This window comes from Peromyscus californicus, unplaced genomic scaffold, assembly GCF_007827085.1.
Source record: "Peromyscus californicus insignis strain IS unplaced genomic scaffold, ASM782708v3 Scaffold_5__1_contigs__length_169319896, whole genome shotgun sequence".
Taxonomy (NCBI): Eukaryota; Metazoa; Chordata; class Mammalia; order Rodentia; family Cricetidae; genus Peromyscus; species Peromyscus californicus.
In genome coordinates, this window is record NW_026294573.1 from 78,344,258 (window position 1) to 78,488,436 (window position 144,179).

The 144,179-nt window shown below is 41.5% G+C and overlaps 1 protein-coding gene across 9 annotated transcripts; it reads left to right on the forward strand.

Moving 5' to 3' along the window:
- The first annotated feature begins 12,026 nt into the window (after positions 1–12,026).
- Positions 12,027–114,366, forward strand: LOC128097967 (transducin-like enhancer protein 1). 9 transcript variants are annotated; one of them, XM_052718881.1, is made up of 20 exons: positions 12,027–12,920; positions 13,524–13,624; positions 14,982–15,045; positions 15,145–15,189; positions 47,816–47,878; positions 49,327–49,431; positions 64,130–64,334; positions 65,058–65,074; positions 77,119–77,229; positions 80,641–80,694; positions 81,244–81,396; positions 83,379–83,523; positions 84,495–84,688; positions 85,916–85,992; positions 102,790–103,039; positions 104,615–104,862; positions 107,102–107,249; positions 109,687–109,837; positions 111,348–111,424; positions 111,523–114,366. In XM_052718881.1, the coding sequence occupies exons 1-20, from the start codon at positions 12,897–12,899 to the stop codon at positions 111,628–111,630; spliced, it is 2,340 nt and encodes a 779-aa protein (XP_052574841.1). In that variant the 5' UTR covers positions 12,027–12,896; the 3' UTR covers positions 111,631–114,366. The 9 variants fall into 9 exon arrangements, with proteins under 9 accessions (XP_052574841.1, XP_052574842.1, XP_052574848.1 ...); XM_052718882.1 differs by having other exon boundaries at positions 12,028–12,920; positions 64,133–64,334; positions 84,492–84,688; XM_052718888.1 differs by having other exon boundaries at positions 12,028–12,920; positions 49,327–49,401; positions 64,133–64,334.
- The last annotated feature ends 29,813 nt before the right edge of the window (positions 114,367–144,179 follow it).

Genomic DNA, 144,179 nt, shown 5'->3' on the forward strand with positions numbered 1-144,179 from the left:
GCCATGGTTTATTGAAAGCAACATACACATTCATGCCTGCACACACACACACACACACACACACACACACACACACACACACAGAGAGAGAGAGAGGGGGGGGAGACAGAGACAGAGAGAGACAGAGACAGAGAGACAGAGAGAGAACACTAAGCACATAAAACTGACAGACTCCTCAGGTGCAAGGAAACCCATAGCCCTGTTCCAGACTTCCCTGGTAGTAGGGTGTAGACGAATTTCTAAACAGTCTTATTAAATAAGAAACACAGAGCCAAATACAGGGGTGAAAGTCATAGAGATCAGAGAAATAGGAATAGCCACCAGCTAACCTTAGCTCACCATGCCGCCATAGCTTCCCAAGAGAGCTACTTCCTGTCTAGCCTGCGCCTTTATTGCCTTGCTGTTCTGTCCTCTCATTGGCTCTTAGCCCAGCTACCCCACTTCTATGGTGATATTTTATTTGTGCTAAAATGTGATTTTATTTGTATGTTAATAAATAAAGTTGCCTGGAGATCAGAGGTCATAGTCATTAAGAAAAGTCTGGCAGTGGTAGCACATGCCCTTAATCCAATCACATGGCTAGCAGAGTCTCTGTGTGGTCAAGGACACAGCCAAGCATGGTGACACACGCCTTTAATCCCAGTACCAATCATAGAGACCTGTAGGTCTGTATAGACCGGCAGTGACAAGGACGTCATGTGGTTGGGTTTAGAACCAATGAGAAGCCAGAACATAAAGGCAATTAAAAAGACAGGACACAGGAAGAAGGTCTCTCTCTCAGGGGAAGGACAGCAACGAGTGGTAAGCTAAAGGCTAGTGCTCTGATCTCTTGGGCTTTTAACTCTGTATTTGGCTTTGTGTTTCTTATTTAATATGACCGTCTAGAATTTCATCTACACACTTCCTTGTCATTGCCTGTCTGTACAGACCTCCAGGTCTCTATGGTTGGTACTGGGATTAAAGGCATGTGTCACCACACTTGGCTGTTCCCTAGTATGTCCTTAAACACACAGAGACCCTGCCTGTCACGTGATCAGATTAAGGGCATGTGCTACCACTGCCTGACTTCTATGTTTACTGAAAAATGGCTAGCTATGTCCTCTGATCTCTAGGAAAACTTTATTTATTAACATACAAATAAAATATCACCACATCTGGAGTTGAGATGAGTTCCCTTTCACCCTCAGCGTTGGCCAGTGTGTACTGCTTCAGGGGACTGCACATTCCATACAAATAGAGGGAAGTTGATTTGTTCCCACCACAAAGACTTGAAAGTCCCATGGAAGGGTTGTGTGGGGGAGGACTCTGTCTTAGAGAGGGACATGACTACCTAGATCCTCTTTTCATTGTCTGTTCTGTCTGACTCTTATTTTTTTTTTATTTAACCACTAGTATATTTATTTGAATGTAATTAGTTTGAACTCTGAAAAGGATAAATAAAAAAGTAGAACTCAGTGGTTATATTATAGTAGGGTTGTATGTCTGTCTGAATCTTTATTCCTCAAAGAAGCAATTTATTTGCTATTTAACATAAAGTTTGTTTTTTATCTTATAAATTTTTCTAGTGATTATTAGTGTCAAAGTTCACAAAATGATATACTTTAGAGGATTATGAAGCCAATGTCCTAATATATGAAAAATATCCACTTTATACTAATTGATAACTGGTAGATGTTTCAGAAAAACAAACAAAAGTAAACGGAATAACAAAATTTAAACACCCGATGATCCAGAGCAAAACCACTGTGTAGCATGAATCTTAAAAGTTCTTATTAATAAAATCAAACCTGAGGCCAGGTATTGGGGTGAATGCTGGAAGATCAGAGAAGCAGAACAAGCCACAGCTACCTCACCTTGCCAGTTCCTCAGCTGATCCTGTTTCCTCAGACTGGAAACCTCTGAGTCCTTATCCAAATGAATCTTAGCTGAACTGCTTCTCGAAAGCCTGAATGCTTAACCAGTCTAGTTCCTGGTTTTCAAGCCTTATATACCTTTCTGCTTTCTGCCCTCACTTCCTGGGATTGAAGGCTCACTTTCTGGGATTAAAGGCATGTGTCACCATGCCTGGCTGTTTCCAATGTGGCTTTGAACTCACAGAGATGCAGAAGGATTTCTGCCTCTGGAATGCTAGGATTAAAGGTGTGAGTGCCACCATTTTCTAGCCTCTGTATCTAGTGGCTGTTCTGTTCTCTGATCCCAGATAAGTTTATTAGGGTGCACAATATTTTGGGGAACACAATACCACCACACCACTGGGCAATACTTTATTACTTAAGGCAGTTTTTCCATGATCAAAAAAAAAACCAAAAAAACAAAAAACCTTAAAACTTTTTTTTTTCTAGAGATAGTAAATCAATTTGTAAACTGAAGCAAATTGCATTCACATTAGAAAAATAGGTGTGGAGGCTGAAGGGTCAGCCCAGCTATTAAGCATTCCACCTGTTTTTCCTGAGGACCTGTGTTCCATTTCCAGCACCTACAGGTGGCTCACAGCCATGTGTAACTCCATGGGATCTAAAACCCTCTTCTGGCCTCTTTTGGCACTATACACACTTGTTCCACATAAATACATGCAGGGTAAACACTTATATACATAAAATAAAATAGTTTTAAAACCAAAAATACTTGTGGGCAATGAATTTATTCTCTCTCTCTCTCTCTCTCTCTCTCTCTCTCTCTCTCTCTCTCTCTCTCTTTTGGTTTTTCGAGACAGGGTTTCTCTGTGTAGCTTTGTGCCTTTCCCAGATCTCGCTCTGTAGACCAGGCTGGACTTGAACTCACAAAGGTCTGCCTGCCTCTGCCTCCCGAGTGCTGGGATTAAAGGCATGCGCTACCACTGCCCGGCGAATTTATTTTCTTAGACTTTAAAAAAGTATTTAAATTGGTGTGTGTGTGTGTGTGTGTGTGTGTGTGTGTGTGTGTGTGTGTGTGTGTGTGTGTGTGTGACTTGTGCATGGCATAGTGGTCCTTTAAAGTTCAGAAAACATGATACAGGGAGGAAGGTCTCTCCTCAGTTGGATTTCTGAGATTGAACTCAGGTGGTAGGCTTGACTCTAAGTGCCTTTACTTGCTGGCCCATCTAGAAAGCCTCTTTCTAAACTTTCCATCATGAAAAATTTTAGACACAAAAAAGATAAATGGATAATGAAATGAATAGCTGGAGATTCATCCCATAAATTCAGTAACAGCAAGCCTGTTGCTAAATTTGATTTCTTTTCTTTCTGACATATTTATTGTAGAATATTATTTCAAGGTGTGTTACTTTTATGCTGCATTTGTTTAACTCTGTGAAGCTGTGTTACTGTGCCTGTCTGAAACACCTGATCATCTAATAAAGCGCTGATTGGCCAATAGCAAGGCAGGAGAAAGGATAGGCAGGGCTGGCAGGCAGAGAAAGTATATAGAAGGAGAAATCTGGGAGGAGAAAGGAAGAAGGGAGAGAAGGAGGAGGACATTAGGGGCCAGCCACCCAGCTACACAACCAGCAACAGAGTAAGAAAGAAAGGTATACAGGAATAGAGATAAAAGCCCAGAGGCAAAAGATAGATGGGATAATTTAAATTGAGGAAAGCTGGGAACAAACAAGCCAAGCTAAGGCTGGGCATTTATAATTAAGAATATGCCTGCATGTGTTATTTATTTGGGAGCTAGGTAGTTGCCCTCTCAAAAGAGCAAAAACAAATAACAACACACATTATGTATTTGTAGCTACAGACATTGCCTTTGTATGCTTTATCATTTAACTGCACATAATAACAACCTACTGATATAATCACAACACTTTCATTAACAAAAGAAACTGTTCTATATTACCTAATATCCAACACACATTAAAACTACCTATAACCTGTTCCAGGCTTTCAATCCAGGAGCTAATAGAATTTACACATAGCATTTTCTTCCGCCCACCCAGCCAGACCCAGAAATCTTGCAACATTCTCACACTTATCATTCTCTTGCTTCAGCCTTCTGAGTACTGGCATCACAGGCCTGTGAGGCTACAGTGGGCAAAATCATATAGAATATCAGATACTTAGCAGACATCAATTTTGTTTTGTTTTGTTTTGCTTTTAGGTGGATCATATCCGGGGCCTTGAACATGCTGGACAAGACTCTACAAGTCTGCATTTTTTTTTCTTTTTTCTTTTACTCTTGACTTTAAAAGTAAATTTGTTTGGGAACTGGAGTCATAGCTCAGAGGTAAAACCATTTACTATTCCTTTAGAGAAGCTGGAATCTGTTCCCATTACCCACATGGTGGCTTATAAGCATCTGTATCTTCATTTCCAGGGTATCCTACCACCTCTTCTGACTTCCACAGGCACCCAACATACATGTAGCACACATACATACATGAAGGCCTGTAGGTGAACTTTTCTTTCCCATCTGCCAGTTCCCAAATAACCTACATAGAGATTCAATATTAATTATAAATGCCCAGCCAATAGCTCAGGCTTGTTACTAGCTAGCTCTTACAATTTAAACTAATCAATTTGCATTAATGAACATTCTGCCATGTGGTGTTACCTCTCTTTCATCTTGCACCTCCTGTTTCTTCTCTGTGTCTTGCTGGTGACTCCTCTTACTCCACCCATCTTCTTCCCAGTGTCCTTAGTCTGGTTTTTCTGCCTAACCTTATCCTATCTAGCTATTGACCACTCAGCTTCTTTATTAAACCAATCACAACATAATTTACACAGTGTAAAGGAATAAAGGAATATTCCACAAAGGCCAAACACTTGCATGCATAAAATAAAAATAAATAAATCTTAAATAAATAAAATAACTTTATCTCTATATTATTGTGTGTATACATTTGAAATTTATGTGGGAAGTTGTGGAGGGCAGAGGACAATTTTCTGGAGTCAGTTTTCCCCTTCCATCATTACATAGGCTCTAGTCACTGAACTCAGGCTGCCAGGCTTGCTCAGCAAGTGCAATACCGCTAAGCAATCCTGCCTATCCATTTTGCTGAGATGTCTTTGCTTTTAGGAAATAGTCCTCTCACTTTTTTTCCATCTGTCTCTTGACATTGACTTTTTATTTTTTTATACTGAGAATTAAACTTAGGGAAAAACACTCATATCATAGCAGATTTTGACTTTTTTAAGACTCATATAACCCTGGTTGGCCTTGTTATTCAGTATGTAGGCTAGTCTGGCCTTGAATGCCTGATCATCTTATGGGCAAGAAACTGTTCTTGCCTGGACTGCTTGACAAAATGTTGTATAAACTGGACATGCAGGACCCATAGGAAGGTGACCACTGAACTTTTCAAGGCTAGATGGTCCTTCAGGTTTCTGCTTCTCAGAGGAGACTGCCAGATATTTTACAGGACACAGAGAGAAGTGACTGAGAGACTCTAGGCCTGTAGGCTGAAAAATGGATGCCCCAACATTACAGAAGAACTTTGGGTGACTGTTCAGGCATCCAGCTGTTTCTGTCATTCTAGATTTTTTGGAAGTTGCTTACAATGTACTTCCTGTTTACTTAGATAATATTATATCCTTCTGGGGTCTTTGATGTAGTTGAAGAGTAGCTAGTTATAATTATGGTTTTCCTTGGTTATGATAAGAGATAAGGGAGACATAAAACCTTAGACTCACAAATATAAATATATAGGATATCTTCTTTAATTTTGCCAAATACAAATAGACTAGATATTATAACTACAATTCTTGCTTGATAACTGTTTTGTTATACGCAATTTTACTATGTTGAAGTTAAAACCTTCCTTTTAAATAGAAAGAAAAGGGGAAGTGATGGGGGAATGCTATTCTGTATGCTGTGAATGTGTTTCTTTGGTTGGTAAATAAAACACTGATTGGCCAGTAGCCAGATAGGAAGAATAGGTGGGGCGAGCAGACTAAAGGAATGCTGGAAGAGGAAAAGCAGTCAGGAGTCACCAGCCAGACACAGAGAAAGCAAGATGTGAGGGCAAAACTGAGAAAAGGTACCAAGCCACGTGGCTAAACATAAATAAGAATTATGGGTTAATTTAAGTGTAAGAGCTAGTCAGTAATAAGCCTGAGCTAATGGCCATACAATTTATAAGTAATATAAGTCTCTGTGTGTTTACTTGGGTCTGAGAGGCTGCAGGGCCAGGACACAGGAAAACTTTCAGCTACACTCTTGTCTTTACTTCCCAATGTCTGGGATGAAAACATGTGTGGCCCAAGTGCCTAGTTGGTTTAGATTTTTGAAAAGAGCCCAAGGATTGTTGGTTTGTGGAATGTCCTAACATTCAGTTCATGGCACCTGACTTCTTCTAGACCTAGACTTTACATTTTGGAAACATGAAGGTACCTTGAACATACCCTGGTGTGACTGTGGGTTCTGGTCCCCAGACATTTAGAACACCCAAGATCTCTTATTAGTTCAGCTAAGCCTTAAACTCTTCAAAGACCTGGTTAGTTCCAGAAAGAAACTTTATTCAAATAATATTGTCAGAACAAAAGCTTTCAAGATCTGAAAAGTATCTGGTTCAACCTGTCTGTTGATTTTCTAGCAATTCCTTGCCTTATAGTCATTAAAGGGGTCACATGTCCCCTCTTATTAAGCAAATTTTTAGGAAGCAGCATCAAAGTGCTGCTCAAACCACTTCTGTCTTGTCTACCAAATATCCTTCAGCTACAGTCTAGCCCAAGGCAAAACTAACCTTTGACCAACTTCACAGTAGATTAAAATAACAGCAGAGATGTGTTCACTGAGATCCTTTACTAGACTGGAGCTCCAGGCAGCATTTGATCAGGTTCCCAAATACTAGCTCTGCTTTTCCAAGGAACCTGGCTAGGTGCACAGGGGAAATTGCTAACAGGAACCTCTTCTTCTTGAAGTACTTCCAAGAATCTGATGTTAAATGTTTTATTGGTGTGAAAATCCCTCACTTCTTTTTTTTAGACAGTCTCAGGTTAGACTGGACTTCATGAGAATGACCTTGAACTTCCTGATCATCTTGCTTCCAAAGTGCTAGAATTATAGGCATATGTCACCATGCCCAGTTGATATTGCACTGGACACTGAATCCCGAGCCTCTTGCAAGCTAAGCAAATGTCTTACCAACTGAGTTATGTGCTCCCCTTGTCCTAAAAAATGAATCAGACGACCCTAACTGGAAGGAATGTGCTACCCCAGTGCATGAGAAGTAAACAGGATTAGAAGGAAGCAATATGCAAAGGAACACACAGTACAATACCATTTCTATCTCAGCACAGTAATGTCTCCTTATAAACACATGCCCTTTGGGTTGATACTTCTCCTGAAATACAGACTTAGATAAACAAAAGTTTGTCCCTGGTTGACTGTAGTGTTCTAGGGCCAAAGACACAAGACTCTTTACCAGCCTGATGGACTGACTGGCTTCCAGCTTCAGAGTGTAGCACCTCTGGTTCTCAAAAGGCTTACTTGAATACTGAGTGAATAGCTAATCTCTTACAAGTTTGGGGGCTTTAAGGAGGTAAACAAGCGGCTGGACTGCCAAAGTAAACACTGCAGTTCCTCCCAGGCTCATCGCAGTCTCCAGAATTCTTTTCCTCTCCTTTCACTAGCCCGTTTTCTCAAGTTTGGTGTCTTATCCTGCGAAAGTATTGAAATTGCAAAAGAGACCTTTTTAATTATAAGTACTACAGTAATGAATTCAAGTACACTCATTTATCATAAAGGGCTTTCCCATCTGTCTCTAAAGCATACTTAGAAATGTTGTGTATTTGATAACATTAGCGCCAAGCATCTTCCACATGTTAATGTTTAGCGTTTTAGATGTTGTTGCTGTTCCTCTCCTCCTTACAACTTAGTGGTGGTTCCAGAAACAGCACATTCATCTGTGTATTTAGGAGTGCCTGTGTGGTCTCTTCCTAATTTATTTGTTCTCCTGTCCTAAGGGATCCATCACAATCCCCCTAGGCAGGGAGATTAGGGAATAGGGCTGTCTGCCTTTGCCCACCATGCCAGGCGAGGAAAAACAACTTCCCCAAGTCCCTCAAGTTCTTCTGGCCACTGTACAAATTGTTCTTGAGCATGGAGAGTTTCCAAAAGCCCTAATTAGCAACTCACAGCAAACATTTCTTTGCATTAGCTAATGATCCGGCCACACTTGTAAGCAAACAGAACCAACGTATCTAATCAATGCTGAAAACCAACCAAATGACTATTAAACATCTGGATGTAATTTTCTAGTTAGAACAAAATGAAAACATATGCAGGTCCCTTTGATCTTCATCTTAACAAAGAAATTGTTGATAAAAAGCATACTGGTCAGTCAACGTGTAATTTTCATAACGTCTGCTGGTTTCTCTTCAAATGCTCCCAGTTTAATTTGGTTGGTTTCCTGCAATCTCTAATTTTACCATATTGTGTGAAACCACAAGAGATTCTTTGGATGTGATTTTATTTGCGGTTTTACTGCTGCCTGGATCTGCTACTGATTTCTTTTCCTTCTCTGCCTTCTTTCTTCCACCTCCACTCTTTAGGAATGGGGTCGGAATGAAATGTTACAAGTACTGCTGAGAAAATTCCTTCTGGACTCTATTCCTAGGTTTAAGAAAACATTCACTTCAAACCAAACCAATCCAACCCAGCCTAAGCATGTTGACTGATGCCTATAATCCCATTATTTTGGAGGCAGAGGCAGGAGGACTGTTAGAAATTTAAAGGCCAGTTGCATTTACATAGCCAGTTCCAGGCTAGGCAAGTTTACAAGCAAGACCTCCATCTAAAATAAATAAATAAATAAATAAATAAATAAATAAATAAATAGATAGATAGATAGATAGCTCAAAACAAAACAAAGGCTGGGGATGTAGCTAAGCTGGAAGAATACTTGCCTTGCCTGCAACAAACCCTGTGTGGTGGCATTCTCATAATCCTAGAAGCAAGAGAATCAGAAGTTCAAGGTCATCCTTTGCCACATGGCAAGTTTGAGGCCAGCTTAGACTACATGAAACCCTGTCTCAAAAACAAAAGAAGACAAAATGGCCACAATCATTTATTTCAAACCATTATTTATGTTGAGTTGAGAAACTAATTAGCAAGAAATGAATGAATACACATCTATATATGCACCAAGAAAAAGTGAACCCACTAACAAGCTTCTCCCTCACAGAGGATAAAATGGGTATTATTCCCCCCCCCCCCCCAACACAATTTCCTCCAGAGCTGGTATAGTTAACATTGTTAACAGATTTCAAATGAAAGCCAGACATGGCAGTACATGTCTGAAGCCAATCCCAGCACTTGGGAGGCAGTGGGAAGAGGAGAGCTACACATTCAAGCTTGGTCTACACAGTGAGTTCTAAGTTTGCTGGGCTACAGAATGAGACCTTGTCTCAAAAAACAAGCATACACAAAAACGTGAAATATCAAAAGTATAGATTTAATGAGCAAGACCATGTTCTTTTAAATAAGCTACAGGTAATTGCACATATATTATTCATTTCAAACATACGATTAAAGCAACTTGATTGTCTTAAACATCATCATCTGTAATGCAGTTTGATGAGAGTTTTGTAGTATAATTATTACAGCATGCCAATCACAGAGTAAATATGACCTTGAAAATGAAAAAGGACACAGCCTTCTTCTAATCTCAAGAAAGATGACCTGAATGGAAAGACACATTCAAAACCCTGTCTTTTTTGTGCAATCAAAGGGCTCCCAATTTTAAAAATCATTATGCACCCCCAATCCCATACTTCATTTAAAAGAAATCAGAAGGTTTCAAAGGCTAGTATGAAGAAAGCATTAGTTAAGAGAGAAATTCTAGTTTTTACTCACAACAAACTGGAAACTCTAGTGAGTGGCCACACTTTCTTGAACAGTTAAGAGTGGAGAGTGTAAGCAATGAGTTAGAATTGATTTGGAAAGTGGGCACAACAACTTTTGCTTCTGATCTTAAAATTAAGTATTTTAAAACTTAATTATGAGTGTGTTCCAGTAAGGGAAGGGACACCTGATAGGTAAAGCTTGGGGATGGGACCTCAGGGAGAAAATTTCATAGTAGGGCACAAGCATAGACTTGTGGCATCCCAAGCACTTCCTACCCAGCTTGGGAGCTGATCACACAGTCAAGCCACTGACTGGGGATTGTGATCAAGTCACTGAAGGATGATTTCAAGGAACATGTTAGTTATCCAGGATCAGAGGAGTTCAAAAAATCCCGTTTGGTCAACTCATACATCACCAAATCTAACCAAGGAAAGAGAGGCCTGTCTTTCTTCCTTTTCATTCTGCATGCTATGAAAATGCATAAAATAAACCTGTTTCCAATTCTACGAGAAAAGAACGACCTCAAACGACACTGAATCAGTTTAAGCGTTTACTGTGGTCTGAGATTGGCTGATACTGTTCTTTTGCTTTTCATTTATAACTGATATTAGAATTAATGCACTTACAGACATATCAGTAGCACACGTGTTTAAAATGAACATTACACATACTGTAATGTATTACCTGTTTTTTCTGTATTTCCGAGAAAAAAATCTGTTAAAAGCAAATTCACATCTATTTAAGTAAGCTCCTTCCGGTATGTCTCTATAAAGTAAAATAATGGGGATGGAGGTATTACTGTCCCAAATTTGTTAACTAGGCTTCAACAAAAGATAAATGTTTGCCCAAGCGGTACCTTGGTGCCTTTCTTACCAGAGAAATTACCACCAGGAGGCTAAAACAGCATCATTCACTCGTGGCTCACATAAAGAAAAAAAAAAAAAAGAGCTCCACGAACTGCTCTTTAAGGAAAGCACACGTGTGGCCATACTGCAGGTTTTCTGCTGGAGAACCAGACAAAAACCGGAGACTCTCAGCATTAGTTCCATAGCATGTCTCCTTTATTTAAAACTTGGAAATTCCTCTTATGTCAATCCTCATTAAACAAGACCCTTCATTTACCAACTCTCAGTGGTTCACACGCCTCTGCCAGGAGTACAACCAAAGCAATCGGGGAGGGGGAAGGGCAGGTTTCAGGTCTCAACGCTCGTTTATTCCATTGTCTTTCATTTCCCAGAAATTTGAAACTGACTAGTGCTCTCTGGGCAGTCTCCTAAAACTCTCGGCCACTTCCCTTCTATCCAAACAGTGAAATCATTTCAAGATCAGAACCCGGATTTCTCGCGGGGCGCAAAAGCATCTCTTCTGCGCGTGGGACACGGGTGTCTAATACTGCTGGCCCCTTTAGGGATCTTCCCCGCCAAACCGAGCCAGGTAGACCTTTCACGAAGTAGTGCGAAATCTTTCCAAGCCTGTGCAGCGAGTGGTCCAGTCTTCCCGCGATGGTGTGAGCATGCCAGCAGCTGCGATGCTCACGCACTTCCCATCAAAGGCACAGTTCACTTCTCGTGCGTCCGTGGAAAGGCACCTCGTGGAAAAATAATCTTCCGACAAAGTTGTGAATGGAACCTCACCTTCAGAGTAACACCGAACCAAGGGAACCAATACAGGAAAATGCATTCTGTTCTTGTTACCAAGATGCATACCCTCCCCCAACAAGAAACCCCGCGGTGAGTCTCAGGTACTTTCACTGAGATTTCCTTCAAGGAAAAGAGGAGCGAGCAGCAGGCTTCTGCAAACTTCAGCCCCCCGCTCTTCTCGCCCCCGGCGCGCAGGCCGCTCGAGCTTGCGCGCACTCGCGCGCTCCCCAACTTGCCCCACGTTACTTTGATTGACAGCCCGGCTCGCCGCTCTCCTTCCCACCGACCTTCGGAGGCGGCTTGCCAATCTCAGCGTCTGACCGCTCCCCATTGGCTGGTCTACGCGTCCCGCAGCTCCTCGGGCACCGCGGCTCTCGGAGCGCACAGGACGCGCTGGCGGAGGAGGGGCGCAGGCTGGTGGGCGGAGAGCCGGGCCAGCAAAGGCCGCGCGAGGTGGGCGGAGCGAAGGCCAACACTGGCTGTGGCCGGCCCGCGTCAGCGCCCCACGTTGGCGCGGCGCACGCGGTTGGCTGAGCGGCCGCGGCTCCGCCCACGTCCGCGGCGGCTCTGGCGCTTGCAGCCCCCGCCGCTCGGCTCGGGCGGGGCTCTGGTTTGCTAGCGAGTGTGAAACCGCGTGTTAATGTAAGCGGCGCGAGAGGCGCGGGCGGCGGCAGGAGCATCGGCGGGGACCCCGCGTCCCGGGGCAGGAGCCGGGACTCGCCTTCGACGTGGCCGGCAGCAGAGGGAGGCCGAGCGGCAGCGCGCTCTTCGTCGCGTGGACGTTTGCCTCCCGGGTTGTGAGAGAACTTTGCGGCGGCTGGAGCTGGTCTGCCCTTCGCCAAGAGTCGGGGAGGGGAAGGCAGGCGCAGGGAGCGCTGGAGCCGCGGAGCGCGCCCGGCGGCCTGATGCCCGGGCTGGAGGAGCGGCGGGCCGCCGAGGGGCTGCACCGCGAGCACTAGCCGCGGACCGGAGGGAGGGCGCGTCCTGGCGCGACCCTGCGCAGCCCCCGCTTCGTCCCCGCAGCTCCGCGCCGACCCGGAGACTCCGCAACGCCGCTTGCCGAGCCTCCGGTGACCCGGAGCTCACCGTCGTGGGAGCGGGTGACCTCCCGACCTGAGACGCGGCGTTTGCCGCTGGCTGTCTACGTGGGTTCTAGCCAAGGCGCCACCTGCGCGGCCGCCGCCGCAGGGAGGAGGAGACTCACAGCCCGCCTGCATTCGTGAGCCGCCAAAGGGAGCGCGGCCGGGGGGCACCGGGTGGAGGACCGCCGTAGGACCCGGCGCCCCCGCTGCGCAGACTCGCAGGAGCGGGGCCGAGGCGCCCGCGATGTGGTCCTGAGGGCGGGGGCCGCACCCGTCGCGCCCTGGCCTTGTATCCTGAGCGCCCCGCGCGCCGGCCTGCTGCGCTGCTCCGCGGTTCCCTGCGGGATTCAAGTTGGAAGTGGCGCGGAGGATAGAGCTGTCCCGGAACAGAGCCTCGGCTGCCGCCAGAGCGATGTTCCCGCAGAGCCGGCACCCAGTGAGTCGCCGGCGCGGGTGGGACCCTGTCCCGCTCCGGAGCCCACGAAGCCCCGCTTCCCCCTGCCCCGCCCCCTCCTACTGGATGTCTAGACGCGCAGACCGGGGTCTCGCAGTCGCCTCCCGCCTATCCCGAGAGGCCGGAGTGATCCCGCCTTTGCCCCTCGTTTCGCCTGTTTACATGTAGTCAGTGCGGCCCGGTCACTCCAGGACTGGGGGCTGAAAGGGAGTTGGCATTTCTTCTCCGGTCCCCGGGGTCTTTATCGCACGGTTTGGGGAGGGGTGGCCCTGAACGGTGAAGCTCTGGCCTGGGCCTTCTCAGCCTCTCCGGGCCGGGTGACCCCAGGGCGTCGGGCACGCACGGTCCACGCTTGGAGGTAGACTTGGCTTCTGAGCCTCTTGAGAAATTAGGGCCCCGGGAAGGTCTGTTTTCTCCCTCTCTAAAGTGAACCGAGGGCTCGAGTTGGGGGCTCCGTTTTCCACCACTTCTAACTTTATTTTTTTGTTTATGTCCCATCCGCTTCTCCCTCCTCTTGACTTTTCTCTGTTTTACGCCCTTACCCTCATATCTCCTTCCTTGGTCCCCCTTGCTGGTCACCTGCAGACGCCGCACCAGGCTGCAGGCCAGCCCTTTAAGTTCACTATCCCGGAGTCCCTGGACCGGATTAAAGAGGAATTCCAGTTCCTGCAGGCGCAGTATCACAGGTGCGTGTCGACCTGCTGGGGGTGGTGGTCACCTGGTGGGGAGGGGGGGGTCCTTTCTCACCCGACCAGGCTGCTAGGGCTGTGTACTTAGTGCTTGTGTCCAGGCGGTGGCGTGTGGAGTCACAGTTAAGCCCTGTCATTCATGTTACCCCCCTTTCTTGGCTCTTCCTGGGCCGCCCCTTCTGTTGTCTCCTCCTCCTCCCATTGTTTCCCCTTTGCGCATTTGCGGCTGTTCCAGGGAGTCCCTTTTCGTGTATTTTGGAGTTGCATGAGAACCGTCAATATTTGCACTTCATTTATTTGTTTTGCAACAGGCTGAACTAAAACATGGGTTCAATCAATGGCTCAGCCCTGGAGTGTGCGTTCAGGAAAGCAAAGCCATGTTGAAATCACTGTTTGCCATACTAGAAAATTGGGTTGTCTGAGACAAAGTCCATTAGGGAAGACTAGATGCGTTTAGCTGTGCCCATCATGGGTGATTAGGCGGTAGAATGTAGATAATGTGGTGGCCCACACTGGGGTGTTTGGATAGGCCGAGGGAATAGAATCACATTCACATTGACCTCGGTTATGGGTTCTTTATGTAATAATATCTTCTTCAACGGATTTGTTAGTGAAAATTCTTGCTAAAGCCCCCATCTATAGTGAATATTCCAGAAAGGTTACTTACTTTGCTCCTGTTGGGTTTTGACTCATTGGCGCTAAGCCATAACTTAGAAGGAGATTTTTGCTTTTGTCATGCTTGAGAAAAAGGACAAACCTGAGGCTTGGTGGCTTGGGTGTGAATTTTCCTATTTTGTCAGTGGCTTTTTGATTTTTGACCTTTTATCTACTTTCAGATGAAATCTCTAGAACTTGAGGCATACTTGCACACACTGTTTACTGAACAGGGGCAGAACTTCAGCCCACTTCGTTGCTGTAGCTGCTTGTCATATTTTGGCAGGGATTCAAAAACCAAAAGATTTTGAAAGGCACTAGTCATTATAGGAGTAACTTTCCCAGTGAAGTTTTTCAAACCTGAAGACTGCCTGTGCTGGAGAGTAGAGGTTGTGCGAAGGACAGACTTTGGTGCAGTCAAGAGAAGTCGGATGGGGACAGCTGAGGAGTCTGTTTTGATAGCTTTTTCGTTCTTGCCCTCTCAACATGATCTATGCCCCAGGAACAAAAAGAACAGTAGCGGGTGGATATTCCCCTTGTTCACCTTCTTTTCCAGCATTGAATACAAAGACAGCTTTTAGGATGTTTTCCTAGCTTACGACTTTTCCAAATTGTTTTTGCTTAAAGTGCAAATATGTGAGGCAGATGTTAAAACAAGTGACATAATGTTTACCTTAAGCTGCCTGTTTTGTTTTCGTAGTCTTAAGTTGGAGTGTGAGAAATTGGCAAGTGAAAAGACAGAAATGCAGAGGCACTACGTGATGGTAGGTATCAAAGATAGGACGGCTTTCTTTTCACGTAATGGTGTGTGTTCTTACTACAAAAATGTGAGCTAACGACATGCTTGGTTCTTCTCTTTACAGTATTATGAAATGTCATATGGATTAAACATTGAAATGCATAAACAGGTAAGTTTCATAAATGTTAAGCTGAGAAAGCAGTTTATAGGATTTTACCTTGCTGGTTTTGTCCTCAGCCACTGCATGTTAGGGGTGGGTGTTTGTGGGCTATTTTTCTGCCCTTCTTCAAGTTTGTGTCAACACTCTGCAGCAAGGATTGCTTCTTCATGGTTACAAGACTAGCTGAGGTGCTTTGGAGATGTTTACAGGCAGACAGGAACTGAGCTCAATTTACTTTTCCACATGGGTAGATTTATCCTTTAAAGATCTCAGATATATTGTGGTTACTGGAGTTTAGGATAGTTAGTATTTTTATATGTTTGAGTATAAAATGTGGAAAGTGAGGGGTACTTGGGAGTTTCTCTCATCAGATTTAATAAAGCATATGACTTTTGGAGTGCTCTTACGCTTTGGTGTTCCGTAAAGTGACACTCAGGATTAGTGGCTTATTAGCAAACATGTTTTTGAAAATTTTCTCCGTTGATGCAGATTTGGAGGTGAAAAAACTGTCTTTTTACGACCAACAAACGTGTTGGAAGGTGCTTCAGTTCTAGTGGTTTTAAAAGCATGGAAAGATTAGTGACTGGAAAGCTTTAGCAGTGACTTGAGTTTGCAAGTTCCCATAAAATTCACACTTATGGCTACTATAATGGGGTATAAAAAGAGTATTGAGCTGGAACAAGACACTAAGGACCTCATAAGAGAAGAAAAGCTAAATGATTGCTCAGCCCAAAGGACCCTCAATTGAGTAGTCATTGTCTGCCAAAGAAAGCATTAATGGCAGGGTGCAAGTGTTCTGGAGATATGCTGACATTCACTTTATCAAAATGCTGGTACAATAAGTCTTTTAGAAATCGATTGCCTCTTAAAAAATTATCATCAGATGAAGTTGCACAGTTGGACATGTTTCAAAGTGCAACAATACAATTCTTACTTGATGTATATGTGCTATTTCATCTCAGACCCTTGTTTCATTAAATTAAAGAGCATGGCTGACCGGCTGGGGCATGGTGGAGAAATTGATTAGTTCAGCCTTCAGATCTTCCTTATATTCAAAGATTTTCATTAAGCAAATCCATTTCAGAGTTGAATTCTGCTTTTGTAGCTCTGCATTCTTTGATTTTTAATTCATCATAGATTTCATAATTATGTACATTAGATCTGTTCTAGATACATGTTTTCATAACGCTAAGTCAGAGCCTTTCAGTAATGTAATGAGCCTTTCACAAAATGTTTGTTTGACTGATTTGCAGAGTTCTTTATGTGGTGCTGTTTTTCTGTGTTTCTGTGGCTAGTGTGCTTTGTTGAGGTTTTTTAGTCAATGATAGTGAGCTGGAATATCTTTGGTCTATGGCCATTTAAATTAAGTATGTAAATAAACTTGGTGTAAGAATTCTAATTTGCATCTTTTAGGTTACTCTGTGGGGCACTTTTTTTCTTTTCTGTTAAATACTCTGGGCACTGAGCTTTTTCTTAAACACATAAACTGGAAGGATTTAATGACCCACTTACTCTTGTACTAGGGAACAAGTACCTCTAAGTCCTGTGATGTGCTGGTGTTAGTGGGGAAGCAGAAAGAGGTGTGTTAATTCTGAGTTCTGGTGACCTTTTGTTTACTGTGTAGAGAGAAAGGAGTAAGGGGCCAGGAGGGTCAGACGCCCCTGGTGTGAACCAAGTTTTCTCTTGGGTTCTGTACTGTTCTGTCTTGGACATTTGTGGGTATATACTATCTCTTTGGATGACAGTCTGCATTAATAATACACTGTGTATAATTCGACCAGTAATTTGAAACAAGTGGGAAGCTAAGAGACACTGTGTTCTTCATAGTAGAGTATTAAGCCCCCTGAAATTTAGTTGATATTGTGAATGCTGACAGACCCTTCACTAGAGTGGTGTGCAAAGTCGTGCTGTAATTCAGTTTAAAGTGGTCTTACATTTGAAAAACATCCTTCTGAGTGTCACACGTTAATAGTAAGTTTTGAGGAGTCATTTGGTGCTGTTGGTGATCATAATTCTTATTAAAACTAGTGACGTCTGGCCCCCAGGGTGTAGCCAGGCTCAAATTGATGCTTTTTGCCGCCTGATCACCAGCATGGCCTAAGTGCTCATTATATTGTAGAGAGGGCCTTTGGAGCTCTCATTAGATTTGACAGGAATTCTCTCTAGGGGGAAACTGGGCATTAGCGAGACTCCTGACAGGCTGAAATTATTCCTGCTTTATGGCTTATAACCAAATGCTAGCAAGGCATCATCAGGGGACACAAAAAATTGTCATTTCTGACAACATCTTTGTTACTGAAAAGAGGGTAGCAATGAAAAAAGGGTGGCAGTGGGGGAATTTTGCATGGAGAGCACTTTAATGCCGTTAAGATTTGTCTCTAGTGTGGCTCCTGCTTTGCCTTCCTAGCTTTCAGCAGCTTTGTCAGGATCTCAGCACTGGCTTTTCTGTCTGGAAGTTTTAAAGTGGAAGTGCATCCAAATCAAGAGTGGTATAATTGTGGTTTCCTTCCTTGGTGTGCTGCCCACAGCTCATGTTTATGTTGTGTCAACACTTCCTGATAAAGTCTTCCATGACTTTCTCCCCTCTGTTCTGTGGCTGGTTACAGAAAAAGCAGCTTACCGAGACAATTTTTTTTTCTTTAGTGCTTTTTAATAGGCTGCTGATGTCTATCTTGGTCCATGTAGGTGGTAAATTCTATTTCTGATGAGCGGAGAGGTGGGACCTGTTTGTGAGAAAGCAAGGCAATTCTGAGAACACCAAAGTGTTGAAAATTACGTTGGAAATAACAAGTTGGTGTGAGTCTTCATTCAGGAGCTGATCCCCAGTGTATGAGCTATAATTTGTTGTTGTGTTCTGTGTCCCTTAATATTTTGGGAAACAAGATATGCCAGTAATTACCTTTTCTGCATGGTGATAGAGCGAAGGCTAGGAGCCTGGTGCTGTGACAAATACCTGTAATGTCAGCCTGGCAGTAAGATGGGGATTTTGAGTCTGAGGTCAACCTGGGTTGCATAATGAGAACACCTCTCAAAGAAACGGTGTGTGTGGCTATAAGTGGTGGTGTTCCTTACCTTAGATTGTACTGTTTTCAATGGCAGTCTGACTCCTGTGCCCTCCATGTTGAGAAGTAGCTGGGTAGCTGCCTTGCTGTACCTTGACACATGCTCAGTACCTGGAGATCAGGGCTCAGCATCATGGAAGCTTTAGCCAGGGTTGCTTGTTCCAGAGTTACCAGAGCTGCTTCTTGTGTCCTCCAGGTCGCTTTGGGAAACATGTAGTCAGTTGCAGAATCACTTTTGGACCTGTGTCCTGATGTACATCTCTTCTGCTGTGTGTCTTTCCAGTTCACTATTTCTGTGTGTGTTGATTAACGTTACAGCTTATAATTAAGAGCAGGTGGCTAGATGAATGTTCTACAAGTTAGGGAAGTCAGCAGCACTGGTTTTCTGTGATTTGAGATCTGTGGGGATCTAGCCATGGGAAGTAAGTTGTATCCCATTGAGCAATACTGTTCTCATCCTGAATTGTGTTCAAGAACAAAAGAAACGTGGCAGGATTCTTGTTGGAGACTGGCAGCCAAGCAGTCACGGTCTGTAACTGCTTTCTGTTAGAGTGGGCAGGATGAGCTCTGGGACTTCAGTCTGACATTGCAAGGAAAGGCAACCATTTTTTTCAGGTCTGATTTGGGGCGAAGTCACGTGGTATTTCAGCACAAGCACAGTGTCTCACATTGAATGAATTTTGGAGTGAAACTACCATTCACAATTCTGATGTGTGCTTTTAATTTTTCTTAGAAAACAAATTATTCTTTGTGTGCATGCCTGTGGATTATTTAGGTGGAACTGGTAGGGAGTCATTCCTTAGGTGGGAGGCATTTCGTATTTTCCTGTAAGATTTACCACTGCTTTCATTCTGTTGTAGAGGATGGCTTTGACTCTTGATCCTTCTGCTTCTGCTTCCCAAGTACTGGGATTGCAGATGTATGCCACCAGGCTCTGTTTTTTTGTTTTAAAGCTGCATGTGTTGTTTGTCTGCAGTTTGTTGCTTTGAGAGTTTTTAAACATCACATTTATTTTGTGGGCATGTGTGTAGGGGTGTGTGTGTGTGTGTGTGTGTGTGTGTGTGTGTGTGTATGTGTGTATGGGCATGTGTGGCAGGTACCTTTACCTGCTTAAAACTGTCTCACTGGCCCCAAGATTCTTTTTAGGAGGGAACCCAAGACTCCATACATGTCAGACATCTGATCTACTGAGCTGCTCACACCCTAAAGTCTTGAGAGATCCCCTGCCTTCCCCCTCCCCTGAGTCATACACCCAGGAATGACTAGCCAGAGGGCAGCACTTAGATTTAAGCTCTACCAGGTTTTAATCTCCTTGTAGTACAAAGAGAGTAGCTGTCATCAAGATTGGAGTGGCCCCTAACTTCATTTTCATGAGCCAGGCTTGTCCTTTACAAGTATAAGTTCAATGAGATAAAGCTGTATTTAAAGCCTGGAGTTTAAAGTGCAAGATTAGCTTACAGGGCTGATTTCTTACTAACTAACCATTTCTTGTCTAGCCCTTTGTCTAGTTTCTGTAAATGGCCTGTACTGTGGCAAGAAAAGTGCAGAATCTGTCTAGAAATTTAAGGAGGCATCAAGAAAAAAAGTTATCATAATTAATAGGCATAAAAGCAGATTTATATTCAGTTATGTTTCTGTTGAGGGTTTATGTTGTGGGAGCAGATGTGTACATAAGTAGCGCAGATGCAGAAGGAGGTCAGATGAATGAGGTGGATTCCCTGGCACTGTAGTTACAGGTGTTTGTGATCCTGCCTGTGTAGGTGCTCGGAACTGGGAATGAATGGTCTTCTGCAAGGGCAGTGTGTGGCACTGCTGTTTTTTTTAGGCAGGATCTCTGTATACCCAGGCTGGCCTCAGACATGAGTAGAATTGAACCTGGGTAGTTCCCAGTGCCAAAGTTGCCTCTCCCACTTGACTGTACTGCCTGGGAGAGTCCCTGAGATCTATGGGTTTGCTTTGGATAGTTAGAGGTCACATAATTAGGGACTGGGCATCCCATGAAAGAGTTCCCAGGCCTTCAGTTTATGTCTTTGTAAATTGAAGGTGAGCTTGAATTAAAGTCTGTTACTCAGTGCATGAGCCACACCAGCACATGCTTACAGATCCAGCACTCTGCGTACAGACTGAGGGGAGTCCTTCACCAGAGCACTTAAGATGTTCTACCAACTAGTGTTTAATAAGAACCACAAACAGAAAAACCTTTCTTCAGTAAATAAATCACCTTGAGTGGTATTTAAAGATAGATTTAGTTATTGGTTCATAGGCCATTTTACATTTCTGTACAGTTGAGTCTTTGTTCTTTTCCTCCTTGTGGTTTCTGGAAGGGGATTAAATAAGAGGAAACAGAGGAGGCATTTCAGGAGACTTACTCAGTCAATCTGTCCATCTCTACTGCTTACTGATTTTGTTGGAGAGGCTAGCCTTGAACCTAGGACCTTCTGCTCCAGTCTGCCAAGTGTTGGGATTTCAGGCCCTTCTTCCCAGCTGTAGTGCTTTTAAAATCCAGTTTTAAATACCCATTTTTGTCTTTTTGACAAAGTTGAATGTTTATACCATCAAAGTAGCCCTGATAATTAAAGAATTATCATTATTATTCTTATTATTATGCATTAAAGAATTCTGCAGGAGTGTATAATATAGTACTTTCTGTAGAAAGCAAAACATGCATAATCATGCTTTGAAGCTTTGTAGTATTTTATTATGATGGAACCCAGAACCCAGGGCTTCACACATGGTAGACAAATCTTTACATCCTCAGCCTAACTTGCTATTTTAAAGAGTACTGGGGTATGTGTGTTAGGACGTTGGAGGTAGGTGTTTGTATAAGTGGGAGAAAGAATTTTCTGTTTTTGTTTATTCTCTGGCGTGTGGTTTGATAGGATGGTCATTCACATATTGTTTACAAAACTTGACTGGGCTTTGTATGTGGTACCATACAGACCTATAAAGGATCATATTTTCAAAATTTCTCAGCTTATCCATTTACAATGTTTTTTAAATGTTAGTACAGTTATGAAGTAACCTGTGATTTAGCAGAATTATTTCAGTTTTTAACATTAAAAATTTGAATTACTGTTTCATTCTGTTGACCTACTTTGAAGCAACCACAGAATCATTACGCAAACATCGCATTGACTTTCTTCCCCTTAAAACATTCATACTGGCTATAATAATGCTTTTCATAAGTTTAAGGTCAGTGCTATATGGTCCTTTGCCATTTTTGGTAGATGGAAAAAAAAGGAGAAAGAGAAAAAAATTCTGAAGTTTTTATCAATGAAACTTTCTCCATCTGCCAAATAGAACAACTGTGGGAACAGCTCCACCAAGGAGCAGTATAACTAACAGATGCTGCTAGGTGCTCATCATGCTTTAGAGGAAATGAGATTACCTCATGCTAATGTGGGACACAGTCCTGCTGTTCTGTTAACCCTCTGGAGTGCTTGCAGTATTTGACTGGATTTGTTTTAGCAGCATAGTGGTCCAGCCCAGGTATTGACCTGTGATGCCTGTACATCCCGCTCACTAACTAAAAGTGCTACTGTAGCAGTATATATCATTGGCTTACCCAGTTTGTCCCTTGGTAAAATACACACTAGCTCTGTCAGAGAACTGCTTTTCAGTGTTACCAGACTTGGAACTTTCGGACTTTTCATATAGTGACTGCTTCAGGAGGTTGGCGGTTGGGGTCTCCTTTAATTTCTATTTCCCATTTGCTTGTCACTCATCACCTTCTATGTCCGCCTCTGATTATTTTCCCTGTTATTGTTCCATGCTGTACTGCTTTATTTTTTGTCTTGCAGTTCTTTTAGTCCAGCCAAATGGGTCTCTTTATGTTATAAGTCTTAGACTTTTTTGAACTTCACATGGCCTCCCTTAGCTTCCTTCAAGGTCTTTTTATGTCAAGGTCTTCCCGAGAGTTCACTCACAGTAGGTTGTCACACCACTTAATACAAAGTGGTGTTTTGTCTCATGCCTTGTTTATTCCTCTGGCTCATCTACAGTGTGCTGTAAGCATGTTTATATACATTCTCAGGAGTTATGTATCACAAACTTGATGTGGTAAGTATACTCCCATGTTCCATGGTGGTTGCAACCATTTTGGATCCCCGTCTTCTGAAATTTGGTGAGAAGTCCTTTGCTGAAAACAACAAAAGAAAACCACTTGTGCCCATTTTAATGTCCAGATAGAAAAAGTAGCCTGTAGCTAGAGTTTTCCTGCCTGGCCCACAGTCAGGACAAACTCTCTGACCGGCCAGTCCCACAGCCACTCAGACCCAACCAAGTAAACACAGAGACTTATATTGGTTACAAACTGTATGGCTGTGGCAGGCTTCTTGCTAACTGTTCTTACAGCTTAAATTAATCCATTTCTATTAATCTATACCTTGCCACATGGCTCGTAGCTTACCGGCATCTTTACATGCTGTTTCTCATCATGGCGGCTGGCAGTGTCTCTCTCTCAGCCTTCCATTTCCCAGCTCTATTCTCCTCCTTGTCCCGCCTACACTTCCTGCCTGGCCATGGGCCAATCAGTGATTTATTTATTGACCAATCAGCAACACACTTGACATACAGACCATCCCACAGCACTTCCCCTTTTCTTTTCTTAAAAAGGAAGGTTTTAACCTTTACACATCTCCAAAGTCAGTTTGGTATATTTGGGAATTTGGGCGTAGCTTCTCTTACTACTTCCTGCTGGAGGGGGACGCTGTATCTTCTGGGGAAACAAAGAAAATTTTAGGATCATGGAGTAGTCCGTGAGGCTGTATCATCTGAGCCAGTTGCCTTGAAACGGTTCTGGATGTTGGATCATCTGGGCCATGGTGTCATCGGAGACCTTTCAGGTGGTCTTGGCTGGTCAAACCTGATGTGTCTTAATCTGGAACAAATCCATAGCCTCTGGCTTTCTGTGGAAACAAAAGCAGAATCTCCTTTCCAAAGCAACATATCCTTATATCCAAAATTTGAAGTCAAGGTACCTTTAAAATATACATTTTGGCATAACTCAACAGCTTTTACAATCAAATGTTTTTCTGTAGTTAAAAATCCCAAAGACAACACAATCCAGATTCTCTGTGTAATATTCATCTTCACGTGGCTTATTTTTTTATATTAATTTTACTGTCTCTTTAAAGACTTTATTTTTTAAAACTATGTATTTGTTTTTATACTGTATATATCACCTTTTTTTGTCTCTTTTAAGCCTACGTATATTTTACACACATTTTAAACTATTACATCTGAATCTGTCTTATTGTGAATCTGTTGCTTTAAGCTGCAGCAGCTGTGGCTGCTGGCTCCGCCCACCTCAGCTTCCCAACATGGCGGTGGTACTGTAGTTTTCCGCCAGCTCTGGGAGCCATTGTGGGTCTATGATTTTATCCAAGCAGCATGTAGCCCAGAAACCTCTTTTTTTGTTTTGTACTAGCAAAGGCTAAATCCACAATGCAGCTTAATGTGCCACTTGCAGAGGCCTCATTCCCGCCATATGGCGGCAGGTCGAGCGCACACGCCAGGAACCCGCCAGTAGCTCAAACCGGCAGCTGCCGCTCATTTGAGAGAGACAATTAGGAACTGTTTTTAGCTCCGTTTTAGAATCTTTTTTCTCAGTTTTTAGGTGGAAACTCTTGCCCCACGTTGGACGCCATTTGTAGCTAGAGTTTTCCTGCCTGGCCCACAGTCAGGACAAACTCTCTGACCGGCCAGTCCCACAGCCACTCAGACCCAACCAAGTAAACACAGAGACTTATATTGGTTACAAACTGTATGGCCGTGGCAGGCTTCTTGCTAACTGTTCTTACAGCTTAAATTAATCCATTTCTATTAATCTATACCTTGCCACATGGCTCGTGGCTTACCGGCATCTTTACATGCTGTTTCTCATCATGGCGGCTGGCAGTGTCTCTCTCTCAGCCTTCCATTTCCCAGCTCTATTCTCCTCCTTGTCCCGCCTACACTTCCTGCCTGGCCACAGGCCAATCAGTGATTTATTTATTGACCAATCAGCAACACACTTGACATACAGACCATCCCACAGCAGTAGCCCTACCCAAAAATTCAGATCCATCAGTAAATCCATGGAATAGAGATTACAATCCTGAATCAAGAGTGGTATGGGAAAATGTAAAGAGACGACCAGCAAAACTAGTGGAAACGCATGAACTGTGGACCAGTAGCTGAGGAGCCCCCATGGTACTCGATTAGGCCCTGTGGATAGGCGAGACCTTGTTTAGCCTGAACTGTTTAGGGGGGCCCCAGGCAATGGGATTGGGACCGGTCCCTGGTGCATGAGCAAGCTTTTTGGAGCCTAGTGCCTAACAGGTGGGACAGTTTGGGCAGCCTTGGTGCAGGGAAGAGGGGCCTGGACCTGCCTCAACTAAATTTACCAGGCTCTGTTGACTCCCCTTGGGAGACCTTGCCTTGGAGGAGGTGGGAATAGGGGATGGATTGGGGGGTAAGGCTGGGGGGCGGGAGGAGGGAGGGAAACTGTGGTTGGTATGTAAAATGAATAGATAATCTCTTAATAAAAAAAAAGTAGTAATAATGGTTCGTATGCTAAAATTTAGAATGAAATCTGTTTAGTTGAGCACTGATCATCTTTTCTAACTACTTGCTCTGGGTTTTTGTTTTTATTTCTTTAAACTTGTTTGAGACAAGGTCTTATTTTGTAGCTCAATCTGGCCTGGAACTTGCTATTCAGACCAGGCTGACTTTAAACTCAGATCCTCCTGCCTCTGCCTTTTGAGTGCTGGGATTAAAAACGTGTTATATCTGACTTTTTCTTCTCTCAAGTAGTTTATACTTCAAATATCCCCGATGCTTTCAGGCTTCAGGAGCACACAGCTGCCTGAACTAGTTCATGGAGGCGGCTGCTTCTTCCTTTTAAAGATTAGTTTTATCTTCTAAAAAAATTATGTGTATGGTCGTAACCTTACGTGGTTGCTGGGTCTTTGCAGGAGCTTTTAACTGCTGAGTATCTCTCCATTCCCCGACCACGCCTTTTCTTTAAACAGTCTCATATATCCAAGACTGGTGGCAAACTCACAATGTAGTTGCCTTCACCTTGAGTGCTGGGATTATTTATAGGCTTAGGCTACCATGCCTGGTTTTCCACTGAGGCATCTTAATGAGGAGTTTAATTACACTAATATGTTTAGATTTGGACTTAAAAAAAGGACAAAATATCCCATTGTTGTTGAAGGCTGCATTTCAGAGTGAACTGAGTAAACCATTGCTTGTGAATTAAGGACAGCCAAGCTGCTAGTAGAATTGGTGATTAAGTTTCATTACAGTCCTTATAATGATTATAGCCATAGTTTTGCTTTCTTTTAAACTTTCACATTTTTGCATCCTCCACTCAAACATTTTATTACATTAAAAACTAAATATTTAGGAAAAGAGAGGGAGGACTGGAGAGGTGGCTCAGCAATTAGTTAAAGGCCAGGCTTACAACCAAAAAGAACGAAAAGGAGAGAAAACTGTACAGTGAAAACTCATTAATGCTCATTCATCTGTACTGTGTCTGAAGTCTGTAAATTAAAACATATTATACTTCTTGCCTGTTGGTTGTTAGTCTTGGGTGTGTGGGAGTGGGTGGGAGCATGGCTGACCTAACCAAGGCTGACCATAACTATTTGCCATGGATGGCTTTGAACTTCTAATCCTCTTGCTTCATCTCCTAAGAGCTTAGATTGCTTGTTTAAAGAAAAAAATGGGTCTGGATAGTGGGGGTGGGCTTGGTATAAGTCAGGGACTTCTCTTTTTCAACCAACGGTTACTCTGACTTGATGTGAGGGAGGGCGTCTTTATATGTATCTTAGGGGTTCTGTCTTAATGGATTCTTCCTTTCAGCTAAACTTACCCTAGTGCTTTTGCATATTTGAATTACTGATTTACATGGTGTTAGGGTAAAAGCATAGACTTAACATAAATGGGAAGGCTCAGTAAAGTACTTGCTGTGTAAGCACGAGAAACCTGACTTTGGATCCTCAGCACCACCCACAATTCTGTTCTGTGCCTCAGTAGTCCTAACGCTGGGGGGACTCAAGGGGAGGTAAGGGGTAGGGTGTAGGGTACAGAGACAGGTGGACTGAGTTTTATTAGCCCAGTCAGTGAGTTCTAGGTTCAGTGTAAGACATTATCTAAAAAATAGCATGAGGACTGACTGATGAAAATATCCAACATTGACCTGGTCTCTGTAGACTCCATGTGTGTATGGGTACATCCTTCACCTCCCACCCCCACTCCCCCACACAGGAAATGCCAGACTGCCTCACCAGGCCTCCAGCTACCTTGTTTTAGGCCCTTTAATGAAACTTTAAGGCACCTTGGAAATCTGCCCACCGTGTTTGCTAGGGAGAAATCATTGTATTATTAACAAGCAGGGACAGGAAATGCTTTTGCAAAAGGAGGCTAATTTTGAAATTTGTGTGTATATAGAAAGTACCCTAGTTGGGGATTTTAGTTGTAGGTGGTAAAAGAATGTCAAGTGTCAGGGAGCAAACTCTGAGACTCCCTCCCTGTATGGGAAACACAGTGGTCTCCCCAAGGCTTATGTCCCCAGGCTCCAGGTTGGCTCTTCAGGAGCCAAGCTTTTGTTCCTTCCCACCACCCTCTTGATGCTTTGAGCAAACAGTGAGTCAGAGCCACTTAGAAATGTGGTGACCAGTGGTGTATTGACAAGCTCAGACACAGAAGAAACTGCACCAGGGAGGTAAACCATTGGGATTGGCAGTAAATATATTACAGCACACAAGTGACTTGCCGATACTGCTTGTTTAGCAGTTTGCAAGGGCAGTGGCAGTATAGATTTTTGAATTAGAAGGGAAGGGCTGTTCTTTCTCTGTGCAGGAACATATACTGGATGTCTGGGGAGGAAATTGATTGGGGAACAAAATACAGCTGCCTCTATTTATGCCATTTCATAGACTTCTATCGATTCATGAGTGAAATAAAAAAAGTTGATTTGGGTTCAGAGAACAGTAGGTATCTTAACACTGATCTACATCTTAGTCCAAAATAGAGCTGGAGGAAAGGCATCCTGTCCGCATGCAGCCTACAGTTAAGGTGCTTGTTTCACCCAGCTTTGTTTGTTTTATTTTGTTTTTTGTTTTTTATGTTTAGCCCAGGGTCTCATGGAGCCCTGGTAGCCTCCATTTCACTGTGAAGGCTGGAATTTGACTCCTGATCGCTCTATTTCTACCTTAGAAGGATTGAGATTATAGGCATGTAGTATTATTCACAACCATTTTTTCCCTCTTTTTAAAATGATTTTTCTGAAATGAACTTTGCTATTGTAGCTGGGCTGACCTTGAACTTGAGATTGCCTTGTCCTTCCCAGACAGAGCTCACCAGCATAAGCCACCATGCCCAGTTAAGATAGTTGTCTTTCTTGGTGTTTTGGTTTGCAAAGGTTCTTTTGTTTGATTGTGAAGTGGGCTTCATTGGCATTGTGGTGACTCTCCAGTCTGCTCGCCATGGAGCTTCTTGGGAATGGCTCTGCAATAGTTTCCTGTCAGCTCCTCCAGTTTCCCCTTCTTCGTGGGTGGGTATGAATTGCATCACTTTTGGTGATGTATTCAATAAATGAGAATACAGACAATGAAAATGGGGGGATGACCAAAGCAGCTCCCCGCCAGGGAGTCCTGTGTGGAGAGGTGGAGTGCTGTTATCAGATCCGTTAGCTCCTTGAAGCTCCATCCAGGCTCTTGCCCTTGCAGGTCCCCTTCCATTTGTACTAATATCTTGTTTTTGTTTTTCAATCCCAACTTCTTTTTCTCTGTCTGTATTCACTTTTCATTTTTCTCCTTGTAATTGTAAAGTCTTTTTTATTCATTTCTTCTTTGGATCATAAGCATTTGTCTTTAGGTTCAAAAGGAAAATTTTAAAAAAGACAAAAACAAAAACAAAAATACAGCCCTTGTTGGCAATCTCCACTGGTTAAGAAATATAAAATAATTAAAATAATAAACACAGACCCACTAGTAATGTGGCTCAAGTAATTGATATAACTACCAGGGAAAATACAGTGGGCTGAGGGTTTTGTTTTGTTTTCATTTATGAGGATGGATGAACACTAAATAAGACTTGGTTCATTTTTACAGAAGCGAGTTTCAGCAGTATTAAGTATTAAGAGATGTGTAGGTGTGTTTTAGATTCTTTTCTTTTTAATGTAACAAAACTAACTCTGAAGTTGAAGAAATTGTCTTCCTGAGGGTAAAGGGGTTTGTTTGCAGGGTTACTAGGTCAAGCTGTGTGGTTGGAGAAAGTTTTGAGCCTTGAAGCAGGGATGTGTGTGTGTAGGTATGTGTGTGTGTAGGGGGTGTTGTCCACATGTGATTTTATTTTTGCTATAGAATCTCATAAAGTGCTGTGTAGAGAGCTTGTGTAATTATATTTCTGTGTCTCTTTGGTCTAGAGGTGTTTGTTGACTTGTCACATTGACAGCTATTGCCTAAATCTTAATATTTGGAGAAGTAAAAACAAAAACAGCAAAACCCTCAGGCCAGAGAAAAGTATGGCCTTCAAGAGTAGTCGTGGATATTTATTGTTTTTATTTTGAGATGGGTCTTGCTCTGCTGTTGCCCAGACTAGTCTTGAACTTCTAAGTCTCATGAGCCTCCTGACTCAGTTTACCAAGCAGCTGAACTACAGACATGGCCTACTGCTTCTAGCTGACGTGCTGGAAGCTGAAGCTTTTAGGATGCAGGAGACATTGCTTGTGTCTGTGGTAAGTACTTAGGATGAAGAAAGGCATGGCACAGTTAAGCTTGTTCTCAGGCGCTGAGAAGTAGCCCAGTTGTCCTGTCTGTCTGTATAGGAAGCACCGGCTGCTGACAGCTGCTTTGACCTGCCAGTTGGCTGGGGTTCCAGAGCCTTTCCATTTGTAAGCATGCTGACTCTCTTACATTTCTGGGCCATGAGCTCCCTTGGAGCCAGTGTCTGCGTAGCTGTAGAGAAGACTGGAATTGGCCTACTGAAGTGTATCCATTGTCCATGTTTTTTAGCTGACCAAATGCCAAAATCGTCCTGCTAAATTCAAGAGGGGAACTACTGACTTTTGAAACCTGTTTCTTACTAACCTTGGGTGTTGGGGTACTGTTGAAGTAAAGGAAGGACACTTTGACTGTTGATTTCTCTGAGGGCACCTAGTTTTCCAGCTGGTTGTTACATTTGTATATTTGTCTTAACTGATTTACAAGGAACTTGACTCAGTTCCCCTAAAAGACCCTGAGTTCACTGGCAGTGTCTTTTTAATAATTTAAGCTATTGTTTTGGCCATATATGGCACAGGTTCAATATCTAAAAGGTGATTTAAAGTAAGTCAGATTTTCTCATCAGCTTCTGGGATTATCCTTGCCAGTTTCCTTCACTGCTGAGATTGACATTGCTCATTAGTTTGTATGAAATGAGTGTCAGTTGTTGCTTCTCAAATTAAAGCAAGGACAGGGAAGAGCTTTTTGAATAGACTTTGCATTGTGAGAATATTGGTATTGACACTGTTTATAATCTGGAGTACAGTTGGAAGGCTAGATTCTGCTGTTTGTCCCATACTAGTTAATATGGCTGTACAGGGGAGATGAATGTGGCTCCTTTTCCAAGTCTATTACTCAGGAGGACTGTAAATTTGATTGGCTGTTACAATTCTAGCAGAATCATTCGATTTGAGAGCAATAGAAAGATAAGATATCCAATTACTCAAATGATTTGCAGGGTTAGCCAACGTTGTCATGGAGACATGAGTTGGAACAAATTAAATTTTAAGCAATAAAATAATCTTAAAGCCCGTCTGGGAACAAGAAAATTTGGCAGTAGCACTTACCTGAATTGAATCTTAGCTTGACACGATGTTGTTTGACATTGATATACTGTGGGGGCCTAAACATTATATATAGTACATTATCTTTAAGAAGTAGCCCTGCTAAACCAGTGAAGGAGAGTATTGATATAAAAATCAAGGGGCATATACATTTATTCTTTGGCTTAAATGATAATTGGCCCTAGGTTCCTAAGATGTTTAGTATTTAAGGATTTCAGTGCCTTAAAGGTGAAGCAGCTTTAATTGGACATTTAAAGAAAAGATTGATTTAGCAGCCACATGAGTTTTCAGAGCAGCAGAAATCCTGTAGCAGCCTTTCAGTGGGGGTGGAGGTGTGAGCATGCATATGTCTGCATGCACAACTGAGGAGATTTTTGGCATATACTTCTGCACTCAAGGTACTTCTTTGTATTTGCTGAATTTTCTACTTTGTGGTGTCACTCGCAGACTGGAAACCGTCCAAACTTCAGCTGATGACCTAAAATCTGAGTAAGCCCTGGTCTGAGGTTTAGAGGTTGTTCTCCTTACTATTACAGTGTTTAACTGGTTCCTGGCTTGTGCCTTGGATTTGGAAGCAGCCCAGTGCCCAGAAGCACGGCAGGTGGGCCTCTTACCCATGCCTGTTCGGTAGATGGGGATGAAAACTGGGCTGAGGTCGAGCAAGCCATTTGCCGCTTTCTCACAGCCTTCGATTTTCTTCTCCTCCTAACCACAGATCATCTCAAATGATTCAGTAATGACCAAAAGTGCAATATTGACCTTTATTCCCTGGTGGATTACTGTGTTTCACAGTCCAAATGGCAGGAAGTCTATTCTGTTCTGCAGAATGAGTGCAACATTATTGAGTCAGCCTACCCCTGTGGGAACCACACAAGTGCAGACCAGTGTAACAGACTATGTGGGTTAAATTTGGTTTCTGATGCTCTGGGAAACAAGAGCTGGCATGTCCTGGAACCCACACAGTTAGTGGGAGAATATTTGGGATGTTTTCTGAAAACACCCACATGCATTGATTTGTCTGCTTTTAAAGTAACCTGTGACTTGGGTCTAGCCATGATGTAAATTGCTCTCATTTCTGTCACCCTGGGTTGCCTTCTCATTCACATTGTACTTCTATGAACCTTAGGACGATAATCATAAAACCATGGTTCATAATTACAAATGGACATGACTATGCATTTTCTTTATTATACTTGTTCTTATGTATATTTTGGTTAATCTGTTTATCCAAGAATCCTGTCTCCTCTATGCATCATATGATTTTTCTTCAGAGAGCAGGTAGGGTGTTGCTATCTTAGAGGACTGATAGTTTTTCTTTGGATTGGATTTCTCTGTAGGTTATATTTCAGTGTTATACCCCCGTCCCCATAAAGCAGTAATTTGATGTGTGGTTAAAGTATAATTCCTCATTGCCTGCCTCAAGCAAAGCTACACCATTATTCATTATTCTGTATACCCCCAGTCATTCTAAATAGTGAAGCTTTTCTGGGTGTTAGGCCTTGCAGATTTGTTCTAAAATGCTTTTGAGAATTTTATTTTATATTATTTTTTATTATTTACCTTGTTAACATTCCGCTGCCCTTGTGCTGACTGAGTGTGTCTGGAACTACCTTCGACCCTGGTAGTAGTTCCCCTGTTCCTTCCCTACAGTTCCCTCTTCTGGATACTCTGGAGCTTTGTCTGTTTCCTGATGTTGATTGAAAGGAGAGTTAAGCCAGGTAGTGGTGGCACATGCCTTTATTCCCAGCATTTGTGAAGCAGGTGGATCCAAGTAGGACAGCCCACCTGGGTCACACAGAGAAAAACAAATAAACAAACAAAAATCTCCCCAGCAAAAAAAAAAAAAGAGAATTAAGCATGCCTACCTGGGAAACCAGGATCATTGCCTTCCTTCTTATTGGACTATCCCTGACTGATAGCTCAACCTGGGAAAAATGGTAAGGGACTGGGTCTTTTCAGCTAAAATTAAATAACACAGATACATGTCACCAACACAGCTACTCTTCTAGGCCATGGCTATCCTTGGTCTGGGTCTTGTGTTGGAGTAGCAGCTTTCCCTGAGATGTCTCTTGGGAAGAACAGCAACTGCTGCCATGTGTGTGCAAGTAATTTAGTTGTATATAGCATGTTTATGAAGTTAGGAAACCCATAGTTTCATCCAGCATCCACGTTGGCTGAAGATTTCAGTGTGTTAAGGAAACACACATGCAAAATTGCTTCTTCAATTATTGCAAAGTTGTAAACCTTGGGAGCAAGGAACCTTTGCTATGTCACAATGGACAGTACAAAATAGAGGTCACAGGTGACTGGAGGTCAGTACCAACCCAAAATAAGTGACATAGGCCTCAGTAATAGCGGTAGTAAAGGGAGTGTTGTTTATATCATTGCAGTGTCCTCCACCTTGTGAAACAGTCACTGCTATATTTCGGCCGGAGTTTGACTTTCTTGTTTCGTACCTCAGTTGTCTCACACAGGTCATGTTTTGGTTTAGCAGTTGTGGTTCTAATCTTCTGGGGAGGAGGATGATGTCCCTGGCATTTTCTCTTACTGATCTTTGTTCTATGAAATACCTAATTTTTAATGTGCTGCCAAGTGAGCTAGATCTGTGAGAAGAGTTGAAGATGTGGCTTGTTTGGGGTAGCTGTGGAGAGATTGGCTCTTTCCAGCCCAGAAGAGTAGAATTTGTCTTGGAAGCCTATGCAGTCACAGAAGGTATTTTGCTTTAAGGGCACCAGAAGCTGTCTGTTTTTCTATCTTGTAACAAGTCAATATGATTTCCTGTGAACAGGCCCATTGTGAACTCTGTAACAAGGGTTTCTGAATAATAGAAATGAGCCAGTTACAAGCCTAAACAGCTGTGATGCTTTTGTCAAAGATGCAGCTTTACCAATGTGACAAATTAAAGCCCAAATGTTCTGCTTGGCAACAGTTGGGTCAAAACATTTAAATCATTAATTAGAAGGAACTGAGGGGGGATGTGTACAACTTACACAAATACATCACAGACTCAGTCCTCATCTTAGAAAATGCAACTGAATTCTTTGGGGAAAAAATTAGGGCAGCCTCAAGTGGGGCCTGACAAGCTTGTCATTTGCAAATAAATCAAAAGACCATCATTGCAGGAAGGAGACCCAGTGAATAGAGTTGCTTTGTCATTCTTTGATGAGCCCTACACTCAAGCCTGCTATTAAAAATGAATGCATTCAAGAGGCTCTGCATTAAGAACATAAACAATTAAGGGCACTTGAGCTGGTCTGCTGAGAGCTGCTGAAGAGAAGAGATGCAGAGTTTCTGCATTCTGCCTCCAGAGCCAGAGAATGGGATCAATTAGTGTTGCTATCTCCACCCAGGCAGCCTTTGGCACTTTTTTCTTTCTTTTTCTTTTTTTCCTTTCTTCTTTTCTCATAACCCCTCCTTGCTTTCAGAGAGGCTGAGTATAAAGATGAGCAGTGAAAGAAAACATGCCTGAGCCTGATGGGAAGGTTTAGAGGCTGCCAGGTGATGGGGAGAGGGAGCATAAAAATTACTATCTGCAGTAACTGTGATAAGTTCTGCATGGTGGACCTACCAAAAGCTTTTTTTCATTTGGTGCTCTTTGTTTTATATTAGTTACAAGTTTCGAAAAGGGGTACATTTACATTGCCATGGGGTAGGGTAATCTAAATAGTACCTGAGATTTTATACAAGAGACAAGTGTGATCCTGGGCCCTGGGTTTGTGTTCTTATCTTGGTCTTGTCTTATAGAACTGCAAAAAAGGATGCTCAGATGTCATATCAAGGCTTTGGAGAGAGTCCTGGATGTGCTACCAGACTGTTTTGACCTTAGGCTGGTTATTATAACCTTTGAGTCCATTTCCAAGAGGATTTGGTTTGAAATTTAGAGAGATGCCACAGGGCCAGCCTGGAGCTAAGCACAAGGTGCTGTGTCATTGTGTGGTAGTAGATGCTGGTAGATCCTAAGGTGACCCTGAGTCCCTACAACTGCAGAAGCACCTGGGAACCATGAGAAAGAATTGCAAGTTTCCAGGTCCAGATCTCTGGCAAAAGCCCTGGAGCTGAGGGAGATGCTCTGGAGAACAGGCATTACTGATTACCTCAGTTTGAAGATAACCCCCAGGCCAGTGCTGTTGCTTAGGGCTTGGTATGTGCCTAACATGTGCCAGGCCCTGGATTCCATCTCTGGAAGCAAGACAACAACAAAGTCAATCTGACATTCTGTCAATTTAGGTTTTTTAGGTTTTTCCAACGTGTCATTAGTGATTTTTTTGACATTGTGTATTTTAAGCAGAAGTCTTATTAGGTGTATCAAGTCTATCTAGTGTATTAGGATTTTGGATAACCGTACCTTTTCATGAGCATGTTACTAATACCAACCAGGGGTTACAATGCAAAGCCATAGAATGGCAAATTCCCTAAAGGTTCCTCTTTTCTGCACAGGGGATGGGAACACTGGATGAGATTTGCAGTGTTAGGTACATAGATAGCATTGTTAGGAACAGTTTGTATACATGCACCCTGAACTAACGTTAGATATGTTGGAGTTACGTCCGGGAACTAGAAATGTTTTTATGAATTGTGCTCCACAGGTGGGTAAGTGTGACTGATATTAATATAATGTTCTTTGTAGTGAAGATACTGACTATACTTTGCTTGCATTTCATAGTTGGAGTTGCTTCTAAAATGCCTGTTCGGGTGTGCAGAGCCTTTCTGCCAGAGCAGCGAGAGAGTACAATGACCTTGCCTTTACAGGTCACAGGGTGTACTTGTGATACCATTATTAGCTGAGGGGTGACGAGGCCTGTGTGGATTTTACTTCTACCTGTCTTAGTTAGAGACACCATGACCACAGCAACTCTTATAAAGGAAAATTTAATTGGGGCTTACAGTTCAGAGGTTTAGTCCATTATTGTCATGGTGGGAAACAAGGCAGCATGCAGGCAGACATGGTGCTGGAGTTGAAAGTCCTTACATCTTGGTACAAAGGCAATAGGAAGTGAACTGAGACACTGGGTGTGTCTTGATCATATATGAGACCTCAAAATCTGCCTCCACAGAGACACACTTCCTCCAAAAAGGCCACACCCACTCCAACAAAGCCACACCTTCTAATAGTGCCACTCCCTTTGGGGCCATTTTCTTCAAACCACCTCACCACTCAATTGCATTACTTTGCAAATAAAACTTGGGTTTATCAGCTTTAGATATGGCTCTTAGAATCTTCTTTTACTGTGTTAGTAAATCATTTTCTGTAAGTGTTGATTGTTGATGTCTATATATGTGCTTTGAGGATGGACAGAGAGATGGGTTATACAAATGATATCAGGGATTGCCAGCATAGCTACTGTCTGGGTTGTGGGACTGACAGCTTTTACTTTCCTTAAATAATAAATTGAAACAATAAATTAAGAACAGTGTTCAGAAAGACTGAGGTTGAGGGAGTCACATACTCTTATCATATAGCATGATCAATTTTTGTTGTGGGTATCAGCTTACAGCACCTGGCTACACATATGACCTTTAATAAAGGACATGCACAGACATGCACACATGTGTACACACTGTCACAAGGTTTCTGTTCCCCCTCACTCCATCTGGTGAATGTATTGGCCATTTTAGAATCATCATAAGTACAGTTTTAATGGTTACTTCCATGCATACAGGTTGGCATGTATTTGACCATTCTTTTAGTATTAGACAGCTGATTTATCAGGAGGCAAATGTTAGGTTTCTCAAAAACTGGAATGGTTGTAATGTGTTAAACTACTATTGAATCTATATCTCCCTCCCGCCCCCCCTTAAAATAAGCTGTGCAGTGAATTTTTTTCATATATGGAATGCTTTGCAGTTTGAACTATTTCCTTATAAATTTTTAGCTATGGGAACCTTATTCTAGGATTTAGATAATTTTCTGGTTTTGAAGTACTCTCTTATTTCCAAGATGAACTGTACTGGGAATCAGGTGTGTAGCTCAGTGGTTGAACACTTGTCTACCATGTGAGACCCTAGTGTCAATTCCCAGTAATGCTAAAAATAAAACCAAAAATGACTACTGTGTTATGTAATTGTACTCAGTGACATGTATTTAGTCCAGTTTTCCTGAATACTCAAATTAGATTGTAATAAAAAGTTTATTTTTTCAAACAGAGGCTACTGTAGCCCAGGTTAGACTCAGCTTCATGCCACAACTGTGAATGATTTTGAACTCCTCATCCTCCTGCCTCCTTGCCCAAGTGTCAGGATTTATAGTCATGTGCCACAACACCCAGTTTTATGGGGTACTACAAATTGCATTCAGGGCTTTATACATGCTAGACAAGCAATTTGTCATCCTTAGCCCATATATAAATATATATACATATAGTGTGTGTGTGTGTGTGTGTGTGTGTGTGTGTGTGTGTTATTTTAAGTTATAATAACAAGTTCCAAATGACCCACCTTACTTACAACAGAAACTTACCAACACTTCATTTACTGTTTTTCTCTAGGCCTCAAGATTGGTTCAGGGAAACAAAAACAAAACAAAAAGAAAAAAAACATAATGGTTTTGGCAGCCTTCAATGTAAGCACTACTTTTTAGGATCCTTCACTTTGTAATTTAATCCTGGTGGAGTTTCACTTCCCTAAACTGACTTTGGGCAGAGTGCCATAGGACTGCCTAGAGACCTATGGGCAATTATTCTCTCACAGTCCTTACCTTGCTTTGAGCTTCAAACAGCACTCATTATGCATTAACTTTGGTTGTAGTGGGGAAGTGTATGAGCCCCAGGGAGTGGGCTCTTTAGTCCTTGTAATTGGACAAAGTGTGAGGAGTTTGAGAAGAGAATGCTGAGCTTTTAGGAATTAGAATCCTGTAATTGTCACATGCAGCTCCCCCAAGGACACACTTCAGTTTAAAAGCTCTGCAAAACATTCCAGTTTTCTTCCATTGCTGGGCTTTGAGGTATCTCGTGGTTTTCACTCCTTGGACGTATGCATGCACCTCTGCATCATTGTTGTTTGGGTGGTCTTAGGGATCAAACCCAGGGCCTTGTGCATTCTGCTTTTCTATGTCCCAAATTGCTATGTACTGATTTGTTCATGCACTGGGAGGCAGAGGCAGTTGGATTTCTCTTAGTTTGAGGCTGGTGCTCCCAAGTACTGGGATTACAGATATGTGGCACCACACTCAGCTAATATCTGGCTGTTATCTTATTCACAGTCTCTTTTTGGTAAACAGGGTGTTACTATACTGCTTTGTTGTGATGGTTTATCTGGTGGGTCTTAGCCATTGAGTTTAGGGATACAGGGAGAATGAACTTTGCACTTCAGTCAAGGTTGACTTTGATGGTGTGATGTGTTGCGGAATATTATTTTACGGTGTGTTACTTTTGTTTATATTGTACTTGTTTAACTCTGTGAAGCTGTGTTACTGTGCCTGTGTAAAATACCTGATGGTTTAATAAAGAACTGGCCATTAGCAAGGCAGGAGAAAGGATAGGCAGGACTGGCAGGCAGAGAGAATATATAGAAGAAGAAATTTGGGAGGAAAGGAAAAGGAGGCAGACTTCAGGGGCCAGCCACTCAGCTACACAGCAAGCTAGTAAGAAGATTTACAGAAAAACAAAACAAGCAAACAAACAAAAAACAGGAAAAGCCTGGAGAAAGAAGGTAGACAAGGATAATTTAAATTAAGAAAATCTGGCAAATAACAAACCAAGCTGAGACCAGGCATTTGTAACTAAAAATAAGCCTCTATATATGATTTATTTGGGAGCTGGGTAGCAGGCCCCCCAAAAGAGTAAAAACAAACAACAACAATGATGAGTGTGAACTGATGATGAGTTTGAGTAGATCTGGGAGAGTGAAGGCGTGTTCACCTATCTCCATCTTGTTATATTGAGATAATTTGTTAGAGGATATGATTGGCAAAGTGTATGACAGTTATATAATGGGGCTTTTTAGCATATGAGTTTAGTTTATCAAGTGACAGTGTGAGGATCTTGAAGAGCGCAGAGAAGAGTATGCTTATTGTATTATGAGCAAAGGCACCTTCTGAGTGGATTTGTGGGAGGCCTTGAAGAATTGGAAACCCCCTTAGGTTTGTATAGCACTTTGGAATAGAATACCTGTCACTTATCCGTTAATTCACTTGACTTTGATAGAACTTTGCGATAGAGTAGTCAAGGTCCTGTTACTCAGCTAGCACACTTATGATCTGGCAGTTGAATCTTAACTTGAGGACACCTGATACTGGTTTATGAGGTGTGAAGCTGAATTTTTGGGTTATGATACCTTTCATAAGGATAAATCAATATGGGGAGCCAACATGTATAAGGAGCATAAAAGACTGTGCTAGATAGATAAATTATACCCCTGCCTCCTCCTAGCTTGGTGGATACAGGTAGTCCAGAGAGTAAGGCTTATTCTGAGAACTTGACTTGGCATTCTGGGCAGAGAGCTAGAGCGATGGCTCAGTGACTAAGAGTACCTGCAACATAACCTTGAAAAACAGAGTTTGATCTCAGCACCCATGCAGTCTTGTGCACTTGTGAGGTCAGAGAAAGGATGATTGCTGGGGCGGTCCTGACCGCCTGCCTACCTAGCCAATGGAGCTTGCTTCAGATACGGAACGTGAAGGATAAGCACACCCACACCCTCCACAAGCCTCCAAGATTGGGCATAGATGCCCTCATCTTTTATGTTCATATACCACACATACTAATACAACATACCCAGTTCTGTGTGGAGTTGCTTGTTGAGTTGGCAATGACCTCAGATGCTGATTTGTCATTGCTGCCTTAAAGTGTCACTTGTGACCTAGCAGTACCAAATATATTTTCAGCTTTGAAAAGAAAGTTCTTTGTAAGTGGAAAATACAATGTGACACAGTGTTTTATTGGATTGTGTAGTTTTCAGGAGAGGTGGAAGGTGGTATCAAAGGGTTTAACACTTTTGAAGATGTATTTATTTTTATTTGATGAGGGTTTTGTGTGCCATGCCTGGTGCCAGAAGACCATAAGAGGGTTATGAGCCACCATGTGTGTTCTGGGGTCCAAACCTAGATCCTCTGCAAGAGCACTAAATGATCCTTAACTACCAGACCATCTCTTCAGCCCTAGGTTGTGAAACTCTTAATACTAACTGAGGTAGGGCCTGATATAACCTGCTTGCCAGCGTTGAGACCTAGAGTAGGTACAAAACATTGCTGATTGTTAATTCATACTAAATTAAGAATTTTCAAAATGCCCTTGATAGCGAAACAGGTCATTGTTGTTTTCCTTGATTTATTTATTTCCCCCCCACTGCTGCCGTCCACATTTTGAAGGGAAGGAAAAGAGACATTTTAGAAAGTGTGGATGTGAGGAATGGAGATGCTCTTCACAGTTAGGTGCATGTGGCATCCTCACTTCCAAAAGGAAGGTACTCTTGTTGATATCCTACAGGTGGACAGAGTTGTGCAGCTCAGCATCTTAGAAGTAGAAGAAGCAGACTTGGATTGAGTTCCTCTGGTTTTCTGGTCAGATGGTTTAAGGTTGGTTTAGAGACCTGGCAAAGAGAGGGGACTGCTGAGGTAAGTTTTCTCCTTCTGCTCTGTGTCCATTCCTTCTCCAGCATCTGTTTAGAATTTGCAGAGCATGTGACATGGCTTCTGATGGCTTCTCATCACTTTTGAAGCTTTGAGCTCTGTCGTCTTGTCTCATTCTCAATTAGTTTAACCTTGTATTGCTTTTATAGGAATCTTTAGTCTGTTTGCTTCTCAGTCACTTTAGTTATTAAAAGTTATACTATTAAGTTCAGTCTGTTCAGAATGGGTCCTTTTCTATTTTGTGAGACAAGGCTTCACTATATAATCCAGACTGATCTTGAGCTCAGTACTTCTGCTTTAGCCTTCTGTGTTGTGGAATTATAGTCTGGTGCCATCACACATAACTCAGAGCAGGTCTTAATGGTCTTCTGGCCATGTTCAAGTTTACCTTGATGCTATTTTATGTAATAACACTACTATTAAGGGTGAGGATTTTGATTATTGTAAACCAGACTTAATTTCAGCTAGATAAATTAATATAAAGAAAATAGCTGTGGCAACAGAGAAACAAACTACAAATTGTTTATATAATCTTAATGTGTTCTGATGCTTAACCTAAAAGCTAGAAACAATGGAAGAAAGCTCATCAGTTTGGCCATGTAACTGAACATTATAAGCAGCAGAAAAATCCATATTAGGCAAAGCTGGGAAATATGTGGCAGGCTTGGTGTATTTATTATTTATTTATTTATTTTTATCAACTATTTGACACAGGTAGAATTAATATGGGAAGAGGGAGCCTCTATTGAGAAAATGCCTCCATCAGATTGACCATAGGCAAGTCTTTGGGGGCGTTTGCTTGCTTGATTAATGATTGATGTGGGAGTGCCCAGCTCACTGTGAGTGCTTCTACCCTTGGGTCCTATATTGTATAAAAAGACTGAACAAGTCGTAGGGGACAAACCAGTAAGTAGTTTTCCTCCATGATTCCTTCTTCAGTTCTTGCCTCAACTTCCCTCAGTGATGTTGAAATAAACCCTTTCTTCCCCAAACTTCTTTTGGTCATGGTGTTTATCCCAGCCACATAAATAAAAGGATATCAGGCAAACCAATGAAGGATAGTATTTATATTTATTTTACATGAAGAATGTCTACACAGACAGGGTGTAAACATCAACAGAAAAAAGAGAAAAGAAAAACTGTAGATCAATACATATCCATGGAAACATGTTGGACTCCAGAAAGAATCCAAATAATACAAATAAAAATGATGGGAAAAACCTATTTGATGGATAAGAATTTAAAGATGTCCAAAAATCCGTTATTGACACGGGCAGGAGAACAGGCGCTTTCATTCATAGAGCATTTCTCCTGGGCAGTTTGGCAGCATGCTTCACAGTTGAACATGCATACACACTCTGACCCAGAAGTTCAGATTATGTGTGCATGGATTCCTTTTAGAGATCCATATTGAGCATTATTTGGCACAGACTTTGGAATTCTGGAAAATTTGGATAAAACTTAAGTGTCTTCTGGTATCATTGCTTAGATGTCTGACTGCTCACGTAGTGGAATAGGTTGATATACTGTCTGTTTATTGACTGGGCAGTTGTTTCTTTAGTGGCAAACAAATTATAGAAAGGGATTGTATGGAATGGGACCCGTTAGTAGTAAATGTGTTCTCTTACTTTGGGCTTCTGTAGGTAAAGTGAGAGACTGGAATGATGGTGGCCCAGGGACACCTAACATACCTGTTACTGTTTCTGGATGATGTGGTTAGCATTATTTTAGCTTTCTGGCATGCCTCTCTACCCATGTATCACTGTGTGCATGTGTTACATGTTCAAAGTGAGTTGTGACACTTTTTGCCCTCTACATTTTGCCCAGTTGGGGATCATATTCAGGTACTTGTGCGCATCAGGTAAATAAGTACCTTACCTCTGAGCTGCATTTCCAGCCAAACATACATCACTCAAAACAAAATAAAAAAAGGTTTATTTTAGGAATTTACGTGTTTGATTGTTTTGCTGACGTGTATGTATTTATACCACATTCATGTCGTTCCCAGAGACCAGAGGACATAGTGTCCCATGAAACTGGATTTGCAGGTAGTTGTAAGCCACCGTGTAGGTGCTAGGAACTCAACTCCAGATTTCTCTAAGAGCAACCAGTGCTTTTAGCCACTGAACCATCTCTTTAGTCCCACATATATCACTTCTACAGTTGGAAAACTTTAAGTGCATTTTGGAAGAGAAAGAACAGAATGATGCTAAACTGTGTGGAAGGTGGGTAATGAGAACCACACGGGGCATCTCTCCCTATATAGCGGTGTGTGTGTGTGTGTGTGTGTGTGTGTGTGAGAGAGAGAGAGAGAGAGAGAGAGAGAGAGAGAGAGAGAGAGAGAGAGAGAGAGAGAGATAACTACCAAAAGGAAAGGGAAGGTTGCCTGTGCTTTGTGGGAGAGTCCTGACTTTGAGTTACTTACCTTGAGTGGATGAGTGCTAATGATAAATGAATTGTACAGTCCTCACTGATTTCTGTTTTGCATCTGGCACAGCTGCTCTGGTTTTGCCCCTTTGGCTAAAGAAAGGTCTTGGGTTTGCTCCATACACAGATCATATTCCCTTCCTATACATTCCTTCTATGATGTGGTCTGTAGAGCCATTTCATTGGTGATCAGGAGAGTTGGGTTGGTCTAAATCCATTCCCATGAAACCAAAGAGCTTAGCTGCTCATGGAACTAGAATCAAGTTGGAAGACAAAATGCAACTCATATATACTTTATTGTAAAGTTCTTGGGGGTTCCTGCTTTGTTTTCCTTTGTTCTGTGTCATGGACATCATAATTTTCTTCTCCTAATCCTTTCCCCTACTTCTCTCTTCTTTCTTCTTCTTGGTCTTAAATACCTTGAATTGGCCTTGAAATTACTAGGTAATAGAAGACCTTGAACTCCTCCAACTTTCTCATCTTCCAGTAATCAAACCTAGGGCTTCATGTATCCTGTCCAACTGAGCTACATCTCCACCTTCTTGATCTTTTCTATTGCCTAATGTAGTAATAAAGGCAATATTTATTAAGCATAGATAGAAAATGTGGTGATATATTGTATCCCCAAATATATTGTGTACCCTAATAAAACTTACCTGGGGTCAGAGAACAGAGCAGCCATTAGATTAGACATAGAGGCCAGACATAGTGGCACACATTCTTAATCTTAGCATTTCAGAGGCAGAGATCTGTCTGGATTTCTGTGAGTTCAAGGCCACACTGGAAACAGCCAGGCATGATGGCACACACCTTCAGTCCCAGGACTTGAGATCTTATGTCTTGCTTGGGAAAGACATGCCTTTAATCTCAGGAAGTGATAGCAGGAAGCAGAAAGGTATATAAAACATGAGGACCAGGAACTCGAGTCTGGTTAAGCTTTTAGGCTTTTGAGCAGCAGTTCAGCTGAGATCAATTCAGATGAAGACTCAGAGGCTTCCAGTTTGCGGAAACAGGATCAGCTGAGAAGTTGGCGAGGTGAGGTTAACTGTGGCTTGTTTTTGCTTCTCTGATCTTTCAGAAATCACTCCAATACCTGGCTCCGGGTTCAGGTGTGGGACTTTGTCACTTCTGCTTCTTTGTTCTGGGGCTTTGTCTGGCTTGAAATTGTTTCAGGTCTGTGAATGCTGCCAAAATCTCTGAGGTCGTATGTACACCATTCCTGTCCTGTGTAGCAGGTACTGTTTCCTTGGAGTGGTCCATCAGCTTTGGTTCTTAGGCTCATTCTGCTCTCCTGCATAGATCCTTGAGCCTGGAGGAGAATGAAGACATCCAGAGTGCTCCAAGGTCTGTCACTTCTGCACATTGTCCAGTTGTGGGTCCCTGTGTTAATTCACATCTACTGCAAGAAGAAGCTTCTGATGCTCTTATCTTTGGGTATAGCAGGATATCATTAGGAATCATGTTATTGTTGTGTTCATTTAGTAGAATAATGAGGTACTTGGCCTCATTAACAGTGTCAGGCTTGGGTTGCATCTCCTGGAACCTGCCTTAAATACAATAAAAGAGTGGTTGGCTACTATCTTAGTTAGGGCTTCTATTGCTGTGATAAAACACCATGACCAAAAACCACCTGGGGAAGAAAGGTTCACTTTATTTCAGAGTGTAGTACTGAGGGAAGTCAAGGCAGAAATTCTAACTGGGTGGAAGAAGCTGATACAGAGGCCATGGAGAAGTGCTGCTTACTGGCTTGTTACTTGTGGCTTGTTCAGCCTGCTTCCTGCAGTACCCAGGAACCAAACTCCCAAGGGTAGCATCACACACAGTGAGCTGAGCCCTCCCATTCATCAACCAAGAAAGTACACCATATGCTTTTCTATAGGCCAGTCTGTCTGGTGCCATTTTTTTTCTTTTCTTTCTTTCTTTTTTTCTTTTTCTTTTCTTTTCTTTTTTTTTTTTTTTTTGGTTTTTCGAGACAGGGTTTCCCTGTGTAGCTTTGTGCCTTTCCTGGAACTCACTCTGTAGCCCTGTGTAGCTTTGTGCCTTTCCTGGAACTCACTCTGTAGCCCAGGTTGGCCTCGAACTCACAGAGATCCGCCTGGCTCTGCCTCCCGAGTGCTGGGATTAAAGGCATGCGCCACCACCGCCCGTCAGAGTTTTACTCTTGTTTTTTTTTTTTTTTCCAAGACAGGGTTTCTCTATGTAGCCCTGGCTGTCCTGGATCTTGCTCTGTAGACCAGGCTGGCCTCGAACTCACAGAGATCCGCCTGGCTCTGCCTCCCAAGTGCTGGGATTAAAGACATGTGCTACCACCGCCCGGCTGGTGCCATTTTCTTAGTTGAGATTCCCTCTTCCAAAATACATAAAGTTAACATAAAAATATCCAGCACAATTGCTCTTTTAGATTTGTGCCATCATTGTATCAGTGGGTCTTTTTACAGGCAGATCTCTTTTGTAGGTTGCTGGGTTTGTAGCTAAATGAGATTGATGATTACTTTTCACCTCCAGTAGTGTGTATAGTACCTTCAAACACTATGAATACTAGTCAATAGCAGTGAACCTTCTAGTTGGGCATAAGTTTCATTTCTCCTTTGATAATGTAAGTAAATTGTGTCTTTAACGATGAGGTGTTACCTTCAGGTTGTCGATGGTAACCAGTAGCCTTGGTAATAGTGTGTAATATTTGGGGAGATCTGTGGGACCCCTTTAGCCACCTTAAAAACATGTAACCCATTCTTGGTAATAGGGGTTTTATTTAGTAGCATATGATGTCTAGTTGGGTAATGTTCCCCCATTATATGATAGCTCCATTTAGATATGTGTGTATTTTAGGAAGCTTCTGTAGTAGTAGGTATCCATATGGCCTTTTAATAGGTCTTTAGTGTTAATTACCCCCCTGTATTCTGTCTTCTACTCTGCCTTACCTTCCCTCCCCATTTAATTCTATTCTAGTTTCCCCTTTATCCCTTTATGACACTGTGTTCTATTTCCCCTCTGAAGATCTCCTTCCCTGTTCCTCCCTTATCCCTTTCTAGTTAATCTCTGGATATTCTGAATGAAATACACATACCTAAAACTTAAAAGCTAATATTCACATATTAGATGATTGTTTCTATCTTTGTCCATTTACCTACAAATTTCATCTTTTTACAAGAGCTGAATAATATTTTATTGTGTAAAAGTACCAGATTTTCATTATCCATTCATCATTTGATGGGCATTGAGGCTGTTTCCAGTTTCTGGCTATTATGAATATAGCAGCAGTGAACATGGATAAGCAGGTGTCTCTGTAGTAAGATGTAGAGTCCTTTGGATATGTGCCTAAGAGTGGTGGTATAGGTGGATCTTATCTATTTTCAGCTTCCCGCGGAACCTCCACACTGATCTAAATAGTAGCTGTAGAAGGTTGCACTCCCAGGAATAAGTGTTCCCCTTTCTACAAATCTTCCACTATTTGCTGTCATTTTTTTTATTAATCTTGGCCATTCAGACTGGGGTATGATGAAATCTCAAAATAGTTTAAATTTGCATTTCCCTGATGACTAAGGAAGTTTAACATTTTATAGGTGTTTCTCAGCTTTTTGTCTTAGATCTTTTGAGAGAACTCTGTTTAATTCTATGCCCCATTTTTAAATTGGATTGTTTTCTAAACATTCAGTTTGTTGAGTTCTTTGAATATTCTAAGTATGAAACCTCTGCCATATAAAATTCATAAAGAATTTTATTCTTGAGGCTACCTACCTCTTCGTTTAGTTGATGATATCCTTTGCTATATGGAAACTTGAGATTCATTGAGGTCTTGTTTATTAATTGTTGGTTTCAATGCCTGCAGTGTTCAGGGTCTTGCTCAGAAAGTCTTTTCCTGTGTCAATAATTTCAAGCCTATGTCCTGCCATCTCTTCTATCAAATATAAGGTGTCTGGTCTTATGTCGAGTCCTTGATCCTTAAGTGTTGTGTTGATTTTCTTTCTTCGGTGTCTTAAAGTTTTATTATATAAGTCTTTCACTTAGAGTATTACAAGGTATTGGTTTTTTTTTTTTTTTTTGAGGTTATTGTGAAAAGTGATGTTTCTCTGATTTCTTTCTTAATATGCTTGTCATTTGTATGTAAGACAGTTACTGGTTTGTATGTGTTAATTCTTTAGGCCGTTACTTTGTTGAAAATTTTTTTAATTGTAGCAGTTTCCTGGTGGTGTCATTAGGGTCTTTTATGTATAAAATCCTATTGTCTACAAATAAGGACAACTTCTTTCCCTTGATTTCTTTCGGTTGTCTTACTGCTGTAGCTAAGACTTTATACACTGTATTGAACAGATATAGAGAGAATGGACTTCCTTTTCTGGTTCATGATTTTAGTAGTATGCTTTGAGTTTCTCTATGTTTAAAGTGATGTTGGCTGTGGACTTGCTGTAAATTGCCTTTGTTATGTTGAGATATGTCCAAGGTATCCCTTTTTCTCTAGGACCTTTTATCACGAAGGGATGTAGAATTTTATCAAAGGCCTTTTGTGAGTGGAAGATTTAAGTTAACATGCAAAGTAGTGGGCTGTAGTATGACATTTTCATGCATATGTGTTACTGTATTTTGTAGATTCATTTCCCTTGGCTACTCTCACTTATTACTCCTGTCCTGTACCCTCTTGCTGGTCTCTTTCCCCCTTCAAACAATCCCCTAGTTCTGCCTTAATGTCATATATTCTGTTAACCTCTCTACCCCTGCAAGATCTCTTCCTTCTTGATCATGATTCCCTTTGTACTTTCTTCTGTCTGTCTCTCAAACACACGCACATGCCACACACATGAACACACACACAATGCACTTTTCTGCAGATGTTGTGTTTTCATTTATCATTATGGCTGCACAAAATTCTATTGTGTATTTGAACCATATTTTCTTTCATCTGCTCATCTGTTGATGGACATCTAGGCTAGTTCCACTTCCTGACAGTTGTGAATAGTGAGATTATATGTGGTGTGTTGACTTATCCAAGAGTGATATAGCTGGCTCATACAGTAGTTGTATTTTCAGTTTTTTGAAGTATCTGTATTCTTTTGTAGTGACTGCAGCAGTTTGCATTTGTACCAGCAATATATAGTGAATGGAAACAATAGAGAGGGTGTTAATACCCCCTTTCTTCTGCTTTTGCCCTTTTCGACTTTGAAAGCCAGATTGCTTTGACAACATGATTTTTTTTTATACCATTCTGAGTAAACTTGCTATAACTGTAAAAATGCCCCACAATGTACCCTCAATGAGAAAGTGTTAGGGGCTTACCAACTCCAGGTTGAAATGACCGTATAACCTAAACCATGCAGATTTTTCTGACTCAAATACTCCTTATTTTTTCTTTATTTTTAATTTAAAAAATATGTATATGATGTTTTGCCAGCATGTATGTCTGTGCACATGTGTGTGCCTAGTAATCACAGAGGCTAGAAGAGGGCATGCGAGCTGGAATTACAGGTGGCTATGGACTATCATGTGGGTGCTGGGAGTAGAACCTGGGACCTCTGGGAGCAGCCAGTAATTTTAAACTGAGTCATCTCTCCAGCTCCATCATTATCTTTTAAGTGACCAGTAAAATATGCACTTATGCCTAGTCTATAAAGAGCACCACTATCTACTGTTTATCTCCAGGTAATTATTGGTACCATGTCTTAAGGAAACACTTTTCTGTCCCCTGGAGTGAGAGTTGAAGACTCGAGTTTCACCTTTCTAAACTGACTGGGAGGTGTTCTAAACATGTATGTGGCTTTGTCTTTGTAGACTGAAATCGCCAAGAGATTGAATACCATTTGTGCACAAGTCATCCCATTTCTGTCTCAGGAAGTAAGTAAAATGTTCAGCTGTTAAAGTGCAATTATGTTGCTTCTCTGTTTGCAAATTAGCCAGTTTTAAGATGTTAATTTTACCACAAGGAGTAAGTTTGAAGAACATCTGTTATATTTGAAGTGTGTCAACCCTGTCCTTCTGTCTAAAGCATCCAAGGGCAGGCTGCTCGAGGGGTGGCAGTTTCTCAACCCCAAATTATTATTATTATTATTTGGAAAATTGCACAGTGACTATCAAGCATAAAGAAAGCTTTGGTGTGTGTATGTGTCTGTCTGTCTGTGTGTCTGTGTGTATCTCAGTATGACCTGGAAATCATTAGGTAGGCCTCAAATTCACAGAGATCTGTTTGCCCCTCCCTCTTCAGTGCCTGGATTTAAGGCCTGTGCCATCACTCCTGGCTGTGCATGTGTTTAGGTAATATGTGCTTGATATGATTCACGTACCCTTATGTGTTTTCCTGAGCCTACTTGAAAGTGACTGCACTGGGGTTGATCTACATGAAAGTAGGCACTTCATTTATCACATGCATTCCATAGAGAGAGTAGATGATAATCATCATAAAGATAAAATAAGTATTCACATGGTTTTGACTCAGTCATAGGCATAGATAAACCAGGTAGTTTGAGTTGACTTTAACATTTGCGGAGGGGGTACTTCATAGGAGTCATTGGAGATTGACTCAGCATTATATTTCAATTTTGTTTGAAAGTTTTACCTTCTTTCTAGGTACAGGGGAATAATGTGCTTTCAGTATGTAAATATGAACGTATGGTGCTGTGGGGGAGGCCCAGCTGGTGGGAGGTTAAAAGAGTATTGGATTTGGCTGTAGAGTACCCTGAGTTCCCTGATTTGTTGCCAGTTTTCAGTGACCTTGGCTTCTACTAGCCTCCTCAAATTGACTGTGGCAATATTTTAGTTATGTTGTGTAGACTTGGGGAGTGGGCAAGGTGAGTTTTCATTCTACAAATTGAAAACAGAGCTTTCTTTGTCCTTGAAGGGTGAAACACCAAAAGGCTAAAATAAGTTACAGAGAGAATTCCCATAGTTTTTTAAAAAAAAAATGGCTGAGTTTTTTTTTTTTTAATCAGAGAAATCACAGACTGACTATGTTTTTAGTATCAAGATGGATGTTTGAATTGTTAATGAACTTCATGCACCCAAAGGCACCCACTGTGAAGTCCTGTGAGCCCTAGCTGTCCTGCTCTGTGTAGTGTCCAAAGACTCTAGTTACTACTCTTGATGTCCCTTCTGATATTACCACCCCACAGTAGTTCAGTGGTGACAGGAACCTTTCAGAAATAAATGGTAGCACCATTCCATGGCCCCTCCTTTGTGTTCTGTAAAGTGACACGTGCATGAGGACCTGCTTATCTGTCTTTGTTGTCAGAATGAACAGGGAAATTCTTAGCTGTTGCTAACACATTTTCTTCTCCTTGTTTTCAAAGCATCAACAACAGGTGGCCCAGGCTGTGGAACGTGCCAAACAGGTGACCATGGCAGAGTTGAATGCCATCATCGGGGTACGTGGCCTACCAGGTCTACCTCCTGCAGTGTGTATCACCAGCTTTCATTTCTTTATGGTTTGATGGCATAACACACACACACACACACACACACACACACACACACACACACACACACACACACCCCTGAGTTCACAACTAAGTTTGTGTTACTTAGAGATGACTTACTTGATTAATAAGGGAGGGTGAAAGGGGGTTTGGGTGTGTGGAGATGTGTAGAGGAGAGGACATAGTAGCACAAGGAGGATGAGATGAGAAGCACTAGAAGAGGAAGGAAAATAACTTCTATATCCTGTGATACTTAAAACTGCCCTCGCTGTCAGTGAGGTCGAGGCTGTTGATCAGTTTCTCAACACTCTTCCTTGCTTCTGTCTAGTACCCTTCCACCACAGTGCGGTCAGTATAGGACTCTGAGTTATTCCCGGAGTTGCCTTTGCCTTTTGCTTTCCAGGGCACTGGAACCTATGTGGTTTTTTGATTCTTCCTTCCTGTGCCCCTTTCATGAATTTTAAAGTGGCATACCAATGAAAAGCTCCCTCGCCAGGGAAGGAGTGTTAATTGTCTGCCCCTAGTGCTCTGTGACCTTTCAGGGTTCACATCTCCTCTGGAGTTTAGCCATCTCTTCTTGCTGGTGAAGCTGGTTTCTGTTGTCAATCACAAGTCATTTGTTCTGCATTAAGGGATCTAGTGAACCAGGCATTCTGTCTCTTTCTTTGCTCGAGTTTGGCCCCACCCACTGCAGGACCTAAGGTGGTTCTCATGTGCTCTGCCCCTTTTAGACTAAAGGAAAGAAGTGGCTGAAATTGGATGGGGAGGTCACTTTTTTTTATTCATATGTGAGTTCCTCCAATGGATTCAAAATCACTCATTTATCAATTTATGTTAATTGCTTGTGAGAAGATGCCCTGCTGGTCTTTATAGTTCCCTCAGACACTTTGTAATGATAATTAGACATGCTGCTGTAAGGATTAAGAGTGCCATAGTCCAGTGCTGTGACAGACAATGGAACCAGTTAATCTATCAAGGTTTAAAATTACATCCCCACTGGAGATGGGAAAAACACAAGAGCCAAGGAGGATTAAAGAATGAGCCTCAGCTTGAAAACCCTCCTTTCATCAGTTTCTCAATTGCAGATCTGCAGTTGGGGTGCCTGTGGTAAGCTATTGGCAGTCAATTAGGTGAAATAAACTGGGAGGGTGACCTTCATTTCCTTTTAATAGCTTTTTCCTCCGTGAACCAGGGAGCTTCAGTGGATTTTCAGCTTAGATTTTATTCAAGCCGCTTTATTGCACTTGACAGCTTAGCTCTGCATAAACAGTTCTCCCTCCTTCCCCCAGGTCTGGGCTCTGTCTTTCTTCCCCTTCTGTATCACATTTTTGACTGTTACTTAGTGGGCTCTCTAATCACATTCAACCAAAAACACAATTATGCCTGCGTTTGTCTGCTGCCTTCTCTGCCCTTTTCTTGTGTAATGAATTGCTTTATTTCAGAGATCAAATCAAATATTCACTGGCATTTTTGCACGTACTGTGTTTGATTAGAAGAGACTAATAGCGATTGTACTTGTAGCTGGAGCAAGGAATTTTTTAACCCAAATGAATGAGGATGGAAAAGCCTGTTTTGATTAAAAGAAAACATATGCAAAGCAGATCTCAAGGGCCCTGTTCAACTTTGTGGGACATGTTTGTTTTCTGATAGGCTCTAAATTTTTACATGTAATTTTTCTGGTTTGTTTCTGGCAGTACTGGGGATTGAACATGGGGCCTCACACATAATAGGAAAGCACTCTGCAAGTGAACTACATGGCTAGCTATGTGTAATTTTTCAATAATAAAATGCTGGTTTAGAGTTCTCACAGGCACTGCCCAGACCCTGAGGGTCTTCTTTGAATCTACATTTCAGAAGGGGAAAATGTATTAGCCAGATATTTATAGTTAATATTCATTTTGAATGGAATCAGAAAATAAGAGTAGGTTATCTTAGAAGGGTGGATGAATTGCAAATTTTATGAATGGCTTTAGTAAACATGTTGAGATTATCAAGACAGATTTGCTTTGATAGCTTAGCAATAATAACCCAAGGTGGTGAATTGGGTCCAATGTAAGAGTTAATGCATTGGTGTGTTCAGTATTTTAGCATATGCAGTTTTTAATTTTTGAAATGGTGGGATAGGTATATTAATTTATGACAGGCTCTTTGAAAGTTTGCAGTGATCAGAAATAGCTCCTGCCTTTAGCTTCATGCTTTGGCATATGCTTGATTTTTTTGCTTGAAAAGAATTGCATGCATCCTGAAAAATCGAAGTAGCATAAAATTGGGCTGACAATTCAGTAGACCTTTGCACCCCTTCATTGCACATGCAGTGTGCCAGCTTGTCTGGCCAGAGGGGAGGAAGCACTGGGAGACTGTTCATACAGCAGCTGTGCAGAGAAAATGCAGCCTGTTTGATAGCAGCTGTCAGTATTGTTCTGGGATGGGTTAGGGGGAAGAACAATGGGAGAGGCCAAGCTCTTCATCTTCATTGACTTTCAGGCTAAGAAAAGAAAAGGTTTAGACGTCTATTTCAAGTGTGAAAGATCGTAAAAGAGAACGCTTTAAAATGCAAATGGACTGAAACCCTCACCTTCCCTTTAAGGTACAATCAAGGCCCTTATGGTTTGTCCCAACAGGGATAAAGATATTTTGTTTTAGCAAAGTAGCTTAGGCTTGTCAAGGACACCAAACTCTTGGTGAGCTCAGCTTGTATTCTTGGCCTCTGAGTGCTCTTTCACTAGAAGAGGAGGAAGGTTCTACTTTCTTCTGTCCTTGTTGAGTGAGTGATGGCAACTTCTTACCAGCATGTAAATGCTTCTCCAATCTAGGAGAAATACTGAATTTTAGTTCTTTTCTACTTGCCTTCAACCTTTATCTAGAATGCTAATATTTAAGGAATAGTTTTCACATAGTTAATTTTTGGATTTACTACTGAAATATTTTTGTTAACTTTTTTTTTTTTAAGGCACAATTTTACCATGTACCCTGGCTGACTCTGTGTAGACCATGCTGGGAGTGAACTCACAGAGATCCACATGTCTCTGCCTCCTGAGTACTAGGATTAAAGATCACCACACCTGGCCTTTTGTTGACCTATTAACAGCAGCTTTGATAGCAAATTTGGTGACTGGCATAATATTAACTGCAACACTGCTTTTTGAATCATACTTCTCAAAATCTCTTGCTGCTAATGTGTTCTGTTGTAATAATTTCAAGGATTTTTATTAATTTTTGAACTTGGTTTTATTTGTGTGGTGCGTGTGTGTGTGTGTGTGTGTGTGTGTGTGTGTGTGTGTGTGTGTGTGTTCATGTGCGCGCATATTCTCTCCTTCCACTGTTACATGTATTTGAGGAGTCAAACTCTGATCACTAGGCTTACAGGTAAGCATTTTACTGCTGAGCTACTTCCCTGGCCAGTAGGGATTTTTTTTAGTTCAGTTTTTCTCTCCATATATTAGTACTAAATTTACATCATTCCATCTTACTTTTCTTCCCCCAAATTCTTCTCTGTCCTCACTAACTTTCAAATTTATTGCCTCTTTAATTAATTAATCCCCCCTTCCTCCCTCACATGGCTCATGCAAGGCACACACACACACACACACACACACACACACACACACACACACACACGAAGTCCACATTTTTGTGTTGTTCCTATGTGTTTAGGGCTGACCACTTTGGATTAGATAACCTATTATGGGGCTTGTGGATTGTCACTTTTAGCAACCTTTAATTGATTTTCTCCCTTTATGTAGGCTTGGGGCCTGGTGAGATTTCCCCATTCAAATTGGGATGCCAACCAGTGTTGTTATTGTGCAGGTCTTGTTTTAGGCAGTCATATTATTGAGATTTCATAGATGCAGCCTCCTGTCAGTAGCTGTAAAACTTAGGAGCCACAGCAATCTCCACCATGGCAAGATAACACCAAGGGTACAATACTGGTACTTACAGCTTGGCAGTAACCAACAACTATCTAATTGGATGTAAGGGCCATTGTACAAGAGGGAATTCATGCCTTATGCTGCAAACGCAGCCAGTTACCTGTTGGTGGTGGGGTCATCAACCTTAGGAGAACATACTACTGCCATTTTTTAAACCAGTATTATTTCCCAATTTTATTCAAATACATACCCTTAGTAGTCACTAATCAGAATAGCTCTCACTTCTCATCAAACAAGCTTCTTTTTTTTTTTTACAGCAGTTGGAGGCCATTATAGTGCAAAGATCTTAACTGGCTCAGGACTGATTGGTTTCACACACAACTGCTGTTAAGAAAACACTGTGCATTGTGGGGAAGGGAACTCATTCATTTGAGAACTTGTTCTTGAAGGAAGAGCCATGTTGATTCCTACAGCAATAGTCTTAAAACTTTTTTCTTTTTTTTTAACTTTGATTTTTATTAAAACCTGAAAATAAAATCAGCTGTTCATGATGTAATATCTTACTAGTAGGGTGGCTAAAGGCTTTCTGAAACACAGAATTAAAGAACTTCAGGGTGAGTCCACATTCTGTTTGAGATTGGAACTAAACGCTCCTTTCACCCTGCTCCAATTTAATTGAGGTTCAAATAACTTTTTTTTAAAGCAGGTTATATCACAAAAAATTTGCTGTGGATCTCCATATGATTTCCAAATGTTTAGCCTGATCACTTATGGCCCCTTCATATATCAAGTACCATACTTGACAAGGGGCATGTGGTTTCTGTCACCCAGTATGTTCTCTGCTTTTTAGTAAATTTTACTGCATGCTGAAAGAAAATAGTTGGTTTTTGAGTGAAAATAATGTAATAATAAAAGCTGAGAGCCATTTTTCTCTTAATTTAAAGAAAACAGTTGCATGGTTGTGTATATTTTATTTCTGACCACCTGTTCCCTAATTTCTTGGTGTTTATACACAGTAGATAGATACATTGTAGTTTCCCAATCTGTAGATAGATAGCACATAACTTCATACCTTTTGAGGGGCTAAGACTTCGTCTGGAAAGCCTTCACCCAACGTGTGATCCCACTTCTAAGAACTGTAGTTTTATCTGTCTTGTTTCTGAGTGCTTGTGATGGATTTGTTGGATGTAGTTGTCCCAAGTTCTTGGGTGTGTTCCTATGTGTATGATTTCTCCAGGTTACCGTCCATCACCTTGGCCTCTTTATGATTTTAATGTGTTTCCTTGAAGGTATTGCCTTATAATATGATTCAGCAGTGAAAAAGCACTGCCGTTCTCCTCCCCACCAGTTTGTTTCTGTAAACCTAGACCTTGGATGTGCTAGACAAACATTTTACTGCTGAGCTAGCCCTCCAGTTTTCTGTATAGCTTTAGAGTGGAGGACAGATGGAGATAGAGTCATGACAGATCACTGTTGTTCTTCCTGCTCAGCAGAAGAGTACTCTGCTATTGTGACTTTAAGAGTTATAGGAGAGATTATCTTTCCTATCCACAAAACACTAGCTTTCTTGTATTTGGGCCTCATTGTTGACTGTATAAGAAAATTTTAACAGCTTCCATAGCAGTATCTGAACTCTGGGAACTTAAGAAATGTGGGACTAATCTGGGGAAACTTACTTTGCTTTGTAATCTATTTGGATACAGTGTGACTTATTTTTCATGCATACAGTTTCTGTGAAGACCAGAATGGCTTCAGTTGTTGGTTAGATTTGTACATTTTGGCTTCATAGGCAAGCTTACACCTCTCTATACCTGAAAATAACTTTCTATAAAGTGAAAGCTTGGAGTATTGTATGCTTGATAGCTGTCTAGTATGTATATGTGTTTCTGTATGGGATGGCTGTATATCTGCAGAGGAAGGAGACTTTATGCCTAAAATAATGACTTGTAGACTTAAAAAGCACTCCACTGTTGCATGAAATGATTGGTTCAGGGATTAGCAAACTATTAGATTATCCTTCTCCTTTAGCTGTAGCTGTCAGCTGTCGATGAGATTGTAGTGTGTGAAGTTTAAAGAGGATGAGCTTCTTATTCTTAGGACTATGCAACTAATTCCTGGAAAGCCCATCTTTCAACCCACCCTTAAGTGCCTTTCTAGAACAGTGGGTATACTGCTACTTGGAGAAGATCTCAGAGGTATAATAAATGTGTGTCTTCTAGTTCCAAAGACTTAAACCTTCTTAAATTCCAATAGTCTAGTTCTTTATTAAATTTGCAAAGGCAACATTGCATGGAAGTCCTACTTTTTTCTGGCCCCCATCCCTTCCCTTATAAAATGGTCTCGTTGTATAGCCCAGGCTGGCCTGCGACTCAGATCCACCTGCTTTTGCTTCCCTCATACAAAGATTAAAGATGTGTATACCACCACACCCAGCTAGAAATGCATTCTTTCTGTGTGTACTGTTCCTCCGGGTTAAGTCAGTTTGATATTTTTGTTTTTAAAATAGAATACTACCTAGTATCTCAAATGCATCTAGAATTGGCCTTGCTGTCTGGATTTTCCCACAGTTAATATGCATTTTAGTTACTAGAAAAGTTGCTGGTACATTTATTTCTTTTAATTTCCTTGTCAGGTGCTACAGTATGAATTTTTATTCCACTTGGTATAGGGCATTTCATAATTAAACATGTTTTTAAGAGGAAGAAACTGCTCCATAGAAAGTAAGATGTCCCATTTGAGAGGTTAAGTATGTGCCTGGGTATGTGGTTTGTTTTTTAAAATTGAGATAACAGTTCAAATTAAATTGACCCCTTAAGTCATATAGTTCATTAGTTAGTATATTCAGCCATCACTGTCTCATTCTAAAATACTTTTAATCACCACTGAAAGAAGCCCTGTATCTATTATCATTGACTTCCCATGTCCTCTCTTCTGACACTTAGTGGCCACCAATTGGCTTGTTCAGCATATTGTATATAAATAAATACATATAATATATAGCTATTTATATTTGGCTGATTTTACTTAGCAGGGGGTTTTCAAGGTTTTTCTACCTTCTAGCTGTGTGTCTATAGCTGGCCTGGAACTTGCTATGTAGACAGGGCTGTTCACACAAACTCACAGGGATTTGCCTGGTTTTGCCCCTGGAGTGCTGGGATTAAAGATGTGAGCTATCGTACCTAGCTATTTTATTTTTTTTATTTATTTATTTTATACAGTCTGGGCTGGTCACAATCCGAACAGCTGAAAATGATCTTGAACTTGTGGGACTTTGATCTTCTGAGTGCTGGGATTATAGGCATGCGCTACCATGGCAGTGTTAACACAGTGCTGGAGATCAGGTTCAGGCTATGTGTATGTTAGGGAAATGCTCTAGAAAGTGAATTATAGTTTTTAGTCATTTTTATTAATGACTAATACATTGCATCTATTTATCACCTTAATTTGTCCATTTATAAGTTTGGTGGATGATCAGGTTGGATCTACTTGTTGGCTGTTTTGGATAATCCTGCTGTGAATAAGTTGATTCCTGTCCTTTATTCACATTATGTCTCAGGGATAGGACTCAGGTCATGAGTCTTGGCAGCAGGAGATTATCTCTGCCTAGGAATAAACCTAGGAGTGGAATTTGTTCGTCGTAGGCATCTTTATATTTAATTCTCAATCTCCCATCTATTTTCTAAAGTGCTTGCACCATTTTACATCTCCAATGGCGCATGAGGATTCCTGTTTCTATACCATACATTTTCAGACCTTGTCTGTTTTGTAGAATCTAGCCACTCTGTATATAAAGAGGTAGCTCCTTGTGCTTTTAATTTACATCTCCTTTCTGATTTTGAGAGTGTGTTCATTTAATATGTGTATGGTTTGAGAAGTGGATCTACCTAAACATGACTTTTAAAAACGTGTTCTAATTTAGACCCTTTGAAAGTACTCGAGATCAGCCGTGAGTCCAGAAGTGAAAATGGGATAGATAGGGTAGTGGTTATACAAAAGAGTTGGCCCTAGCAAACACCAGAAAGAGTGAAGATGGCAAGTACTCAGAAATGTGCTCTCTTCATCCTGATCCCTTTCTGCATGTGTGGGATCATTTCTGCTTCTCTCACCATTTTTGCCTTTTCAGCTTTATTGGAATACCATTCACAAATAGAAATTCCATATATTTAAGGAGTATAACTTAACATTTTGATCATATTGTCACAGTCAAGCTGATGAACATATCTATCACCTCATAGTCTAATCTCACGTATGTTTATGTGCACTTGAGATCTTTTAGCCGATTTCAAGTATACATCATGCTATTATTACCTGTGGCCAGGATGCCCTATATTAGATTTCCAGAATTTATCTTCCATAAATTTAAACTTTGAATCCTTTGACCACCATCTCCCTATTTTGCCCAACCCCTGGTAATTACCTACCACTGTACTCTGCTTCTGTTAGAACCTAGACACAGGTGGAGCCTGGGATTTTAACTTAATTGATAGAGTGTATGTCTAGTATGCTCAAAGCTCTGGATTTGATCCCCAGCACCAGGGTCATCATTAGCTACATAAGGAGTTGGAGGCCAGCCTGGGCTGCTCAGGGCCCTGACTTAACATGATAACAACAAAGCACATATATTGCTAAGATGTTGGGATATTTGCCTTTTTAATTAGATTTATTTCAGATTGTTTGATGTCTTCTAGGGTTACCCATGTTGTTGTAAATGGTTGGATTTCCTGGGTTTGGTTTGGTTGAGATAGAATTTTGCTTTAATAACCCAGACTGGTCTAGAACTTGTGATCCTTCTGCCTGGAAGGATCCTGGTGCTGGAATCAGAGGCCTGGGCCATCACACTGAGCTGTGTTTGCTGCATTTCCAAGACTGTATGTATGCATTATGTTTTTGCTGTCATTCACATGTTGATGAACTCAGTAGTTTATGTATCTTGGCTTTTGGGAATGATACTGCAGTATCTCTGTAAGTGCAGATATCTCTGAGCAAATTTTATTTCCTTCAGGTATATGTCTAGAGTAGGGTTTCTGCATCACATGGTAGTTCTGTTTTTAATTTTTTACATTTTTAGAAGCTGCCCAGTGTTTTCTGGAATGATGTTGCTAGTTTAGATTCCCAGCAACACATAGGTTCACTTTTCTCTGTACTTTTTACTAAACTCGTCTGGTTTCTTTTTGATATCTCCATGCTGACAGGCATCTCAGTGCCTTTGGTACTCATCAGACTGACCACCGATGACCAGTGATGGGAAGCATTTTTACATTTTCTTGATGACCCATCTTTTGAGAGTTCCTCTTGTTTGTTAATTTGTTGTTTCTTGTTGAGCTGAGTTCAGATGTACGGCTTGCATATATTTTCTCCCATTTCTTAGACTATCCACATGCCATTTCCTGGGTCTCTTAGTGCATTGCTACTTTATCTTTATTGCTTTCAAGTGGCTTGAGTGGCTGGAGAATTCTTGGCCCCAGTAAGCAGCTTTTTTCTGTTTGTCACCCTTGCCCCTCTTACAGAGAGGCCATTCATGTAGTAGGTTTTTAGACAGCTTCTATAGTGGCCTTGATGCCGCTGCTGCCAGAAAGGCCTTCCCACTTGATTATGAGTGAACAGATTTCTTCTTTCCTTCTGTCCTTCAGATCCCCAAGATAAGAACTGAGTGTTTCCAAGAGTAGAGAACCAGGAACTAAGGAGGACTATTTTACCAAGTTTAGCAGTGCCACTTGTCTGTCACATCTTGTCTTCCGTAAAACTGTTTACATACATATTGTTGTCAGTGCTGTTTACTGTGATTCGGGCACGGAGATGCTTTCAGTGCAGTTGGGTTAAGTGTGATTTTGGTGACATGATTTTTCCTGGTTTTGTAAAATGGGCTAAATTTCTGGAATTTGGTGGCTGGTGGCATGGAGTTTTGAATCTTCCCATAGTTTGTGTCCTTTCTGAGCAGCTCTGTTGTGATGGACTTGTGATTTAGAACAAAAGTGCCAGGGATCACACCACTACATTATAGTCCGAATGTTAGCAGCACAGCCAGGTTCTTCATAGTACGGATTCTAATAGTATGGCTGTTGCTTAATGCGGTTGAGGTTAACTTTATGCCTTGTGGGTTTCCAGGATCCGTAGCTCAGGGTTTGGTGTTTGCTTTCATCTCTCACTCAGCCTGTTCCCAGTTCTTTCAGTCAGAGACCAGAACTTTACATGACTTTCTTCTAGGTATCAGAACCCTCCGTGGAAGTTTTCAGGGTAGCCCCTTTTACAGTGATCTTTTTTTCTTCCCTTCTTTATTGTTTGAATTTTCAAGTTGTTAGTAAGGTCAGCATTATAAAGCAGATTTTTAAAAATCTATTTATTTTTATTGTTTTGTGACCAAAGCTGACACAGAACTCACTATCTAGTGAAGAATAATATCTGAACAATCTGTCTTCTCAAGTGTTGGGATAACAAATGTGCATCACCACATCGGATTTTACTTGGTGCTAGGGATCCATTTGAGCTACATTCCCAGCCCCTAGTTTGTTGATTATTGTTTCTGAGACAAGTCTTCCTATGTAGCCCAGGTTGGCATCAGTCTCCCCTCAGCCTGGCAAGTGCTTCAGAATGTGCTTAAGATGGCTGCTGTGTGTATGAAGTGTGTGTGGTGGTGTGCGTGCTTTCAGAGAGCCAGTGGAGGTCAGAAGGTGACTCTGTAGTGTTGGCTCTTATCTTCTACTCTTAACCTGGTTCTTAGCATTAATTTAGGACACCAGGCTTGCTTACAGGCGCCTTTACCCACTGAGCTGTCTCCACAGCGCTCAGATATTTTGGGTTTTGAGGTGTGACAAGGGATTTGCATGGTGATGACAGTTAATGCTTGAGTATTGAAAAGCATTATGTTTTAAATGGCAATTTGCAGAATTACTTCGGAGGTAGTGGGTGGAAAGCAGCAGTGACAAGTTTCTTTCAGCGCTGGTGGCATTTTGGCCCCCCTGATTGTCTGGTGGAGAGCTGCACTATGCATCAAAGGATGTTTAACATCATCTTTTCTCAGACACAGGATGCTTGTAGCACCCGCCTCCCGTTTGTCCATGTCTCCAGATGTGCCAGATGTCCCTGTCAAGTTACTCTGTTTGAGAGCCTGGTCTTGGGTGATAGCCAGAGGAGTGTGCTATATTGGAGGAACTATGCTCTTCAAAAACATCTTGTATGTGTTTGGACTGCTGGAGATTGAATGAATAGACATGAGCATGCCAGGCTTCCCTCTACCATTGAGCCCTTACCCCAGGCTTTAAAATTTTACTTCAAAATGACAGCTGTACATAACTGTTTTTCTTGTGCCTCTATGTAGTATGAAACTGTAATTTTTAAAGTTAAATTAAAAAAAATTCTAATGCCTGGATAGGAGTTTGAATTGTCTCATCCTTGCTGTCATGTTGAAAAAAGTGACAGATGACATTTGGGTCTGAGGAGGGCAGGTGCATAAAATTTTTCTAAGTGGCAGAACTATTGTTTGGCTGTCTAAGCGCTGCCAATATTGTATTTGGCGTAAGACACATTCTTAAATGGTGTTGCTGCTTTTGCTCTGGATAAGGGTGATATGTACCAGATTGTCTCTAAAACTTTGTCGAGAGAAAATGTTCCTTTAGTAACAGACGGAGTCAGGTGTGGGCTGCCCTTATTCTAAAGTTAACTTATTCTGATGTGAGCCCTCTACATAAATAAATGTTTTATCTTAAGACCACCTTTGCTTTTCCAGTGTTAGGTATCTACTTTTCGAAGAAAGGCCAGTGCTGTATCTGGGAACTTGATTGTCTTTTACAAGTCTCCTTGGAAGAGAGCAGTGATCCAGGAACAAGCATTGAGAAGTGGGGCTGAGAAGGGCTGTGTTCATGAAGTCTAAGAACTAGCTTGTGTTTGTCACTGCCCTTGGGCACCACTGTAAAGTGGATCTGTGACTGAGTCCTTGGAATTGTGTAATTTCAGGAACATTTAAACACGGTTCCCTTTGGAGGAGTTGGCCTTCTTTCTCCCTTGTGCTACACATGTGAACTTGACCTTGTTAGGTAGCCGAAAGGGTTTAGTGCTTGTGGCTCTGAGTGCTGTGTCACACCTCTTCGAGCCCTGTGCCTAAGCACCCTCCCGTAGGTGAGGACTCGGATGGGATAATGAACTTGATGTTACTGTGGCTCGAGAGGCAGAATGGGAGGTACACACTCAAGTGTTTGGAGCCTAGAGCATCTTGATGGCTGTGACCCATCTCTTGGTTCTTCAGTTTCACTACTTCAGAATATTTTGCTTTAAAAATTACGTAATTTTATTTATAAAAAAATATTTTGTTTGAAGCAAAAAGGCTTTCAAGTTTCTTAAGCCAAGGATGGATGAACCCAGTTACCTCTAGGTAACAGAAAACTGTTTTTTGCAGGGTTTGGAGAAAATAGGACAGGGTAGAATTGGGAGGTCTCTGGGGCCAGTTAGTCTATTGAATATTCCCATTAATTGTCATTACCCCAACTCTTCAGTTAAACCACATATAGCTACTTCACAGCTATGACAAAGTTCATGGTTATGTACGCTCAGTCCTTTTCAGTAGTGTATTATAATATGCTTTAGTTTTGTTTTTTTGATTTTTTTTTGTTGTTGTTATTAAAGTTGGCTTGGAATTTGTGTGTGTGTGGGGGGAATCTTTACAGTGTGTATACCCCGTACATGTTCTCTAGCACAGATTTGTTGCCAACTAAAATCCTGTCTCTGAGGTGCTTAGCCAGTGGTTCCATCCTGCGTGTTTGTAGAGTGGTAAGAGGGGTGTCATGCTGTGGTTGTCTGTTCCGCTCTGTGCAGTTTCCTTCCCTCTAATCAGTGCTGTGCCTAATGACCCGAGGCGGGCTTGTGTTCGCTTCACTGCTTCTTCGAAGCTGGACGTGGCTCGTGCTCGCCACGTAATGATAGTAATTGCTAGTAGGGCAGACCTGTTCTTCATCCTCCTCCAAGCACATTTCTTGTGGCAGGTGTCTCATTCCTAATTAAGTGCTAATGAGCATGCCTAGTGGACCGCGATGCTGCTGCCAGCTTCTTCGGTTTTATGTCTCACTGTTGCTGAGCTCTTAAAAGGTGACAGAGCAAGAATTAGTGTCTTTTGGATGACGGGAAGGTGATTTTACATGTAAAGAAACTGTGATTGTGATCTCAAGGGGAGAATGAGTAATTTATAAATAATTTCCAAGAATGCTATTAATGCTGTCTGCTTGGACCTCACCTGTTTTCCATTTTTCCCTCTAATTAAAACTAATTCTCTTAGGAAGGAGTGGCAGTTTGAAAAGACGGTGGACTCCTAAAGATTTTTAAGGGTACTGGGAATGGTTGAAAGTTTGCTGTAAAAACACTGGTTTTCAATGCTTAAGATGTTGCTTTTTGTTTATTCTTGAGGGTAGGAAGCACATCTGAAATGGAATTAAAAATGAATTTCTGGTGTGGGTGGAAGCTACTGAACTCATCTGTGTGTTCCAGTGAGGAGTAGGCAATAAGTAAACAAGCAATTCAGTCCTGAGAAGTGAACATGGGTTAGAATCTTAAGGATTTTCTAACACCCCACTTTAGACATTGAGATTTGACTCTTTTTTTACTGTCAAAACTGAATTCTATTTTGGACAGCTGAGACACAGATAGATGGTTCAGGGCCATTTCTTGTATATTTGCTTATTTTAAGTGTAATACATGAGAGCAAGAGTACAGTTTCCTATGAACAAGTTTGTAACTTCTGGAACTGGTTAGGTTGTGGAGGCAAAGTAAGCATTGGAAAAGGAACCTGGGAATGAGGGGGAGGCACTTGGCCCTCTAGATCTCTGCAGTCAGAAAATTCTTGGTCTCAGCCCTTTCTTCTGTAATGTAGAATAGTTTGTGGAGCTCGGTTTTAGGAAGGAGGTTTGGGTAAAAGGAATGGCTAAAAACTTGACTCCAGGGTTTCTTCCAGCAGCCAGAAGAGTAGTGTGGGGGCAGCTGTAGAGCTCACTGACATGTCCCTTCACCCTAGTGAACCTCAGCAACTTCCCCAGTGCCATGGAGCTTGAGTGCTTCTGAGAAGTGGGGATGCCATTGCTTCCTTACAGCTCTCAGAGGGCTTGGTGAGTTAAGGACACAAGCTCAGGGTACCTTCCAAATGCCAGTGCTTTCTGAGTTCTGGCTTTCACTCACGACATCATTGTGACAGTTAATGTTGGGTAAAATGTACTCATCTTCTAAACAGTGTGATTACTTCATTGTGGGATACTCAGCATGTCCCCTGATTAACTTCAGTCAACTTGGAATCAGTGTACAGCTTAGATTCAGTGACATATTGGAGTTCCTCCTTGGAGGCACTTAGATGAGATCCACACGTAAATCTTGTAAAGTAGCCAGACTTGTCTGATACTGGAGTTTCATTGTCCAGGTTGGTTACAACATAAAGTGGCAGGTGTAGACTCTAGGGTTAGATTGTGGGATTGGCTGGGGGTGAGTACTGAGGGGCAAAAGCTTTTGATGAGTTGAAAGCACTAACCTCATTTCCTCTTTCCTACCTGTCTCCATTCCCTTCTCTATGTCCAACTTCTGGTTCTTTCTTACATCTTCTGTTATTTTTAATTTTCCCTGGATGGTTTCTCTGTCACCACCACCACCACCTTCTTCTTTTCCTCTTCCTCCTGTTCCTTTTCTTCCTTTTCTTCCTCCTCCTCCACTTCTTCCTCCTCTTGTTTTTACTTCTCCTCCTCTTCCATCTCCTTCTCTTCCTCCTCCTCTTTTCTTTCCTCCCTTTGTTCTTCTTTTTCCTGCCCTCCTCTTCCTTCATCTTCTCCAACCACTGCCAACAGCAGCAGCAGTTACAAGCTCAGCATCTCTCTCATGGCCATGGACCCCCCGTACCTCTCACGCCTCACCCTTCAGGACTTCAGCCTCCTGGCATCCCGCCCCTTGGGGGCAGTGCCAGCCTTCTAGCACTGTCTAGTGCTCTGAGTGGGCAGTCTCACTTGGCAATAAAAGATGACAAGAAGCACCATGATGCAGAACGCCACAGAGGTGAGAGGCCGGGCAAGCCAGATTAGGCTTTGCACTCATACTCAGACAGTGCTGCAGAGCTGTGCCTCGCTGTGGAAAGCCCCAGCCCCACACAGAGAGCAAACAGTGAGATAACAGGAGCTGTCGAAAAGCTTTCCACTGACACTCAGTTCACCCTGCCACTCTTCAAGGTTTGCTGTGGGCAGCTGTGGGTTTTTCTGTCTTGCTAGCCTGCAGGCATCTTGACATCTTGGTAACTGCCTTTTTAATGCCAGTGGCCTGTACCATATTATGGAGAACTGTTAACTGCTTAATTGGGTAATTTTCAAAGAAAGTGATGTTTGTTAAATGGGGCGAAATAAGAAGTTAAATTTGAAAGTGAATGTGTTCAAATGAAAGGCTTGACAGTTGCATCTGTTACTAGTTTTGTAGGCTTTAATCCTAGTGTGCATTAAATATTGGGCAAATTGCACTTGACTAATTTTTTGAAGAAAAGTAATTTATTCTGTCAAGAAATTAAAAATAGGCTTTGTGTATGGTTAAACTGTAAATCTTATGTTTACAAAATACTGTAATTTTCAGGAAATCACTGTATTAGGAATGTGCAATGACTTATATAAATAAAGCCATTTTTAAAACTGCCTGGGGCCTGTGTTCTAATTATTCCCCCCTTTTTTTATTTCTGTTCTTGCCTCTGTGTCTGAACGGGCGTGTCTGTGCGTTTCTTGGTAACCTCGGGAGCAGACAGAGAGCCGGGCACGGTAAGTACCCCAGCGCCTGTTGCACATGAACACAGACCCAGTTACAGCACCAAGCTGCCTTCCTTCGAACACAAGCACCAAGCAGACACACAGACACCCCGTGTGTAGTGACCTGGGTTCCTTCTTGTTTTCTTTTTAAAAAATCATCTTATTTTTGTGAGTACCTGCCCTCTCGTCTCTTTCATAAACCTGGCCTTTGAGGAGAGGTGCCTGCTTTAAAAGTCAGATTGTTTGCTGGGACTCCTTACTGCTCAGTGGATAGCCCAGACCTGCTTCAGTGTGCTTTATATGTGGAGTCTAGCTTGCATGTAGTTAAAAGAATATTCACTTTTGTCTTAACATCACCCATATGTGATTAGTGTTATTGCCCATATGTGAATTAGTGTTATTTCTATCTAAACAGTTGGTTTTCCTCTGAATGCATCTTAGTTGCTGGTTTTCCATGTCTGTTTTTCTTCTCTCTCTTTTTTTTTCATATTTGTTGTTCAAGTATAAACTTGATCTTAAATTTCCTTTAGAACTAAGACTGCATCTAGTAGTAACTTCTTAAAAACATGGAGCTTCAAAGACAGGGCTGTGTGTTTATAGAGCTCACAAGCCTGAATCATACATACCCTTTCATGTGCTGAATGCTTACACTGTGCTTGCACATGCCAGTTAATGGTGGGGAGACATATTTTAAGGATGCAGAATGAGAACCTGCTCTGTTTAATGGGGATGGCCTACAGATTCTTCCTATTATATCCCCATTTTTAAACACAGTAATATGTTGACCATCTATAAAGCATGGTTAAAAAAAAAAAAAAGAAAACGGGACACCAAATTTTAAATAATTTCCTCCTTTTCTTTTTCTGTTCTTTCTTCCTTTTCTATCTGCTAAGAATTGAACCCAGGGTCTCATGCATGGAAGGAGATGTATATCGTGGATCTTGCTTCCAGTACTCTTCCCCCACGTGTGTGTGTGTGTCTGTGTGTGTGTGTGTGTGTGTGAGAGAGAGAGAGAGAGAGAGAGAGAGAGAGAGAGAGAGAGAGAGAGAGAGAGAGAGAAGGAGGGAGGGAGGGAGGGAGGGAGGGAGGGAGGGAGGGAGGGAGGGCAGGAAAATATGGGTCTCCGGAATTGAACTCAGGTTGTCAGGCTTGGTGGCAAGTGTCTTTATCTTCATACACACACACACACACACACACACACACTCAAAATCCTATGATCTGTGCCTCACATTGTAGCCCTTGGGTGCTGGGTCACAGGTGTGTGCCAACATCTTGAACTTTTTTGTTAGGAGTTTAGGAAGAAGATTGCACTTTGACAAGCTCAGGATCCCCTACCATGTTCCCATTTAGAATAGGTACTGCTTTAAAAGTTCTCTTTGAGATAGATACTGCTGTGCTTCTTGTATTGGGATTTGTCGAGGGGGATGGATAATTATTAAATGGAGAGGTAGTTAGGTTTTAAATTATTATAGCATAGGGTTTTCTAGGTAGTTTTAGGAGGAAGGGAAGAAAAGAAGACAGACAAAGCTTTAACTGGGAAATAAAATACCTGACAGACAAGAGTATAAGGTTGAGTAAATTGGCTTTGACTTATGAAGTGACCTTTATGGTTTACTAATTTGGTTTTATTGTAGACTGTCATCTTTTCTTCTATGTTCATTCAGTAGAGTACAACATTTTAAAACCCAAGTTTTGAACCTATACATTCAGCAGAAGATGTGAAGGGCTGTGCTGTGTGTGTTTCATCTGAATTCATTTTATTTGAGAGGGGACTTTTGTAATTTAATATTTCCTCTCTTATTACTATTTAACCTTAAGTGAATGCATTCATTAAGTGCTCCCTACACGTAAGGCATCTACAGTTAGGAGTATGTTGCTATGCAACAAAGGCATTTTGTCTGTCAAGGACAGGACAAGTAAGAGAAATGCTAAAAGACCAGCTGTGATGTCATAGTTCTGCAAGTGTTTCCATTGGCTCAGGACTCAGAAATGCTTTCTGCACAAACAGGTTTTCACATTGAAGCTGCTAGAGGTCTTTCCTGTATGTAATTTCTCCAGTGGCTACTTATAATTTTGGCTGAATGATGTATACAAGTACTTAATCATTGGAGGAGGTGAAGGTGTGGTAGGAGGGGATCAGTTGCATACTCCTTTTTAAATCTAGTTAGCATATAAAATAACAGGTTTTGTTATGGCCTTTTTAGACTTAGGTGTTTCTTTGTTCATATTTACTTGCCCCTTTGCCCTTCCTCCTGTCCTTCACTTCTTTGTTTCTTTCCTTTTTTCAAATAGCCCCTCCCTCTAGTTGGATCCTTAAAGGAGTATGAAACAGTTCTTGAATTTTAGGAAGCTATGAATTATTTTTAAGTGTGCATTAGAGTCTGAACTTCATAGAAATGTGGAGGACCCCAGGCACACACTAGTCTACAGAATAAACTAACATAAGTGATGGCTCGTGTCCTTTAATGTGTCAGATTTTTGACATGCTTGAAAGTATATGCATGTATGTCTACTGTTTTTCCTGCCTAATAATTGCACAATCTTGGGTGGTGAGATAAAATGGGGAAAAGTACACTAATTGTGGCCAAACATTAATTGAATCTGTAGAGGAGTTAAATTGTTCTGTTTACCTAAGTTAGTTTTTGATGCAGTTATATAAAGTTAAGTAGCTTTTCAACTTGGAGTAAAATTGAATATGAGAAGCAGTGGGTAATGAGATGTGTGTACTCTTAGTGCCTAAAATACTGTCGTATAATACTTGATAAAGCGTTTGGAGTTGTAAATCTGAGTTTATCTGAGTTTACTTTGCTCTTTGCTGCCGTCTTCCTTCACCAGAGAGATGAAGGTGGTTGCTACAGGCTGATGGTTTCAAACTGATCTCACTCAGTGTTTCTCCTTTTTAATTAAAATTACTGAGGACCCTTAAGGAATAGTTTCTCTTGGTGATATACTTTGACATTTACAAGATTAGAATAAAACTTAAAAACCATTTAGGTACAGAGCTACCCAGTTGTATTAGTTACTTTTTAATATTAATGAAAAAGCAGTATTTTCTTTGAAAAAGGCTTTTAATGGATGAATTTGCTTTTTTCATGTTTGCAAATATCTCTAGTGCTGACTTAAATGTTGCCAGGTTCTGATCAGCCTATATTCAGTCTGTGATACAGTTGCTTCCATTTGTCATTCTTGAAGAAAATTTGTCTGAAGAGATTGTGAGTCTCTGGTACCATCTTTTTTGCCTGAGGCAGGGAGAGGTCTTCAGTCAAACTCAGACAACCTGAGCCATTAGTACACTGACTCCTTACTGTTATTTTTTCCAATTCTTTTATATTAATATTTTTAAATCAAATGCAAAAAACGGGCATATGCAGAGGAAATGGGGTGTGGCTTCAGCTGTTTGGTAGGTGCTTAATCTTTATCTTCCAATGATAGTATTACTCAGTTTGTTCGTTTATGCTTTTAGGTTAGAAAACAAATGAACCTTAACATAGGCAGTATGTTTTAATGTAAAAACATAAAAAATAATGTTCTATGAACAGAGTGTTCCCAGTGGATGAGCCAGAAGGTAATAACCGCGAAGGGCTTGTAGCATATCTACAGGACTTTTCCTGATTGTCACTGTTAGTTTTGTTTTACATTTGACCTGTAATTCTCAAAATCTGTTCTTTGCCTGCCTGATTTTTTTCTTTTAATTATCTTATATGCAGATGTTTGTGAGTACAGTTGTGCCATGGTGCACATGGAGAGGTCAGAGGACAGTTTGTAGGACCTTGTAGGAGTGGGTTCTCTCCACCAAGTGGGTCCAGGGATCAAACTTGGGTCATTAGTCTTACCAGTAAGCTCTACTTTCTGAGCCAACTTTCCAGCCTCTTCCTTTTATTAGACACAAGGCCTCACTCTCTAGTCCAGGCCCATCTTAGACTCATGTCAGTTTTCCTGCCTCTACCTTCTAAGTGTTGGGATTATAGGCAGGAGTCCATCATTCCTGTTTGTTGTTGTTTTGCTTTTTAATTTATAAGCTTTTATACATAAGTGCAGCTATTGAACAAATAATACTGAAGGAAGGCCATACTCAGCATATGAGTGTTTGCTTACATGTATCTGCATCACATGCATATCTCTTATCTGTCAAGACCAGAGGAAGGCATAGATCCATTGGAACTGACAGTTGTTAGGCACTGTGTGGGCCTTAGGAACTAAACATGGATCCTCTGCAAGAGCAGCAAGTGTTCTTAACTGCTAAGCTATTAGTAGTGTGTGTATATTATATTAATATTGCTAAGCTAAGCTATTAATAATGTGTGTATATATATATATATTACATATTGTACAAATGTTTCAGTTGGTTTAAAGGTGACTTGAATTAAATTTTGACTCAAAAGAGTATCAAACACATCTACTTGAAATACTTGGCATTGGAGGACCAAGAAATAATTATGTCTTTAAAAAGAAATGGTGTAACAGTCTAGATGTGATAAGTGCACACCTGTAATATAATCCCTGTACGTGTGGGTACTTCTCCCCTTTAAAATACAAGCAGGAGAGCCATGGGTAAAGGTGTTTCATGACCTGAGCTCAGTCTCTGGAACCCATGTGGTAGAAAGAGAGAATTGTCTTCTGCAAGTTGTCCTCTGACCTTTACATGCATCAGATCTGTGGTGGTTGTATTCCCCTACCCTAAGGATACATACGCATACTCAGAAAACAAAAATATTTTAAAAATTCAAAGTACAAATTGTGCAATGCAGTTGTGTATGTGAGGGTCCATCTGCCTGGATGGCAGTGTGTCATCCATGGAGCTGGTTCATCCATGGAGCTGGTCCAACCAAGCAGGCATGTTCAGTACAGTACATTCAGCTTTGTTGAAAGTAAATAAGGATAGCAAGGCCTCTTTTGCCTGACTATTTACAAACTAAATTTTGACTGGATTTGTGAAGAGATGGCTTGGAAATACAGGCTAAAATGGAAATGACGCCTGTAAAATGTTGACTTTCAGGCACAGTAGGAAATGTGAACTGTTCTTAAGCAGTTGCCACTCTGCACACAACTGTTTTGGCAGAATTTAAAACTGCTTGGAAAGTGACGTCATGGTTGTGAATTAAGTCCTGAAGGAGGCAGGCCTAGTGATCTTAGGTGGTTGAGTTGGTGTGTACCTGTGACAGGTGTGGGTGGGATGATTTTCATCAGATGAGTTCTAAGGCCTGTGCCACCTAGGAAAATTCTTAGGTCTGTCCCACTGTGATTATTACAAAAACTGGTGTCTTTCACTCACAGCCATTTGTGGGGTTTTTTTCCCTTAATTTTATTTTTATGTGTATAGGTGGTTTGTCTGTGTGTATGTCTGCACCACCAGTGTGCCTAGTGCCCTCAGAGGCTACAGGGCATTGGATCTTGCACTGAAGATGGTTGTAAGCTGCCACATAAGTGCTAGGAAGTGAACCCAAATCCCTTGGAAGAGGATTGAGTGCTCTTAACCACTGAGCCATCTCTCCAGTCCCCATAGCCAGTTTTAGGCTTCAGTTTGTATCATAATTCGAAAGCTTGTGAGCAGGCATGTGGTTCTTTTCCCTTTTCCTTTTGTCATTGTGATGATTGCTATTTCCCCACTGGACATTCAGATCAGCAGCCAGTATGACATCTCAGTGTTTGAGGTGAGTTGTGGATGTAAGTGCTGTCAGAAATCTGAATGACTCAGGTACTGACCTAATGTTTTCTCAGTGTGGGACCTTTTTTTTATATTAGAAAACCCAGTTTGAGTATCTTCTTTGAAGTGCTTGGATCTGAAAGTGTCTCAGATTTGAGTTTTAGATTTGAGAATATTTATAGACTTATATCCTACTCTTAAGAATTTAAAACCTAAAATGCTCTGAAGTACAAAGCACTCAAAAGGTCCAAAGTGCTCAAATGTGGATTTAGGAGCTTTGTAAGTATTGCATTTTATATTAGAGATTCTCATCCATATCTGGGCGATAGAGAGCAGAAAAGGCACCAAAGTACCTGAGTAAGGAAGGCTTGGCACACTGACTTTGCTGTCTCTAGGTTATGAGTTGGGACATGATTGTGTTAAAGTCATTTAGGTTATTTTTATGTATTTGTTCTGCTTTGCTTTACCCGGAAAAGGAGTGTAAAGGGCAACTTGTGGGTAAGAGTTGTGGTTTAATGCATGACATCCAGGTGCAATATCACAGGCTTACTCTCATCTCCTGCAAGGCCCAACTGCATTTGACAGGACAGGTATCTGTGGTCCAGGTACAACTTACCCACATTATGCATGTAACTGAGAGACAGATTAGCCCTCTTCAGGCCTGCTACAGAGTTTGGGGAGGTTATATGTGTGCCCTGTAGACACATTTTCTACTTTCTGTGCTTTTGACAAGTGGCTAATCCCTATGGTTATGAGATAAAGTACATTTTTTTTAAAGAGGGTAGTAGAAAATGTGAATGACTGATTTGTACTGCTACAGAAGTATAGTGTAAGGTGATGGCTTGATTGCCATCATGTGTAGGTGGAGACAGCAGACAGATGTGATGGGGTGCATCTTTGCCTAATTGTTTTAATGTTCCCCGAGAAGTTAATTGTCAGTGTGGAGTGTGCTATCAAATTAGGTTCCCACCATCTTCTCTTAGTGTAACTGAGGGTAAATGAGGTGTCGCAAGTCTCCAATCTGTGCCTCTGACACAAACACTTGTCCTGCAGGGCAGAGAATGTTCCCAAGGGAAGCAGTATAGCAGCTTAAGAATCCATTGGAACTGTGCTATTTTGATATTAGGAAAGCCTGTCTAACTTTTGCTGTGTCCACGAGTGGTTCTTGCTAATGGTGGTTTCAGAGTTCACACTTGTTGGCAGAAGTTACCCAGGTGCAGGGAGGCTTCTGAGACTAATGTTTGAGAAATGTAGCATTCACAAGGCATATCGTTAACTTAAATTTCCAGGATTCTCTGAGTAGACCTGTGCAATCACTACTGATAAGGTGCTAAAAAAGAAAAAAAATCTCTTGGAACAAGATCATAAAGACTGGCTTTTATCCTTATCAAAGCACCTGGGTCTTTGATGCCTTATTTTAGTAGGTTCTTAGCATGCAATGACAGATCAAGATAAAATAACACCAGGCTTACTTGAGGTTTAGCTGATGCTTATACTGTACTTTCTTACAGGAAAGTATGGTTATAAAATTGCATTTGGATGTTTAGATATTTTAAGAAACTGTTGACCTCCTTTACCCTTAGGTTGAATACTTTGCTGACTGTCTTGCTCAGTCTTAGCCATTTACTGCAATAGAAAATGCCCTGGTGTGTTTTATGAAGGATGTTGTCTGTCATGACATTGTTACCTCAAGGGAATATACACATGTTGTTTTCCTTTGAGGGGAAAAAAAATTTTTTTTGAGATAGGTGTTCATGTAGCCCAGGCTGCCCTTGAACTGCTTGCCCATACCTCCTAAATGCTACAATTTCAGGCTTGTACCACTCATCCCGGGTTGTGTTACTGGGAGCTCCTCTCTTGCAGAACTTCACAGCTGTTCTGTGGGTAGTGTGGATAGATGTGACCCTAGCACGTACCGTATCTGTAATACTCATTTGTTTGCTGCTGGTATAGATGCCCCAAGATTTGTTATGCTGAAAAAATTCCAGGTGGTCATAAGAGAAGAAGCCCCTTTGTGTTGGGTAGCATACCTCCGCTCTTAACCCTGTCCAGTCATTTCCTGTGTAATTTCTTCATACAAACATGTTTTCTTTTTCAAATATGTCAGATAAGTCTCTCCCCTTAGACTTCACTTGGCTCCAGAGCGTAAGCATGTGCCGCACACAAGGCTATAGTTTTCAGAATTTTAGTTTGTTTTGTAAACATTGTTTTCAAACTTCGGTTTGCTCATGTTTGTCATATTCCCATGGGCTGCATAAATCCATGTTTGAGTTCCTGTAAAAAAAAAAAAAACAACATGTAAGTATGATGATCTTGTTTATTTAACAAAATTGTAAAACTAAAACTTAATATACAGCCTGAAAAATCTCAGTCCTCAAGACATTTGTAATAGAATTCTGTCCAGTGTTTTCAGTGTTTGAGAAGCGACAGTGTATGAGAAGCCCTGTAGATTGTTTAAATTTTCAGTTACAAGGTGAACTGACAGCCTCTTGGCCAGGACAAGAGCCTGCCTGTCAGCATGACAACACTGGATATGGTTTTCATGTTGGTCAAAATCTGACACGATTAAGGCTTGACTTGGCAGGTGAATACTTAAAAACGGTGTCTATTTGATATGTTCTGTGTGGTAAATTAAAATCTTGAAAACGTGAGCTCTGGGAAGAGCCCTCTGCCATGGCATCATGTCTATAGAACTCTTGTCTGTAGGGAATAGCACCCATGGATGTGATGGGAGTGCATGTATTGCTTGTGGCTTTGCTCAGGGCTTTGCCAGTGCTTATCTTGTCTCATTAGTGGTAGGATTTATGATTAGAAAGGCAGGAAGTCTTATCTTTTTTTGGTATTACGTATGTGGAGTTGTGCTTACCTGTGCAAGAGTATGGGGAGGCTTCAGGTAGAGTTTGGCTGTCTTCTTAGGTCACTCCCCACCTTTGTGTTTGAGGCAGGGTCTCTCTGAACCTGGTGCTGGCCATTTCATTATTATTTGTGTTATGCATTTTGTTTATATTTATTCTTTGTGTGTGTGTGTGTGTGTGTGTCCATGTATGCGCGCGTGTGTGCTTGCTTGCCTGCATGAGTTTATATGTACAATGTGTGTACAGATACCTAAGGAGGCCTAGGACATTGGATTCCCTGGAACTAAAATTACAGAGAGCTGTGAACCTCCTGATGAGGGTGCTGAGAACTGAAACCAGGTCCTGTTAATGCTGTAACCACTGAGCATTCTCTCTTGCCCCCTACCCCCCCCCCTTTTTTTAAGAGAAATCTCATGATATTTTCCCAGTAAGGTCTGCCAACTTAGAAGTAGACTATATTCATTTTTCTTAATTGTATGTTCACATTTGGTGTGGAAAGTCTGAAAACCAGATTGATCAAGAGATTGTGTGACTGACTGATGGTAAGGAAGGAGCATCCGAGAGCATGTATCAGGCATTGGTATGTCACATTAGAATGTGCAGCACTAGTTTAAAGAGCCATTGTTGGTTTTATTTAAGTGATATAGTTGGGTAAAAATATTTCTGTTCAGAAAGCAAGCTTGAATTTACCATTCTGGGAGAGGAGACACTTGTACTTTTGAATCTGTAAGTGGTAGAATGGTTCTAGTCTTGGGCCAGTCATCTCTACTGTCTGGACATTCGATGTTCCAGGTAAAACACAAAATAAAAAGGGTGCCTCTCAAAGGTAGGCTTGGCCCCTTCCCATATATGAATCAGGCTGTCTGTTACGCTTGTGTTACGCTCTGTTCCCGCATGTGTTGCTGAAGATTCAGCGGAAGGCCTTACATTGCTAGGCAAGTGCTTGGCCAGCTAGCTCACTGCAAGCTTTTGAGGAACTTTAAACAATTTCATTGTTTTGCAGTCTTCCCTTAAATGCTTTTTAGATAACGTAGACTATAGATACCTCATGACATAGAGTGATAAATTTTGAACGAACACAGGGACCATTCAGTCAGTGTTTATGTTTTATCTTTTAGTTCTTAATACATGTATCAGTGACTTACAACGACCATCAAAATAACTGTCCCATCCTCAGCCTTAGGAGCTGGCAGCAGATGGGACACTAGAGCAGTACTTTCGTTTTCAGAAGAAATTCAGCAGTACCCAGGAAGTGACTGGGTTTTAGAAGAGCAAAGGAGAAACATCAAAGATAATAGTATCTTGGTCAGTAGTTGGAACTCTGAGACATTGCCTGTTCTGTCTGCGTAGCTTGGTAGGCATTACACTCAGAAAAACTGCTCATGGCAAAGCTGCCATGATGTGTGGTCTCTTCCTTGGAGGGTGGACTGAAGGCTTAGTAGGTGCCTGGCAGTAGCATGAGGCAGGGTTCCCTGACTCTGCCTGTGACTCCTCAGGCCTCCCTGGCCCACCTTCTTTGCTGCTTTGCTTTGAATTAAATTAACAGAATTAAAGGCATAAAGAGATGCTCTGTTTTGTAACTGTAGTCTGCTCCTGTTACAAATGGGGCCAATTTTCAGGTGAGCAGGGATGTTCATTACTAGCCCAGTCCAAATTTAGGGGACATTACAGAGCTTTTCAAAACCTTTTCAGGTTACAGGCCTCATTTAAGCTGCTGAAAGGGAAATTAAAGTAGTATGTTTTTAACTCACTGAAGCAGAGGCCTTCAAAGTATGGCAGCCTTAAAGGTCTGCCACTGAAATGTTACTGTCCAGGCAGAAACTATGGTGTCCCTGTACAAGTGCAGAATACTTTGGGGTTTAGACTGACTAGTCTGAGCAATCACCACTGATTTTGCAGGAGAGACTTTGAAGTTGCTCCAGACCTGCACTCAGTCACGTTTTTGCCATGCACTTGTGCAGTGATACACAGCCCTACTCCTGATCCGTTTGCTGGGTTCAGATCCTGGACATAACCTCGGGGCTAGAATGTATTGAATATACTGGTAACTGCTTTGCAGGAGCTGCATTAATTCTGCATCTTTTGCTAGCCATGGACCCTGATTGGAGTCTGAGTGTTGTAAACTGGTAATTATAATTAGTTCATGGATCCAGTCTGCTCACCTTTCAGGCCCAGCCACTGTGGGTCTTTGAGCTTCTCCATATTGAATTGTGTGGGTCCCTCTACCTTTTATCTCATCTTCCTGGCCATTTGTTTTGTTTGAACAATCATTACTGAAGAAGAAAAAAAAAAAAAAAAAAAGCTCAGCTTTTAGAATCAACTCTAAAGTGTGACAAGAGGCTTCAAGCTGCCCTCTGGTCCCCAGGTATCTTTTTTCTTTTTTTCTTTCTTCTGTGTGTGGTGGAGCTGGGAATACCGTGGGGTCTATGTTTTATCCCAGGGAGCTTTGAGAGCCAGCCACCTCCCTGATTATGTCTGGCTGGTAAAAAATGAAAACCCAGGGCCTTAAAAAAATGTGTCATAAAACATTCGTTTCTGGTACATACTGTTGTATTGTGGTCCTATTTGTGTCAGGAAAGGTAGCATAATTGCTGACCCGGGGACCCACCCCCATGCTTAGTTCTCAGGCATCTTGGCAGGAATGGGGGTTATCTGGGCCTTGTGAAAGGCAGTTTTTGCATAGCTCATTCAACATTGTTCAAGGCAGTAACACATCACTGAACAAATTGCCCCCTTGCATATGCTAATCCAGCTCTTAAAAGAACTCTTTGTAACATGTTCTGCTTTAGCTTGAGGGGAGATGGGAATTGGGAATTGAAGGGCTGTCCAGGTCATGTCATGTGACCCCAGAATATCTAAAATGCCTGTTTTCTTTGGGTCAGCAGTTCATATTCAGCATATGCTGGTGAAAGTGTCCTGTGTAGTTTGTGGCAAAGATTAGTCCTCTAAATGTGAGAGCTGCTTTTGCTATTAAAGGTTTATAACTGACTAAGATTTCCTCTTTGAATATCAAATTTCACTGGTATTGGCTAACAGTGCCAGATCTTATTTTCAACAGTATAGTAAAAGAATTGAGAAGTCCTTTATTGTTGTGTGGAAAAGGTGATTTGCCATTTGGAATGACTGTTACTCCCTCCTGCGTCTTTGGTGCCTTTTTAGAGTGGCACATGGTGACTTCTAGTCATAACATATGCCTAGTAGAGTGTGATCTCAGGAGTTACTCAAAGCCGTTCATATGCCACACCAAGAAGTGCAGTAAAAAGAGTAAAAACACATCTACACACAGTCAGCAAGTGTCTGTTTTTCCAAGAGTAAACGGAAGCACATTTTTAGAGAATAGGGCCTCAAGGATCCACCAGGATTTAAAGTTTGATGTAAAATCAGGTTTCTTTTAAGCTCTGTCTAAATTCTTGCCACTGGAGTCTTAAGACATGTGATTTTAACAGAGGTGCAAGATTGTTGGGATCCTGTTTCTAAAACAGTTCTTCCAGGTTGGGTTTTCATGCATATAAAGAGGCCTAGGAAGAAACCTTTATTAGTACTTTTTTGTCTTACAGAGTAATTCCCTCTTGGTCCCAGACAGCCTAAGAGGCACAGATAAACGCAGAAATGGCCCAGAGTTTTCCAGTGACATCAAAAAAAGGAAGGTGGATGATAAGGATAACTATGTAAGTGAATAAAGGGCTTCTCGTAATAATTGCTTACTTACTGCTTTCGTTTTGAGTGAGTATCCAGGTATACTGCTAGAGTGTGGTAATTTTGTATCATTTCGTAATTGCAAAGCAGGTAAGTTCCTACATTGGAGGACTTTGTTTCCCTTCAGGGCTGTCTGTTATATACTTCATTTGGGCTTAGATTTTTTTTTTTTTCTTCTAACTTAATTACTCACAGAGGGACTATCAAAGTATCAGGTTAGTTGTATAAGGCTATAGCACCAGTTCCTGGAGGCAGAGGCACAAGGATTGCAATGTCACAGCCAAATTGGGCTACACAGTAAGACCTTGTATAGATAATATATAATATATTATATATACATTATATATATAGTAAAATCAATGTTTGTAGAGAATAGCTCTGTGGTAGAATACTTTCCTACATATGCCAGGCCTTGGGTTTCATTCCCCAGTATGGTAAAACACGCGCACACACACACACACACACACACACACACACACACACACACACACACACACACACCAGAAACACTCCATGCAAAATGTAGGCCTCTGTAGTTGGGAGAGTTTAGACATAGGGTTCTGTTTCCTGTGGCTTGTCCAAGGCTTCAGCTAATAATAAGTAACATTTTGTGTGCCAGGATTAGTGCCAGGAACCCTGTGCGGTGACACAGATTACTTTATTTAGTTCTTATTATAACCTGCCAAGTTGGGTATCCTCTCCATTTCATAGCTAAAGAAACCTACCCAGAGCTTGTGTTTCACCAGAGGTCATGATTAGTGAAACTCTCAAAGCACCTTATGCCAAAACCATGCTGTATTGAAGCATTGACCCTGTTCTTAGAATTGGCATTTCCATAGAGGTCCTAGATCAGTCCACAGTTTGTATCATGGTTTAATAAACATCTGAAGAACCAGTCATTAGCTCTCCCCACTTTCACCCAAATCCTTTAAATATCCTTCTGCCCCTATCTGTTGCCCAGAGCTGCATGTATTTGCTTTCATTTGTAACATTAAATGTTAGCAATCAAGAAGGTGGTCTGTGATGTTCAGAAGGTGGGAAATTTGGTGATACCCAGTTCTGTGTTACTAGTTTCTCCATGAGGCTTGTGTCTTTAATTCAACAATGAGGGACTTGGAATCAATATCTTGGCCTTACGGTTTTATGGTACTTATGTCTTGTCTGGATAGATAAATGGGCTTGGGTGAGATAATGAGATTATGTTAGAACACATAGGAGGCCAAGTCTAAGACCAGAACTCTTTGACAAAAGTTTACTGTATTGTGCTGGCTTATGTTTGCAGAAGGGCCCGTTACAGAGCTAAGTTTCACTTGCAGAAGACATGAGTGATTCACCTCATAACTCCTTTAGTCGGGTAAGAGGGTGCTGGAACTGAGGATCTGGACAGTGGTGCAAAGCACTTAGATAGGATGAAGATTAAATAGGAGAGGAAGACCGTGTTATATACTAGAGTAAGACGAATTCAGTTTATCACAGCCTGTTACACGTTTATGAAGAAGTATAAGACAAGTGTTTGAGGTCCCAAACAAGAGATAAAATGATGGGAATACTAATTATCCTACTTTGACCATTATAATACTGTATAGGTATACCTAATATATTTCTTTCTTTTTCATTGAAAGGAAAGTTTTTTTTCTAAATTGAAAAGGAGTGTAGTGGTAGTGAATTGTTGCCTATAGTTATCTGTCTCACTCTTTCTGCTATGGTCATTTTTATAATTTTTTTTTCTAGAAAGGAAACCCTTCTAGTTTGTATGTTCACCGTTTCTTCTCTTGACATCTGAGAACATTTGTGCTTTTATCTGACACTAAGCAAAGTACATTTTGTCATTTTTTTTTTCAATGAAAGCATTTCAGTAAATTTTAAATTTGAATTGCTCCTGACTCCTTCTGCATTGGCTGTCAGTTTATGTTGCTGGTGAACTCCATGGTTTTTTTATATTGTACTAGAAGTTGTGCTTGGCTTTGAAACTTCAAAACTACCCCTAGTGACATACTTCATCCAGTAAAGCCACACTTGGCAAACACAACCACCAACTAGGGGCCAAGTTCTCAGACATCTGAGTCTATGGAGGACATTCTTACTCTAACTACCACACTAAAATAGAATTTTTCAAACTTTGATATGGGAGTGAACTCATCTTAAATTGAGCAGCTTTACTGAATGCTTTGCAGACTGAATGCAACTTTGAAATTTGCTGTGATTAGCCAACTTTGTAGTTCAGTGATAAACAGTAAAGACCCTTATGCTTTGTGGCAGTACCCTCCAGCTACCTCCATCTAGTTTCCTTCCATCCTTCCATATTTCATGCCAAAGAGCCGTACCTTTTTTTATCTCTTTACCCCCATGTGCATGTGGTATGCCTGAATGTACATGTGGATGCTTAAAGAAGACATTGTATGTCTCTGAAGCTCCATTTTTTTTTTGTTTTGTTTTGTTTTATTGAGTCAGAGTCTTGCCAATTCCTCAGAGTTCATCTACCTAGAACGACCAGGGGATCACCTGTCTCTTGCCTCCTGGATGATGGGATTACAGGTGGCCTCTAAGCCTGTATGGCATGTCTATGAGTTCTGGGGATCTAATCTCCCATCCTCATGCACAGAAAGTGCTTTAGCCACTGACTTAAATCTCTTCAGCTACTCCACTGCCCACTTTTTTCTTTCTTTCTCCTTTTTTTTTTTTTTTTTTTTTTTTGAGACAGGATAGCTTTTATAGTAGCCAGGATGACTTTGCAGCCAGGTGTAACCTTGACCTAAACCTTCATGACTTGAGTATCGGTGTGTAGCACTACACCTGATATTGTATAGTTCTGGGGATCAGACCCACAGCTTTGTCAGTAGTAGGCACTCAGTGAACTGAGCTTTATCACCAGCCCCCAGAAGTTTGTTCTTTACATGGATTAGAGCTTTTGTTTTCTATTACAGCTAGTGATCTCATGGGAAGATGGTGTAAGTAAATTTATCTCTATAGTCATGAGTTGTCTGAGTCCCATATTATCTAGTTGTGCATCTTCAAAGTAATATGTATCAAAGAAATGGTACATTCTTCCTTACTTTGAAATCCATTGGACTAAGAATCCTAATATGAAGGTATACAAGATTCAAATTCTAAGAAAGATACTACCATTGCAAACATCAAGCCCTTCATGAGCAGGTTTAGATTAGGTAGCTGGCTTTCCCTGCAGCAGCATTCATGCTGAAGCTCTGTGTATCCCAGGTTAGAGGAAGAGGGGGAAAGGTGGTGGTAAATGCCTATAGGCTGGAAGGGAGCCTGCAAGCATGTCCTAAGTGTTTAGCTCTCTGCTACCAAGAACTATTGAAAGAAATTGAACTGGTCAAAACTTACTCTTAGCCTTTACTAAACAAAATTAATTTTTTTTCCAGGACAGTGATGGGGACAAGAGTGATGACAACTTAGTTGTGGATGTGTCTAATGAGGTAACCATGCTTTTCATCAAGGTTTCTCTTGATTAGTATTAAGAAAAATCCATTTGTAAGTGAATGAAGTTGAGTCATAGTGTCTGTGTCTTATACCTTCACATACCAAGAATTTAATGGATGTTTAGGAATGGGGTAGTCATAACCTAACTGAAACTATAATTTCCCTTTTAAAAATTGAGGTTTGGAGACATAGCTCAGTTGAAGACTGTTTGCCTATGATTGGTACAGATAGACCTGGGTTTGATGCCTAGCACCACCAGGAAAAAAAAAATAAGAAGAAGAAGAAGAAAAGAAGACCTGTTTCCTAAGTCATTTTTAATTTCTGTGTTTGATGTCTGACTAGAAGACACACCTGGGTATCGGGAGGGATGTGATTATTTTTCCTGTGGTATGGTCCTGAGTATGTTATAAATACCATCTTGCTCATTTAGTACATGACACTCATCCTCAAATCTGAAAGATTTTCAGTATTATCCTTTAATTGAGAATGTGGAAAAGTATGTCCATTCTGAACTAAAACATGTCAACTTCTTATTGTGTGTTGAGGACCCTTCTTCTCCACATGCAAGTCCCACACACTCACCCCGGGAAAACGGAATTGACAAAAATCGCCTGCTGAAGAAAGATGCTTCAGGCAGCCCAGCATCCACAGCCTCCTCTGGAAGTTCCTCTTCCCTGAAATCCAAAGAAGTGAGCCTGGTAGGTGGAAGCTGATCTTCCCTTGGGAGACACTGCAGTATGTGAACTGGGGATTTTGCTGCTTAAAGGTTATATGTTCAAGTATTGAAAAAGAAGCACTTTCTGTCCTATTCACTGTTCTCAGTTGTCTCTTGGGCCATGATTCGAGTAGTTGTGTAGGCTTCTCTGTGCATCATTTTCTTCCTTAGATATGTTTATGACTCTGCTCTGTGAAACTTGACAGTTGGCAGGAAATAATTGTCTTAAGACAGTAGTTGTGGGTCTTGACCCCTTTGGGGGTTCACATGACCCTTTCACAAGGGTTGCATATCAGATACTGTGCATATCAGATATTTACATTACTATTCATAATAATAGCAAAATTACAGTTAGAAAGTAATTTTATGGTTGAGGGTCACCACTGTAGCTGAAAGTTTTTCTGCAAACTTCAGCTACATACTACAACATGAGGAACTATAGTAAAAAGTTGCAGCATTAGGAAGATTGAGAACTACAGTCTTAAGGTGTCTTGATTTTCTTAAGCTACTGTTTATTGGAAAACTTAGCCATTGTGCCAGGCCATGTCACATCAGGATTGGTAGGTACACTGGAGGCTTGGGATATGTAATAGTAGTGAATGCATCGTAGCCCATTCATGTGGTCCTTTATTCACTGAACAAACTTTGTAAAACTGAGGATGGTGGAATATGTCTGCAGTACTAGTGCTTGAAAGGATACGTCAGAAAGGAAGCTCTTGAGATGGGAGTCAAGTCTGCTACCTTGTGAGACTGCCTTAAAGTTAATCCTTACATGGTGACCTTGGTGTTACCCTTTTACCCAAGAGTAAACCCAAGCCTGAGTGACTTGTTGAGAACAATCTGTTAAATCCTAGGCCAGAGCTGGGGTATTGGGCTCACTTTCTTTTCTACATCCTGGTAGTTCTTGAGCTGTGTTCTAGAGGCACAAGGAGTCTTGAGAGATAAAAGAAGACCCCTTTTTATCCTGTTACTATCCTGTTATAAAGGTCTCTGGCAGGTGATAAATCTCCTGTCTGCTCTGGTCGAGCCTCATTAGCTCAGTAACCACATAGGTGGCTATACCTCTCTCCAAAGAGGAATTCTTTTTAGGTCTTTGTCTAAGCATATGAGACAGGTACTTTGTAGTTGGAAGGTTTCTCCGGTCCGGCCCAGCCCTGCAGTCCTGCAGCCGCTTATAAAGTAATCACTCAGAGGCTTAATATTATTTACAAACTATATGGCCTATGGCAGCTAGCCTCTTGCTAGATATTTCTTATGTCTTAAATTAATCCATTTCTGTTAATCTATGTTTTGCCATGTGTTCTGCGGCTTACTGGTCTGTTGGCATGTTGTTTCTTGGGCTGCAGGCTGGCGTCTCCCCAGACTACTTTTCTCTTTGCTATCTCCTTGGATTTCCTGCCTGCCTCTAAGCTGCCTTGCCATAGGCCGAATCAGCTTATTTATTAACCAATGGGAACAACCTATGTTCACAGTGTACGGAAAGACATCCCCCAGCAGTACTTCTAGAACTTTTATCTTGGAAATGCTGATTTGACTTTGAAATTATTGGCAGTTCCACTGTCTTTCACTGTCAATCTGAATCCCCAAAAGGTGAGGCTGGGAAAAGGGTTCCACTTCAGATATGCCCTTGCGAGTAACTTGGAAAGAATCTCTGTATGATCATCATTCTAACATGGCATGGAGCCAAAGTTCACAAGCTTGATGGAAAATTCTTTTTAAAATAAAATTTGTGGAGGAAGAACTGTGATCATGCTCTGTGTCTCCTGCTCAAGTTTTAATCTGGCAGGAAGCGGAAAGGTCAACATTTCTCTCTCACAAGTTAATGCTGTCAACATTGTGTGGATTTATGAAAATTGGCTGGGGAGTAACTAGAAGGTGCCCAGTGTCCCAGCTGCTGTTGTGATAAATTGTGTAATATGGCTTGGATTAAAAATAATACTCATTTAATTTGTTTAATGATACCAGCATGAAAAAGCCAACACGCCTGTTCTGAAATCCAGCACACCAACGCCTCGGAGTGACATGCCAACCCCGGGCACCAGTGCTACTCCAGGCCTTCGTCCAGGTCTCGGCAAGCCTCCAGCCATGGAGCCCCTTGTCAACCAAGCAGGTCAGCACCCCTTCTCCTGCTATGCTTTGTTTCTTCCATCCCCAGCTTGATGTGTTGTCTGCTAATCCTGTGACAGTTTGCCCCTGAATGTGAAGCACTTAAAGCTGTCCTCCTGTCTCTGAAAAGGCATGGTAACAAACACATTTGTCCTGGCTTTCAGCAGCTGCACCAATTAGCCTCCAACTATTTACATTCAGCTTTTCTTTTATTTCAAAATAGTTCAAATCCTAGGGATTACCGTAAAGTTTCTGGTAATTATTTCAAACATAATCTTACAGACTCTGTCATTGCATGTCTGGTGTTGCCAATATTGACCAAAATGGCTTGCTAATTTTATAGCCAGAATATACATTTTGCTGCCTGTAGTTGCCTGTTGGTTGGTTGGTTGCTACATTTTCAGGAATCAGTGGTCCTTTGCTGGAAGTTGAGAGGGTTTTGCTGAGACTCTAGCCCACAAGGCCACTCATAACTTTGAATTTGATCATCCTCACTGTACAAATTAAAACGTTAACAGCCCAAGTCCAGGGGGAAATAGCACCAGAATGCCCCTGCTAAAGCCCTGCTCTGGTTTGCGTAAATCCAGGATTTGGTTTTCATTTGGAATTGGTACCAGGGAGTGGAAAGTTCGGACTGAAGGAGAAATCTTGGATTTTATCCAGAAAATCTTCTTTTGAGATTAAGTCAGGTAAACATGAAGTATCTGTGCCTTGGCTTGCCCTTTGTGAATTGGGTGCAAAAATGTTGATTAATCCTCCTGGCTTCCTGGTGCGGCTGCTTTGCCAATGAGGAAATATGGGGGTTGTGCTTTCTGTCCTGGAGGAGAATTCAGCTCTGGGAAGGAATGGACCTTATGTATAGATTGGGGCTGATGATCTCCATTCCCCTCACCATCATAACTAATGGCTGGAATCACTGGTCAGGTTTGACCTGATGGTCAGTCTCATCACACATGGCATGTTTCCTTGCAGCAGCTGGCCTGAGGACGCCCTTGGCAGTGCCTGGCCCATACCCTGCCCCCTTTGGCATGGTGCCCCACGCAGGCATGAATGGAGAGCTGACCAGCCCTGGCGCTGCCTATGCAGGTCTACACAGCATGTCTCCACAGATGAGTGCTGCAGCTGCTGCAGCTGCTGCAGCAGTGGTTGCCTATGGTCGCTCCCCAATGGTAGGTCATATGCTTGCGTGTGCCCTGGGGAGTGGGCAGCCCAAAGAATGCAGGACAAGAAGTGTAGGGCTGTGGCAGTGGGCTTCTGGGTATGCAGACCAGGAAGAAAGGCGTTGAGTTGTGTCCTGGGGACTTGGGTCTAGAATGCATGCCCTCACTGCCCTGAGAAGGATACAGCCCACCCCATGCTTGCGAACAAACACTAAAGATGATTCCCACTGTTCAGGCCACGTATTTACCTTCCTGTTGTCAGCCTTCGTCAGTATGCTGGTTCATTAAGCTAGGGCAAGTGCCTTTTGTTTCATTGTGTCTGTGGATGAAAAAGGCAGTGTTTAGAGGTTCCTTGGATGGTTCCAGGATAGATAAGGCTTTCTCTCACCAAAGTAAAAATTTAGTCTGAAAGTATTGAAATAATTTCAGTGCTTTTTTTTTTTTCTTTTTGAGCTCTTTTCCCTTTTCTACATCTTAAGAAAAACATTGGAGAAGCCATGCTTTTTCCTTCCATGCCTGTATGTTCTTTAAAAGTAAATACCCTAGCTTATGTAAAAGAAGTTATTTGTGTATGACATGGACAGATTTTAAAACCATAGAGCCAGTCTTTCCATCATCTTGCCCTACCTTCTGTCATTCAAATGGCCCAGTTTTTTACCTAAAAGCTAAAGAACTGTATTTGGAGGGTCAGATTGTACCAGGAAAGGGAGTAAAATAAATCTCACAGAAAATCTTTCCTGTAAGCCATTTGAAATATATCGTGAACAGTATTTTTTTCCTTAACCTCCTTCATTGGATTGCCCCTTGAATCTAGTGTGATAAGTAGCTAATTGTTTTTATGCACAAAGACAGCATGGGAATCTAAATACTGACCTTGGTGAGTGAGTTGCATGCAGCAGTTTTGGTTACTCCAGCAAAGGAGTAGGGGGTGGGGGAGGTGCTCTTGGAACTTGAGGATAGCAGCCTGTTTGGCTGTGTAAACATTCCATGGTGCTCTGAACTGCCCCCAAGGAAGAAAAGAATGAAATAGCCCATGATATTAGTGCTAGGCTGGTCAGTATCCTCCTGCACTTTCTTGGTAAGGTAGGTCATTGTATATTTTCTTTTGAGAAATACCAGCCATAGTTACAGTGCCCACTTACATTGCTTAGGGGGTAAATGGATTTCTTAAGTGAACTCAATGTCCACAGAGTATCTATCTTACATAAGCTGAGTCTGCCACACTTTTATTTCTAGGTTGGTTTTGATCCTCCTCCCCACATGAGAGTACCTTCCATTCCCCCAAACCTGGCAGGAATACCTGGGGGGAAACCGTAAGTACATTTGTTCCTTGGTTTTAGTTTGTTTCAGAGGTGGTAATATCAGTAGTCTGGAATTCCCAAGGGAAGATAGGCTTGGACGTTTCCAAGGAGACTTCTGAGAAGTATTAACACTTTTCTATAAATAGACGACTTGTAGGTGTCATGCCTCTGGCTTCTCCCTGTGCATGAGCTCCTGAGCTCAGGCATTTAGTTAATTTTTGAAGAGAAACTATAGAAGATGAAGACAGGTAGGAAGAAAGAGCTGGAGGTGATAGGCCCTCCTACCTGATCCTTCTGCAGGAACTTGATGCCTTGATGCGTGGTTGGAAGGCAGTTGCCACATTTTCACTGGTGCTGTACCCAGGCAAACTGTCATTTCTTTACTCAGGACAGTGCGACCTTTTCCTTATTTTGGTAGAAATAAGTTATTAGATTGGTCAGTCCTATGGGGCACCCTTGTCTCAGTATGGATAGGTGCTTTATTTTGTCATACAACACTCCTCAAAAGCAAAGTTTCCGTATGGGGAAAAAGGGGGCTTAAAGGCTACAAAAGCATCCAGAATGTGCAAACACCCCGTTGTTTATTCTGACTCACCAAACCAACAGAAGTCACCCCATAATTTCAAGGAATTACTAATTTTCTCAAGTTTTATACAAAGCAAAATTGATATGTGAAGATCAATCTCTCTCTCTTTCTGTGTGTGTGTGTGTGTGTGTGTGTGTGTGTGTGTGTGTGTGTGTGTGTGTATCTGGGGGCAATATGAAATGCTGACTTTCCAAATGAGAGGTTCTGAGGGGTGTGTCACAGGTCTCCACTTAGCCTTTATCCTACCCCTTGCCCTCAGGGCTTGCCTTTACCTTTAATCTGTGCATCTTGAGCATAATGAGAAGGAGTAGGAACTGTCTGGTAAGAAGAGTTATAGTCTACAATACTAGTATACAAAGCTGGTGTTCCTGGCATGCCTAATGTAGAACATACTTCTTAAAATTGTGTATGCGTGTGTTTACACATGGTTACAGGTGGCCTGTGCACCTAAGCTCGTACACATATGCATGGTTTGAAGCAAAAGATTGTAATGGTCTAATTGGCACTGCTAAGCACTTCCTTGCCTTGTGAGTACCTTGTGTTTCTTTGTGTTCAAAGGTATACTAATGCCAAGCCTAGTGTACATGCTGTAGACCCAGCACTCAGGCGGCAAAGTCTGCAGTGTTGTAACTTTGAGGAAGGCCTCGTCCATCTAACACAGTCCTGTCTCAACTGCAACAGTAACAACAACAAAAAGCTATGAGTCATGATTATGATGTGCATAAAAACAAAGGGTGTAGTAGCAGATTGTTAAGACTTAAGGTGTCCATTGGTATCTGGATCTGAGCTATCACGACTGTCATGTATGGGTTGAGTGGCTTTATGTAAGGAATACAGACAGGATTAGTTAATAGTAAGGAGGCAGTGAACTTGCCCCATTGCTGGGTTCTGGTAAATAGTCTTTTTATTGATGGTCTTAATCCATTAGCTCACATGGGAGAATGTGTTCTCTGTTATTACTTAACCATTCTTGCTCCAGTGCTTTTCAGAATTATGATGACAGCTTTAGCTGAAGAGTGGTGTTTCTGAAACAGGATAAAATTAATTTGGGGAAAAGACACAAAATCTTAAGTACTGTTTGTTACAAGAGTCAGCAGTCACAAAAATGACTGTCAGCTGTGTAAAACTCTTAGTGACTGCTCATTTGTGACAGACAGTAGCAAATGTTTACAGACCACACTGAGCAGAGCTGATCTGAGGCACTTAAAAGAAATAGAGACAAATCAACATGTCTTGGGTAGGGCGAACAAAGTATAAAGGTTACGCAAATAAGTCTGAGAAAGAGCAGCTGAGGGAGTGTTTGTGTAGGCCTGCTAAGGTGGGACCCATGACTTCACAGTGTACCGTGTGTGTGCAGACAAAAGACTCTCCTGAAAGTGGTCTTTCCCTGTGTTACCTGCCTTGAGGGCCTGGTAGTGTGACCATTAAAAGAACAACTACCAACCACAATTCCACTTGTGGTCAGTTATATAGAGCCAGAGCAGTAGATGACAGGCAAACATATATACATGTGAACAAAATTGAGATGAAAAAATCTCCTTAGGTTCATAGGATCTTTTGCAACATCCAGCCTTTTACCCACTGCTTTAGTCTTTTCTTATAGGGTACAGTTTGAGGTCCCTACATCTGCTCAAGTTTCCAGGCACTATCACTTCCTTACTATGCACCTCAAACAGTTTTCATTGGGACCTGCTGCCTGACTAGTAGGGACCTGGATGGGAGCTCACAGCCCAGGAAGTGTGTGATGGGGAGGAGACATTTGTCCTCTACCCTTTTAGAATCTCCCCATGGTCTTAGGGTAGTGGTTCTCAACCTTCCTAACACTGTGACCCTTTAATACAGATCCTCATGTTGTGGTGAACCCCAGCCATAAAATTTTCATTGTTACTTCGTAACTGTAATTTTGCTACTGTTAAGAATTGTAATGTAAATATCTGTGTTTTCCAATAGTCTTAGGTGACTCCTGAGAAAGGGTCATTTGGCCCCCCCTCAAAGGGGTAGTAACCCACATATTGAGAACCACTGTCTTAGGGACTAAACTGACAGAATACCACATAAATTGTGTTAAGTTCTTATATATTCTTGAGATTCCTCAAAAGAAAATAAAGTTTCAAAGAAGTATCAAGGCAGAGAACTCATTGCCTTATACAGAAAAGAATGATAATTAGGGAAAGAGTTTAGATTCAAGGCAGGCACTTGTAGTGGCTGTGAGGTATTGGGAAATGAATGGAAGAGAAGGGTTATTTTGAACCATTTCAGCATTGAATCCGAGACTTCGGTGATAAGCTGCAAAGTGGGAAGTTTTAGGACTTGATTTTATGGGAGATGGGACAGAGAGTCCCTCAAGCTAATATGCCAAAGAAGCATTATTTAGGTGGTGCCCTGGTTTTCTTTCCTTTGCTCTGGTAAACACTACAACCAAAAGCAGCTTGGGGAGGAAAGAGAAAAGGGTTTATTCGACTTACACTTCCAAGTATCACTGAGGAGAATCAAGGCAGGAACTGAAGGAGAAGTCATAGAGGGATGCTGCTTACTTGCTTGCTCCTCAGATGCATGGTCAGCCGTCTTTCTTACACCTCCCAGGACCACCTACCAAGGATGATGTGAATTGGGCAATGCTTACTTTGGGCAATGGTGGGATGCTTACCCAGACCATAGCTCTGTGGAAGTATTTTCACCCATCAAATACCACCTCAGGTGCCATGCTCATGGAACCTTTACAGATGTGTTTTCATAGACATTCCTGTTCTGGTAGCCTTTTCGTAGATCTGTGACACACACCTTGACCTTGGATCATACTCATGTGTGCAAGTCCTGTTTCAATTGTTCTCCTCCTATTAGAATTAAAGTTACCAAAATTTCCTTGTCCCTTGAGCAGAGATATGTAGTAAACATATTTATTGCGTTTTAGTAAGCCTAGGTGAGCCTAAGATGGTCATGTAAACTCCCTTGACCCATCCTTTTTGAAGGGAGATGACTGATTTTTGCATTTCACTATTAGAGTTGGTTTGTAAGAGGAAATCCTAACTTTATTTCTAAACCCTTAAGACAAAGACAAGATGTAATTGGTAAGTCAGTTTAATGTGAATATATTCCTAGTTTTAGGAAATCTAAGAGGGTCCTTGACAGAGAAATTTAAAAGTGCATTTTTTTGTTTGTTTTTTTTTTTTTTTTGGTTTTTTCCTGTAGCACGGTTCTCCCTATAAGTAAACCCATGCTCCTCACTCCCATGACAGCATCTTTGGGGTAGCCGTAACTCAAAGTAATGATAGCTTGGCTTTAGATTGTGGGGTAGTTAAGTTCTTTGACCATTTGTTTGAAGGCCAGGCTCCTAATTCTGAAGTCTTCTGCCCACTTGTTTAGAACTTAAATTGGGCTTTTAAAGTTCTTTTTGGGTATAGAGCCTAAAGGGAAAAGAAAATCCTGCCATTGGAGAGAAATTACCTCTTAGAAAGAAACCGTGTTTTACAGTAGCTTCTAGCCAAGAGGGGGTTCAGTGCCAGCAGCTTCCATTCTGTCTCCCTCTGCCGTCTTCGATGACTAGCCTGGATTCCATAGCTAGTTTGTTTAGTGGATGTGAAAACCTAGTTCTCTTCAAACTTAGTGTGATTGTGTTTGGGTTCTTCAGAAAAACAGGACTAATACCTGATAGGGAGGAAGGAAACTTATTAGGAAATATTGGCCCCCATGATTATGAAAACTGAGAGATCCTGTGGCCTGTCATCAGTAAGCTGGAACCCTGAGAAAGCTGACTGTGCAATTCTGAATCTGGGGGGGAGGGGGGGGAATGGGAGGGATGGGGAGAGTGTAGCGGTTTTAGTCCAAGCCTAATGGCCTGAGAACCAAGGGTACTGGTGTCACAGGAGCAGGTGACATGACAGCCTAATCAGAGAGTGAATTAACCCTTTCTCAACTTTTTGTCCTATTTTGGCCCCTCAGTGGTCTGGATAATGCCCACCCAGTGTTGCCTGCTTGCATTGGTGAGGGAACATCATTTTATTCTGTCTACCAATGAGATACAAATCTCAGAAACACCTGTCAGACCCACCTAGAATATTTAGTCAACTGGGCATTTCCTACCCTGGGCAGGTTGATACATAAAATTAACCATCACAGTGATATTTGGCTTTTCAAGTCTGTTGCCTGCTAAAAACAGTGTCTATTCAGTGTTTTGCTTTTGCTGTGTGGGTTTTAGTTTACTGTATTTTCAACTCCTGTGTCTTCTGGTTTCTTCAGTTGTCTTGAAGCAGAGCTTCTCTTTGATGTGTAGTTACAGTTGTCCCTCCCTCTTTACCTCATCAGAAATGACTTAGAGTTTATAAGATAGAAATAGAGCTTGTGTATTTCTTGTTGACATTTGTCTCTAGTGGGTGGTTCTTTCTTAGGATTTTTAAATTAAGTTTAAAGTATCCATGCTTCCTCCAGAAACCTTAGGGCATTGTTTGTCTTGTGTGGCAGCCTTGCTCTGTTGTCCTGCCCTAGCATATTTAAAAGTCTGGAAATGTTTAGTAAGGTGGCACTTGGACTTCTCATGTTCACTTTACCTGGACAGCCTCCTTTTTTATCAATATCTATTCTGCTAATAAAGCTTTTGTATGTTCTTTTCAGAAATGTTATAGCCACCTTTTGTTTTGTTTTGAGACAGGGTCTCTCCATGTAGCACTGGCTGTTGTAGAACTTGCTATGTAGACCCAGCTGGCCTCAAAGTCATGGAGATCTGTTCAACCTTGCCTCCTGAGTTCTGGGATTAAAGGTGTGTGCTACCACACCTGGCTTATATTTGCCATTTTTAGAATGAGACAATTAGACATATATTCAACTAAATAAACAATCTATCCCATCCTAATACCTTGAGGCTTAAATTTTACTTAATACATTTTTCCATTGATATAGGAATGTCATATTCCAAATAAGGCAGGGATTGTACCTTGATGTATATATTTCCGCTCTGGAAGATGTCAGAATGCCAAACTGAAAAAACATCTCCAGAAGTAAAGGATTTTATTGATTTTAAAAGTTAGGTGTGTATAAACCCTATTGTGGTGTGACTGTAAGCTAGCCTCCATAGACTCATGGCTTGAGTGAGCACTTGTTCCCCAGATGGTGGTGCTATTTGAGGAGGTTGTAGTGGGAAATGGGCCCTAGTTAGCAGAAGTGGGTTTGGGGGGAGGCTTGAAAGCTATGTTAACCTTGGGTTTCAGCCTAAATAACATTTTGCTTTCTGATTGGCCAGCATGTGAACAGTCCTCATTGCATGTCTGTCCCCATGAGCCAGGCAGCTCCACCCACTTAGCCTTTTCTGTCATGATGTATTATACCCCCCAAGACTGTGAACAGCAAAATCTCTCCTTGTAAGTTGTGTTTGCTGGTATTTTGCCATGATGACAAAAAAGGGATCTACTGCTGATCACATTGGCAGGAGATTGTCCTGTAAGCAGATACATTATACACTTAACAGACTTACTTTATACCCTTAAATTCTTAGATCAGCAAGACTGTAATTTTTTTATGCTGCTGTCTTGCTACCTCCACCTCAAGCCTCAGTACCTCTGTTATTTCAGGCCACAAGTATTCTCCCAGAATCATAAATTACGTAATTCTTATGTGTCTTAGGAGCCAGTTGCTTCAGCCCTCAGTCTTCAGGACCTAGCTTTCTCTGTTTGAACTCTAGTGGCCCCAGGGATCCATGTTTAGTGTAGTGGCTCCATCCTGCTGAGTCTCACAGTCTCCTGAAAGGTGCTTCTTGACTATTAAAGTTAAATTAAGGACTGCATTTGTACTGGGCCTATCTGGATTAGACACTTGGCTCTGCCTAGAAGCTAGGTAATTTCTCTTGTTCCACTTTCTTCTGTCTCTAGATTCTAAGGGACATTGAAATAACACACATACCAAAGATTTGATGTTGTGCTACTGGCATTCTTTTTGATGTGCCTTCACATAACCCGCACTTCAACAGTATTACTTATAAGCTAAGTTTTTTCAGGCTGTGATGTAAAAATAGAGGAATTAGGCTGGCTACAGGGCTCGGTGCAGGCTAAGGCACTTGTACCAAGCCTGAAAAACTGAGTTCAATCACCAGAATCTACCTGATGTCAAGGAGGGAATTGATTCACAATTTGTATTCTGAACTCCACATGTACACTATGGTATGCATGGACCATACACCAAATAAATAAATATAATTAAAAAACATCAAGGAGATGAGGCTCAGATAAGTTCAGTAAGTCCCCACCCACATCTTAACAGATAAGTTCAGTAAGTCCCCACGTCTTAACAGCGAAGGCCGTGAAAGCACAACCTGCTTCCCTCCTCTTGTACTTCACTCCATCAGTTGTGCTAGTCAAGGCCCAGCTTAGACTTAGCTTCTTCCTGTGCATTGCTGTTGCTCTTGATTGCGTTGGGAGAGAGGGGCCAGCATTCACTTGATTTCACCCTGTTCTTAGCTGTGTCAGGATCTTTGTGGTCCAAGTCAACCCTCCAGGGACTGCTTATCCCTTACAAAGTTGTCACCTTCTCCTTGCCACTTTTGGTATATCTGCTTAACAATAGTTGGTAAAAGTCAATTGCATAACCCAGGTGGAGAGAGGATAACTGCTTGCTTCTTTATTTAAGCCTTCTTTGTTGATTTCCTGGCCTTTCATGACTCAATGTATGAGTGATCAGACAACAGTAGATGACTTATTCTCACTCAGTGGTTGAGCATTAGCTCTCCTTTGGGCTGGTGAAGACTTTCCACTTGTCCTTAACTGTTGAACAGTAAGGGCAAAAATATCTCACGTAATAAATGTAGCAAAGATGTAGAGGAAGAGCCACCTGTAGGGAAGGGTAGATGGGGCCTGGGTAAAACCATACCTGGGAGAGAGGAGGTGCTCTTCTAGGCAGAAGGGAAGATTTCCAGTTAACATGGAACAGCTTCAAAATGTGATGACATGTAAAGTTTTGGGGACTGGCTTGCTGTCTGAAGCGACTGGGAGCTTAGTGTCATATGAAGCAAGGCTAGTTGGCTTTAAAATCTTGAAGGACCTCAGAAGCTGTAAAGGGTTGGAGAGCTAGTTGAGGTTTTTGAACTGATCAGGCTTTGGTACTTTCAGCAAGGACTTTCACATCAGCCGTGCCATATCCTTTGGGCAGTAGAGACTTGGCCTTCATCTCCCAGGGTCTCTGCTTCATTACTGTTCACTGGATTCTGCCAGTGCAGTTCACTCTATTTCCAGGTCACTGACAAGTCTGTAAACACCCGTTTTCCTTTGGTTGCCGAACACAGCATAGCTTTGTTAACAGGAGCCAGCCTGCTTGCTCAGAATGAATTCTTGCTATTCAGCTCTCCGTTCCTAGGAGGAACTCAGGAGAGGACCCTCTTCTTTTTTAGCACTTCACCTCTACCATGTGCCCAATAAATGAAAAGCCCTTCGATCTCAACAGGTGCTGATTTCATTTCCTTTTAAAGTGGTAAGTCCAGTGGGCTTTCTTTTCACTTCTCTAGTTCCCCCTCCTGATTTCAGAATCAGAAGTGAATTGATCAGTAGGAGTTTGGCCAGCAGGCTATGGGAACAGAGGCCTCTTGATGGGGATGGGCTTAGTATAGTACAATAGTCCCAAGTTCTTTCAGTTTCTGACTCACGATTTGCTACTGGTGTTCTTCTCTAGGAACATTTGTTCAAATCTTTTTCTAGAGACATGTCACTGTGTTTGCTCTTGGGACCTACTTCCCTCCTCCATCATCTCTTGCTTGCCTGATTGCTCCCAACTGCCTTTTCCTCCTTTCCTGGATTCTCTAATGCTTGTACTTGCCCACTGGTTGGATATTCAGCCGAGGCTCATTGGCTGCTATATCTATGGTGGTTTAACTACACTGCTGTTTCCTGGAGACCCACTGTAGTTCCCCAGTGCTGTCCTATTTCTCACAACCAATTCTTTAGAATCACACTATGCTTTCATTGTATTGCTGTTGTTTTTGTCCTGTGGATCAGGAAACAGATAGATCATAGGGTGCAGACTAGCTAGTGAGTAAGACCATATATACTTGGTACAGCTAGCAAGCTAGTGCCTGCTGCGGGCCTCAGGAATATATCATAAGAACTCAGCTGGTTATGGCCAAGTCACTACCTGGAGGGATCAAGGAATTCCTCCAGAGGAAGCCAAATTCCAAGGAGCTTTTAGTGTTACTTGACTTGTTATATATCAGCTGTCTTCTGTTATGAAAATCATGTGTGCCTTCATAGTTTTCCCAATTGATTTTTCCCTGAGAAGAGCCAACAGTGTGGACTGATCACTCTCTGGACTTACACATCCAAGGTATTTGGAGAACAGCCTCAGGGAAGGCTTCCTCTGGAATCAGATATCACCCTTAGCCACTCTCAAGGACTACCAGTAATAACAGTCCACATGCAAGTCTCCTGATTTAAAGTAAATTCCACAAGGAGACACCGCCTAGGTCAGGTGGATGTTAAGCAATAGCTTTACACAATTTAGCTTGGACCCCCCTTTCTTACAGCCTTACTAACTTTATAGACCTCTAACTCCTTACCTAACCACTTCTAGAAATGTTTAGATAACCTTCTGCGCTAACAGCTATGCTCAGCCTGAACCCCAGTTCAAGCCTCCCTGTAATTATCATCGTTGGTAGCATCTGGCCAGGTCTATCCCCAGATGGAGGAAAGTACCTTATCAGAGATATCTCTGTACTCTCTAAGAACAGACTTAAGCATCCAGGCAACCTGTTTGAGAGGGCCTTGCAGATTAAGCTTAACTTCTTCCTTTCCCAAGTCTTACCTCTAGTTCTAGATCTCCCTTTAACTATCATCAGAGGCATCTAGCTGGACACAGGTTGCCTAGCAACTGAGCACACTTTTCCCCACCCTGCAGAAAAATGGCAGATAGTTTGGACAGATATGAGCCACAGGAAAAAAAAAGGCAGTTTTATTTTCTCCCATTGACCTAGCAACTTATAGATTCTTAACATTTTCTACCAATCACATTTAAGACTCTTGTTGAGCACATAAGATCTTTCTTCTTAGATATTACCCAAATTTAGCCTTTAGTTAATTCATTCCTCATTGGTCACTTCCCTTTGGGGTTACAAATGATAATTAATGGTTATTGCCCCTCTATATGATTCTTTTTTTTTTTTTTTGGTTTTTCGAGACAGGGTTTCTCTGTGTAGCTTTGCGCCTTTCCTGGAACTCACTTGGTAGCCCAGGCTGGCCTCGAACTCACAGAGATCCGCCTGGCTCTGCCTCCCGAGTGCTGGGATTAAAGGCGTGCGCCACCACCGCCTGGCCTTCTATATGATTCTTATCACCCTTCCATTTGATCCTGGAAACTTGGCTTTATTCCGCCAAGGGATTATTGCTTGTAAGTGTATATATACCGGGACTCCCAGGGCACAGAGGGACAGAGAAGAGAAAAGAGAATGGAAGAACTAGATGGGTAAGAACTTGAGAGGTCAGAGAGATGGAGAACGGGGAGGGATAAGGATTTTGACCAGAGAGTACGTGTGGACGAGATGGAAGATGAGGAAGAGTCAGATGGGGAAGTACTAGCTGGGTAAGAACAAGCTGAAAAGGACCTAGATGAGGCAGAATTAAGACGAGAGAATTAAGACGAGAGAATTAAGATAGAACTTAGAGGGAGCAGTAGATAAATATAGAGAGAAATCAGGCAAGAAAGGAGCTAGGCACGAGAACAGAACTGAAGCTGTATGAATAGGATGTTATCCCAGAGGAAGTAAAGCAAGTGGACTATAGAGCTCGGTGTGCTGAGATTCTGTTTCCCAAAAATAGTCCTTGCCGTTAGTAGTTCTCTCTCCTGAGCCCCTGGGATGTATAATATTAAGGCTGGTCCCTCTAATATTATACAAGAAGTGCCTCATGTCAGGTCCATTTAACATAACAGTCTGGGATCTCAACCTGGTCATGGACTTAATGTAGTGAGTGAGTTGGCTAGGAGACCTTCCCTCTACTTTTTCTTGAATAAATAAAGGAATCGATTTTAAAGGTGTATTATAGGTCCAGAGCAGTGCATATCGTGTATACACCTCGATTACTTTTCACTGGTGATACCTACCCCTTAGAACAGCTCAGATTGAGGAGCAATGCAAATCCTTCTCTCCAGAAGCCCTGTTTGTCACTTCAGCCATGAGGGTAACCAATTCCATAACCTGTGAATTTTGCCTATCTCTAAACTTGTATAAACATTATCAAGCCGTCCTTTTGTCTGACTTCATCTGGAATTGAGGTCTAAAAAATATTCATAGATAGAATAATTCTCACTTATCTACAGTTTCAGGTCAAGTGCAGTCTGAAATAAATAGCTTTTATTTATGTATTGGGGGTAGGGGTGAGAGAAAGAATGTGCGTGTGTGTGTTTTGATATATGACAATTATAAGTTAGATTCTGGCATTCTGAGTAGTAGATTTGCTTCATTTCACATGGGAAATCAGTTGTTCTCTTGTCCATTGGTTCTGCTCTGTATACACTGAATGTATACACAGGGGGTCACAGTCTCACTGTACTGTTCCACTTAGCCTCAAATTCAGGGTTTCCTTAGCTCTGCCCCTGAGTGGTGCCATCCCAGTCAAAGTCATCTGTTGTGATCTGTGCATTGTGGTGTTTGTGTTCGTAATAATAATGGGCTCAAAGTGTAAGGGTGGTGATGTTCATGATTTGGTTAGAATGTGTGATACTTGTTCTGTTTCATTATTACTGTCTTGGACTCAAAGTGTAAGGGTGGTGATGCTCATGATTTGGTTAGAATGTGTGATACTTTTTCTGTTTCATTATTACTGTCTTGGACTCAAAAGTGTAAAGGTAGTGATGCTCATGATTTGGTTAGAATGTGTGATACTTGTTCTGTTTCATTATTACTGTCTTGGACTCAAAAGTGTAAAGGTAGTGATGCTCATGATTTGGTTAGAATGTGTGATACTTGTTCTGTTTCATTATTACTGTCTTACTCTTAATGATTTATAAGTTAAAATTCACCATAGATTGTGTGTTGGGAAACTATAGTGTGATGGTTTTTTGTTGTTGCTGTTTTTAAATCATCCTTCTGGGGCCCAGAAATGTATTCCCTAGAGATAAATAAGGACAGTTTTGTTCATTGTTTGCAAATTCTCTACCCTGATTGGTGTCATTATTTCTAATTCCTCATCCATAGCGAAGATAAGTCTCCTCTGGGGTCTCTAACAGTGTCAGAACATGAGTTGTTGAAAGTCCCTGTCATTTTTGTGGGTGAATAACTAATTCCAGCCATTTCTGTTCTCCTCTTGCTCTTCTCCGTGTGGATCCCTGGAGGAGAGCTCACTGCCTGTGTGTCTTGGTTTGTTCATTTGTTGAGGCTCTGCAGCTCATTGAGCTGTCCTGCTTCCTCTCAGGACCCAGGACTGATACATTAGCATCCATCTGGGCTTCCCATGGGGCAGATGGGTGTGCACAGTGCTCATTGCACTGAGAATCCATTTTAAATTGCCTCAGTATGAGCTTACTGGCTCCTGTGTTGTCAGAAAAACACACCTGGGAAATGGGTCTCTCAAAGACTAGCAGACATCTTTCCCATCTGTACTTGGTACAGATACTTTATTAATCTGAAATATTTAACTCTGTAATCAGCAGGATTCTAATTGCAGATAAAGTAGACTCCCACTGAAAATCTAGGATTTCTGGAAGGACACCTGATGCAAATTTTTTTTTTCTTACCTGTAAGCTCCCATTTTGATTGATGGCTGAGAATTCAGCCTCTGCCTATGCCCTGCCCTTGCTCTTGTAGCCAGAAATTTGATGGGTAGGTTCTCTCTTCACCTAAACCACCATTTTTAAAAAATAGTGCAATCTAGCTGTGTTATTTTATGGGAACATTTCTTCCACATTACTTGAATACTCATTTGTCACTTTAGGACCCTGGTCATGGTACCTGGTGTTTGGGGTCACTGTGTTAATAAGGCAACTCTATTTAGTAGATCTAGATACACTTTGAATCACCTGGGAAGAGAGTCTTAATAAGGAATTACCTAGATATGATTGTCCTGTAGGCACGTCTGTGGGGGATTATCATGATTATTAATTGATATATGAAGCCCATTTTGAGCAGCACCATTCCCTAGGCAGGAGGTCTTCAGTAGTATTTAGAGACAAAAACTAGATGAAAGTGAGCAAATGAGGTTGGATCCATGTGTTTATTCTCTCTGCTCTTGACTGGACATGATGCTTTAAGTTCCTTCCTTGAGTTTCCCATAGTAGTGGGCTGTAACATGGAATTGCAAGCCAAGTGCACCTTTCTTCCCCTGAGTGACTTGGTAACAGGGTATTTTATCACAGCAACAGAAATGAAATAAGACGGTTACATAACTTGCTACTAGATTTTTCCCTACCAGTTATTTGAAGTCCAGAATTCTTCTAGGACAGGAATAACAGACTCAAACCTCTGTGCTTTGGCAGTTTTGTCTCCAAGGGCAACATAGTACTAGTTGATTGAAGCTGCAGATATTCCATAATAAGTAATATGGGTCTCTATTCAAATAACTGTAATATGCATATGTGGTTTTGTATTGTTAAGAATACAGTTGAGGCAGGTCCAGTCCCCTCCTCCCTGCACCAAAGTTGAGCAGAGTGTCTCAGCATAGGCCCTAGGTTCCAAAAAGCCAGCTCATGCACCAGGGACAGGTCCCGGTCCCACTGCCTGGGGACTTCCTAAACAGTTCAAGCTCATCAACTGTCTCACTTATCCAGAGGGCCTGGTCCAGTTCCATGGGGGCTCCTCAGCTATTGGAGGTGGGAATGGGGAGTGGGTTGGGGAGGGGGAAGGCTGGGGGGTGGGAGGAGGGAGGACAGGGGAATCTATGGCTGATATGTAAAATTAAATTAATTATAAAATAAAAATATTTATAAAAATTTTAAAAATTCTCAAAGAAAAAAAATACAGTGGGTCTTATTGGATTTAAAAAAAAAACACTGATTTGGAGGATTGAAGAAGTAAACATTGAGGCGGTAGTGCAGGCATGTGTATGTATGTGTGTGTGTGATACTGCATGGCTCCCATTCTGTGGCTCAGTTATTCAAACTGAGTTGTACTATCTGATTGCCAGGCCTGGTGGCACACACCTGCTACCCTAGCTAATTGGGAAGGTGACAGGAAGATGACAAATTCAAGGCCATCCTAGGTGACTTAGTAGGACTCTGCTGTGGATGATTGATTGACAAATAAAATGTTATTTGGCCAGTAGCCAGGCAGGAAGTATAGGCAGGACAAACAGGGAGGAGAATTCTGGGAAGTGGAAGGCTGAGGCAGAGAGATACCACCAGCCGCCATGATGAGAAGCAGTGTGTTAAGATGCAGGTAAGCCATGATCCACGTGGCAACTTATAGATTAATAGAAATGGGTTAATTTAAGATATAAGAACAGCTAGCAAGAAGCCTGAGCCATTAGGCCATACAGTTTGTAAATAATATAGGTCTCTGTGTGTTTGCTTGGGTCTGAGGGCCGCGGGAGCCAGGCAGGAACAGGATAACTTCAGCTACAGGACTCTGTCTCAAAAAACATTTTTAAAAGGAGCTAGAGATACAGTTCAGCAGTAGAGAGCTTGCCCATCATGTGTAAGGCTTTAGATTTCAATCCTCTGTAATGCAAGGGGAGAAAAAAAAAAGCCGAAACACCAGAGTAACCACCGTTCTTTCTCGGTCACGGTGGGAGTCATTATAAAACAGCATTGTTAACAAACTTGGGACAAACAACCACTTTCCTTTGGCCGCTGGAGCCAGTTTTCTAGGAGATAATGGACATGTAAGATCTTCCCTTTAGCTGCAGGAACGAAACTTTTAGAGACTTTATTTATTTGATATTTTGCTTCTGTGGAGGAAAATAGTAACCTATTTTTTATTTCCAGGCTAATAAATATGCATTTTAAGTGCAGTCTCATAGAGACATGATGTTGAGTATCAGTTTTCAGTTTTGTTCCAAGTTATTTTGCACAAATTGAGTTATTAGCAGAATAAAAGTTCAAGAGCTATGTTAGTATTCATGGTGTTTACATGTGTCAAAATGTCAAGGACAAGTTCCAGAAAGGACTCATTCTTACCCAAAAAGGTTACAGAAATGGACAAATCCTGCAGGCTTTGTTTATGCTGGTTGACTTAAACTCCTAGATCTAGTGATGGCTGAGATAAGAGGAAACAGTGCTTTTCAGCCTGGGATGGGAGTGGAAACACTGTATCTTCCATTTTCTAAAGTGTCTTTGCTGTGTGGTTTTTTTGTGGGGGGGGAGGTGGGGTTTCGAGACAAGGTTTTCCTGTGTTGTTTTGGTGCCTATCCTGGATCTCACGAACTCACAGAGATCCTCCTGGCTCTGCCTCCCAAGTGCTGGGATCAAAGGCATGTGCCACCACCCGCCCAGCTTTGCTGTGTGTTTTATGATGCCCATTGTGTGCTAGCTCTTGGGAGTAAGTAATAATTTAATACATTGGAAGAAAAAAAATGTTGAATTTTGTTGCCAGAGATGAAAGTTCTTCACTAGGATCTGGCTCATCTGTGTGTATCTGGGAAGAGAACAGCAGACAGATAGCATGCAAGTTTCATTTCTCACGAAAGTCAGCAACCCAGGACAGGTACCAGCCCATCAGCATCTTCTACCTCCCTCCACAGTTACTTCCCATCTTCGAAGTTGCCCTTTAGTCTGAAGGACTTCCTGAGTCCCGTCAGCTTGCTTAGTTAGGCATTGGGAAGGACAAGCATCTCTTGTGTTGCTTGACAGAACCTGGGGCCTTCATATCACAGCTAGGGCTCAACCCTGTGCCATCCCCAGTTCCTTTGCTTCACTTTTGAAAATGTTATAAACTTTAATTTTTAGATATAAGTTTTAGGTTCACAGAAAAGTTTGAAGAAAGTTCTCAGATATTTGCCTGCTGTGGATATCGCTCTGTATAAATAAAATGCTGATTTGCAAGCAGCTAGGCAGGAAGTATAGGCGGGACAAGTAGAGAAGAGAATTCTGGGAAGTGGAGGGTTAAGGCAGAGAGACACTGCCAGCCGCCACCATGAGAAACAACATGTTAAGATACCGGTGAGCCACGAGCCACGTGGCAACTTATAGACTAATAGATATGGGTTAATTTAAGATGTAAGAACGAGATAGCTAGAAGCCTGAGCTATTAGGCCAAACAGTTTAAATAATATAAGCGTCTCTGTGTGTTTATTTTATAAGTGGGCTGTGGGACTGCAGGGGCTTGGCAGACCCGGAGAGAAGCTCTCTAGCTACATTTGCCTCTCCTACTTTTCTTTCAAGTGAAGAACTAAGTTGCAAATGCTCTCAGCAAGTTCTGCCTGCCTCTCATTGTACAGCATGTGGTACTATGGCTAATATGAAGTTTGGAAGATGCTCCTTTAGCTGGGTGTTTTGCCTCCAGATAAAACTGGGGTTGGTGGTTCTCAAGTAAATATAAGAAAATACTGGGTAGGAAATGTCTGTCATCTGATATAAGAATCTCTTTTATTTTTTCTTGGTTGTACAAAAGGGGTTTGAGTCAAAAGCTTAAAGTAATATGTTGTAAAAAGCTGTTTTTTAATTTTTTAATTATTTTATGTATATGTGTTACTGTACCGTGTGTGTGTGTGTGTGTGTGTGTGTGTGTGTGTGTGTGTGTGTGTGTGTGTATGTATGTGTGTGTGTGTGTGGTGTTCAGGGATGCAAAAAGAGGGTGTTAGATCCCCTAGAACTAGAGTTACTGATGTTTATAAGCCACATGTAAGCTGGGAATAGAACCCATGTCCTCTGCAAGAGCAGCCTATGCTCTTAACCACTGAGCATCCTTCCAATCCCAAAAGCTGTATTCTTTTCCTCGCTTTAATATTGAGGGACATTATTTACTGTGTGATTAGAGTTCTTAAAGGCTTTATCTTAAGTGTTTTAAATTATACTAAGAAATCATGTATAAGGTATGTGGAAGGCTATATCAGTTTAGACACACATTTTTATAGTGAGATTTGAGAGAATGCTTTGTAAAATGTATAAGAACAATTTTATATATTAAAATATTTAAAACAGTTTATATGGTTTAGAGCATTATAAAAATAATAGCTTGAATGTAGACTTTTAAGTGTTTTGCATTAGGAAATACTTCGACTTACTTTCATTTCAGAAGGAAAAGCCTTGGCAAGGAAGCCCCCACCTTTCCCCATCTCCAGGCTATGGCTCCCTTTGTGATAAGTGTGTTTTTATTTTCTTTCATGTAGAGCGTACTCTTTCCACGTTACTGCCGATGGCCAGATGCAGCCTGTCCCCTTTCCCCCTGATGCCCTCATTGGACCCGGGATCCCCCGACATGCTCGGCAGATCAACACCCTCAACCATGGGGAGGTGGTGTGCGCGGTGACCATCAGCAACCCCACAAGGCACGTGTACACGGGTGGCAAGGGCTGCGTTAAGGTCTGGGACATCAGCCACCCTGGCAACAAGAGCCCCGTCTCTCAGCTGGACTGCCTGGTGAGCGAGCATGAGGGGCCTGAGCTTCACTTCTGTCAGGAGGGACTGGAATCCCCTCTGTTTTCTGTGTTAGCTGCTCAAGCCCCTCCCCCTCCCCCAAATTGGGCAGGGTTCAGTTACTGCTACTATGAGGGTTAAATCCTAGTGTGGATGGGTTTATTTTTGGAGATGTTTTCCAGTGGTTTGGCGCTCACCCTGTAGACATGTTTCCTAAGACAGTGTCCCACGGAGTAGAAGAAAAGCAGATAATATGGACTCTGATCCCTGCAATCTACTCACCTTTAAATTTTCCTGTAAACTCCAGATAAATATCAAAACAACACATTTGCTAATATGGCATGAAAACCCTTCCAAACAGGTTTGGTATTGTTGAGGAGGTGAGGGAGATAGTTTTGCTTTCCTACCATAGATTCAGTAAGATAGGAACAGAAAGAATTGTCTCTCAAAGCACCTAGCAACCCCCATCAAGAGCTTAAACACACCCATTTGCCTTAGGATTGTTAGATCTGTGCTGTTGGTCTTAAGCAGACTGAAGCAGACTGGGCTGCCCTGCCTCTCCTTATCTGTTAAGATGTTATTCTCAGACAAGAGGGGCAGATCTTTTAAAGACTTGGTATGCATGTTTGTGTCTGTCTGTGTTTCTCCCCCCGCCCCTTTCTTTCTCTCAATTAGCCATGCTAATATTGAGAAAACCAATCCACTAAATTCTTAGATAAGTACTCATTAGTTATTGGGCATCAAAAACAAAAGCAGATTTGGTGGGTCTTGTAGCATGAATCTTAAAGGTACTTATTAATAAAATCAAACCTGAGGCCAGTTATTGGGGTGAATGCTGGAAGATCAGAGAAGCAGAACAAACCACAGCTTCCTCACCTTACCAGTTCTTCAGCTGATCCTGTTTCCTCAGACTGGAAGCCTCTGAGTCCTCATCCAGAATGGCTCTCAGCTGAACTGTTGCTCAAAAGCCTAAAAGCTTAACCAGCCAAATGCTTCTAGTTTCTGGTCTTCATGCCTTATATACCTTTCAGCTTTCTGTCATCACTCCCTGGGATTAAAGGCTCACTTTCTGGGATTAAAGACGTAAATCACCATGCTTGAACACAGAGATCCAGGTAGATCTCTGCCTCTGGAATGCTAGGATTAAAGGCGTGTGCTACCACTGCCTAACCTCTATGTTTAATATTGTGGCTGTTCTGTCTCTGACCCCAGATAAGTTTATTAGAGTGCACAGTATTTCGGGGAACACAGTACTACCACATAATCTGCACTATCCAACCATAAATGTTGGTGAGGAAACCTGTTCCCCATAGGGAGAGAAGTATACTGACATTTGCCTTCCACCTGTATGCTTTTGGGTCTGTCTATGCACTTGGAAATCAGGAACACGGTTGAGCAGCCCTATGAGTTTGTTTACTCTTGGGGAAAAGACAATGACAGTTGGACCCTGATCTTTCCTGTAGAACAGAGTGTCCATGAAACGCCTCTCTTGAAGTTAAAAACCAGAACAGCATTTAGGAATACACAGTATTATCAGTTGGCAATGCTCTACAGTGATTACATTCTATTATTTCACAGAATAGAGATAACTACATCCGTTCCTGTAAATTGCTACCTGATGGCTGTACTCTCATAGTGGGAGGGGAAGCCAGTACTCTATCCATCTGGGACTTGGCAGCTCCAACCCCCCGCATAAAGGCAGAGCTGACATCCTCAGCCCCTGCCTGCTATGCCCTGGCCATCAGCCCTGACTCCAAAGTCTGCTTCTCATGCTGCAGTGATGGCAACATCGCAGTGTGGGACCTGCACAACCAGACCCTGGTGAGGTGAGTACAGTGTCCTTCCTAGGGGAAGCCTCAATTAAGAGGCTGCTTTTTGTTGAGTGTGGATATAAGGGCAAACTGGCCAGCTGTGAATGAGGAGAGCAGTCTTGCCTTATGCCAGAGTGTCACCAATACCGTATCTCCTTCATGTTCCCGTTCTTTGGTTCACATTGAAATGGAAGATCTGGCTTTGTCAAAGAACAATATAATGTGGAATAAATGACAATACAAGGGCCTCCAGTCTAGATGATTTGAGCTTGACCAGAGTCTGGTGTGTGCAAACAGAAATCTACTTACACAAGACAACAAAAGAACATTAAAAATGAGCTTCCATGAATTGAAACCACAAAATGGCTTTAAAACATCTATATTTCTCTGTAGCTAACTATGAGGGCCGTTGCTCTTGGGAATATATGGACCTCTGCTAAGCTTCTAGATCCTCCCTCTTCCCTCAGCAACTAGTCTGGCTCCATTTAGTGCTCATGCCAGAGGTGTTCCAGAAAACTATTTTTAAGAGAAAGCACTTAAGTGTAGTGGTAAAGACCTGTAACCCCAGCCTTTAGGAAGTAGAAACTGGGATTTTAAGTCGGGGCTGTCTGTACTGCTGTCTTCTATTTTATAGATGAGGAACCCAGGCACAGAAGTTACTTTGCTTTGGTCATGTAGTCAGACCTGGCATTCTTTGTGCTGGCTCCCTGGAGAAGCACCAATCATACATGTGGGGGTGGGGTGGGGTATATGTCTTTTAGTTTGGACTGACCATGTCCAGTGTGGCCAGTGGCTCTGTGACAGAGTCCTGTATCTCCTATGACACAGCATATTCTCAACAGTCAACAACTTGGCAGTCACACTAGGGTGTGCATGGAGGGGGAGGCTGGAGGAGTACCCATCTAGTGCTGATAGGGAAACATGTTTGGAATGAAGAACTAATAATTAACTGAGTTGAAAAGGTGATGAGAAGTTAGGATGAAAGGAAAAGGTTGTGACAATTGTTTGAAGAGATGAAAGGTACCACAAGGACTCCTTCAGCCTGGGGTGATCATGGAGAGGCCTGTTAGCACTGTTGAGGTCCACTTACTGGGCAACAGCAGGAATACTGGGCATGTGGGATGAGGGGACTAGTTGGGACAGGATCTGAAGTAGTGATTGAGCTTCTGAGAAAAAGATTTCTGGCTCATATCTTGGCTAAGAATTCGAGGCAGCAGTGGTGATTTTTCCTTCCCTTACACTTTTAAATTCTAAGCTTGGCGCTCTGTGGCAATAAGGTATGGGGGGCCTAGAGAAAGAAAGGACCTTCTTGGCATTGAAATTCCTAAGCAGTTCTATGCTGGGTCTTTCCTGGTTCTGAAGGTGGGTCCTGACCTCTGATCTGCCCTGGCCAGTGCATGCTCAGCATGTAGAGTCAAGTTTGTGAGAGTCACTGCATGTACCCTCCCACATGCCAAGCCCAGACCCTTCTGTGCTCATGTTGCTCTCCCCACGGCCAACCTGACTTGTTGCCTCATGCCCTTCCAGAGGTCAAAAACCCCTGCCACCCAGTTGATTTGGATGCTCTTTGGACGTTGCATGAATGCCCCCTATAAAGAAAGTCTTGCAATGGGGGGTGGGATCTGGCAAGTGTCTGTTGTCCTCAGTCCTTTTCTTTGTCTCTGCCTAGCACCTCTGAGGTCAAGAGGCCTGCTTGACCCTTGGTCTCTGGGAGTCCACATTTCCTAATGCAAGGCCCTTTCTGATTCAGAATGGCAAAGCTGAGTACACAGGAGAGCTCATGCTGTGCTAGCAGGAAGGGCACTGCTGGTCAATTCTCTTCTGAATGAATGTGTTCTTGGAATGAGCCTTTTCCTTTCTGTGGGTTCAAGCCTTGGCCACTGAAGGACAGGTTTTTATCGTTCCTTAAGGAAATTATTTGGGTTTTGTGTTTATCTTTATTGTCTTTTAGTACTTAAACTCTTTTCCAGACCTGGGAAGAGTTTCGCTGGGTCTGTTTATCAGAGGCCCTAGTAGCATATTTGACTTCTGGCAGCAGCCTGCAATGCCATTCCATTTCTTTAGGCCTTGGATCTTGAAAAAAGAAACAGAACCTGCAGGGGCTGTTTCCTGTGCTCCTCGGGGGAAGGTTAGTTTGATATTGCACACCAGCAGACACTGAGATGACACACAGTGAGTCCAAAACTAACAACACAACAGTGTTTACTTTGAGCTCTGGCAGGAAATCATTATTCAGTCTGGTTTGTTTTATCAGGCAATTCCAGGGCCACACAGACGGAGCCAGCTGTATTGACATTTCTAATGATGGCACCAAGCTCTGGACAGGCGGTTTGGACAACACTGTGAGGTCCTGGGACCTGAGAGAGGGGCGGCAGCTGCAGCAGCATGACTTCACATCACAGGTGAGTGCTGGGCGCTAGCCTGCTGTGGAGTCAGGAGGGTCTGTATGGCGCATTCTCCCACCCTGGCATGAGGGCAGTCAGATAAACAGATCTACATTCAGTTTAAAATAACAGGTTTAAAACCACAGCCTACAACCCCCCCCCCATCTGCCCCATGTTTCCTTCAGCAGGATATATAGTCTGTTGTGTGTATTCTCACTATCAAATGCAGAATGAGAGTGAAATGAATATTGATTTGTTTCAAGGAGTTTAAGAATATGTGGATACCTATCTCATTTCTTAACCTTAAAAACAATCATGGTGAATTCCCAGCACTGAGGGGGCAAGTGGACCCTGGGTCCCATCCCTAAGTAAGAAGCTATTTGCTGTTGATACCACTGGCAAAGGAAAATCAGTTTTCTCCAATGGAGGGTCACCAGGTGTATCTGCCACACACTGGGCAGGCCCCATACCTCAGAGTAATTGGCCAACACAAACTCCATGGGGGTTTTGTAGAGGGGGTGCTTTTGTTTTGTTTGGGCATTTTATTTTTGTCTTATTGGTAGTTTTGCTTGTGGTGTGTGTGTGTGTGTGTGTGTGTGTGTGTGTGTGTGTGTGTGTGTGTGTGTGTGTGTGAGAGAGAGAGAGAGAGAGAGAGAGAGAGAGAGAGAGAGAGAATGAGGAGGTGGGTAGGAGGAGGGTAGGGAAATGGGAAGCATCTTTGAGGAGTTGGGGGAGGGGAAATGGTCAGAATACATTGTGTAAAAGTTTTTAAATAGAAAAATATCATGACTGACTAGAACTATAGGGTTGTTTGTTTGGGGGTTTGTTTTGTTTTGTTTTTTAGGATAGGGTCTCATTCTGCAACAGCCTAGCTTCAGGCTGGCCTCAAACGCCAGACAGTCCTAACCTACTACTTCAGCCTCCAGAGTACTAGGATTGAAGATGTATGCTACTATTACTAACTGGAGATTTAAAGTAATTTGAAAACATAGTAACTTTTGGACAAGTAGTCAGATGTCATGTGTCTGGATCTAGACTTACTTGACAAAGCAGCACTTGCTCTTTTCTGGTGTCTTCCTCATGGTAGAGTTGTTGTTTTGTTTTTTACTCAGGATTTACTGATTTGCTTGTTTGTTTACTGGTAATAAAAATAAAAAATAAGCCGGGCGGTGGTGGCGCACGCCTTTAATCCCAGCACTCGGGAGGCAGAGCCAGGCGGATCTCTGTGAGTTCAAGGCCAGCCTGGACTACCAAGTGAGTTCCAGGAAAGGCGCAAAGCTACACAGAGAAACCCTGTCTCGAAAAACCAAAAAAAAAAATAAATAAATAAATAAATAAAAAATAAAAAATAGGGTAAAAGTGAAAAACAACTATACGTCTGTTGCTCTGATAAAACCCCATGACAAAGGCATCTTAAAGCAAAAGGGTTTATTTTAGATAACCATCCCAGGTTACAATCCATCATTGTCATAAGGTCACAGTAGCAGCAGGAGTTTGAGATCGCTGGTCAGATTACATCCGCAGTCAAGGAGCAGAGAGGAAGGGAGTACTGTGCGTACACTAGTACAATCTCTATGTCCTTTTTATTCAGGCCAGGCCTCAGCCTATGAAGTGGTGACTTATATTTGGGGGTCTTCCCACTCAAATAACCCAACTAAGAAAATCCTTCACAGGCATGCCTACAGGACAATCCAATCCAGGCAATTCTTCATTGAAATTCTTTCTAGAATCGTGTCAACTGTCATATACTAATTTTAGGTGACTTTTGATATTTTATTTATAATATTTCCTGTTCTACCCTTCTGTAGAATAGTCAGGATATTATTTTTGGTCACCATTTTTAAACTTATTAAAATTTCAAAGGCTCATAAATGTCAAACGTATGTAGGCCTATATCAAATACAGAGTTACATGTGTGCACATTACCTAGCCTAAGCCGTTATCAGTGCCTGGCCAGTCTATTTTACTATCCTCACTCCAAACACTGGATTATATATCCTAGACATTATATTTTCTTGCACAAGTATGTCAGTTAGTATATCTGTATGATGACTTTTTTTTTTTTTTTTTTTTTTGGTTTTTTGAGACAGGGTTTCTCTGTGTAGCTTTGCGCCTGTCCTGGAACTCACTTGGTAGCCCAGGCTGGCCTCGAACTCACAGAGATCCGCCTGGCTCTGCCTCCCGAGTGCTGGGATTAAAGGCGTGCGCCACCACCGCCCGGCTTGTATGATGACTTTTAATGCCATTCTCAAAGATGATTTCTTATTTCACAGCATGGGTGAAACCATTTAGTCTCCCACTTGTTCAATAGAGGATTCTGGACTTTGCTGCATCTCATGCCTCTTCCCAGTTTGGATTTGGCTGATTAAACCTCCATTTTGTCATCCCTTGCTGCCTTTTCACTTTCTTAATTTATTGAGTAAAATTATCAGTGATCTTGTCCTCTTATAAACAGATCTTCTCCTTGGGATACTGCCCAACTGGGGAGTGGCTTGCCGTGGGGATGGAAAGCAGCAACGTGGAAGTTCTGCATGTGAACAAGCCTGACAAGTACCAGCTGCACCTCCATGAGAGCTGCGTGTTGTCCCTAAAATTTGCTTATTGTGGTGAGTTCAGCTGCAAGGCTGTAGATGGCCTAAATGGAAAATACTTTTTAAAAATATGGTTAGAGATGGTATCTAGGGGAAAAGAAAATGTTCCTCTCCATGCAGCTGGTTGCAGTAATTCTATTCTATAATTCTATTGCCCCTCAGAGCAGAGTAATGTCTGTCTCAGCCTGCTTTGTTAATTTGAAAAAAGTCAGCAGGCAGTGAAATAAGCTTTGAGCACACACTTGGTTTGTGGTTGGGGTAGGGAGTACTTGGTAGTGTTCAAAAATAGTGGAAATCACTATGTACTGACTATAATGAGGGTCAGAGGGATGGTTGGCTGCACCCAGATTCTTTTCCTCTGAATGAAAACAGAGAAGGGAAAGTCCACACAGAGACTGTCTTTGTGCTGTGAATGATCATTGGCTATGAGGATAGATGGGTGAATGTGTAGCTGATGATACTAATTAGACATTCTTTATGTATCTGATATGACAGGCATTTCACATTAGTTCAGTATTTAATTCTTTTTGTTCTTACTCTTTCCATAAGACTGAAAATGACTGTGATGCCGAGTAAAGTATTAAATGACTCATTGTATTATCTCACACACACATACACACACACACACACACACACACACACACACACACACGTATACAAACAAGCTCAGGTGGGTGTGGAAGCCATCTTGGTTTTGAGGCAAGACTTTTCACTAAACTTTGAGCTTGTCTTTTTGGCTAGACTAGATGGCCAGCAAGTACCTAAGGCCTACCTGTTCTATGCCCTTTCCCAACTTGTCTCCAGGGGTTGGATTCCAAGTATACAAGGCCACATGCTAGAAATCTGAATTCGTGGACATGCTTGCACATGTTTATCCATCTCCGCAGCCCTTTGACAATGTTTTCATTACAAACAAGATCACACCAAAGAGCCTAGATTTAAAACTTGCTTGAATCATAGACTAACCCTTTGGATATTTCTCTTGATATGTTAAAAAAAACTCTTTTGAGCCAGACATGGTGGTGCACACCTTTAATCCTAGCACTTGGGAGACAGAGGCAGGTGGATCTCTGTGAGTTTCAAGCCAGCCTGGTCTATAAAGAGTTCTAGGGCAGCCATTGCTATTACACAGAGAAACCCTGTTTCAAAAAAACCAAAAAAAGAAAAAAAAAAGCTCTCTTTCGAGCCAGCTAGATCATTCCATGGGTAAAAGTACTTATTACTCAAGCCTGGTGACCTGAGTTCAATCTTTGAAACCCATGTTAAAAAGCTAGATGAGCTAGGAAGCACCTGTAATCCCTACACTCCTACAGTGAGCTAAGACAGGTGAATGGAAGCTAGAAACTCATAGGGCAGCAATAGAAACAGTACTAGAGACCTGTCTCAACAAGGGGGAAGGAGAGAACCAACTCCAGAAAGCTGTCCTCTCACCTTCACGCATACACACATACATACTAAAAACAATGTTCTATTTAATGGGAAATTTTAATATTCTTGGAATTACATGTGCCTTTGCTAATTCTAGGCAAGTGGTTTGTGAGTACTGGAAAAGACAACCTCCTCAATGCCTGGCGGACACCATACGGAGCCAGCATATTCCAGGTATGGAAGTGCTACCTTATGGCCTTTGAAATAACTAATGAAGTTGCTTCAGAAATGGAACACATTAAACATTCTCTTCCTGTTGTTTTTTCTTACAGTCCAAAGAATCCTCATCAGTACTTAGCTGTGACATTTCTGTGGATGATAAATACATAGTCACTGGCTCAGGGGACAAAAAGGCTACCGTTTATGAGGTCATCTACTGAAAACACTGTGGCTTCATATTTACAGTTGAATTGGGCCAAATGTTTGGAATTTGTAGAAATAGAAAAGTTATAATTAAAAAACAAAAACAAACCAACTGAAGAAACCAGTTTCCAAATGTTGACACAGAACTGCTTTGAGTCTACAAAGAGAAGCAACAAGTCTGTCAATAGACAGTCACCTGTCTACCTTTGGACACCACAACCACACAGAGGCCACAAGTGTGGGATAGAGGAGCAAGCTGCTGCCAGTCAGTCACACCTTGCCCAACTGTGAGCTTACTTTTCTGTTCCTTGCAGTTCACTTCGTGTTGAGTCCTCTGTAGAGCGGTGGTGTCTCCAACGAACTTGTTTCTTGGTTTTGCATCTTGTGTTTTTTTTTTTCTTTTTTGTAATTTTGTTGGTTCAACATTTGTATAAATTGTAAATATATTTGGTTTATTACAGTAAAGCCTTTAGTACCAGTAAATGGTTTTCTTCCTTGACTGTTTTAAATTAACATTTTAGAATTATGGATGTGGGTTTTGAGAGTAAAGTCCATGCACGCATAGGTAAGTTCTCAGTGCCCTTCTGACTGTGGACATCTGCTGTAACTGAGACTGATCCTGACAAGTCCTTGTAGGTCACCAGAGACTTGGGATCAGAACTGGAACTGTCAGTAAGTGACAGCTTTAATAGAGGAAGTTGGAATTACTTTGATACTCATTCTTTGAGACTTATGATTAAAACTCACAAACTATTATCATGATTTTTATTTTGTTCTTAACAGGGAGTCTTACTCCATATCCCAGGCTCACTTTGAACTGGTAGCAGTCCTCTTGCCTCAGCTGGGATTATAAGTGTGTGCCACCTTTCCTGGCTTTTTTTTCTTTTTTTTTTTTTTTAATTTAGATAATGTTGCAAGCAATGAGCCTGTTTTCACACATTCATCCCTACTGACTTCTTCCCCTTTTTCCTTACCCCAAAGAGACCCCCTTCTGCTTTCATATTGCATAAGTGTGAGTTTGTGTATAGGGTTAATTCTAGATTGTGTGTATGAGAGAAAATACATAAGTTTTTTTAAGGTCACAAATTAAAGTTCTGTCTTTTACTGGTGTCTCATTGACAGGCAGAGTCATTTTTTCCAAGGAAGGCCCAGACTTTTCTTAGTGTTTCAAGAAATGTATAGATGATTTATGTTTTGTTTTATGATGTGTTCTGTTAGGAAATCTCTGGAGTTCATGTCCCTGGAAAAGTGAGGTGGAAAGTCATCTGGTTATGTCTCATTAGTACTTACTTGATCCATTATGCTAATTTACTTACTCCAGCAAGCCTTGCCCAGTTCATCTCATTAAGACTATCCCTGCAGCTCTGGACATGGCATTCTGTCATTAATCTTTTGTCTTTATTTTTATAGACAAGCTTTTACTAATTAGATTAGGTGATATCTGTAATCCTGGGCTCTTAATAAGTTACCAAGCATGTTTTTTTTTTATTAAGAAGCTACACAACTCATGCTTTATATATTTGTTATTTACTACTATATTATTAGAAAATAATGGCTGTTAAGTACCAGTAGCTAAGGAATTTCCCATGCCCTTGTTTTTTTTTACAATTCAGTGAGTTGGCCGTTGTTCATTATGCTTTTCATTTATCATCAAGACCTTTTTCTATCTTTAAAAACGTTTGTTTTCACCAAAAAAAAAAATGTTTCTTCAAAGTTTATTAAATACTTTTCATTAAGCAAATAGCTAACCATAATGACCAAAGCTCATTTCTGCCTCTCTTCTCTATATTTCAGAGTAGGTCTGTGTGCCTCTCTTCTCCTTCCACCCAGACACCCAGCCATATAGTGGTGTAAGAACAAGGGATTTGTTTCTTTCCCAGCTTAGACCTGGGTACAAGACAGCAATATTGCTGTGGATTTACAAATCCTCTTCCACCTACAAGTAGGGAAGGATTGGAAGTCCTGGGAAATAAGCATTGAATCTGTTGGATCCCTTCCATTCACCAGTCGATTAGCTGAAACAACCATGTATGTCCAGCCTAAAGGAAATGGCTGTGGGAGCTGAGAATGAGAAGTGAGAATTTGGGAAACTGTCCAGGTCATTGTATCTCACTTGTATAATGTGAATGATAAAAATTGTTGTGCCTACTGCTCAAGGTCTTGAGGACCATAGTCAGTATGTCAGCAGGATATAGTAGCACCTGTCTCACAAATGGTGCATGGATAAGTCTGTTGTCTTCCCCATACAGTGTAACTCCACATTAACACTCGTGTGTGTGTGTGTGTGTGTGTGTGTGTGTGTGTGTGTGTGTGTGTGTACATACACATAGGCACTTCTACATTTGTAGGTTTCGATATGACTTTTTCTAAAGGTCTTTAGTGTTATTTATTCTCTGTTTTCCCTCCTCTGCCCAGCACTTCCATCCTCCACTTGAATTCATTACTTCATGTTTCATTATTCAACCCTTTATACAACCATGTTCTATATATTCTCCCTTGAAAACCCACTCCCCCTTACTAATTTCTAACATCTATGGGTGTTTTCAATAAAAAACACACATCTGAAGATTCAAAGTTAACATCCACAAATAAGAGAAAACATGAACTGGTTGTCTTTCTTGGTCTAGAGTTACCTCACTTAGAATGATTGTTTCTAGCTTTATTTCATTTACCTGTAAATTTCATAACATGTTTTTTTGTAACAGCTGATTAAAATTCCAGTATGTAAATATACTTCATTTTCTGTTGATGGACATCTAGGTAGTTTCCATTTCCTGGTTATTGTAAGAAGAGCAGCTATGAACATTGATGAGCAGTCATCTCTATAGTAGGATACAGAGTCCTTTGGGTCTTTGTCCAAAAGTAGAATAGCTTTATCTTGTGGTAGATCTATGTAGTAGTTTGAATAGGTATGGCCCCCAAGACTCATGTGTATAATGCTTGGCCTATAGGGAGTGGCACTATTAGGAGGTGTGGCCATATTGGAGGAAGTGTGTCACAATGGACACATGTCACAGCAGGCTTTGAGTACTCATATATGCTCAAGCTATGCCCAGTACACAGTTGCTTCTGTTGCCTGCAGATGAAGATGTAGAACTTTCAGCTCCTCTAGCACCATGTCTGCCTACACACTGCCATGCTTCCTGCCATGATGGTACTGGACTGAACCTCTGAAACTGTAATCTAAACCCAGTTATCCTTTATAACAGTTGCTGTGGTCGTGGTATCCCTTCACAGCAATAGAAACCCAAAATAAGACAGAAGTTGGTACCGGGGACTGGGGTATTACTGTCATGGTGCCTGACCATGCTTTTGTTTGGAGGAATGTGGACTTTGGGAGTTTGGATTAGAAAAGCAGTTGAATGTTTTATGTGGGGCCTAATGGGCTATATCAGTAGGATCATGGAAGGCAGTGGTGCTGAGGTTGATTTGAACTTTGAGAGCCTGGGTCAAGAGAAGAATGTTAGTATGTTTCCCTAGGGATTGTTTTGTGATATTTTGGTAAAAAAAAAAATGGCTGCTTTTTGCCCTTGTCTGAAAACTCTGAGAGTAAATGGAAGAGTTTTTCATTAATTCTGCTAGCAAAGGAAATCTCAAAACAGCTTAGTATTGATTCTGTTGTATGGTTGTTAGCATTCACTCTTATGAAGATCTATAATGGAAAGGCACAGGCTAAGCAAGGAAAAATACTGAAGGTACAATTTGAGGAGAAAAGGGGCTCTGAGAAGTGAAATGGAGCTAAATCCTGTGTTCAAGAAGATAAACAGATTTTAAAAAGCCTCATGTTAAATGGAGTAAAGGGAATGGAGACCTCAGGGCAAGATCCCACCCAGCTAAGCTTCCAACTAGTGAAAAGGAATTAAAGAACAGGTTCGGACCAGGTGTGGTGGTACATGCCTTCAATCCTGGCACTCAGGAGACAGAGACATGCAGATGTCTGAATTCAAGGCCAGCCTGGTTTACAGAGCAAGTTTCAGAACAGCCAAGCTTAGGCAGTGAAGGTAACCATCAAAAAAGAGAAAGCTGGTGAAGATGTAATTGAACGAGGAGACTATGCTCCAGCCCCAGAAAGCAGCAGAATGCAGCAGTTTTGGCCACGTGGTTCTGTTTTTAGAATCAAGGATACAATAAAGAAATTACGGAATTGCCCTCCTTGACTAAGGAAAGGTGCTGAGGCCAGGCATGTGTCAAGTGTACCTGCATGGAGGCCCAGAGAAGCCATTTGTGAAGCTGTGACAGTGAAGCCTGAATTGCCTTGGAGACCCCAAGATGTTGGAGATGCCAGAGTAATGGGATATCTGCTGAGAGCTACTAACAGGGAGTGGAACCAGCTCAAGAGAAAGAAGTATGTTGCAGTCAACAAAGCTGAAGGCTTTTGGAGATCTGAAGAGTGTTTTGACATCAGACATGAAGATGCAGAGTTTGGTGTTTGCCCAGCTGGTTGTTGGCCTTGCTTTGGTCCAATTATTTCTTTACCATGCTTCCTTGCCGCCTCCATTTTGGAATGATATATCCTGTGCCATTGTATGTTAAAAGTATGTGATCTGCTTTTTTATTTTGATTGTACGGGGTATTACAGTTAAGAGATTTCATGAATCTCAGAAGGGACAACTCTTAAACAAGGTTGAGACTGTTATAGATTATGAGGACTTTTGAAGTTGGACTGAATACATTTCTGCATTATGTTATGACTACAAACCTATGAGGGCCAGGGAGTAGAACATGGGTGGTGTGAATAGGAATAGCCCCCGTAGACTCTTGTATGAATGCTTGGCCTATAGGGAGCGGCACTATTAGGAGGCATGGCCTTGTTGGATTGGGTGTGGCCTTGGAGGAAGTGTATCACTGTGGAGGTCTGCATATTGCCATGCTTCCTGTCATCATGATAATGGAATAAACCTCTGAAACTATATGCCAGCCCCAGTAAAATGTTTTCCTTTATAAGAGTTGCTATGGTCATGGTGTCCCTTTACAGCAATCAAAAAACAAACTAAGACAAGCTGATTATAGTTTTTTGAGTATTCAGACTGATTTCCATAGTGGATACACCAGTTTATACTCTTATCAGCAGTAAAATACCATTCCCCGTATCTACATCAGCATTTATTGTCCCTTCCTTGCTTGCTTTTTTCATCTTGGCCATTCTGCCTTCACTGTAAGGTGAAATCTCAAAGTAGTTTTAATTTGCATTTCTCGGATGGCTAAAGATGTTGAACATCTTTTAAAAAATGTTCCTTAACCATTTGTAGTTCATCTTTTCATAATATTTTGTTTATTTAGGTCTATGCTTCATATGTTGATTTTCTTGATGTTTTTGTTTTGAGCTCTTTGTGTATTCTAGATACTAACCTCTGTCAGACGTATAGCTGTAAGGTCTCCCCAACCCACCCATTAGGCTGTGTCTTCCCTCAAATGATGGTGTGCTTTGTTGTTCAGAAGCTTTTTAGCTTAACGAGGTCTTACTTGTTTGTGTTAATGGCTATGCTACCAGAATCCTATTCAGAAAGCCCTTTCCTGTGCCCATAAGCACAAGTACCTTCCCTGCTTTCTCCTCTATCAGATTCAGGGTATCAATGAGGTATTATGTCAGGGTCCTTGATCCATTTGGAGTCGATTTATGTACAGGTGACAGATAAGGATCTGATTTCCTTTACATAACACTATCCAGTTTGAGCAGCAGCATTTGTTGAGGATGTATTTTCTCCAGTATCTTGTTGGCTTGTTTGTCAAAAGTTGGGTAGCAGTAAGGATTGTGGACCATAGTCCCCTCCTGTTGATCAGTGTGCCTGATTTTATGCCAGTGCCATGTTGTTTTTATTGTGATAACTCTGTAGTATACTTTAAAATATGAGATGTTGATACCTCCAGTAGTATTAGTTCTCCTGGGTATTTTGAGTTTCCAAATAGAATTTAAGATTATTTTTCTATTTCTGTGAAGAATTGTGTCAGTTTTGATGGAGACTGTATTGTATTGGTAGACTAATTTTGGTAGGAAGGCCATTTTCACAATATTTTTCCTACCAGTCCATGAACATGAAGCAGGGGGGGCAGAGGAGAGCCCTGCCAGGGAGCTTGTCTGTATACTCATTCCCACCTAATGTCCCCATCCCTAGCAGGTGGCAAAGACTGACCTCTGGGAAGTAAGAATGGGGAATGCACACTCCCTGGAGTTTTAAGCTCTCTCACATATGTCTTCCGGTATCTTCCTCAATTTTGTTTTTCAGTGTCTTAATGTTTTCTTGAACATTTTAAAAAGTCTTTCACTTCCTTAGATTTATTCCAAGGTTTTTTGTTTGTTTGTTTGTTTGTTTTGAGGCTGTGGTGAAGGGAGTTGTTTGCCTGATTTTTTTTTCTTGTACTTAACTTAGGAAGGCTACTTTTGTGTGTGTGTGTGTGTGTTAATTTTGTATCCTACTACTTTGCCAAATGTGTTTATCAGGTATAGGAGCTTTCTGGTAGAGTCTTTAGGGTCTTTTCTGTGTGGAATCATATCACTTATAAACAAGGATACTTTTTTTTTCCTTTCATATTTATAGCCTCTTTATCTCTTTCACTTGTTCTTTGCCCTAAGATTGCCAGTATTATATTGAATAGGATAGAAGAGAATGGGCATAGATGCTTTTTGTTATTGTTGTTTTCTTTTTTTCTCCCATTTGGGATGATGTTGGCTGTGATCTTGGTATATGTTGCCTTTCTTAGGTTGAGATAGGTCCCCTGTAGTCCTGGATACTCTAGCACTTTTCTTATGAAAGTATGTTAGATTTTTATCAAAGGCCTTTTCTCCATCTAAAGAGATGAGATAATCATTAGATTTCTGTTCTCCCGTCTATTATGTGGTAGATTACATTTATTTATATGTATATATTGAACCATCCCTCTATCCCTGTGATGAAATAAACTTGATCATGGTGGCTGATCCTTGTGATGTGTTCTCGAATTCAGTTTGGAAGTGGTTTACTGAGAATTTTTGTGTTCTTATTCATTAGAGAGATTGGATTATGATTTTCTTTTCTTGTGTGTGGGGAGATCTTTGACTAGGTTTGGAATGAGAGTGATACTAGCTTTGTAAAAACTAAGAAATGTTCCGTAATTTTCTATTTTGTGTAATAATTTGAGAAGTATTTATATGAGTTCTTTGAAGGTCCATTAGAATTCTGTGCTTAATTCATCCATCTGGTACTGTGCTATTTTCAGTTGGGGGATTTTTAATAATTGTTTCTATCTGGTTGGATGTTATGGTTCTATTTAAATTATTTGTTTCATCTTGATTTAGCTTTGATTAGGCATGCATATCTAGAAATCCATCTGTTTGTTTTAGATTTTCCAGTTTGGTGGCATGTAACTTTTTTTTAAATATCCTTATGATTCTCTGAATTCTCTTGATGTCTGTTGTAATGTCTCCTTGTTAATAATTTGGATCCTTTTTTATTTTAGTTGATTTGGCTAAAGCTTAGTCAAACTTTACAAAGAACCAACTCTTTAGCCTTTAGGTATATCAGAACGTACTAATTTGAGTTTTTTTTTTCTCTTTTCCTTTTTTTTTTTTTTTTAAATGTAAGCAGTTAGTGCTATGGACTTTTCTTGTTAGGACTGCCTTCATTGTGTCCCATAGGTTTTGGGATGTTGTGTTTTCATTAATGATTTTTGTTGTTGTTGTTTGATTTTCTTTTTATTTTGGTGGTTTGAGAAGACAGGGTTTCTCTTTGTAACAGCCTTGGCTGTCTTGGAACTCGTTTTGTAGACCAGGCTGGCCGCAAATCACAGAGATCCACTTGCCTCTGCCTCCTGAATGCTGGGATTAAAGGCATGCACTACCATGCCCGGCTTCATTCAGTTATTGGAATTGTTAACATTTCTTCTTGATTCCTTCCTTGACCCAGTTATCACTCAGTGGGGCCTTATTTATTATACACAAGCTTATCTACTGTCTGTGGGTTCTGTTGTTGATACCTAGCTCTTCCATTGTGGCAAGATAAGATGCAGGATGTTATTTTAAGTTTGCTATAATTTTAGGCTTGTTTTGTGTCATAATACATAGTTGACTTTAGAGAATGTTTCATGGGCAGCTGAAAGGAATGTGCATTGTTTAGTGTTTGGGTTGAATGTTCTTGGTCAGTGCTTCTTGCTGGTTGGGGAGATCCTGCCTGTGTGTTTCCCCTAATCTGTCCATCAGCACACAGTGCTTTCCCACATACCCTCCTGGTCTCCCCTCTTCCAGGGTGCAGGATTTTGAGGATCGCCCTTGTAGACTTCTTTACCACACTTTTTTTTTTCCTAGTCTGAGTCTCCAGGTCCCTGTTTTGCACCTCTTAGGGTCTGCAGGCTCTGTTTCAGGGGTAGAAGCATAAGCAGTGCAACTTCCCATTTAGCATCCCTTAGGCTCTATCTACAGCGGTGGGCGTGGGTCCTGGAACCATTTTTTGTCACATCTTTTAAGTTGAGGTCAATTCCTGTACTGTTTCAGCCCCCTTTTGCAGTCATGCTGGTTACTTGGGCAGAGGGTCAAAGAACTTTCTCCCTAGGACTCTTTACTGTTGGTGTTGTGAAACTCTCAATTTCAAATTAACAAACCCCCTCATCAAGCACTTGCTGAGGTCTTCTTTGAGTTTTTAACAGCATTCAGTACCATCCTGGGGCCTACCCGTACTTTCCTCTGTGGCTGCACTTGGAAGTATCCAGTTGCACTTGAAAATGTCCAGTTGGCACTAATAATTTTAAAGGATTCTTAAGTCAACTCAGTGAGTATTCCTATCCAAACAGTAGGTGTTTGACTTGACTTAGCTCTACAGAACTACTTTTCTAGCCAGTCAGCCTGTCTCTGTGTCTCTGTCACTGTCAGTCTTCCTCCCTTCCTCTACCACCCTCCTGTGTATTTTATATAGACTTGTATTCTGAGTATTAAGAATCAGTAATTGGTGAAAATGAAGTGTGTCGATGATCCTTTGGTTACCTCTCCTTTTTATTACTTTAACAAAATACCTGTTGGACTCCATTTAAAAAGTGGAAAGGTTGAATCTGGGATGTAGTTCAATGATACAGTGTTTTCCTAGTGCTGTTAACAAAAGAAGTGGAAGCTGGGTAGTGGTGGCACATACCTTTAATCCCAGCACTCAGGAGGCAGAGGCAGTCAGATCTCTGTGAGCACGAAGCCAGTCTGATCTATAGAACAAGAGTTCCAGGACAGCCAGGGCTATGCAAAGAAACCCTGTCTCAAAAAGTCAAAAAAAAAAAAAAAGTGGAAATCTTTATTTTGAATAGTGACTTTGGGGTTCCAGTCCTTGATCAGGTAGAGCTGTTGCTTTTTAGGTTGCTAGTGCTGTGGTTGAACATCATGGTAGGAGCTGTGTGGTGGTGCAGATGCCGGTGACTCAGTAGAAGGGAGGCTTTGAAGAGGCACTGGGTCTCACTGTCCCCTTTAAGGACAGAGCCACAACAACTTTGGCAAAACACCTAAGCTGGACACTAAGCATTTAACATTGGGGCCCTTGTGAGATGTTCTAGATCCCAACTAGCTACAGGAACTTTTAGTAGTAAACCAATCTTTGTAAGTTAAGAGCAGGGATGTGTAGTCTGTCCTGTACTACTGTAGTTGTATAAGTAACACTGCAGTTGTAGTGAGAACGCCATTGAGGAGCAACCCACTGTCTTCGGAAGAATGCTTTGAATGAAGTCCCTCCTAAGTGTATACCCTCATGGAATACACATTTGTTACTGCTCTGTAAGCTTGGGGTACATCTTAGCTCTTCTGTGGTCGTCCTTCAACTGAAAAACTGAGACAACCTCATGGAGCTATTGACAGGATGAAAGAAGTTAGAGTATTTTTGAGAAATTAATATGTATTACTTGAGAAGTTTCTATTTGGGCCTCGTTTTACTATTGAATCCACCAAATGGTGGTACCTGCAGTTGCCTTAGGTAGTTGAATAGGTGTCAGGGTAAAGGGTAGCAGACCCTTTCATGCCGTTTAACTAGTATACTCACTACTTCATTTCACTTAAATGATGTAATAACTATTCTTGGTTGTCAACTGGACTACTTGTGGAATTAACTAAAACCCAAAATGGCTGGACAGACCTGGAAAATTTTTTCTTAGCTTATTTGAAGTGGGAAGACTCACTTCTAATCTGTATCTTTGAGGTGGGAAAATACACCTTTAATCCAGACCTTTTGTGGTGGGAAGATCTGCCTTTAATGTGGACCACACCTTCTGCTGGCAGTCTATATGTAAAGGACATGGAAGAAGGAAGATCTCTTTGCCTGCTTGCTTGCTCTCGTTTTTTGCTAGCAAATCTATTCCTTCACTGGCATTAGAACCTACTTTTTCAGGATATACTGAAGACTAGCTGAGACATCTTATCTAGTCTCATGGACTAAACTAGTAGTAAGATTCTTGAACCTTCCATTCATAGTCAGCTGTTATTGGATTAGCTGAACCACACTGCCTGTAAGCAATTCTAATAAATCCCATGTGTATGTGCATGTAAATAGATAAAGAGATTCGTTCTGTAAATTCTGTTCCTCTAGAGAACCCTGAATAATACAGATTTATTACTTGAAGTATGGTGACTTTTTGCTACAAACACTCATAACCTTTGCTGTAAGTAAGCATTCTGTATCCTGTTTTCTTTGCTCTACATCTAGATAGAAAACTGTCCAGCAGAATGATCCAGCTTTCTCTGTGAAACTGATGTGGTTAGGTGCATACAACATCCAAGGCTATTTGTAAAATATGTAGCAGGTTGGGTCCAAAGCAGAATCCCTCCCATGTGACTAAAGGAAGAGGTTGACTGACTACAAGTGTTAAACAGGAGCCAAACTTTGCTGTCCTAATATTACTATTTTTGTGTGTGTTTCCCTTGAATTTGTTTTCATACACATGCATATGTAAGCATTCTATATTCTACTCATTGGTAATTGCAAGTTCTTATGCTTTCTGTGTCTTCATAGTCAATACGAGACTCAATCAGATGAAAGACCATTGTTAAACTACTAAAGTGATGTACTTTTTAAACATTCAGTAACCCATGCTATACCAAACGTCTTCATGTAGGAATGTTTTCCTTTTTTTGTTTGTTTTGTTTGAGCTGTTACCTTGGAGTTATCTCAAGATTTGGACTATTCAATCATAGAGTGTAAATATATTAAGTGTATTTTTACTACTCCCTCCCTGTCTCCCCCCCCCCCCCCCCCCCCCCCCCCCCCCCCCCCGCTCCTTTTGCCTTCATCCCTTCTTCCCTTTCATTCTTGAGACACACTGGCTTTGAACACAGCAGTAGCTTTCTGAGAGCTAGGATTATATGAACACATCACCATGTTCGCATCCAGCCATATTCAATTTTGATGGTTAGTTTTCTTTTAGTGAAACATATAGGTGAAATCAGCTGCCTCCGAGGAAAAACAATGACCTCAGTCAGGCTTTACTTTTACCAAGCACTTTAGGTGTAACACCTTTCACAAGGAATGTTTTATGTGGAAGAATTAAAAAAGGAACAAAACCATCTTTTTTCCATGATACAAAATAAGCACTCAGGCAAGGTCAGTGCCAGAGCTTATATATTCTTTGGGTTTTGTGGAAGTGTGTGAAGTGATTCATGTCCTACTCTCTGTAAAATACCATTAGTGCAAAAATCAAAGAAAGCTCTTATTCTTTGGGTGAGTGGGTGAGTGGCTAACTGCCTAGAGTTTTCCCAAATTGGAGCAAATTCTTTTTGTGGTTTCCAGAGTTTCTGCTGGGTCCAAGTGCAGTGTTCTACAGTTGTAAAAGCCTGACACATAAGCTCACTTTTGGAGTGTGAAATGAGGCCATTCTTAATAGTTTAGCTCAGAGGAACTCTCCCAAACCCCTCTCCCTCCATATGTGTGTGTCCTCCCCGTGTGTGTGTGTGTGTGTGTGCGTGTGTGCGTGCATGTGTGTGCGCGTGTGTGCGTGCATGTGTGTGCATGCGCACGTGTGTATAAAATATTGAGTAGATAGCCATTTTCATCCCAATATATATTCTCTCTTTAATGTACTGTGGAGTGAAAGTCTTTAAAAACAAACAAACAAACAACTGTAGTCCTTTGGAAAACAAGTCTGTTAATGTGAAGACACACTGACCCATGGGAGACTGTGACCTAGTGGGATGTTTCTGCAGTTTCCCTCGTTCTTTGTCCCTTAAGTGGACATGATGAATTTAAAAAGAAAAAAATGTCTAAACAGGTTCATCAGAGCCATCAGAGAGAGCCGTGTGGCCTGAGGATGAGAGACAAGACACTTGTCACCGGGTCACAGTTTCTATGGTCTGTGTCAGGCCTTACTACATGGTTATGTGTTTTACTTGAATGACTAAGTCTTAGAATAAAGAAAACTTTGTTATATTTTTTTTAAACTTCTGTGATGGCTATTCTTGGTTGACTACATCTGGATTTATCTAAAAGCCATTCAGCTGGGTACACAGGTGAGGGACTTTTTCTTAATTAAGTCATTTAAAGTGGGAAGGCCCACTTCTTTTTTATGTTGTTTTGGGGAGTGGTAATTTTTTGTTTTACGAGACAGGGTTTCTCTCTGTAATCCTGGATATCCTGAAGCTTACTCTGTATACCATGTTGGCCTCCAACTCAGAGATCTGCCTGCCTCTGCCTCCTAAGTGCTGGGATTAAACATGTGTGCCACTACACCAGACAGAGAATACCCACTTCTAATCTGGATCTTTGAGGTAGGAAGATAAACCGTGTGCTACTGGCTAATTTTATGTCAATGTGACTCAGGGTAGAGTCATGTGAGAGGAGGGAACTCCAATTGAGAAAATCCCTCTATTAGATTGAGCTGTAGGCAAGCATATTGAGCATTTTTTAAATTACTAATTGATATGGGAGTACCCATCCCATTGTAGGTGGGGCTATCCCTGGGCTACTGGTTCTGGGTTCTATAAGAAAGCAGGATGATCAAGCCATGGAGAGCAAGCCATTAAGCAGCACCCCTCCATGGCCTCTGCAGCAGCTCCTGTGTCCAGGTTCCTGCCCTTTTTGGGTTCTTGTCTTGGCTTTCTTCAGTGATGGACTCTATTGTAGAGTATATTGTATAAGCTAAATAATTGTCGATCTTTCCCTTGTTCCATACCTTAGGGTTGGAGATGCTGCTGCTGAGTTGGATGAATTAAAAGCAATGGGTTTAATTGGATCCTGAAGTAGCAGGGGGCAGGTACCAGCACTGAATCACCAAAGTGTTATTGTAATGGGCAACATAGACAAAGCAATGTCCATAATGGCTTGACTCAAAATGGACAGCACAAGCAAAGTGAATCTTATGTTGGCTTGACTCATATGGATCTTTACTATTGGTTAATCAACCATGGTATTTCCAAGCATGAAATACATAAGCTATTACATTTTTGTTTAATCAGTATATGCAGAAAAGTTCTCAAATTAAAGTCCTCATTTGGTTGTGAAAGGGAATTTTGGCCTGTGAGCCAGTTTGCAGATGCAGTACCCCTTAAATGAAGAGACAGCCAAATTCCCCTGAGGATGGACCTTGATAAAATTCTTACTGTTAGCCTTTCTCCAGTTCTTCCCCAGAGGGGCCTAGAAGAAAGGAAACAATTAGACTTTCTGGGGGTTATTGGATACCCATTCTAAACTGTGCTTATTGCATGAGACCTCAGTAAACATTGTGGCACTTCAGTTCAAGTAGGGGCTTATGAATGTCAGATGATTTGTGGAGTTTTGACTGAAGTCCAACTCACAGAAGGTCCCGTGGGTCCCTGAACTTATCCTGTGGTTATTTTCTCAGTTCCAGAATGCAAAATGTGGGTAAATACAATCAGAAGTTAGCAAAATTCTCACATTGGTTCCATGGCCTGTGGAGTGAGAGTTATTATAGTTGGAAAAGCCAGATGAAAGACACTAGAGCTGTCTGCCAGGAAGAATAGTGAATCAGCAACAGTTTCACATCCATGGAGTAATTAGTGCCACCATCAGGGACTTGAAAGATTCCAGAGATATGGTTCCCCTCACATCTCTTTCCCTTTAACTCTTCTATCTGGCCAGTGCAGAAGACAGATCGTCGTGAAGAATGACAGTGACTAATTGCACCTGTTGTGCCAGATGTGGTATCCTTGAGAAAATAAACACATCTCCTGGTACATAGTGTGCAGCTGTTGAGCTAGCAAATACCTTTTTCTTGATACCTGTCCATAAGGGCTACCAGAAGCGATTTGCTTTCAGTTGGCAAGGGCAGCAATATACCTTTTCAGTTTTGCTTCAAGGATATATTAACTCTAGCCCTGTATTGTAACTTAGATCAAAAGGATCTTAGTCATCTGTCTCTTCCACAAAATAGCACATTGGTGCACTGTATTGATGACACTGTGGTGATTGGACCAAGTGAAGAGGAGGTGGCAATACCTTTGGACTTGTTGCTAACATAATGCACATCAGAGGATGATAAATAAATCCAACCAAAATTCAAGGGCCTTCTACCTCAATAAAATTCTTAGGAGTCCAGTAATGTGGATAAGGGTAAGTTAATCTAAGGTGATCTAAGGTGAAGGATTACTGTACCTGACCTCTCCCACCACAAAGAAAGAAGCACATGTGTCTGATGGGCTTATTTGGATTCTAGAGACAGCACATTCCTCACTTGGATGTGTTTCCCTGGTCCATATATCAAGTGACTCAGAAAGCTGCTAGCTTTGAGAAGGGCCTGAAACAGGAGAAGGCTCTTCAGTAGGTCCAGGCTGCTATGCAGGCTGCTCTATTACTTGGACCATATGACTCAACAGACCCAATGATACTTGAGATATCAGTGGTAGATGTGGATTCTGTTTGGAGCCTTTGGCAGGCCACTATAAGTAAATCATAAAAGAGAGCTTTGGGATTTTGGAGCAAGGCTCAATCATCATCTGCAGATTACTATTTTTTTTTTTTTTGAGAGACACTTCTTGGTCTGCTATTGGGACAGAGTGGAAACTAACCATTCAACGATGGGTCACCAAGTTACCATGTGACCTGAACTTCCCATCAGGACCTAGATGTTATCTGACCCATTAAGTCATGAAGTAGTACTTGCATAGCAGCAATTCATTATCAAATGGAAGTGGTTTATATCAAATATATGTGATTGGGCCTGAACAGGTCCTGAAGGCACAATCATGTTACATGAAGAAGTCATTCAAATGCCTGTGGTTTCTACACTTGTTATAATGCCATCTGCTGCCAAGAATGTACCTATAGCTTTATGGTTGACTGACTGAGAAAGAGAAGACTAGGGCCAAGTTTACTAATGGTTCTGTATGTTATTCAGACACCATCCAGAAGTGGACAGCATTAAAACCCCCTTCTAGGACAACTCTAAAAAACACTTGGGAAGGGCAAACTTCACAGTGGGCAGAACTTCAGGGAATACACATGGTCATTTTGTTTGGAGGGAGAAAGGGCCAGATCTGTGATTGTTCATTAATTGATTCTTGGCTTTGCCAATGGGTTGCCTGGTTGGTCAGAGACTTGGAAAGAACACCATTGGATAATTGGTGAGGAAAACATCTGGGAAAGAAGTTTATGGATGGATCTCTCCAAGTGGGTGAAGGATGTCAAGATACTTGTATCCCATGGAAATGCTCGTCGGAAGGTGACTTCAGCTAAGGAGTTCAGTAACCAAGTAGATAGTATGTGGTCAGTCAGCTTCTTTTCATAGCCATCCTTTTTATCGCCCAATGGGCCATGAACCAAGTAGCCAGTGTGGCAATGATGGGGTTGTACATGGGCTTGACAACATATACTGCAATGCACCAAGGCAGACCTAGCTACAGTTGTTGCTGAGTGCCAGATCTGCCAATAGCAGAGACCAACACTGAGCCCCAGATATGGCATCAATACTAAATCGTGACCAGTAAGCAACCTAGTTGCAGGTTGACTACGTTGGACCACTGCCTCCATGAAAATATCAACACTTTTTCCTTACTGGAGCAGATAGTTATTCTGGTTATGGATTTGCCTTTCTTGTATGTGATACTTCTGCCAAAACCAGCATCTGTGGACTTGCAGAATGCCTATTTACTGTCAAGGTATTCCACACAGTACTGCTTCTAACCAAGAAACTCATTTCACAGCCAGAGAAGTATGACACTGGGCCCATGATTATGGAATCCACTGGTCTTGTCATGTTTCCCACCATCTTGAAGCAGCTGGCCTGATAGAAAGATGGAATGGCCCTTTGAAGACACAGTTACAGTGCCAATTAGGTGGCAGCAGCCTAGAGAGGTGGGGCTAGATTATCCAGAAGGTGGGTATATGCTTTGAATCAGTATCTATTAGGTGGTACAGTTTCTCCCATAGCCACAATCCATGGGTTGAAAAGAGAAGAGTTCTACTCACTGTCTCTTCCAGTCACCAACTAGGAAAGTATTTGCTCCCTTTTTCCAAGACCTTACTATCTGCTGGCCTAGAAGTTTTGGTTCTAGAGTAGGTAGGTAGTGCTTCTGTCAGGATCCACAAAAACAAAACAAAACAAAACAAACAAACAAAAAACCATTCTATTGAAATGGGAGCTCAGTTTTCTTCCTAGCACTTTCGGCTTCTGATGCCCGTAAGCCAACAGGCAAAGAAAGGAATAACAAGTGTTAGGATCTATGATCAATCCAGATTACCAAGGGGAGATTGGATTGCTTCTCCACAATGATGGTAAGAAAGATTATGTCTGAAGTACAGATCCTGTAGGGGGTCTCTTGGTGCTACCATGTCCTATGATTAAAGTTCATGGCTAATTACAGCAGTCTAATCCAGGCAGGATGACAAAATGCATAGACCCTTCAGGAATGAAGGTATGGGTCCCTCCTCCAGGGAAAGAACCAAGACCTGCTGAGGTGCTGGCTAAGGGTGAAGGACATACAGAATGAGGGTAGAAGAAAGTAGTTATAATTACCAGCTAAGGCCATGGGACCAGTTGCAGAAATGAGGATTATGACTGGCATGAGTGTTTCTGTCATATTTTGTTAAGAATGAGTTTGTACAGATACTTGTATTTTCTTTTCTGAAAATTTTATCATGTAATGTGTAATGTAACATCAATTAAAAGACTATCAGTGGTTATCATATTTAAGATACTAAAAGAATGTTTCTCAAGGGGCATTGCCACCTATTCTAAATTTATAATACATTTGTGGTTGTACAAGGGATAGTTAAATCATGTTAGGCATAATTATGACCCACTTAAATATATAGTGTGTTTGTGATTGTGGGATAGTTAGATCATGTTAGGCATAATTATGACATGGTCATTGCTTTCATTTGGAAATTAAGCATGACACAAGGAGATATGATTGTCAAGTTGAAAATATGTGTACTTATGAAGGCTATTCTTGGTTGTCAGCTTGACTACATCTGGAACTAACTAAAATACAAATGGCTGGCCATAAATGTGAGGGATTTTGTTTTTTAATTCAGTCATTTGAAGTGGAAAGATCACTTCTAATGTGAATCTTTGAGGTGGAAAGATATGGCTTTAACACAGTTCTTTTGAGGTTGGAAGATCCACCTTTTAATCTGGGCCACACCTTCTGCTGGCAATCTATATAAAGGACATGGAAGAAGGGAACTCATTCTCTTTGCCTATTTGCTCTCACTCACACTATCATTCCTTCACTGGTGTTAGAACCTACTTCTTTGGGATTCTGGCATATACTGAAGACCAGCTGAGAAATCCAGCCTTGTAGACTGAACAACTACAGAATTCTTAGGTCTTCTTTTGGTAGACAGTGATTGTTGAACTAACTTGGCCACAGTCTGTAAAGCATTCTAATAAATCCCTTTTTGATAGGTAGATATAAAGATAGATAGATAGATAGATAGATAGATAGATAGATAGATAGATAGATAGACAAATGATAGATTTAGTCAAATTCTGTTTCTCTAGACCAATGGTTCTTAACCTTCCTAATATTGTGACTCTTTAATGCAGTTACTCATGTTGGGTGACCCCCAATGACAAAATTATTTTTGTTACTATTCATAGCTGCAATTCTGCTACTGTTATGAAAGGTGACCCATGTGAATTGGTCATTTGACCCCCAAAGGGGTTGTGATCCACAGGTTGAGAACCACTGCTCTAGACGCTAGAGGCCAGAAAACCCTGACTAATACATCTCTGAAGAAGTTTCAGGGCCCTTATAACTCTTATTTTCCTTTATGCCTATTTGAATTGTAGCCCATATACAGTTTGTCTTCTGGATCAGCAAAGTATGAGTTCTTGTTTTCAACTCCTGGCATAGGTGCCAGCATCACTGATTCTGTTCCTATGGAAACCAGTTTCAGATGGGTGCCAAGAAGAACAAGAGTTCCAACATTTCATCTGAAATAATTAAATAAAAACCCCTAATTCTACTACCCCCACCTATCTAACATTCTTTCTGTGGAAACAAGATGAGAAAGGCTATAAACAGGCAGCGATGGATAGCAAAGCTACATCTCTCTAGGTGGCTGGCATCCTTTTGATATCTTTTTATCAAGCAATTTATTATTGAGAATATGGCCAAGTGGTTTGTGTCACTTTTCCCAGATTTCCTTTAACAGTGTGCAGATCCCTCTGTCACATTTGCCATTCTCATTTCTGTACTCATACTTAGCCTACATGGTGACAATCTACTCTGTACTGTAAATCTGACTGGTAAAGTGTCAACCACCTCTACCGTCAGTATATAGGATGGAAATATCAGAGGCAGTGGTGTTTCTTTTTTTTTTTTTTTTAATCTATGGCCTAGTGGCTAAAAATTGGCCATACTCACAGCTTATTCCTTTGCAGATGTAGTGACTACTATAAGACACTAACTGTATGTAATAATTAGAAACCATCAATTTGTTGTTGTTGTTGTTGTTATTTATTACTTTGTTTTTTGTTTTGTGGTCCTGGGAATTGTGCTCTACACAAGGATCAGAGGACTTAGGGTCCTTCAGCCCTCACCCTGTATCTCATGCAGAGTCATGAGATATCTCATGCTATGCTAGTCACTCACATCATCAATATCATTTGCCTTTCTAAGTTTGTTTGGTTTTAGATAGGGTCTCATGTAACCCAGGTTGGCCTAGAATTCACAGTAATCTTGCCTCAGCCTCCCAATTGCTGGGATTCTAGGTATGTACCTTCACTTTCAGTTTTCTTTAAAATCTCTTAAGTTTCAGCGGGGCGTGGTGGTGCATGCCTTTAATCCCAGCACTCAGGAGGCAGAATCAGGTAGATCTCTGTGTTTGAGGCTAGCCCAGTCTACAAAGCAAGTTTCAGAACACCCAGGGTTATTATGCAGAGAAACCCTGTCTCAAAAGAACCAAGAGGCGGGGGATGGGGGGAGAAAGGAGAGAGAGAGAGAGAGAGAGAGAGACAGAGAGAGAGAGGAGAGAGAGAGAGGAGAGAGAGAAATAAGTTGCCCCAAATGCCTTACATTTAGTAAATATCTGTCACTGGCTATTAATGGTGGGACACAATAGATAACTTTAATAACTAAGTTTTGAGCACAACACTTACCTGTGTGGTACAATACCTCAGTCTAAAGAGTTCCTTTCCATAGCCTTGTTCACCATACTCCTCTTACCATCAACAGCTAAGGAAGCTTTCCAGAATGCTTGTGAGGGCAAGGTGCTAAAGAGTAGCTGGTCAGTGGATCTTAATGCTGGCCCCTCTCCTTACAAGTGCAGACAAATACTAAGATAAATTACCAGCTGGCTCCTATTACCACAAACTAGAGAATAAGAAATAGACTACCCCCCTCTCTTTTCTCTTCTGTTATCTTCAAATTAACTGAAATGAGCAAAGAGGATATCCTGCCTGGGATCCACTGAATCTCTTGTGCATATAGGAGTTCTCTGAGTTGGGCTGGGAGATACTGAAGTCCTTGTGGGGGTGGGGTTTTGTGGACATATGTGTGCCTTTGGTTCGATTTGAGTCAATTTCATTGTATGTAGTAAAGTTGGGCATTACCAACTGACAGCTGTCTTGAAGCAGGTTATTAAATTGATTGCCTTGGATAATTGTGAAACCTTTAAGTAGTTTTTTGGCATAGTCATAAAACTAGCAGTGACTGTCCTGTTAGAATGGGAAGGTTTCTGCAGCCTTTCCATAGGTCATCTCACAAATGACTATTGTCAACATATATGTTTTAACTACTATGGTTAATGGCTACTTTAATTTTTTAAAATTCCAACTGTATATATTTTACCAGTATTTAATATATTTAAGTCATTCTGATCAATATTTCAGTGACAAGAAACTAGAGGAAAATTATAAAAAACAAATCCTGATTCTTTTAGACATAATTTTTTATTGATTCTTTGGGAATTTCGCATCATGCACCCTAAGCCCACTTATTTCCCAGTCCCTCCTTATGTACCTTTCATCCTTGTAGCATCCCTCTGAAGGAAAACTAAAAATGAAATAATAAAAATAAAACATACAAATAAGAATATTAAAACAAAAATGCAAACAAAAAAACCCATTTCACTCCTGCATCTTTCCCACCTCTCCATCACCTCTTCATTCATCTTAGTGGCATTGGGAGCTACTGAGGATCATGCAGTATATCCTTTTGTCCAAACAGCATTACTTGCAAATGTTCATTGTATAATGTTATTGGTCAGGTTCAAGGCCTCTGGTTTCTGGTACACCATCAATAGTGGACCCTCACCAAAATTCCTCTCAGATATCCTGCTGTTGTCTGGAGTCATGGAGATCCTGCAGTTATGGTTCTACAGTCCCTCTGCACACTTCAGCAGGTCATAGATGGGATAGATGTTGAGGAGTGCCAACTCAAAGCCCTGGATGTGTGTCCGTGTGGTAGTTCAATTGGTCAATCCCAGTTGCTGGGACCACTCCCCTCAAGTGAGGGGCAGGGTCAGCTTTCACAAGTGTGTCAGGAAAAGAGAGGCAGCTCTCCTGTGTCAGGGTCATCAGGATCATTATCCCAGGGCTGACAAGAAGTCACCTCTCCAGTGAGGACAGGGCTCACTCATCATGGCCCTTGTACTTCAACACATGGTTCCTATGTACCCCTGTGGCAACACAGGCAATGGACATCAACCCAGCTGCAGTAGGGCCATGGACCCAGACATGGCCATCAGCAGCATGTTGGGCCCAGATGTCACCATGGCCTTGGTGGGTAGCATAGGCCTCTCAAATCAGTATGGGCCTATCACTTTGCCCCACGTGGGGGCCCAGACCTCCAGCAGTTGTAAAACCTCTGATGATAATAGAAGCCATTGACCTTAACACAGACCCTGGCTGCTATATGGCCATGGACCCAGACATGGCCCCTGGCCACAGCTCAAGCCAGATGATCATGGCCCCAGGTGGCAGCATGGGCCACCCTGATCTGTATGGCCCTGGTGTCAATATGACCCTTGGGCACCAAAATGGCATCAGGTATCTGCCCATAGCCCTGGCATCTGGACTGCCTTTGGTGGTAATAAGAGCCATGGATATCTATGCAGACCCTGGCTGTGGTAGGACCACAGACCCAGACATGGTACTTAGCAAATCCTGGGTCTGGATACTACCATGGCTCTGGGTAGTAGCACAGACCACTCAGATTGGCATCAGTCTTGCTTCAAGATGGCCCTCAGATACCAACATGGGCCCAAGTGGTGGTTCAGACCTTGTGCAACCACACAGCTTTCAATGGTAACAGGCTTCATGGATATCAACACAGACCTTGATTGTAACTGGGCCATGGACCCAAACATGGCCCTATGCTGCAGCGTAGGCCTAGATATCACCCACAGCCCCAGGTGGCAGTCCAGGGCACTCAGATCAATATGGCCCCATCAGCAGCATGAACAGTCCAGACTGCAGGCATCTGCACAGCCTTTGGTGGTAGCAAGAGCCATGGACATCAATATACTCCCTGGCTGTGAAAGGGTCCACAGACCCACACATGGCCCTGGATTGCAGCTCGGGCAGATCAACATTATGACCACTGGTGGCTGTATAGGCCACTCAGATTGGCACATCCTTCAGTCCCCAATATGGCTACAGGTGGAGGACCAGAACCCTGGGAATCTGTGTGCCCTTTGATGGTGACACAAGCTGTAGATATCAACACAGACCACAGATGCAGTAGGACCATAGACCCAGACTTGGTCCTCAGTAGCATCCCAGGCTCAGATGTCACTATGGCCGTAGGTAGCAGTGAAATCCTGATCTTTTAAAGCAAAACTAAAGTTGCTTTTTAAAAAGAAAAGAAAAATGAACAAATAGAAAAACCATCAAAACAAATCCAAAAGTCATTACTGAATTGAACTTCACGTTTTGAATTTTAAGTAGTAAACCACACTGACATGTGGCCATGTGGAAGTAAGGCTGCCTGACACTCTTTATTGAATCACATTATTAAATCACCAATATGATCTCAGAGCAGATCAACATTCCACTCCCTCCCTGGAGAGACAGAAGAAACTGGTTTTTGTACAGCATGAATTGAAAGTCTGATCTATGAAGAACTTGGAAGAATTTGGTGGAAGGACTCCCTAAAAGCATAACACTTTTAAAATTTTAGAATATAACATGTAGACAAGCCTCAGCAAACAGACTAGATGTGCTAGACAACAGTAAATAAGTGGTGTTTTCAACTAGGTAAGGGATAGTAAATGGACATAAATAGTCTTGATCTGATCATAGTTCACTTTTTTGTTTCTTTTTTTATTTTATAATTTAATTTAATTTTATATATCAGCCACGTATTCCCCTGTTCTCCCCCCTGTCCCCCCCTCCCGCCTTTCCCCCAAACCCACCCCCCATTCCCATCTCCTCCAGGGCAAAGACTCTCCTGGAGATTCAGCTTAACCTGCTAGATTCAGTCCAGGCAGGTCCAGTCCCCTCCTCCAAGGCTGAGCAAAGTATCCCTGCATAAGCCCCAGGTTCCAAACAGCAAGCTCATGCACTGAGGACAAGTCCTGGTCCCACTGCCTGGGTGCCTCCCAAACAGTTCAAGCTAATCAACTGTCTCACTTATCCAGAGGGCCTGATCCAGTTGGGGGCTCCTCAGCTATTGGTTCATAGTTCATGTGTTTCCATCCGTTTGGCTATTTGTCCCTGCGCTTTTTCCAAGCTTGGTCTCAACAATTCTTGCTCATACAATCCCTCCTCTTTCTCGTCAATTGGACTCCTGGAGCTCCACCTGGGGCCTGGCCGTGGATCTTTGCATCGGCTTCCCTCAGTCATTGTATGAGATTTCCAGCACGACAGTTAGGGTGTTTGGCCCTCCTATCACCAGAGTAGGTCAGTTCTGGCTTTCTCTTGACCATTGCCAGTAGTCTATTGTGGAGATATCTTTGTGGATTTCTGGGGACCTCTCTAGCACTTTGCTTCTTCCTATTCCCATGTGGTCTTCATTTATCACAGTCTCTTATTCCTTGTTCTCCCTTTCTGTTGTTGATCCAGCTGGGATCTCCCGCTCCCCCAAGCTCTCTTTCCCTCAACCCTCGCCTTTCATTACCCCCACTCACGTCCAGGCTGTTCATGTAGATCTCATCCATTTCTCTGTCATTGGGCAATCCCTGTGTCTTTCTTAGGGTTCTGTTTTCTAGGTAGCCTCCCAGGAGTTGTGAGTAACAGTCTAGTCATCCTTGTTCCACATCTAGTATCCTCCTATAAGTGAGTACATGCCATATTTGTCTTTCTGAGTCTGGGTTGCCTCACTCAGGATGATTTTTTCTAGATCCATCCATTTGCCTACATAGTTCACTTTATAATATTTCAGCTTTGCTGTGATACAAATGTAAGGTGAAGTCCATGGAAGGTATTGCCGTGGAATATTAGTTCAAGATGTGTTACATTTGTTTATGCTGTGGAACATTTGTTTAATGATGCAAAGATGTGTTGTGTTCTTTTCTGTTGCATTTGTTTAACTCTGTGAAGCTGTGTTACTTTGCCTGTCTAAGACACCTGATTGGTTTAATAAAGAGCTGAATGGTCAATAGCTAGGACGAGAAAGGATAGGTGGGGTTGGCAGGCAGAGAGAATAAATAGGAGAGAAAATCTGGATGAGAGGATCAAGGAGCAAGAAAAGGAGGGGAAAGGATGCCAGAGGCCCACCACCCAACTGCTCAACAAGCCACAGAGTAAGAAGTAAAGAAAGGTATATAGAATAGAGAAAGATAAAAGCCAGAGGCAAAAGGTAGATAGGATCATTTAAGTTTAAAAAAAAAAAAAAGCTAGCTAGAAATAAGCCAAGCTAAGGCCAGGCATTTATAAAAAAGAATAAGACTACATGTATTTATTTGGGAGCTGGGTGGCAGGTCCCCCAAGAACAAATAGTAAAAAGAAAAACAAAAAAACAATAAGATATACTTTGGTGCTACATTTTTATTGCTTCCTGGGCGAACTAGTTCCTGGTTTCTGTGACCAAACTCCTGACAAGCAACTTAAGAAAAGAAGCATTTTATTTCAGCTTAAAGTTGGAGGGTTCCAGTTGATCATAGAGAGGATGGTATGGCAGCAGGAACTTCCATTATGGCTGGAATATGCAGCTGAAATTCTTCACCTCATATCTTGGAAGAGGAACGAGAGAGTGGACAAGACATGGGCTGAGCTGTAAAATCTCAAGGTCCATCCCCTGTTACCTACTTTTCCCAGAGATATTCTACTTTCTCAGGGTTCTAGAACTTACCAAAACTTCACCCCCAGCTGTGAACTAACTATTCAAGCATATGAGTCCATGGAGGAAATATCACTTCAAACCACAACACTGGTTAAGCAAGATACAGTACAGTATTCTCATTCTGTGTAGAGTGTAGGCAGCACTTGGCCAACCAGATCTCATGGTTAAATACCAGTCCACGTCTGTGTTGATGCCAACACTGCATAGATATTGTATTCTTTGGTTTGCATCCCATCTATAAAATGCTCATTTCTGTGTATATGAGCTAGTTAATACTTACAAAATAGGCTTTGTTTTAAATGGTTCCACCCAACTATAGACTAATGTAAATGTTTGGACCTATTTCAGAACATTAAGCTAAGATTTTGGATAGTTATTGGATAGCATTATATAGTTATTTTTAACTTATGGGAATGGACTTAGTAATGTATATGCTTTTTACCCTAGAGGAATCGAGTTGAGAACCAGGAAGATGAGGTGAGGAAGAAGTTGGCTTTGCACTCAAAATTTAAGGTGTTACTGAATACCTCAGTGGTCTTTGGAAGTGATATTTTGTGCAATGTATAAAATTTCAGTTTATGCACACACACAAAATAGATACCAACATGATATAGCAAGAATTCTCATTCACTGCTATAGGAATGCAAAATGGTGCTGTTCCTTTGGAAGGCAGCCTAGTAGTTTATTAGCTGACCAAACTCCTACCATCTGGTGGAGCAATTATGGTGTTTGGTATTTACTTAGATGAACTGAAAACATGTTCACACCAAAACCTGCACATACATGTTTACAGAAGCTGTATTCATTAATTCCCCAGACCTAGAAGCAACCAAGATTTTTTGCAGGAGGTGAGTGGATATATTGGTTGAATTTTTGGTCAGCTTGACTTGGTGGGCCAAGAGCTACCCAGATGCTTGGTTAAACAGTTTCAGAGTATGCCCTGTGAAGTTGTTTCTAGATGAGATTAACATTTGAATTGGAAGACTGAGCAAAGCAGACTACTCTTGCTAATATGGGTGCACCTCACCCCATCTGCAGAAGACCTAAACAGAGCAAAATGACTCCTAGAATTTGTTCTATTTGTCCATTTTTGAGTTGGAATATCATGCCACTGCTGCCTTTGACTGGATTCTGGCTTAATTCACACCACTGGCCCTCCTGTTTCTCAGGCCTTTGGATTTGGGACTATACCATCAGCTCTCTTGTCCCTCCACAAAGCTTCACACTTCTTGGACTACATCATTGCAAAACCAGTTCCTTATTTTCAGCCCCACCCTACTCCCACACTTTATTGGAGAATCTATACTAAAACAATAGCTAAGTTGTGATTTATACAAAAGAATCCTACTCAGCATCTAAAAGTAAGGAATCATCAGGCTGCTGAGGGAATTTAAATAAATGCTTATCTCTGAGAAAAGTCAGTCTGAAAAGGCTATATATTGGAAGTTTCCAACTATAACATTCTATAAAAGGCAAAACTCTGGAGACAATGTAAAGGTCAGTAGTTAGTGGTTAGTACAAATGGGGGTGATTAAGTAGAACTGGATCTTTAGGGCAATGAAACTATTCTTTATGAAGCTACAATGGTGAGTGCATGCCATCATACATGGACCCAAACTCATACAACATATAACAATAAGTGCTAATGTTGACACAGACACAGGCTATTGCTGCTACACCAGTACAACACTCTGTACTGGGAGGCTACTGATGGAGGAAAGGCTAAAGTGTGTAGGAACTCATGGTGCTTTGCATTCAGTATTACTGTGAGCTTAATATTGTCTGAAAATAAAGACTATGAAAATCTACAATGAACAATTTAAAGTCAGTATCTAGCCCAGTGCTTGCTCAACCGTCTTGAGCCTGCTGGGTCACACCATCACCTAAAATATTCATACTATATCCATCAAAATTCGCTCTTTTTTTCTTTTTCTTTTTCTTTCTTTATTTTTTTGCATTAACTGTTTAAAAATCACTGCTTTAAAAGATTATTATCTTGATTATGGAATTTCTGATGCCTCTTTAAAATTTCTACCCATGGCCCTCTTCTAGCCCTGCCTGTGGCAAGTATAACATGCTAGTAGTTGTGAAATAAGGAGACACATGACATGGTACATTAAAGAGATTGTAATAATTTTCAAAGAAAGAGTTAAAAGATGACCTAGAAGAGTATAGGAAGAAAACAAATAAAGTATATAATTTAGAATAAAAATAAGGTTTGTGATGCAACTCTTTCAGTTCCATATAACACTCACGTCACAAGATACCTGGAAGAGGGATATAGCAAGGACAGTGACTAGGAATTGAGAAGAGTTCAGGATAATAAATTGTGATGTGTAACTCATTATACAGAAGTAAGACAAATTTCTGCAGTAATTAATCCCAGATTTAAGTAACTCTTACCAATTGTATGGGTGTTTCCATCCTTTAGCAATAGGCTAGAAGTTGAAGTAATTCCAATGATAGAAGCATGAGCAATAACAAATGCCAATGTTGCTACTTTCCAATTAGAATACCTTGAGTTTCTCATAGCCAAATTATGAGGTTGAAAAAATGTGTGTTCATTAATGACAATGAGAAGTTTGTTCTGAGAAAAGTTCAGAATTATCAAGAATGAAGCATCAAAAATGGGATTTGCCGGGCGGTGGTGGCGCACGCCTTTAATCCCAGCACTCGGGAGGCAGAGCCAGGCGGATCTCTGTGAGTTCGAGGCCAGCCTGGGCTACCAAGTGAGTTCCAGGAAAAGGCGCAAAGCTACACAGAGAAACCCTGTCTCGAAAAACCAAAAAAAAAAAAAAAAAAAAAAAATGGGATTTATCTTTATTCTGGCCAGGATTACATACAGTCCAGTTCATTGAATTCTTTCCTTAAATTACATCTAGGTGGGAGCTTTTTGCCTTCTTACCTTTCAATATGTGACCAGATGAGGGACTCAATCATTATAATAATGGTACCCACAAATTGTTCTCTGTGGACATGCCTCTGCAATGGTATTGACCTTCATCTGTCTGCCCCCTTGAATCTGGGTTGGCCTTAACTTGCTTTCTCCAATAGCAAGTGTCAGAGTGATGGTGAGAGTGCTTCTTTAGAAGCCACTGTTACATCTTGGAAATATGAGCTCATTGTTGCCTGGCAATGTGTTCATGTGGACCATTCATGTGCCCCATTGACAGCCAGTGCCAGTGGCCAGATATGATGAAGACACATCATATATAATCATCAACCAACAACTATGCATTCAGGAACTCAGATCGCCAACCATCAAGAATATGAAAATTAGTAAATCATTGTCTGATGCCATTAAGTTTTGGGGGTTGGGACTTGGGGTGATTAGGCATGAGACAACAAGTAACTGAAATGGGCTAAAATGGGTGCTAGCTCCAGTCTTTCAAACATACAAACTATTATTTTTTAAAAAAAATTTTCTCAGAAATATTATTACCATAGAACTTTTCTCCTGAGTCTTGGTGCAGTGCCGTTTACTGTCCTCTTGGGTGTTATGTATTCTACCCTGTGTGGAAGGATCAAATCCTCTAGTAGATCAAGCAGCTGAGCCCTCTATGAATGGAGCCACCCAGTACCACGTCCTGTAACTGAGGTGCTGTTCTGAAGGTACTGAATGCAGGATTTCTTGAGTGCTTACTACTTTGTTTCTGTGGATAATGGTGCATACATAATTATTATGTTAGCAAGCCATACATCTCAAAACATTTATTCTCCAGTGAGAAACTTAAATCTGTCATTCATATGCTAATTAAGAATTCTGGTGCTAAAATAGATGATCAGCCACTCAGAGTGCTAAGCATTCAAGAAGACTAGAATGAATTAGTATGTATAGGGCACTGATTTTGCTTCCTCCCTTTCTCCAGGTGATAAGCTTAGATATAAGTCTAAGTCTGTCTTACATAAGCCAAATGATCTTAAAGAAGACAGGAATTCTCCATGGAGACAATTAGTAGCTGAAGGGATGTTCAGTACCAACCAAGGAGGAGTCAGAGTACACCACCTGAGAGGCTTGTGAACATTTCTATATGGGGCCATATCAGAGTTTCTGATTCAATCAGTTTTCTACAAAAGTCCACGTCTCTGATGTCAGCACCAAGGGACACACTCTGAGAAGCTTTGCTTTAGATGCTGGCCATTCATTGTTCAGCAGGGGCATCACTTTCTCCTGGAATCCTATAAAAATATCCACTCATAATTGTACCTGCTACCTATGAAGTCAGGACGTGTAAGTCAACAAGCCCTTTGGGTCACTTATGAGATCTAAAGAAGCCCTTTTGAGATGGGAGAAAGCTGTTTCTTCAGCAAGCTGGACAAAAGCAAGGTTTGCTTCACATATCTGGGCTCAGGGGCAGTGACTGTGAGTGATTCTCTGTGGTCAGCCTGCTTGGGCTTCACTGATTTCATATTTCCTCATTGAAATTTGCTCCAGCCTAAGTTTTTCTCAATTTTCTGTGGAAGATTTCAAGCCATTTCCATTCAATTCCTCACCGGTATGGAATTTTTCCTACAGTACGTGGGCAGCTCTTGCTTGTGAGTAACTGAATGTGTAGCCATGGTGGAAACCACAGAAAGGTCAGGAAACAACAGACTTGTAAGAAAGCAAGAAGTCTGGGTACTTCTGGAAAGTTAGGAAATATAAACTTGAGCCAGACTTGAGTGGCATTCACACTGTTGACTAAGTGAGAAGCAACTAACAGAATGAGCATGTCTGTGGCGATGGACAACACAGCTGAAAATTCTGGAGTGAACTTGAGGCAAATGGGTGGTTTCTTTTGTGATTCTGAGACAGACTGGGTAGCATCAGCTGTTTCAAAGCTCAGCCCACGGAATTTGATCTTGTGTGTTTGTGCGGACAGAGGAGGTTGATGAACCTGTTCTGTCACATCAGGATACAGGGAAAGCCCCGTTCCATAAACCTTCTGGTCCCAAATTTCATTATGTTTCTTTCTGTTTTGAGGGTTTTCACATTTTTATCAACTGAAGTCATCCATTCAGACAAACAAGCACACTCTATTCTGGGAGCACTAAGCTCCTTTTTAAAAGCTATTTCCCTCTTCATTCAACAGCTATTTAGCAAACATTCCCAGCCTTTGAGCAAAGATAAGTAAGGTCATCCCTTCCTGGGGAAGGGAAGCATGCTGATTTAAAAAGCACAAAGCAGCCGGGCGGTGGTGGTGCACGCCTTTAATCCCAGCACTCGGGAGGCAGAGCCAGGTGGATCTCTGTGAGTTCGAGGCCAGCCTGGGCTACCAAGCGAGTCCCAGGAAAGGCGCAAAGCTACACAGAGAAACCCTGTCTTGAAAAACGGAAAAAAAAAAAAAAAAAAAAAAAAAAAAGCACAAAGTAGCACAGCAAAGTGAAGAGCGGATGTTGTGGCATTTTTCTCACTTCTATTATGCAGAGCTTCCCACATTTTTTGTTCCAGAAGCCAGTAAAGTTTAGGGGATATCACAGGTCTAGGTGTTCATAAGCAAGGTCCTACTTGTGTCTCTCATGTGCATATCACAGTCAACCAGGTAGGCATAGGAATCATAGGGGGTCTCATATTCCTAGTCTGCAGTGGAACTAGACATGGCTACAGGACTCCAGAACCCTGGCAGAGTGCCGTAAGTCATCTCTTAAGCCACGTTTGCCAGTCTTTTAGTCACGGTTGTAGTGGGAACTAGTACTGTGATACTTGAACTGGGGCCTTGAACATTAGAGCTTACTAAATAGCTGTGACTAAGGAAGTATGTCCTCAATTCAGTTAAGAAAGGTCTGAAGCCTCTGGCTTCTGAGGTCACTTGCACTCATGTTTATACCTACACACCGAAGAACACAGACACATAGTTTCCACGTTCCTGCTAGGAACAGTGAGTTTACAGGCTAGCAAGGTCACAAAGGGACTCCAACCCTGCATGCACCATGAAGACTGAAAATGAACTTGCCATGGCCCTTGTTATGTTTCTAATCTGTTTGAAACCCAGTCTTTTAGTCTCACACTGTCTGTTCCACTGCCTCTCTGCAGTCCACACCAGAACATTGCTTTAAACTGGCAGCACTTACAGTAAACTCAGAACTTATTTTGTGGTTTGGTCAAGATATGCTGGAACATGACTAACATATTCTCATGTTCTCTCCCCTGTCCCATCCTTTAAGTCATTGTAACCTACCATCTTCTAATAAATGCTGAAGTTGTGCAAGTAGGAAACAAAGCTTCTGTTGTTCAGCCCTTCATCTTCCTCCTCAACTAACCTGCAAATGCTAATTTGCCTCCAATGGACCATACATTACACAGAACATCTTGATTCAATCGATTCCTTTTATGATCTCCAAATCCTAATTTCAAACAAAGCTTTGCTCCCTTTTCAGGAAAGAATTATCTTCTGCGCAATAAACCAGAGTCCCCTGAGGCATTTCTTTGAGAGGCATTGATTCCTTTAAGGTCACCTAACCCATTAAAATACATGTTGTATTTCTGGATAACTAAGGTCATTAGAAAATGGGATTGCATGCAAGATATAATTCAAAGAAGTAAATTTGGGATTGTTGGCTAATCTGTTCATAGGAACATTTGCTGATTGGGAAAATATTTTTATTTTCTGGCTTAATCTTTTGCCAGACCATGGGAAGCACTGAAGGTTATTTTTCATTTGTCAGGCCCAATTTTGCAAACAAAGAAGCAATGGAATTTATGATTTTTATCACTGTTCCTGATTAAGAAACACTGGCTGTCATTTCAAAGAGTTGTACAATCTGTGGAGGTTACTATTTTTTTCCTTTGTTGGATGTGAATTGTGGCTCAATGTTATCATTTCCTTCTATCTTATTCTGAGGGGCCAAACATGTAGGAACATTATGCTAATGAGGCTAGATATTACAATGATAAGTGGTTTAAGCTGAGGAGTGATTGCTGAAGGATTTCAGTGTATGTGCTTTCATTAATTTTACAATTTTCATTACTGTGGGCATTAAAAACTTCCTCAGGGCTGATACTAAACATAAAGTTTCTTTCCCCTGGACAGTGTTAATACTTTAAATTTTATGTTGTGAATTCATAGCATGAAAAACTGTAAGACTTACTAATGTTATTCAACATTATTTTCTCTAAATATTATGATGAGATTTTATAACTCACATATGTATATATGTACGTATATACATACATATATATGTGTGTATGTTTATATATATATGTGTGTGTGTATGTATACATATACATACATATATATCATTAAAGGCTAGCCATAAATGAAAGATATCAATATTTTTGTCTCTCTAGTGAATTTTATTAGTTCAGTACTAAGTTGGATGGGACTCCAAGCAACAGATGTAACTTGCTGTGGAGACAGTTTGTGCAGTGGGAAGCCTAACTATTGAGTGTTTGCAGATAAGTTACAGGAGCTGAGCTCTCCAGAACTAAGTTCATGAAGGTCATGAAAATGTATGTGTGCTTTTTATTTTCTTTTATTTTTATGCATACTTTTTAAAATTCGAGGTTCTGTAATATATGAAATGCCCAACATGTGACTTTGGGCAAGTCCTGGATGTGTCCTTTATCTCTAAAATTTAGTGAGTTTAATTCTCTCCCTCAATTGACTATCAGCTCTTAGAGTGGCAGGTACAGGATGCAGTAAGGGCCAATGGCTCCCCAGTCTTACCCCAGTCTCTGCCACTTTGTGTGTTATTCCTATTCATTTTAGCTTTATGATTTACTTTTCTCCTGTTTATGGGCAGACGTGACTGCAGCATACAAGAAACGACACTATCTGAGTATGGTGACATGTTCTTGGAATCTTAGTATTCTAGACCAGATTTCTATAGCTTATAAGACTTAAAGTAGGCCTAGAATTGAGGGCCCATCCCCATGCATATGGTGTGTTGTTGCTGTCTGTGGAGATGTGTTATGGGTAGACGTCTGGTGTCCATTCTACTCCCTTTATCCCATATCCCAGAGTATTTTGATCC

Excerpts from the sequence above, each read along its gene's own strand:
- LOC128097967 (XM_052718880.1), top strand. The coding sequence starts at position 12,897 with ATGTTCCCGCAGAGCCGGCACCCA. Across the intron at positions 12,921-13,523 it reads TCCCGCAGAGCCGGCACCCA|ACGCCGCACCAGGCTGCAGG; the intron begins GTGAGTCGCCGG and ends GGTCACCTGCAG. Across the intron at positions 15,190-47,815 it reads ACATTGAAATGCATAAACAG|ACTGAAATCGCCAAGAGATT; the intron begins GTAAGTTTCATA and ends TTGTCTTTGTAG.